This window comes from Lynx rufus, unplaced genomic scaffold, assembly GCF_022079265.1.
Source record: "Lynx rufus isolate CCGP_SWC_20201006 ecotype Redwood Valley unplaced genomic scaffold, mLynRuf1.p SCAF_8, whole genome shotgun sequence".
NCBI classification, from domain to species: Eukaryota; Metazoa; Chordata; class Mammalia; order Carnivora; family Felidae; genus Lynx; species Lynx rufus.
In genome coordinates, this window is record NW_025814896.1 from 49,305,192 (window position 1) to 49,449,370 (window position 144,179).

Genomic DNA, 144,179 nt, shown 5'->3' on the forward strand with positions numbered 1-144,179 from the left:
TATTTGATTTTTTTCTAGTTATTTCCTCAGAGCAAAGCATCTATTAAACATTAGAGACAATCCCAATTTCTCCACGGATAGGTCCATGTGTAATTCTGCTGTATTGATAGTACGTAATTCCTGGTGGAGCATGCTAGAATTCTTTAAAAAGGGTGTATGTTGTAGGGGCTAGAAGCAGACAGAACATAAAATTGCTCAGATCCTGTTCTTAGTGAGGAAGAGGGAGGCTTTGGCTGCAGCATGGGCTGCCTTATTCTGACTTGAAACTCTGATATACCTAAGCATCTGCTGTGTTTGGGTATCTGAGTATTCCATTTCACAGGGAGGAGGCAGGCTCAGCCTGCAGTGTTTTCTCCATTAGCAGGTCACATGGCCTGCCTGTCAGTGGGACTTCTCTGGTCCAGCTAGTGTTTGAGAGACTCCATCTCTACTTACCAAACATCTATGGCACCTGTCACTCTGTGTTCCCAGCCATACATGAAATGCCTTTTCCTGCAGAGGGGCAGACTGAAGGTTTTTGTTTTGTTTTGTTTTGTTTTGTTTTGTTTTGTTCTTAAGACAATTTCATTCTCACTATATATTTGCCAGAAAAATAATGCACTATTTTATCAACCATTCAATAAGAGAGATGCAATAAGAGTTAGTCCAGTAGCACATAGGAGCTCAGTGGTAACAACCATACCCCAATGAAAGCAATAAATAAAATGCAGTATATCCCTAAAATGGATTATTATTCAGGCATAAAAGGAGTGAAGTGCTTATACATACAGCAACATTGAAAGCATTATGCTAAGTGGAAGAAGGCAGACACAAATACCACATATTGCATGATTCCATTTATGTAAAATGTCCAGAATAATCAAATCCATAGAGACAGAAGGTAGATTAGTGGCTGCCAGGGGCCGGGGAAGGTAGGAATGGGGGAGGGGAGGGACTGCCTAATGGATATGAAATGATGAAAATATTCTGGAATCAGATAACAGTGAGGCTTGCACAACTCTGTGAATATACTACAAGCCACAGAATTATGCACTTTAAAAGGTAGTGATATATCTGAATAATTATTTTTTAAATGAATGAAACTACTAATGAAAACAAAAAAGAGCAACAGAACCAGGATCTTCCTGAAATATTGCATATTCTTCAGATGTGAGAGCTGATGATGCAGGCCCACAGTCTGACATGCTTCCCAGCTTCTCAGGTGATGTATCACTATGACTCCACCTGGACACAGATATACCTGGGTTCAAATCCTACCTATTCCTTTGCCTCACTGGAGTATCCTCTCTGTATATATTTAGATCATTCACTGTTAGGATTTAGGATCTTGTAGAATTTGAAAGACACCACCAGAGACATGACCCCGGAATTGCTGAGGCCGCTGGGGGCTTTATTTTTCTTGGTGAAGAGTTGGTGAATCAGTCTTAACCTGTGCATTAGAGGCCAGAAAACCTGATCCCCAACTCATTGTGAGAGAATCCATCTTTTAGAGGGCAGGCTTATATTATCCTACCTGAGACTGCTCTATGGACCCACATTGCCAATTTATCAATTAGTAGTGAGGAATCACTCTCTTGGGGACCAAGAGCATGAAGCTTGTATGACCCCACACACCCTGTCCCTGGAATAAGGCAGCTTATGAATTTTCAAAGAGAATTAACAGTCTCATAGGCTTGTTTTTAATTTTTGTTTTAAAATGTGTTAATCTGGGGTGTCTGGGTGGCTCAGTTGATTAAGCATCCAACTCTTGATTTCTGCTGAGATCGTGATTTCATTCTTCATAGAATTGAGCCTCATGTTGGACTTGTACTAACAGCGTGAAGCCTGCTTGGATTCTCTCTCTCCCTCTCTCTCTGTCCCTGCCTTGCTTGTGTGCTCTCTCTCTCAAAAAAAAAAAAAATGAATAAACTTAAAAAAATAAAATTAAAAATAAATAAACAGTATTTATCAATAAAATGTTCATCTAAGCCAGCATGTTATCCTTTGCTGTGGCTGGCCTAGGAGGGTTTCCATCTCTTTAGATGGCTTCTGTTTGGGTATGTTAAGGCAAATAGGTACCTCTTCTCTAAGTTCTGACAAGAGAACCGAGTTCAGTCATTCAATAATATCATAGTGTTGTGAGCTTGTAGATATATAAGCTGGTTTACTTGGTTCCCTTTTCTCTATAGAAATGGTGCTAGCACCTCACAGGCTTGTGGGATATTAGTCTGATGCCTTGGGTTCCTTCTCCAAGAAGCAGGTCCCAAGACAAGAATTCAAGAGCACCAGTAGCAGAGAAGGGAAACGAGATGGTTAGGGAAGGTGCCAACAAATGTCATGTTGCCCAGTAAGATAATCTCTGGGAAATTGAGGGGGCAGGCCTTCTGGGGCCTTAATAGAGTATGCAGAACACCTGCCTCAGACTGTCCCACTAAGGGACAAAGAGGCAGGGCATTCATCCATCAACTTCCCATCTCTCATTAATGGAAGCTGCACCAGGGGCCTTAACCCCTCTGACCTGGCCTGTGACAGCCAAGATAGCATGGTCAGTTCCTGGAATGGTGGGACTCAGGGCAGGGGTAGGAGCAGGGGCACCCATGGATTTAGCTCACCTGGTATATGTGAACTCATCATCATCATCCCTCAACTTTTCCAAATCCATCCCTTACCCATTGTTTCCTACTTTGGTGACATCTCGTCCACCAGGGGCCTAGGTCAGAAGGAGGGGTGCTTCATCTGCACATTCTCCACTCCTCTGCCTCATTATACATATTCAAGAGAGCACCCAGGCCTATTGAATCTGCCTCCTACTTGCCTCCTGGACTGCACACATCTCTCCATTCATGGGCCTTCTTGAAGTCTAGCCACCAGCACCTCAGTCAGGATTCCTGCCTCCAGCCCTCTCAGATACACATATGAAGGCTCCTCCTTTCCATCCTGCTGCTCCTCACTGGATGCTTGAGGTTGTTAGGATAGGCTCCAGTGCTCCTGCCACCATTCCCACCCTCTTGTCTCTCCCAGACCTCTGCTCCATCCAGCTACACTGCCCTTTGTGCTGCTTGTTCCCTGCCTCAGAGCCCTAAAGCATTTGACAGCTAGAAACACTTTCCTCCCATCTTGACCCTGAAATCCTCCTCACCCTTTAGGTCTTATCTTTAATGACACCTCCACAGGAGGCTCTTTCCCAATCCCCTGGCCAGGTTATTGCACCCAGTTTCTTGTGTATTCACAAAAGGAAGGCTTCTCCTTGTCTAGAGTACTGGGTATACTTTAGTGCTTATTCAAAGACAGTTTTTCTCCTGTGCCCACAAAATGTCTGTCAGGTGGATGCATGGAAGTCCCTGGTACGTGCTTACCATGTGCTAGTGCTGGATACATGCCGTTTTCCTTCCTTTCTGGTTTTGGGGGAGGAAGTTCAAATTATTTTGAAACTTTTCAGGTGATGTTGCATTAGGGGCTGAGGCTACCTCTGCTCTGGAGATCTGGCTTTTGTCTCCCTGGAGCCTGATTCTCCAACCCCAGGGTGAATTTCAGTTGCACTGAGAGATCACTGTCACTTGGGGTGGGGAACATTTGCTGGTCCGGGTTAGAAAGCCTTCAGGATCCAGACTCATGCGGAAAAAGAGCTTCTATTATCTGTAGACATCATTCTCTTTAATTAAAATAATTATGGGATGGGAATAATTACCTGTTTGGGAGCAGGATCATAGTAGTTTGCTGATTTACCACTGGCTCATGTGCACAAACTTTCTAGATGAGAACAAAATGCTTGCTATTTGTGCCAAAGGAAGTACTGGGAAATTGCTTGATGAAAGTCCAACCCTCATCACCACATATATGGAAATATGCTCTCTCCCTATATGATATAGAATTTCTGGCTGGAATAGCTTCTTCCTAAGTAAAAAGATTATTTGTGAATCAAAAAAAAAGTCATAGCATTCAATAACTGAATCTAACATAGGTGAGCTTTTAAATGACCCACCTCTCTAGGCTAATGGCTAAACAGGTAATTTCCCTTAATTGATAAAAAAAGAATGTTTTGTTTTCATCAGTGCAGTTCTTGTCACATGTATTTGAGGGTTCATTTGTAGCCTATAGTAGCAAAACATCATTAGCTATTCATCAAGCCCTCGTGGACTCAATGGATGATCCAGGATGCATCTTCTGAGTTGCAAGGATGGTAGAACTGGTTCCTGACCTGGAGGAACTTGCAAACCAGTTGAGGCAAAGCCCTGTCCCACGTGAATCCCAGAGGGAGCATGGCAGGTGTTGTCACAGACGTCTGACCTAGACATTGCTCCATGGGGTAGGTAATGTGTAGCAAAGACTGCTTCTGGAGTGAGCAGAAAGCCAGGGACAAGAGAGGAGGGACAGGAGAATGAGATAGACGCAGTGGGCTCAGCACATGCAGACACCAGCTCAGAGCATAAATTTGTCTTCAGGAAAATGAGACATGGGGCATCAGGCTTTGTAGTCCAACCTGAAGTCTGCAGTGTGGACAGTGGGCCTACATGACCCTCTCCAGAGAGATATAATCACGAGCCCCAGTGTAATCCTGGCCCTCACACCAATGGCCCTGGGGAGGGACTTGGTGAGCAACAGTATCTGTCCACTCAGAGAGCACCATTCATAGTTTTTCTACAAAAATGCAACAATGTGAATAATTTTGGGAGATTTTTCATAAACATTTCTATTTACCATGTCTTTTGAAAAATTAGAAATGGCAACGTGGAAACAATTCAGCATGGGCAGAGGCAGCAGGTGTCAGGGGCCAGCGGCTGCCCCCAAGCTGGACGGCGGTGCACCCTGCCAGGTCTGGGGGCCAGGGACAATGATGTGGAGACCTTTGGTCTGACCACCAGCTGAAGAGGGCTCTCTGGGTGGCCTGAATCTGAGGGATGTGTCAGGTATAACAGAACTGGTGATTGCAGGGGACAGAGGGGTATAGTAAAAGTTGAGAATGGCTTCTGAAGGGATGACCTGTATGAAGAGTGATTTTGAAATTTAGTTTGTTGTCAACAGAAGCACCAAGAATCAAACACCAACTCACACACACACACACACACACACACACACACACACACAAAAACAGTGGGAGGACCAAGAACTCTATCCTGAGCCCTGTTCCCAACTTTTGTGCCCCCACCTTCCTCATTATTACCTGCTTTAGCTGTTTCTCTTCCTGGGTGGATTCTCTGTCTGGGAGGCTGTTCACAGCTCTTTTTCCATGAATTATTCAGAAATGGTTTTGGGTAAATCCTGTCTCTTGGACCTGAGGAGCAATAGATGTTGAGGCCAGCTGTTGTTGCCTTCATCTCCTCCCGGCTGAGCCCCACTCTGCCTCCAAACCAGTGAATGAGCTGCACTTAGTACTCAGCTTGTGATCCTCAGAGACCCCTGAGCAAGTGAGGTTTCCAGCTGCCCTGTCTCTCAGGGCCCTGGGGGCCCCATCTCAGTGTTCCTGGGTCATGGGGGCTGTGCTCTGAGCACTGTGTCCCTAGCCCAGAGCTCTCCCCCTGCTTCTGGGAGTCAGTCTCAGGCCATCTCAGTGTTAGAAACCCCATCTGTCATCCACAATCCTACCTAAACACAGTCTTCTGAAAAGTGAAAAACTACCCACAGCTGGAAGAATGGTTGTACTTATGATGAGTAAGTGAGAGGGACACAGGTCACCTGTGTTTGTCATCCCTACCTTCCAGACACCCCCACAGAGACCCCCACACAGACCCCCACAGTTAAATAGGAAGTACTCACTGTGAGGAGCACATGCTTTCTAGCAGGGTCTCTAAGTACCTGTGCTCCTCGGGAAGGCCTCCATCATCTGCTGCTAGCAGCACAGGAACTGCTGGTTGAGAATGCTCTGGCCACTGATGTCACTACTCATGTGGCCTCTTTATGATCGGTTTGTCAGAGATGGAATACGCAAAACTCAGGAATCATAGTGCTCTCATGGCTCATGCCACCCTAAAGGTTCCTGCAGGGCATTGGTCCCTCCCCACTGCACTGAGGCTGGCTGAACGTGCACACAGTGCTCTGTGCATCAGAGCCAGGCCCCCAGTGTTGGCAGTGTTTTCTCCTCCACCCACACCCCATGCTATCCGCAGACCCACCTGCCTCTGAAATTGTCATATTCCACTCAAGGGCCTTTCTTCCACAATGCCCATTGATTGTCAAAGTAAAGTTTTTCTGTACATTAGCATCCTTGTAATAAAGCCTCTGCCCCTTTAACTTATCTCCTGGCCCTACTCTGCCAGAATTGCCCCAACACCACCCGTACATGTCCCTGCCACTTTGCCTGGTCTCATGCACTTCACTCTACCTAGAACATCTTCCTTATATCTTCACCTGTTGATTTAAAGAAAACAAAACAAAACAAAACTTTTTGTTATAGAAAATTTCAAACCCAGATGAAAGTGGAGAGAAGTAGACAACAGACCCCATGTTCACACCAACCAACTTCACTGATTATCAACCCATGGCCAACTTGTTTTCTGTGTACTCCACCCACTCCTCCTCCCAAAACAGATGGTTTTTTTTTTTTTTAATTTTTTTTTCAACGTTTTATTTATTTTTGGGACAGAGAGAGACAGAGCATGAACGGGGGAGGGGCAGAGAGAGAGGGAGACACAGAATCGGAAACAGGCTCCAGGCTCCGAGCCATCAGCCCAGAGCCCGACGCGGGGCTTGAACTCACAGACCGCGCGATCGTGACCTGGCTGAAGTCGGACGCTTAACCGACTGCGCCACCCAGGCGCCCCCAAAACAGATGGTTTTTAAACAAATCCCAGCCATCACATCCTTTATTAAATCTGTAAAAATTTCAGTATGAATCTCTAGAAGTTGGTAGCTCTTTTTTTTAGGTAGCTCTTTTTAATCCTCATCATATACCTTCAAAAATTAAAAATACCTGAAAAAAATTACAAGAACTCCTTAGTGTCATCCACTACCTAGCTAATGCTCTCATTTCTCCAAAGTCTCAACATGTTTGTGAATATATGCATAAATGTAGAGATGTTGTATATAAATATGTGTATGAATGTTTCTGTGTATACATATGTGTATACATATACATGTACATACATATGTACATATAAAGACATGTCAGTTCATTTGTTTGATTAGATCCAAATAAGATTAATATATTCAACTAGTTGCTATATCTTCTGAGTCTCTTTAGTACATAGAATCTTTCTTTATTCATTGCATGTGTGTGCTCTCTCGCTCTCTCTCTGTTTCTTAATTCTTAAATTTTCTGGTCATTCTTCCTGTAGATTGTCCACATTCTGGATTTTACTGATTGCATACAGCTATGATGTCATTTGGCATGTTCCCCTAACCTCTGAATTTCCTATAATTGGTAGTTAGGTACAGAGATTTGATGAAAATAAGGCTATGTTTTGTTTCATTTTGCTTTGTTTTGGCAAGAAGACTTTTGTGGGTGTTGACCCAAAATGAACAAAGCTTTTAAAACATTTTAAAGAGAAAGGAAAAGAGTTTTATTCGAGTCCAAGTGAGGACAGCTGCCAGGGATATACAATCTTCATAAAGAAGAGAGTGATCTGGGGAAAGAATGGTTGGTGCAGGGTTATACAGGTTTTTACATAAAGAGTTACAAATCATCATGACAAAGGACATTCCAGAAAAGTATAGACTTTATCTTATGTGTTTAGTATGTGTAAGGCTGTAGAACTCTAATCTTATGGGAACTAGGGAGGATATGTGTGTGTGTGTGTGTTTTATATTTATACTTGGAATACTCCTTTTGGTTATTTATTTATTTTACTTTTTTTTGTAACAAAGCAGATGTACAATGTGTTCTGGAGGCAGAAATAGAGCACATGCTTTGAGGTTTTGCCAAGTCATTTTGCCCTTGGTAAATGTTAAATTATAGCTTCCCCGGGAGACCAGGAGCAGGGCTCACAAACATTAAAAGTTGGAAATTTCCTTTATAATGGGTGATGGCATGCATTTCCAACAGAAAGCATGTAATGTCCCATTGTCCTTATTTTTGTCCTGCTCACAGCCATCAATAGCTACTAGCCCTTATGTAACATCTGCTGGTCATTTTGATTGTAGCTTATATTCATTTAGATTCCACAGGAAGATCTTGTGTGAACATTTCTGTGGTTCTTTGTTAGCTTACCTACAGCCTTTAAACCTGGAGGTCAGTTTGGCTAGATATAAAATCCTTGATGCACGTTTTAGTACATTGAGTATCCAGTACTTCACTCCACTGGCTTCTGTTATTAAGCATTTTTGTTGACAAGTCTAATTATAATCTGGTTTTCTTATCTTTTTTAGTGGCTCAGGCTGTTCTGTTTTTTTAATTTCTGGATAACCAAAGGTGTTTTTATATTTGTTTTCCTTTAAAGTTTAGTAGACTTACTATAATTTCTATTGGAGTTGGTCATTCTGGGTCAGTTTTCCCGGGTACTTAGTGTACCCTTTCAACATTAATTACAGGAAAATTTTCTTAAATCATAGTTTTATAGTATTTGCTTTTATCCATTATTTTCTACTCTAAGGTCTCCCTTTATATACATATGGTGCTTTCCTTATTCTATATTTGTTACTTTCTTTCAAAATGTTTTCAGCACTTCAAATGCACACAGTTCAATGCAGGTCTTTTGTGTTACAGTTTGATCAGCTCTGGAAAATGCATATGTCTGTGTAACCTCTGCTCCCCCAAGACGCAGTGTGTGTGCATCACCTGGGGATGTCCCCCATGCCCTGTCCATGCAGAGCTCTTCCCACCCTGAGACAGACAACCTTGCCTTTTCTTCTGTAATACAAAACTTTCTGCTCTTGAATTTTATATAAAGTATTCATGCTTTTTAAATTTAACACATTTTTTTATTTTCCATATTCTCTTTCCTTTAAGGTGTGACCCACTGTGCTTATTCACTCATGTCTCCCTTCTGCTTTAGCCTTGATTTCTGAAATTACTTTATTTCTAATTTTTCCAAGTTCTGTTCACATCTCTTTCTGTTCACAAATTACATTGCTTCTGATTTGTTCGCCAGTTCTGATATATGTTGTTCTCTCATAATTTATATCTTTTCTCAATTGCCTTTAGCTCATTTTGAAATATCAGATTCTGGTTTCACATGACCATGACTTTCTGGTATGTTTATTGTCCAACTGCTATTACAGTGACTTATGTAATTGCTTTCCTTCTCATTGATTTGACATTTAATATTAGAAATGCATCTTTTTATTTCCAGCAAGCACCTAACATAGTGTCTTACAATAATAAACCATTGATAAATATATATTTTATTGAAATTAAACCTAGCATATTATGATCAATGTGAGATTTTTCACCACCTTTTGAAAAAGCTGTATCTAATCCCATGAAACCTAAGACTCATGGGCCAAGAGGTACAAATCATGGAGCTGAAAAGCACCTACCTTAAAGTTTCTCTTGCTTAACTGCTTAATTAATAATTCCACTCTCATAAGCAACTTGCCCAAGGCTATGTAAACATTTAGTAGCAAAGCTGGAGCTAATCCATTTTTTCCTGGTTCTTAGTATAGTGTTTTTTATATCATGACTTACTCAAAGTAAGGAAAACCTGTTTCTATATGATACGAAGTTTGTATGGATGTTGCATAACTACTTTCTGTTTGTCTTTTCCTCTTCCCAATTGTTGTTTTCTTATCTGCCTGATATTCATTAAACTTGTGGGTAGGAGGATTCTTTGAGCAGTGGTACAGAGGGTAAGAACCAGGGAAGAATGAATAACTGGGGATTATAGGCAGAGACATGGGGGCCCCTCCCCCTTTCACCTGCCAGCAGCTGTAAAAGCAGCAGGTGTAGCATGACTGACATGATGCCCTTCTAGTAGCTTTCTCTGCTAGACTCACAGAAACAACTTCCAAGACTTCACCCAGAGAACAAAATTGGGAGCTTGGCCATTAATGCAGTCCAAAAAGAGTTTTATCAATAGGAGGCAGCATCTGAGACATAGCAAAGCCTGTTTAAGCAAAGGATCAAGTGAGAGGCAACCACTGGTTCTGAATATCATGAACTGAGAAAAAAATACAAAATAAGCAAAATATTATTTGTTATACAATATAACCAATTATAGTATATATATATGTGTGTGTGTGTGTGTATATACATATATGTGTGTATATATATATATATATACATATATATGTGTATATATATGTATGTGTTGTAAGGATAGCATTTTCTATCCTTAAATGTAGCAGCATTTTCTTTCTGTTTTATTTCTGAGGTGCTAAACTCTGGCTGGGGGAAAGCTGTTATCAGATAGGAGGTGGTAGAAGTAACAGAGGAAATAAGCTATTAGGAATTATTATGTGAAATACAATATTAACGGATGCTGCAGTAACAAAAGTAAAATTCCACTAATTTTGGCCTCTTTTATTCAAATTTAATAATAACTTATGATGCCCAAAGTTGAAAAAATCTACTTCAGGGAAAAAAACAAAACTTCTTGGGGCACCTGGCTGGCTCAGTGGGTAGAGCATGTGACTCTTGATCTCAAGGTTGTAAACTCAAGCCCCATGTTGGGTATAGAGATTACTTAAAAATAAAATGTTGAGGAGAAGTCAAGATGGTGGAACAGCATGGAAGTTTTTTGTGTGTCTCACATCCATGAAATACAGCCAGACCAACACTAAACCATCTTACACACCTAGAAAACTTATTGGAGGATTAACACAACAATCTGCACAACCTGAACCACAGAGTCCAGCAGAAAGAGAAAAAATTCATTTTTATTTTCAATTTTTATTAAAAATGTTTTTCTTTATTTTTTTAATCTTTTTACTTTTGTGTAATTTTTTTTCAAATTCTATCTTACTTCCATCATTCTATTTTAGTTTACTTCAGTGTATTCACCTTTTCAAATTTTCAAACGATTTCCTTGTTTTCTTTTTTCTTTTTCTTTTTTCTCTTTTTTGTTTCTTTTCTTTTTCTTGAATAGAGAAAGTGAAAAACTTTATTTTTACTTTAAATTTCTATTAAAAATGTTGCTCTTTAATTTTTTTACTATATTTTTTGCTTTTATATAAATTTTTTTCAAATTCTATTTTACTTCCATCATTTTATTTTAGTCTACTACACTGTATTCACTTTTTCAAATTTGCAAATGATTTCTTTTTTCTCTTTTTTTCTCTTTTTTGTTTCTTTTTGTTGAATACAGAAAGAGAAAAAAATCATTATTATTACAAATATTTTTCTTTAATTTTTTTCCTACTATATTCTTTACCTTTGTGTAAGATTTTTCAAATTCTATTTTACCCACATCATGTCATTGTAGTCTACTTCAGTGTATTCATTTTTTCAAATTTTCAAACGATTTCCTCTTTTTCTCCCCCTTTTTTTTCTCTAATCTGTCAAACGACTTTCAACACCCAGATGAAAACACACCTAGGATCTAGCGTCATTTATTAGATTTGTGTGTGTGTGTGCTTTTTCAAATTTTTAATTTTAATTTATTAACTTTAATTTTTTTACCTCAAAAATTCCTTTTCTCCCTTCAAAATGACAAAACAAGGGAATTCACCCCAAAAGAAAGAGCATGAAGAAACGACAGCCAGGGATTTAACCAACACAGATACAAGCAAGATGTCTGAGCCAGAATTTAGAATCATGATAATAAGAATACTAGCTGGAGTCAAAAATAGACTAGAATCCCTTTCAACAGAGATAAAAGAAGTAAAAAATAGAATGAAATTAAAAATGCTATAACTGAGCTGCAATCACGGATGGATGCAGTGGCGGCAAGGATGGATGAGGCAAAACAGAGAATCAGTGATATAGAGGACAAACTTATAGAGAATAATGAAGCAGAAAAAAAGAGGGGGATTAAGGCATAAGATCACTATTTAAGAATTAGAGAAATCAGTGACTCATTAAAAAGGAACAACATCAGAATCATAGGGATCCCTGAAGAGGAAGAGAGAGAAATAGGGTTAGAAGGGTTATGTGAGCAAATCATAGGGAAAACTTTCCTAACCTGGGGAAAGGCACAGACATCAAAATCCAGGAATCACAGGGAACCCCCATTAGATTAAAAAAAAAAAACCATCAACAAGGCATATCATAGTCAAATTAACAAAATACTCAGATGAGAGAATCATGAAAGCAGCACGGGGGAAATAAAGTCCCTTACCTACAAGGGGAGACAGATCAGGTTTGCAGCAGACCTATCCACAGAAACTTGGCAGGCCAGAAAGGAGTGGCAGGATATATTCAGTGTGCTTAACCAGGAAAATATGCAGCCAAGAATTCTTTATCCAGCAAGGCTGTCATTCAAAATAGAAGGAGATATAAAAAATTTCCCAGAAAAACAAAAATTAAAGGAATTTGTGACCACTAAACCAGCCCGGCAAAAAATTTTAAGGGGGACTCTTGGGAGAAAAATGGGAGAAATGTATATATATATATATATATATATATATATGTATGTATATATATATATAGCAACAAAGATTAGAAAGGATCATAATGGCAATAAATTCATATTTTTCAGTACTCACTCTAAAGGTCAATGGACTCAATGATCCAATCAAAAGACATAGGGTAACAGAATGGATAAGAAAACAAGATCCATCTATATGCTATTTACAAGAGACCCACTTTAGACCTAAAGACACCTTCAGATTAAAAATAAGGGCATGGAGAACCATCTATCATGCTAATGGCCAACAAAAGAAAGCCAGAGTAGCCATACTTATATCAGACAATCTAGACTTCAAAATAAAGACTGGATCAAGAGATTCAGAAGGGCATTATATCATAATCAAGGGATCTATCCACCAAGAAGACCTAACAATTGTAAACATTTATGCACCAAATGTGGGAACACCCAAATATATAAATCAATTAATCACAAACATAAAGAAACTCATTGATAGTAATACCATAATAGTAGGAGACTTCAACACCGCACTAACAGTGATGGACAGAGCATCTAATAAAAAAATCAACAAGGAAACAATGGCTTTGAATGACACACTGGACCAGATGGACTTAACAGATATATTCAGAACATTTCATCCTAAAGCAGCAGAATATACATTCTTCTCCAGTGCACATGGAACATTCTCCAGAATAAAACATATACTGGGACACAAATAAGCCCTAAGTAAGTACAAAAAGATTGAGATCATACCGTGCATATTTTCAGACCACAACGCTATGAAACTCAAAATCAACCACAAGAAAACATTTGGAAAGGTAACAAATACTTGGAGATTGAAGAACATCATACTAAAGAATGAATGGACTAAGCAAGAAGTTAAAGAGGGAATTAAAAAGTATAAAAAGAGGGAATTAAAAAGCCAATGAAAATGATAACACCACAACCCAAAACCTCTAGGATGCAGCAAAGGTGGTCATAAGAGGACAGTATATAGCAATCCAGGCCTGCCTAAAGAAGGAAAGATCTCAGATACACAACCTAACCTTACGCCTTAAGGAGCTGGAAAAAGAACAACAAATAAAACCCGAAACCAGCAGAAGACAGGAAATAATAAAATTAGAACATAAATTAATGCTATCAAAATAACAACAACAACAACAAAAACAGTGGAACAGATTAATGAAACCAGAAGCTTGTTCTTTGAAAGAATTGACAAAATTGATAAACCACTAGCCAGTTTGATCAAAAAGAAAAAGGAAAGGACCCAAATAAATAAAATCAAGAATGAAAGAGGAGAGATCACAACGAACACAGCTGAAATAAAAACAATAATAAGAGAATATTATGAGCAATTATATGCCAATAAAATGGGCAAACTGGAAGAAATGGAAAAATTCCTAGAAACATATACACTACCAAAACGGAAACAGGAAGAAATAGAAAATTTGAACAGACCCATACCCAGTAAGGAAATCGAATTAGTAATCAAAAATCTGCCAAAAAACAAGAGTCCAGGGCCAGATGGTTTTCCAGGGGAATTCTACCAAGCATTCAAGGAAGAGTTAACACCTATTCTCTTGAAACTGTTCCAAAAAATAGAAATGGAAGGAAAACTTCCAAACTCTTTCTATGTAGCCAGCATTATCTTGATTCCAAAACCAGACAAAGACCCACTACAAAGGAGAACTATATACCAATTTCCTTGATGAACATAGATGCAAAAATCCTGAACAAGGTATTAGCCAACCAGATCTAACAATACATTAAAAAAATTATTCACCACAGCCAAGTGGGATTTATACCTGGGATGGAGGACTGGTTCAATATCCACAAAACAATTAACGTGATTCCTCACATCAATAAAAGAAAGTACAAGAACCATATGATCCTCTCAATAGATGCAGAGAAAGCATTTGACAAAATACAGCATCCTTTCTTGATAAAAACCCTCAAGAAAGTAGGGATGGAAGGAGCATACATTGAGATCACAAAAGTCATATATGAATGCCCCAATGCTAATATCATCCTCAATGGGGAAAAACTGAGAGCTTTCCCCCTAAGGTCAGGAATAAGACAGGGGTGTCCACTATCGCCACTGTTATTCAACGTAGTATTGGAAGTCTTAGCCTCTGCAATCAGACAACACAAAGAAACAAAAGGCATCCAAATCAGCCAGGAGGAGGTCAAACTTTCACTCTTCGCAGATGACATGATACTCTATATGGAAAACCCAAAAGATTCCACCAAAACAAACTGCTAGAATTGATTCATTAATTCAGCAAAGTTGCCATAAATAAAATCAATGCACAGAAATCGGTTGCATTCCTATACACCAACGATGAAGTGACAGAAAGAGAATTCAAGGAATTGATCCCATTTACAGTTGCACCAAAAACCATAAAATACCTAGGAATAAATCTAACCAAAGAGGTGAAAAATCTGTATGCTGAAAATTATAGAAAGCTTATGAAAGAAATTGAAGAAGACAAAAAAAAATGGAAAAAAGATTCCATGCTCCTGGATAGGAAGAACAAATATTGTTAAAATGTAGATACTTTCCAAGGCAATCTACATATTGAATGCAATCCCTATCAAAATAACTCCAGCATTCTTCACAGAGCTAGAACAAATAATCCTAAAATTTGTATCGAATCAGAAAAGACCTCGAATAGCCAAAACGATCTTGAAAAAGAAAACCAAAGCAGGAGGCATCACAATTCCAGACATCAAGCTATACTACAAAGCTTTAATCACTAAGACAGTATTGGTACTGGCACAAGAACAGACACTCAAATCAATGGACAGACTAGAGAACCCAGAAATAGACCCACAAACATATGGCCAACTAATCTTTGATAAAGCAGGAAAGAATATCCAATGGAATAAAGACAGTCTCTTCAGCAAATGGTGCTGGGAAAAGTGGACAGCGACATGCAGAAGAATGAACCTGGACCACTTTCTTACACCATACACAAAAATAAACTCAAAATGGATGAAAGACATCAATGGAAGACAGGAAGCCATCAAAATCCTTGAGGAGAAAGCAGGCAAAAATCTCTTTGATCTTGGCCGCAGCAACTTCTTACTCAACACGTCTCCAGTGGCAAGGGAAACAAAAGCAAAAATGAACTACTGGGACCTCATCAAAATAAAAAGCTTCTGCACAACGAAGGAAATAATCAACAAAAGTAAAAGGCAACCGACAGAATGGGAGAAGATATTTGCAAATGACTTATCAGATAAAGGGTTAGTATCCAAAATCTATAAAGAACTTATAAAACTCAACACCCAAAACCAAATAATCCAGTGAAGAAATGGGCAAAAGACATGAATAGACACTTCTCCAAAGAAGACATCCAGATGGCCAACTGACACATGAAAAAATGTTCAACATCACTCGTCATCAGGGAACTACAAATCAAAACCACAATGAGATACCACCTTACCCCTGTCAGAATGAGTAACATTAACAACTCAGGCAACAACAGATGTTGGTGAGGATGCAGAGAAAGAGGATCTCTTTTGCATTGTTGGTGGGAATGCAAGCTGGTGTAGCCACTCTGGAAAACAGTATGGAGGTTCCTCAAAAAACTAAAAATAGAACTATCCTACGACCCAGCAATTGCATTACTAGGCATTTATCCAAGGGATACAGGTGTGCTGTTTCGAAGGGACCCATGCACCCCCATATTTATAGCAGCACTATCAACAATAGCCAAAGTATGGAAAGTGCCCAAATGTCCATCGATGGATGAATGGATAAAGAAGATGTGGTATATATATATATATATATATATATATATATATATACAATGGAGTATTACTTGGCAATCAAAAAGAATGAAATCTTGCCATTTGCAACTGCATGGATGGAACAAGAGGGGATTATGCTAAATGAAATTAGTCAGTCAGAGAAAGACAAAAATCATATGGCTTCACTCATATGAGGACTTTAATAGTCAAAACAGATGAACATAAGGGAAGGGAAACAAAAATAATATAAAAACAGGGGGGAGCAAAACAGAAGAGACTAATAAATGTGGAGAGCAAACTGAGGGTAATGGGAAGGGTGTTGGGAGGGGGGGTGGGCTAAATGGGTAAGGGGCACTAAGGAATGTACTCCTGAAATCATTGTTGCACTAAATGCTAACCAATTTGGATGTAAATTTAAAAAAATAAAAAATAAAACAAGTTAATAAAAAAAAGAAACTATGAAAAAGAAAAAAGAAAAAACAATCTGCCCATAAATGAACCCATTCAATTCAATCCCACGTTGTCAAGGATCAACAGTAGTTTTCAATAGAAACACAAGAGTGTGGAAGATAAGCCAAACTAGCTGCCATTTGCACTCGCCATAAATGTAAGATTCCCATGAAAAGCTGGTTCATTGTGGGTTAGGGACACTTTGAATTCCAAGTGTTGAAATAAAGTAGACCTCTAAGCTCTAGCTCCATACACACAAAATAAAATAAAATAAAATAAAATAAAATAAAATAAAATATAAAAAAAGAAAACAAACCCCTTAAGAATATTTGATATATTAATTTGAATACTTTTTTAAAAGATAGTATATAATCCATTGTATAGTCAAGCCAACTGTGCAACTAGCCAAAACTTGCACTATATATGATAGAACAGCACCCCTCTGTTTTATGTGCAAAATAATCACTTGGAATGGTGTTAAAATGCAGATTATGATTCAGTAGTTCAAGGTGTACTGAAGATTCCACCTTCTAACAAACTTCCAGGTGGTGCTCATGTTTCCAGTTCTCAGCTAAGCATTATAGGTGTCAAACTGTGGACAGCACCTCAGAGACCTAAGCTGTGCATGCCTCAAGATGCTGTAATATCAGATTCACATTTGGGGCTTGTGCAGCTCAAGGTGAACTGCCTCCTGCAGGGGCAAGGGCTGGAGGAAGATGTTGACATTAGCAGTTTTGATGTTTGCAGAAGAGGATGCAACAGCACCCATAACAGAAATTGTAGCACAGTGTCTGAGAACACACCAGAAAAGGGGAGATCCTTCGTCTGGGCAAGAGCCTGTGACTCCATTGAAGAGATGGGGTTTGAACACATGCAACCACATGTCTTTTGTAAGATACTTAATACATATTTGAGAAGAAGGAGCTCAGTCTGAGAAGTGAACTATACTTCAAGAAGGTTATCCTAAGCTTGGTGGTACATCTGGCCTTCACAAACCATACAAGGGGCCCAATTCTGAGATCAACCCAGTGACTTCTCTGTAGAAGGAGAAGATTAGAGAAGCTGAGGGTTTGGACCACAAGTACCTCAATGAGCATATTATGCTGCTTTGGAAGAAGAACAGTCCCAAAGATGATGCTTAGACATATATTGTGCCTCACATGTTGCAGGTACTCAAAAGATCTTGTCCAAATAGTTTCATGGTTTCAGTCTTAAGATGCTAAACACCAGAGCTAAATCAGCAGAAGTGGCAGTGAGTTTTTTGACCTGTCTTAAATCTGACACAGTGTCACATAAATAATACCCACCATCTCTCTGTGCTTATGCTGTAGTTTCACTAGTCATTTGTCAACTCTACTAAAATGTTATTTTCTACTTAGTCACAAAGGTATCCTCCCTATTTCTCGGTTGGTCTAAAATTTTGAATTCTTGTAGCTACCACCAAATAAAGCAGTTATAATATGAGAAAATTCTGAAATCTCATAGAAAGCCAGAGTTCTCAAAGTCCCAACACTCAAATTGTTTTCACACATAATAGCTATTAACTTGCAAACAGGAAATGCCTGAGGAAATTTATTCTTTTTGTTGTTAGGAAAAACCTTAAGCATTCATAAAATCTTGAGAAAAGGTGCAAGTGTTCTTAAATCATTATTATTTTTTTTTTACTTCTAGGAAAATTACTCAAATACTTCTAAATTATTCTATTTAAATTTTTAAAATGTTTGTTTAATTTTTTATTTAACTGTAGTTGACATACCACATAGTTTCAGGTATATAACATAGTGATTCAACAAATCTATACATTTTTCAGTGCTCACCATGATAAGTGTAATCACCATCTGTCACCATGTTACTACAATATTGACTATATTCTCTATGCTGTACTTTTCATCCTTGTGACTTATTTATTTTATAACTGGAAGTTTGTACCTCCTAATCCCCTTCACTTGTTTTGCCCACCTCCCCATCCTTCTTCCCCTTGGCAACCACCAGTTTTTTCTCTGTATTTAGGAGTCTGTTGGGTTTTTGAGTGTGTCTGTTCTCTTGTTGTGTTTTTTAGATCCCACATATAAGTAAAATCATATAGTATTTGTCTTTACCTGACTTATTTCACTTAGCATAATACCTTCTAGGTCCATCCATGTTGTCATAAATGGCAAGATCTCATTCTTTTTTATGGCTGAATAATATTCCATTATATACATATAATATATGTATATATACACATATATTCACCACATCTTCTTATCTATTCATCTATTCATCTATAAATGGACACTTGGATCATCTCCATATCTTGGCTATTGTAATTAATGCTTTAATAAACATAGGGGTGTATATACCATTTCAAATTAGCATTTTCATTTTTGTGGGGTAAATACCCAGTAGTGGAATTACTGGATCATATGGTATTTTTATTTTTAACTCTTTGAGGAACCTACATACTGTTTTCCACAGTGGCTGCAGCAGTTTACATTCCCACCTCCAGTGCACAAGTGTTCCTTTTTCTCCACATCTTCACCAACACTTTATTTCTAGTCTTTTTTATACTAGTTATTCTGACTGGTGTGAGGTTATATGTCATCATGGCTTTGATTTACATCTTCCTGATGATAAGTTATGTCCAGTATCTTTTCATATGTCTCTTGGCCATCTGTATGTCTTCTTTGGAAAAATGTCTATTTAGGTCCTCTGCCCATTTTTGAATCAGATTGTCTTTTGTTTTGTTTTATTCTTTGGTGTGAGTTGTATAAGTTCTTTGTATATTAACTTCTTATCAGATATATCATTTGTAAATATCATCATCCATTCCATAGGTTGCCTTTTTGTTTGTTGATGGCTTCCTTTGCTGTTCAAGGATATTCATTATCTCCAAAACCTTAATCTTTGGTATCTTTCTTTCTTTTCCTCCTCCTCCTTCCCCTCCCTTTTTTTTTTTTTTAAATATTCAAAACCCTAGAAAGGAACATGATCTAGCTAGAAACAATTTAGAAGCATTCTTAATTGTATCCCAAATATGTAGATGTTTCTCTAAGTTGAGGGCTATTAAGGCAGGGGAATTTCTAGTTCAATTCCTGGGCCCGTGTTGGAAGACCAGTAGGCATTTCTCATACATACATTAGAATGTACTTGAATATACGTGTGAGTGTTTCCTCAGTTGGGGAATTTTGTCCATACATGGTACTAATAAAGTGGGTTTTCCTGTCATTTATCTTCTAAATCTGTGTGGGACATTATTTTAAACCCTTTCTTCCTTGAGCATGTGTTTTCTGCTCGAATAAATAGCCATGGACCTGGGAAGAGTCAATCCCCATTACAGATTTACAGCCTTATTTTCCTTCTGGCCTGGCCCAATGCTAATGTGATTGGATTTACCCAAGGATTTCAAGATGTCTGCCGGCAATCACAGGTTTCTCTAGAGCTACAGTGGTTCCAATTCCTGCAAAGTCTCCTTTATTTGGAAGCAAAGTCTTTATAGAGATGTGAGTAATCAATATCTGGCTTTCTCTGATTGGCTGCTCAGATAGAGCCTTTTTAAAATTGGTAGAATAGGGGCGCCTGGGTGGCGCAGTCGGTTAAGCGTCCGACTTCAGCCAGGTCATGATCTCGCGGTCCGTGAGTTCGAGCCCCGCATCAGGCTCTGGGCTGATGGCTTGGAGCCTGGAGCCTATTTCCGATTCTGTGTCTCCCTCTCTCTCTGCCCCTCCCCCGTTCATGCTCTGTCTCTCTCTGTCCCAAAAATAAATTAAAAAAAAAAAAAGTTGAAAAATAAAATAAAATTGGTAGAATAGGTAGGACTAGAATATCATCTGACTCCCCCAGTTTCTGTGCATATTGGCTGACTAGTACACGCTGAAACAGTGACGGTCCGCGTAATTAGCTTTTTGTCAGGTGTGATTTTCTTGTCTCATCTCTGTTTCCTCTGCCTTCAGGAGAAATGGGTCCCATGAGGCAAGTGTGACCCTGGAGTGCAGCCTGCCAGCCTTACACCCAGTTGAGGAGGGAGAGCACCATGGATGGCATAATTGAACAGAAGAGTGTGCTGGTGCACAGTAAAATCAGTGATGCTGGCAAGAGGAATGGCTTAATTAACACCAGAAACTTCATGGCTGAGAGCAGAGATGGCCTGGTGTCTGTTTACCCAGCACCACAGTACCAGAGCTGCCGGGTGGTGGGCAGTGCAGCGCCAGCCACCCTGGACAGCAGCAGGAGTGAGCCAGTACAGCAGCTGCTGGATCCCAACACCCTTCCGCAGTCTGTGGAGTCCCATTTCCGTCCCAACATCATCCTCTACTCAGAGGGTGTGCTGCGCTCCTGGGGGGATGGCGTGGCTGCCGACTGTTGTGAGACCACCTTCATTGAGGACCGGTCGCCCACCAAAGAGAGCCTGGAGTACCCTGATGGGAAATTCATTGACCTCTCGCCTGACGACATCAAAATCCACACACTGTCCTACGACGTGGAGGAGGAGGAGGAATTCCAGGAGCTGGAGGTCAGAGGATGTGTTTATCATAAGCCTTTGGGAATGGGGAATGGGGATTGGGTGGGGACCCATGAGCGCCTAGCAAAAGTTAGGGAATGAAACTTGTGTGTGAAAATGCAGAGAAACTGAATCATCCTTAAATATACATTGAAAATGGAGTAGAGAAAGTCTAGGTGACCAACACCCAGTGGGGGCTTCAGCAGGGATGCCGGCAGAGACAACACAAGGTAATGGCCATAAGACTAGAGCTACTGGTGGATTTAAAGATTGCCAGCACTGGAAATCAACTGGGTATTCCTGCTCACCCCACACTCATGAGAGAGGGGTTATTGGCAACAGTGATCAAGGTGAGAGGGAGGTTTATGGTCCTAAAGCCACATTAGGCTGAAAAGGCATGTGTAGGCACAATTTGAGAAGTGTTTTTGCTGCCACATGTAGTTTCCTTAATTTGGCATTCTAGAGTTTCTTCTAAGGGAGGCTTGGTATAGCTAAAGCCTGCTGGAAGAAATAGTAGGAGTGCTAGCCTAAAGGGAAGGTGAGTTGAGTTGTTTCAAGAGTCACTTCTTCAGGAGATTGGAGGGCAGGTAAGGGCATTTGGATTACATGCTCTGAAACATTCATTTTGGACATATTGTAACACAGCACAGCAGCCAAGCAGACCAGAAGCATCAGGCCTGGAAGTGCACTGAGAACCAGAAGCAGCTGGAGAGAGACGGTTTTAATCGGAAGGGAAATTCAGAAATGAGAAATGTCATGTAGCAATCCTTGTGAATAGAGCCCATGAAAACCAACTGTCAGGGAGTACAGAGAAGTCAAGTTGTGCGAGAGGCCATCAGAGCGAACCTTCACACCCTCTGGTGGCACCTGTTAAGGGGAGGAGGAGGATATCATCTCTGGCCATTCTAAAGTTTTGAGAAAGCTGCAAGAAGTACTTTGGCTTGCATTCACAAGCCACTGTCAATTGTCCACTCTTTTCCAAGACCTGACAGTTTTGTTGAATGCAAACATATAGATGACACTTGAACTGCTTGAAGTTCAGGAAGCAGATATACAAAAGTGCAGTTGCCACATAACACAGGAGTTATGATGGTAGAGTACCCAGTCTGCTCTGAGAGCATCCAAAGTAAGGGTGATGGGACTCCAAGCATAATGTGGCGGGTCAGCAGTCATTACAGATGAAGCACTCCCTGCACTGCATCATGAGGTAAAGAACCAGACTCTAAGCAAGAGGGCTCGTGGGGAGTTAGCAAGAGAATTCTGGTCAAAGAGGACATCATGAGCAGATAAAGCACAGAAGCATCCAACCTAGGTCAGCAGGAGATAGTAACTGATTATACTTGTAAGACCTATGGATCATGGTGAAGTCGGGACACAGGACCAAAAGGAAAGTCCTGTAACTGAGGACTGTACCAGCCTTCCAAGGGAGGCTGGATTTTAGGTGAGGTCACAAACCCATATGCTTACAAGAAGGAAGGACATGTAATAACATCAAGAGAGAGCCCTAGGGAGGGGTGTGACCCGAGACTAGCCCTGGCCCACCCATCTACAGCTTCAGCCCTCCTCAGCTACCACCCCATAGGCCATGCTGCTAGATACCTTGAAGGATGCTGTGGCCATGGAAACCACTGAGGAGTTTCAGGCAGGAGAGCTGGGGTCAGATTCAAGTTTTTGGAAGCTGCTATGGCTGCAGAGTGGGACAGTGGGACAGAATGGAGAGATGGAGGGGTGAGGGGAGGGACATGGGGCTAGGACCAAACTGGATGCACAGAGCTTTTGGGAATTGTCATACAACACAGTGAGGGAGAGAATCAGGATAGCAGTAGAACTGAAGAAATACTTAAAAAGTGAAGTGTGCCATTGTTTGGAGATGGTGCAAAGGAAGGGGGCAGGCCTATCCTGTGCAGAGATGTCCTTAAGCCTCCAAGTGGCCAAGCTGGCTAGCAGAGGATTTTCAGCTTTGTTAAGAATATTTGGAAAATAAGCTCCAATATATAATATCCATTAGAATTTACAATTTTGGTATTCTTGAATGTCTCTATCATTACTCTGTTACTTGTGTAGGCTTCATTCCTCCCTCCCTTTCCTTGTATCCATGCACTTAAAAGTCCATATCCTTGAATAACTACATTACATCAGTATCAGTGAAGATGAACAAGTGAATAATACATCTTCTTGGTCTTTAGTCCACTTCCATTCTGTGGCTTCACAACAAACTACACTGAAGGGAATCTTACTCCTTTTCCTTTAAGACTTGCATTGGCTTCAGATTGAGCTTGCAAATAAATACAACCATTATTTAAATGCAAGTGTTCTTTTCATAGTATGTCTTAATCCACATTTTTGTCAATCAATTACTGAATCCATTTTTTTGCAATAATTTTCACAAAGTGACCTCAGCCAGTAGATGTGGTTTTAGAACTTTGCAAAGGACCACAACCTACTTAGAGTCAATATTTTAAATTAAATGTTAGGATATGGGTGGCTGGGGCAACAGGATTTTTTATCTGGTTAGTCTAAGACTTTGACAGATAGTGCAGGCTTCTGGGGAGGTGAGCTCTGCCGCCCAGTTTGTTTCCCTGTCCTGGCAACAGTAGAGGCAGCCCATCAGAAACAATTATTTTAATGATGCAGCAGCTGGAATCTTCAGTCATGATTATAGTGCCTACTGTGTACTAATATTTTTGTAGTCACCTTTGACTGTAGGGGTAAGGCAGAGCATGTTGGCATTTGTACCTTTGCCAGAAAGGGTCCACCCAAAGACATCAGTGGAACAAGTACTTTAAAAGCTGGGCTGTCTCTTACAAGACTTTCTGTTTGATATCCAGGGAACAAATCCAAACCAAGAGATGGATCTTCCCACAGGCTCTGAGGGGAAGGTATCAAGGCACAGTTATGGCAGTTGGCACTCCTTCATTGCTGTCTAGCATAGCCATAGAGTATTCTAGAGGGTCATTCAAAGTGGCAGATTTGGTCCATTAGGAATTCTGTAAAAATAAGATATTCTCTCAGCAACATTCCTATGGTGTGGCCATTGCACTCTTTATTCATGAAAACAAACAAACAAACAAACAAGTGAGTGGTTAGAAGTGTCAGCATGCAAGGGCACCTGAGTGGCTCAGTCGGTGAAGTGTCCAACTTCAGCTCAGGTCATGATCTTGCAGTTCATGGGTTAGAGCCCCCTCCTCTGGCTCTGTGCCGACAGCTCAGAGCCTGGAGCCTGCTTCGGATTCTGTGTCTCCCTATCTCTCTGTTCCTCCCCCACTTGCACGCTCTCTCTCTCAAAAATAAATAAAGATTTAAAAAAAGTGTCAGCATGCATGGAGCAACTGTTCTAAGGTTGATTGTTTTTCTATTCCATGAAATAATAAAGGGGCCTGTATCAGTTAGCATTTGCTGCATTACAAATCCCCAAAAACTTAGTGGCTTAAAACAACTATTTATTTAGGTCATGATTCTCAGGGTCAGCAACTGGGATGAGTCTCAGCTGAATGGTTCTTGCTCTGCTAGTCTTACCTGTGTCTCCTCACTGGTCTGTGGGTAGCTGCTGCTCAGCTACCCAGCTGTACTTGGGAATGCTGGCTGGCCATTAGCTGGGATGACAGAAGTGGCTGGACCACATGACTCTCATCCAGCAGGTCACTCCATCACATAGCAGTCATGGTAGAGATTCCAAGAGCAGCAAGAGAGGGTGAGTCTCAATGTGCAAGGGCTTTCCAAGTCTTTGCTTGTGTTAGGCATGTTGCTGTCTTATTGGCCAAAGAAAGACACACAGCTAAGCCCAAAGTCAGTGTGGGAAGGACGTTTTAGGGTGGCAATATAGGAAAGTGCCAACAAATTGGTTGCCAATTATTGCAGCCTATAGTCTATCATAGAGAAAAAAAGTTTGCCTTTTTGACATATATATATTTTTAAGATCATCTAATTGAACAGAGTGACAACAGTCATGGTTATATTGTCACTTAAACAGAAAATACAATAGTTATTGATTTGGAGCTCATCCCAGAAGGCAGTACTACTTCAGATAAAACAACAACAAAAAATGACAATTTAACTTCTCAGGGAATTCTATAGCTTCACTTGGTCTATAGCAAATTGATGCCATTTCCTGAAAATTGTACTTTTCAGAAAGCCATTGCCCTGGTAAAGATAAGGGGTTCTTGTCCTTGAAGTTTCTGTGTACAAGGAAACCTTCCTCTTACCTGCTCCCTTCTCACTCTACCTGGAGAGGTTTGCCCCTGACATTTATAATGGAGAGTCCCTGATCCAGAGAGGTTTGCTCACCTGACACAAATTTCTACAAGAACATATGAAGTTTTCAGTTAGCCTTTGATGTCATACTTATGCGAATAGGTTCTGTAGCTAATTTCAAGAATCTTTATGTAAGGGCCTCAGAAATTGAGATTTGCTCTGCTCTACCCAAGAGGGAGTTGCTAGTCATGGTGAATTGTCAGGGCTCCAAATCAGACAGGGAGATCTCAGGGGGCCTCTGAGGGGTTGCAGGAATGCAGAGGTGGCTTCTCATCTTTCGGTGTCATTGCACTCAGTGTAACCAGACAAGCCTCCCTGTGGGCACCCTCAGGGCACTCTGGGTGCATGATGCTGGGACTGGTGCTCTACAGCTCCAGGGCCTCCTCCCTGGAGTTTGACCACTACTTCATCTAGTGCCCAGACTGCAGTGAAACTACATCTTTTAGGAACATCAGTAGCAGGAAAACACTTATCCTTTTCATACACAGACACTCAGAGACTTCAGGCACCAGTGATAAAGCAGTTGTATGAAATATAAAATTTGGGTTTAAAGCTATGAAATGAAGTAGGTGAAGTTCAGGGCTAGAGAGTCCTAAGAGCCCCCTTGCTGTTAGAGATGCTTATCAAATGCTGAAAGGCCAACTATGACCCATTTATTTGTGATAATGCAACTCCTTCAGGATCCTAGAGCACATGGAATGTCATCACTTAGAAAGAGTGACCAAGGTGGGTGAGCCTTTTCTTTGCAGCGGGAAGGAAGGAGACGGCAGGCACCTACTGGTGGAGCATCTATGTCAGGCTCTTCATGCACCCTCTGCCATGTAACCCCACAGCAACACTGGGCCACACGTGTTAATCCTGCCTCATCCTGTGCAAATGACACTGAAGTTTGGGTGGTGTCCAAAGTCACACAGTTGGATGTACCGGCAGCTCTTGGATCTGAGACATGCTGACTTCAGACTCCTGCCTCCTAATGGTGATGCTGTTCCTCCAACATTAGGAGGGGGGAAAAGTTTGTGTTACAGTGAACTGCGGTTTCAGAATCCACAGGTAAAGTATGAAGAGGCAGAGCTGGGGCAGTCACAGACCACTCCCTCGCTGCCCTGAGCTGCAGCTGGGCCTCCCCAAGATCAGGAGTCTGCCCTCCCATTACACACTTGAAGCCTGTCAGGAGATTCAGGATTTCACAACTTCAGTTTAGCACTGAGGTGCTCCATTCATAAACATGAGCAAAGAGGGAGAACTCAACAAACACTTGAAGAAAACTCAAAAGAGTGAATGAAACAGAAAAACAATAGAGAAATTGACCCAGAGGAAATAAATAATTCAGAAAATAATCGATAATATAGAAAATATTTTTAGTCTCCCCTAGAGAGGTTTGGGGTGGGCGATTTGAGGTTTGATTTTCTTTGTTTTCTCCATTGCCACTGGCTAGAACCTCAAATATGATGTTGAAGGGAGATGGCAAGCAGGAGGCATCCTTGCCTTGCTCCTAATCCTGGGAAAGCACTCAGACTTTCCTGATGAAAGATAATGTTGTTCATGTTCTTAAGCAGGAGTAGGAAATTCCCTCCCATCACAACTTTGTTGAACAGTTTTTTTTTTAATAAGAAAATAGGTGTTGCATTTCATCAAATGCATTTTCTCTATTTAGATGATCATGTGTAAATTTTTCTTTTGTCCTTTATTCTATTAATGTGATCCATTACATGAACTGATTTTCAGATATAAAAGTGTCCTTACTTTGGGGGATTAATCCCCCTTGGTCATGGTATATACTCCTCTTTAAAGATTGCTAGATTTGACTCACTAATAATTTGTTAAGAATTTTTATGTTTGTGTCCATGAGGGATATTGGTCTGTAGTTCCTTTCTTGTGATATTTCTTCCTGGTTTTGGTATCAGGGTAATACTGGCCTTATAGAATGAGTAAAGAAGTGTTCCCTCCTGTTTTCTGAAAGAATCTGCATAGTATTGGGGGGGGTTGTTTGTTAAATATTTGTTCAAAGTCATCAGTAAAGACATCTGGGCCTTGGCTATTCTTTGTGGGAAGAATTTTTATTACTGATCTGAAATCAGTATCAAATCAATAAGAAATAAGATGATTTCTTTATTGTTTTAAATCTATTATTTTAAAGAAAATCTTCAGATTTTCCTTTCTTCTTGATTCAGTTTTAGTAATTTGTGTCATTCTAGGAATTTGTCCATTTTATCCAAATTTTGTAATTTGCTGGCATAGAGTTGTTCATAATATTCCACTTAAATCTTTCTACTTTCTGTATGGTTGGTGGTGTCGCCTCTTTTATGTATACTTTTGGTAATTAAAGGCTTTATGTTTCTTCCTTGGTCAGTCTAGCCAAAGGTTTATAAATTTTGTTGATCATTTCAAGTAGCTGACTTCTGGTTCCACTGATTGTTCTCTTGTTTTTTGCTTTTCCATTTCACCGATTTTCATTTAGGTGTTTATGATACCCTTCTGTCTGTTTCCTTTGGGTTAAATTTGCTCTTCTTTAGTTTCTTTACATGGGAGCTTAGTTTCCATTTGAGATTTTTTCCCCTTTATGATATATATGTTTAAATTTATACTTTCTCTCAAATACTGTTTTAACTACAAATTTTTGATAGATTGTGTTCATTTTTAATTGAGTTCAAAATATTTTCTAATATCGATTGTGCTTTCTTTTTTTTAACTTGTTTTATTTTTTATTTTTTTTAAATTTATATCCCAATTAGTTAGCATATAGTACAACAATGATTTCAGGAGTAGATTCCTTAGTGCCCCTTAGCCATTTAGCACACCTCCCCCCTCACAACCCCTCCCATAACCCTCGGTTTGTTCTCCATATTTATGAGTCTCTTCTATTTTGTCCCCCTCCCTGTTTTTATATTATTTTTGTTTCCCTTCCTTTATGTTCATCTGTTTTGTCCCTTAAAGTCCTCATATGAGTGAAATCATATGATTTTTGTCTTTCTCTGACTAATTTCACTTAGCATAATCCCCTCCAGTTCCATCCACACAGTTGCAAATGGCAAGATTTCATTCTTTTTGATTGCCAAGTAATACTCCACTGTGCTTTCTTAAAGTGGGTTATTTATAAAAGTATTTAATTTTTCTGGGGCGCCTGGGTGGCTCAGTCGGTTAAGCGTCCGACTTCAGCTCAGGTCACGATCTCGCAGTCTGTGAGTTCGAGCCCCCACATGGGGCTCTGGGCTGATGGCTCAGAGCCTGGAGCCTGCTTCTGATTCTGTGTCTCCCTCTCTCTCTGCCCCTCCCCCGTTCATGCTCTGTCTCTCTCTGTCTCAAAAATAAATAAACGTTAAAAAAAATAAAAAATAAATAAAAGTATTTAATTTTTCAAATATTCAGAGATGTCCCAATTTTTTAAATTATTTACTCCTCAATTAATTTAATGTGGTTGAAAAATGTAGTGTGTATAATTTCTCTCTTAAATTTATTGAGAATTGATATGAGGCATAGCATATAATGTGCTCTGGGAAATGTGCTATGCACACTTGTGAAAGAATGTATATTTTGTCATTATGTGAAGTATCCTATAAATGTTTGTTAGGTCAAGTTGACTGATGATGCTATTCATGTCTTTTGCTTTTGCTGTTTATCCATTAATTTTGTCAGTTTTTGCTTTATGTATTTTGGGGCTCCATTGGTAGGTACATGCACATTGATGATAATGATGATGTTGATGATGATGATGATTACTGTTATATCATGCTAAAGTATTGACCATTTTATCATCATAAAATGTTCCTTTTTATGTCTAATAATATTTGTTGTCTTTAGGTCTATTTTGTGTGACATTAATATGCCACTCCCATGTTTTTATTATTACGTTTTCCATGATACATCTTTTTCTATCTTTTTGCTTAGAATTTATTTTTATCTTAGAATTTAAAGTATGTCTCTTATAGAAAGCATGTAGTTAATCTCATTTCTTTTCTTTTCTTTTTTTTTTGTTGTCTTACAGTCTTTCATTTGATTGGAATATTTAGTCCGTTTGTATTAAATGTAATTTTTATATGATTGGCTTTATGTCTGCCATTTTGATTTTTGTTTTCTATGTGTTTCTTGTTTTTGTTATTGTTGTTTTCTTTTTATCTTTTCTTGTGTTAGCCACCATGTCAGCCGGGGATGTGAGGAGAGCTTACCAAGTCCCTCTGTGGTTCTCTCATTTCCAGGAGCTCCCTTTTAAATTCCTGGGTTATTCTCCCATCTGCCACTTGACCCAACCAGGACTATAGCCATTGGTTGGGAGAGCTTCAGACTTTTCCCATTCATAGCTAGGAATGGATTTTCTACTCCCAATCAATTAAGCCCCTTTCAATAATAAAGCAAATGGTTTCCATGGCTAGGTCCACCCTAGCAGAAATACTGCATGGGCCAAGCTGGCGTGAAGCATGGTAACAACATCACAGATACTCACTTTTCTTACTCAAATTTCATCAGTTGTTGGTAAGTAAATACTTTTCAATATACTGACCTTTGGTCAGTGTATAAGGCTGTATAAGGCTGTGTTGATATTTTTTTCCAGTTATTTCTGGAAGACAAGATATGCGTACCTCCTGACACTATCATATAAGAAATCTTGCCAAGATACTGCCTGAAGTCCTAGATGTGCATTTTCCAGCATGACTAGATTCAAACAAAGAATGTGTTCACATGTCCATAGATGGCTTATGGTTAAGAATTTTAATCAAATTAATTACTTCAAATAATATGACATATATTTGCTTATAGCATTAGAAAATCAAATTATCATTTTCCTCCCTTGGGATAGTCTATAAAGAATTATATTTAGATATTCCAGTTTCTTGTGGATCTACCTGTGGATCAGTCACACAAGGGAATAGTTTTACTCCTTATAGTCATAGCCCATTTTGTGTTGCCCAAACTGCAGCAACCACCTTATTCTGTAAAGAGGCAATGTATGAGTAACTTTTATTCATCTAGAAATTAAATTTACGTACATGAAATAAGTAATAGTTACCAGTAAGGGTATTCTAAATACAATTTCCAAAGAAAAATTCAAAAATATTTTGTGAAACATAAACATGATTGGCATAATAGTATGCCATTTATTGTTTTAATTTTCTGTATCAAGGCTAACTCTCATCTAAATGTGGAATTCAAGGCATGTTTCTTAAAAATCGATCTCTTATGTTCTCATCTAACATATTCTCATCTTATATATAAATAAAAGGCACTGAAGTGTGTAACTATAACCATTTGATGGGGAAAGTGTCTCCCAAGATCATAAATCCATCTGTCATAATAATACAGACTGATAATTTTTCATAGTCCTCTGAAACACTTTTTGATAAGTAAAAGGGAAGAGGCATCAAACCAAATTCATGTGTCAAATAAATAAAAGCCTTTTTAATTTTTCAAATTTGTGCTGAAAAGATTTCTTGACTGGGGCTTCTGAGCCACTAGTCATAATTGTAGGTGAGGAGGGGCCTGTTGTATCTACAGCTGCCTTAATGAAGGGAATCAGTGCCAGAGAACTGGAATCTTCTGTCATTGTAAGACTATTTCTTGTAATGAAATCTGCTTTGATACATTTACATGTTGCTGTGAGCTAAGTGCTTTCTAACATGCGTAAATATAGTCTGAATAATAGTGAAGAGAAGGCCCAAAAGCCTCTGATGAATATGTTCCATACTCAGTTTTGAACAAATATCAGCAAAATGTTTATTCTAAACCCAATTTTACTTTAATAAAGTTTCCCCAAGCTTAGCCGAAGGGCCACTTATCTCCCCTCATATTCATTTGAATGAAATCCAGTACAGACAGGATCCTTTAGAGTTGTATAATGTAGATGTACACAATGGTTTATGAAAACATTTCTCCTCCAGGCCTCCACCAAGCTCAGTGTCCTGGTGACTTTTTAATAGGTGTGTGTAAGTAAGTCAGTCTGCATTGGTGTCAACATGTCAGAAGACCAATAACTAGACATCTCATGCTTGGGAAGGTGAGAACTACCAAGGGGTATGGTGGAAGTCTTTTCCATCATAAAACAAATAGAATGTGTGGAGTCAGGGAACATTCCTAACAGTTATGAGAAACATATTTAGAAACATAATACATTGCTTGGAACCTTATAACCTTATATAAGGTTATTATCCATTGAGGTCTAGATTGTGAAATATAGATTCAGGAATGAGTTAGCAGAGATAAGGGTGTTTTGGGGAGGCTTTCTGGTGGAGGGTCCATCTAAACTGAGATCAAATCCCAGAGGATAGCCCTCTTTTCAACAAACCGCCCATGCTGTGCTGGCCTAGGCTGGATGCAATCAGGATGTGTTTCAATATGGTAGATTATATGGAATTTTACTCTGATGCTTCCTCTAGAAAATAGAGGAAAAGTAAAGTCTTTGGATAGATTCATTAATCATTGAGCCTCCTGTTCTAGGACTTTTGCTTTTATCTCTTTTAAGTAATCACTAGGTAGCAGATCACCCAAACAGAGTTCAATAAAATGAACGCCCTGTGGGCTTTCAGGGACACCATGAGCAGAGCTCCTCTCCCACAGCCTCCACACCACTCATGCCTTCCCTTCTATCTCAAACCTCAGGGGCCTCCTTCAGTCTCTCAACCTCCATTTGGGCTTTTATAGCCATCCCAGATGCCTGAAATGTTCTCTTCCTTGCCCTTCACTGGGCTGGCTTCTCAGAATCAATGTTGCCATTTCAATTCATTGTCTGTTTGCTTACTTATTTTCTGACTTCTTTGCCACAGTTGTCTTAGGTTGAGTTCACCAGAAACAGACAACAATGTGAGGATTCATGAACAAGTGACTAAGGAAATGCACTCAGGAAACACTGGCTGGCCAGCCAGATGGAGGACCCAGCCTAGGGAGGGAGTTTCAGGCTAAGTTCCACAGAGGAGGCCTCAGTATGGCCCTTTGGGGACCTGAGTGTAAGTTATGTGTTGGTGGTCTGAAGACCACTTCTCCCACAGGGGCTGTAGGTGAGTGGTTTGCAGCCTCCAAGGTGAGGAACAGAGGCATAAACTCCTGCATATGTCTCCAGTGCTTAGGCCATAGCTCCACAGTCTAGGCATGCAGTTAATATTTGTGCTCATTAATTTATTAATGAATAAATGAATCTGTCAGAGGGAAAAGAACTCCAGGATCAATTTCTAAAGATTTTTTTAATAGAAATGAAGCCAAACTGTGTGAGCATCCAAGCTCGTTGAGAGTCTTCTTGGTGACAATTTTATATGACCTTGACTTGGTTTAATAAGTTCTTTACAAAGTCACCTGTGTCAAGTGCAAGAAACAAATAGAACAGGGGGCCTCCTGGTACATGGTGAGCTGCTCTGCAGTAGCATCCCTGTATCTTCCTGTCTTGGGGACTGCTGGTTAGTGGCACATGTTAAATTGCTCCCAAGCAACGTTCAGCACTGTGTTGCAACACGAGAGCAGATTGTGTTTTTCACAAACCACAAAAACAAAGACAGACTCCACATAAGGAATAAGGAGAAATCATGCCATGAAGAGTATTATAAATGACACGCCATTGGTATTTTATTAAAAAAAGAAATCCCGCAGTCATTTTACCCAGATAGATCTCTCTCTGTGTGCTGTAGAGTAGGAAGAAGGAACAGAAAAGCTGGAGCAACCAGAAGGCATTGGGGGCCCAGACAGTACCCACCCTGTCCTCGGGCCTGTGCTCAGCCCAGAGCCCTTCCCTCAGCTGGCATCTGTGTCCTCTTTGGCTTTTAAACTCAGTAATTTCAGAGGTCACACCCCAAAACCAATTAAATCACAATCTCCAAAGTCAATATTTTTCTTTAATGCCTGTAGGTGGCTGTAATTTAAGACCCCCCCCCCAACCAGTCGGATATGGCATTCATATGTTCTCGTATGCCACGATCTTAGCCAGACCAGCTGTTCTTGGTCATCTTATCACATGAACTGTGAGCTTTTTCTGAGTAGATGTGGAGGCAGTCAGAACCCTGGCACAGGTTCCCTAAAGTGTGTCCCATGGAGCACTCATATGGGAAAATAGAAAGGGTTTGGCAAACCCTTGGAAACTCCAGATACTCCCTACAGAGTTACAGCCCCACAAGTTCTACAGGTCAGTTTTGGCTTAGCTGGAATTCACATGCTGACTTTAATTCAGTGATTCCTGGGTTAATTTGACTCTGAGCCCTTGGTTTTCAAAACACCATTTATTTTGACCTCCTGAACCAGTGTGCCACAGCACACACTGACCTAGCTGTTCCCAAGCAGATTGGTACCACACCAGATGAGTTAAGTGGCAGCGAAGAACCTAGTGACAGCTGGGCTAGCCCCTGTCATGAGGACCTGCATCATGTCGCAGGATGAAGTCAGTGTGGACAAGCTCCAGAGGGCCACTGTCACCTGGAGAGACTCCATCTGGAACAAGATGCAGAAACTCATAGGGTCTGAGGATCCTGAAGGAAGAATGGAACAGAGAACAAGGGGAGTGGCTATTAGTTTGTTGCACCATTGTTGCTGCTATTTGTTTGCCAAAATGGAGGCTGGACAAAAAAGTAGCTCAGGCAGAAAGCTGGGGAGAGTCCCAGCTAGGGGACTCCCTTCAGCTCTATGCTGGAGAGGAGCTCCCAGGAAAGGAGCCATCCCTGGTGACTCCTCATCTACCTTAGCATTTTTCCTAAGCCTTGCCCAGTTTGAGTGTGTGAGCAAATCACTTCCTGAAATTGAAGGGCTTGAAATTGAAGGTGTGGGTTCAGGCTGTCCAGGGTATGGCCTTAGGGTCTGCATTTCTAACATCTCCCAGTGGATGCTGCTGCTGCCCCTAGACCACACTCAGCATCAAGGACAGAGACCTTCCCTGACCAGTGATCCAGACAGCTTCTTCTAATCCTCTTACTGTCAGAGAATATTCAAGATCAACCTTTACTGGAAACATTTTCCATCTCTAGAGGTGGACTTGCCCCTTACAGCCCCTTCTGAAAGCCCAGGGACCCATGTCTACCTTCTTCTAAGGAGGGCCTCTTACACCCTTCTCCTTCCCCAGCAAGGCTGCCAGGCCCTGGATGGAACACTGCCAGTGTCTCCACTTTTCCTGGTATGATGGTATTCTACTCTTCTGGCCATCTAGGTCACTCTGGATCCCCTATGAAATGAGCCGAGAAATGGATAATCCAGAAGCCTACTGAAGCCCCCTGCCTCTCCTGGTTACTTCCCTCCTTGGAACACCTCCTGCTTGTGACCTGTGAGCTCTGCCAGGACCTTGTGCTCATCTGGGTGGGATCTGCTTCCATCATTGCCTCCCTCTGCATCCCACTGTGGCTCTGGAACAAGGGTGGCTATCTCACACTGCTTTACAGTCAGCCTCCAAGTTGAGGTATTGAGTGTAACTGGGACTGGGATCTTCTACACCTTATGTCCTCTGTGTGCTTCTAAAAATGCAGCCACTGGTCCAGTTTTATGGAAGATGAGATCCTTGCACAGTGGCTCCTAGAGGCTTGAGCTTTCTTGTTGCTTCAGGCAGTGACCTGGAGGAGATAGATGCACTCATGAAAAGGACTTACACAGCTCTCTTTGCTTTGCTAGCAGATTGGGCCATATTGTTCCAGCTGGAATTGTCCCCTGTAACAGCCCCATCTGTCTGTTAGCATGCACTGGGCAAGAGGTGTGAATATCAGGCTTCTAGAACTGGATGCCCTTGGCAAGCTATCTCTTCAGCTGGCCAAATGCTGATCTGCCCATTTTGATGTCCTTCTTATAGCACCTGGAATCACTCTGGCTGTCAGGACTTCAGTATTTGGAAGACCTTACATAAAGTGATATGGACTTTGAGGAAAGTTTTGAAAGAGGCAGCTGCCAGACAAATGAGAGGCACATGCCATCCCAGTCATCTCCATTTCCATAAATACTCAAAATGTGCTCTCATAAGTAAAAGGTAGCCTTAATAACATTTGTTGTATCTCTAAGAACTAGTCTTCAAGATGGGGACGAAATAAAACAATGGTACATTTTTTTTTTCAATCAGAAGATTCAATGCAGCTTAAACTGGTTCAGTTGAACAGATGGTCATCCTGGACCCACTAGTCACACCTCTTAGAAGTGTCAGGAGTCACCAAGTCCACTACTTCATAAACTGTAGTTCTCTGAGATAGTATAAGTACATAACTTACTGTAAAGACTGAAGACACTGTGACAAGGGTGGGAGATAGGTGTATGGCAGAATTAATATGTACTAGCTTATCACAGAATCTACTTAGAGAAAATATCTCGCCCCCTGTCAGGAGGCAGAAAGTATATGTGCTCTGTAAGAGCCAACCTGTTGAAAGGGAAATGGGTGCTTGTCAGTATCAGAAATATAAACAAGGTAAATTATTACTCAGGAGGTGCTGGAATGTCTTCAAACTGACAGTTAATCCTCTTCCTTACTCTTAAATTTTTAAGGGTATTTATTATTGGACCATATGAGGAGAATTTCTATATGGGGCAAAAAAGGCAAGAAGAAACAAGTCAATACTCAGGTACTATGTAGCAGGAAGAGGGACTCATGCCCCATATGTTTCCATCCCTAGTGCTTTCACTAGCTTGATCAGGAAGATGTAGGCACCCCTATTTTATAGATCATGAATTTGAGGTTCCAGCCAGTGGTTTTCCATCTTGGCTGCATATTAGAATCACATATAAAACTTACAATGAAGTATAAAACACTTACAAAATCCTTGATGGTTAGAGCATCAGCAGACCCAAGCATCAGGAATCTTAGAGCCCCTAAGTGAGCCCCCAAGGATAGCCAAACCCCAGGACATTGGTGACTTGCCCAAGGTCACACAGCTAGGAAGGATAGACCAAATGTTAGCTCTAATTCCTGTACTTTTTCTATTCTACCATAATAAGTAACTTGTATCTCTGGGTCATGTTGATTGAATTATCTAAATTAGATCTAGAAACTCCAGTTTTCTATTAAAATCAATTTTTGTCATTTTTACTCTGGAAAACAAATCTGAACCTCAGCTGATGACATGCATGCTTCAGTGTCTAGGGGGAGTGTACTGATGTCTGCAGCTTACTTTGAAATGCATCCCAAAGAGGGTTAGACAAAGTAATAGATGGACAGAAGGATGAGCAACTTGGTAAATATCTGATAAAGTCAGTATAGTAGCTATGCTAACAATAGAGTCTGAGTGAAGGATACGTGAGCATTCACTATATGCTTATTTTCAGTCATGTATGTTTTATCTATTTGAGTGCATATTGATGCAAGGAATAGGAAAGGTGTTATCACTGCACCATTTATGAGCTAATCCATTTTTAACCTTCTGTTTTGCAATTATCATACACCAGCCCCAGTGTTGTATTTCATTTCTGGAGTTTGTGTTGACAAGCATGTGTTCTTGTAGCTGACTTAATTTACTGCACAAATGGTAGCAACGTTGCTCTGAAAAAAGAAGTGGTCATCACATTTACATTTACATTTAAATGTAAAGTGTATAACTATAACACATTTAGAGGAAAATGTAGGAAATCTCTGTAACCTAAAGTTAGGTGAAGAATTTTTAGGGGCACATGGGTGGCTCAGTAGGTTAAGTTAGGTGAAGAATTTTTAGGGGTGCCTGGGTGGCTCAGTAGGTTAAGCATACAATTCAGCTCAGGTCATGATCTCGCAGTCCATGAGGTAGAGCCCCATGTTGGGCTCTGTGCTGACAGCTCAGAGCCTGGATCCTGCTTTGGATTCTGCATCTCCTCTCTCTTTCCCATTCACACCCTGTCTCTCTCTCTCTCTCTTTCAAAAGTAAGTAAACATTAATTTTTTTTAAGTTTTTAGATGTGAAGTTAGAAGGACAATCCATAAAAGAACAGATAGATAAATTTAATTTCATCAAAGTTAAAATTTTACTCTACAAAATACATGTAAAATAATGAAAAGACAAGCTGCTGCAGAGTGAGAGAAAAATATTTGCAAGTCACATGTCTGACAAATAATGTGTATCCAAAGTATATTTAAAAATTCTCTAAACTCAAAAGTAGGAAAATAAACAAACCAACTTCTAAAATGGCAAAAGATTTGAACAGACACTTCACCAAATAGGGTGTGCAGATGGTGGGTAAGCACACAAGAATATTCAACATCATTAGCCATCGGGGAAATGCAGATTAAAACCATGGTAAGATAGCAGGGCACACCTCTTAACAATGGCTGAAATCCAAAAAACAGACACTACCAAGTGTTGGTGAAAATGCAAAGCAACTAATTCTCATTCATTGCTGGTAGGAATGCAGAAGGGTACAGCCACTCTGGAAAAGGCTGTCACTTTCTCACAAAGCTGAACAATTACCATATGACACAGCAATCCCACTCCTGGGCATTTGCTCTAAAGAAATGAAAACTTACATCCACACAGAAACCTGTTCCTGTACATCGCAGCATTTACTTGTAATAACTCAAACCTAGAAACTAATGTCCTCCAGTGGATGAATGGATGAGCTTCATTCATGGATGGTGGCACTTCCTCATCATGCAATATTACTCAGGAATAAAATGAATGCGTTGCTGATATACCCAGGTATTGTACTGGGTATTGTGCTGAGCAGAAAAGGTGGGTCTCTAACAGTCACATACTGTCTGATTCCATTGCTCTGACATTCTCCAAAAGACAAAAGTGTAGCAACAGGCAGCAGCTCTGTGGTTGCCCGGGGTCAAAGGTGAAGGAAGGGAGGTAACTATAAAAAGGCAGCAATAACATGAAGGAGCTTTTTAAGGCTATAGGAACTTCCTGTATCCTGATTGTTGTACTGGTTTTATAAATCACACATGCAGCAAACCCACAGACCTTTAGACAACAAACAATCAAACAAAAGCAAGGGCATGGTTAAGCTGTGAGATCTGATTTAGGTCTGTGGTTTAGCCTTGTTCTCCGTGTCAATGTCCTGGTTTTGATCATGTGCTGTGCTTATGTAAGAGGCACTCTAGGGTATGTGGGAACTCTCTGTTCTATCTTTGCAATTTCTACAGGAACTCTGTTCTATTTCTGAAACTTTTATGTGAGTCTAAAATTGTCTCAATTGCACACACACTGAAATAGTTTATACATATATACACATATACATATTTCATGAGGTTCTTTAATGAATTTTAACATTCTTTTTATAGGATGTTAATACAACTTAAATATATTCTTTCCCCTCAATAAAGCAGAATACTTTAGAATAAAGAAAATTGGGAAGTTAACAATTTTTTTAAATAGTTGATATCTGATTACCTAGAACACCCCAGTCAGTCCCTTGATATGTAGCCAGATATTTACTGTAATTGGATTTTGCACAGAAGCAACCTTTTGATTTGGAAAAAATTCTAATTCTTACAAACTAGGGAGCCCACTTGGGCCACAGGTGCTTCCAGATGTGTGGGGCTGTATTCCATGGACCAGCAGTGAACTAAGAGAGACTGGGCAGGTGACTTCTGGAACCGCCTACACACAAGGTTCTCCTTGATCCCCTGTTTCAGGAAGTTGTTTTTTATTGTAGAGATGGAAGATGTGGATTCAGGGATCTGACAGTGTATAGGGGCTGGTGGCTTTGGCCAGTGACTGAAACTCTGAGAGGACAAAAAAGACATTGAACAAGTCGGGTAGGGGATCTACACTCTGCCCATTCTGGAGCAAGGTGGACATGCCTCTCACTCAAGCAAAAGAGGTTTCTGGTTTACTCTGTGATGGGGCACAGGGCTGGACAGGGTATGGGAAGCAGAGATGACCACTGATCTCTTAAGAAAGGGCACTGTGATGTTCACCTGCACCCCTCCCCCAGTATCTAGAATAATCTCTGGCACTTATTAGAGCTTATAGACTATTTGCTGGGTACATGGATAGTTGTGGATGGGTGATATCACATTCCCCCAAGCTTGCCCATAGTTCTTAGGAGGGATCACATTCTGCTAGGCTCCTCTGGCTTCTAGCCTGTCCCTCCTCATACTTCTCAGCCTGAACTTTCATGCATTGTTTTTCTCTGAGCTCCTGAGGTTGTGCATTGTGTGAATAGCATTGGCACTCATGAGCCATCCTCTGCCAGATTCTTCCAGGAAGCCTTTGCTACATGGGCCCTTGGAGGTGGCACTCAGTTGCCCTGTCCTGTGAGATGATACCTCTGACTATGCATGGCATCCATGCTTTATTCTGGAAGCCCCCTTAGGTTTGTTTAGCTCAGGCACACCTCTCTGTGTGAGCTCTCTGAGCTCCTGTGGGCAGGTGTGTGATATCAAATGCCACCAAGTAGCTTCTCTGTGGAAACATGAAAAGGACAGGTTTCATGGAATACGAAATTGCAACGTAAAATGAATTATTCATATTTCATGAAGAAAGTAAATTCAGTATTTTCTTCCCTGTTTTCCCCATAATGTTCACAGTGTTTTCATTAAAACACAATCAAGAAAAGAAAATAGGGGTGTTTGGGTGGCTCAGGTGATTAAGCGTCTGACTCTTGGTTTCAGCTCAGGTCATGATCTCAGGGTTTGTAGATAGAGCCCCATGTCGGGCTCTGCGCTGACAGCACAAACCCTGCTTGGGATTCTCTCCCCACCAACTCCTACCCCATTTGCATGGGCACATGCTCTCTCTCTTTCAAAATAAATAAACTTAACAACAAAAGGAAAGCAATATACAAAAAAGGAAAAAAATCAATTTAAAGTAAAATTGTTGCCTTCTACAATGGTGTATGTAGGAGGGATTTTTTTTTTAACTTTTTATTTTTAAAATAATTTGAGACATTCAGAAAAGTTGCAAGACCAGTACAAAGAACTTCTGTATGTTTGTCACCCGTTTTCTTCAGCCTCAACGGTTTACTACACTTGCTTTATCATTCTATCTATATACCGGTGGTCCTTGAACAATGCAGGGGGTAGGAGCACTGGCTCCACACCGTCAAAAATTTATAGCTTTTGACTCCACCAAAACTTAACTGCTAATAGCCTGCTGTTGGCCAGAAGGCTTCCCAATAACATAAACAACACATGTTTTATGTGCTATATGTATTATATACTGTATTCTTACAATAAAGGAAGCTAGAGAAAACATTATTAAGAAAATCATAAGGAAGAGAAAATATATTTACAATACTGTTTTATTGAAATAAATTCACCTATAAGTGGACCTATACAATTCAAACCCAGATTGTTCAAGGGTCAGCTGTACACAAGTTTTTCTGAGATATTTGCAGTTAAGTTACACACATGAATTTCCTTTACCACTAAATGAACCATATGTGTTTTCTAAAAAAGTCACTTATAAAAGTCAGGAAATTAAAATTATTACAATACTATCATCTGTTCTATAGATTTATTCAAATTTTTCTAATTCTTTCAATATTGTTCTTTGTAGTAAAAGAAAAAAATTGGGTTCAAAATCCCATATTCCCGTTTTTTTGCCATGCCTCATTAGTCTTCTGTAATCTGGAATCTTCTTCTGTCTCTCTTTCTCTTTCGTAACCTTGACATTGTTGCAGAGTACAGGTCAGTTATTTTACAGACAGACCCAGGTTTGGGTTTGTCTGACAATTCGTGTGGCTGCATTTTTGTCAGGACCACCACAGAAGTGAGGCTGTGCCCTTCCTAGTGCAGTGCATCAAGAGGCCACGGTGTCAGTGTGACCCATAACTTTAGTCACTTGTTGACAATGGTGCTGGCCAAGTTTCTCACTGGCCAAGAGATGGTGTTTCTTTGCAATTAATTAGTATCTTGTAGGTAGGTAGATACTCTGAGACTGTGGGGGCACCCTATGTCCCGGTAGTTATCCATCTAGGTTTAGCATTCTCCGACACATTGGAAACCCCATAGTTCGTTCTGTATTTATTACTTGGCATTCCACTATGAAGCAGAGTTTTCCCTTCCCCCATATTTATTGTTTCCCTCATTTAGAACTTTATTTCAGGCTGGGCCAATTGGTTCTTATTTTATTCAGTGGGTTACTGTTCCATTTATTACATTATTTATTGTGGTACTTTGTTATGTACTCGACAGCCCCCTTCAATTTGGCTTCTGTGCACTTTGGACGTAACTCATCATTCTTTTTTTTTTTTTTTTTTTTAATTTTTTTTTTCAACGTTTATTTATCTTGGGACAGAGAGAGACAGAGCATGAACGGGGGAGGGGCAGAGAGAGAGGGAGACACAGAATCGGAAGCAGGCTCCAGGCTCCGAGCCATCAGCCCAGAGCCCGATGCGGGGCTCGAACTCACGGACCGCGAGATCGTGACCTGAGCCGAAGTCGGCCGCTTAACCGACTGAGCCACCCAGGCGCCCCCAGCAAGCTATTCTAGATGTATCCTGTTGTGTTGGCAATCCTAGCCCTGAAATCAGCCATTTCTCCAAAGAACCCTGGGTGCTTTTATTGGAGAACGGTATTTAAAAACTAACATTTGGGTGCTAAGTCTGCTCACTGCCCCTGGGGATGGAGATCACTGTTTCCAGGCACTCTCAGCAAACCTAGATGGAAAACACCTATGTGCACATGTCACATATCAGTGTAACTGTGTGTATCCATATATATACACACATTTGATCTATTTATAGATAGGTAGAAACAGATACCCTCAATTCCAGTCCAGCCAGCTCACAGTGGAGCACTTCATATGTTTGTAAGCTGCATTGTATTCCATTGTGTAGATGTATCACAGTTTATGTGAACACTCTCCTTTAAATGAGCACTTCAGTCATTTCTAGTAGTTGGGAATTACATATAATGCTGCAGCAAATAACCTCATGCATATGTATTTCCATATTATTGGAGGTGAATCTTCCGGATAAATTCCTAGAAATGAGATTACAGGGCCAAAAATAAACACATATTTAATTATGTTATATTGACAAATATGCTTCCTAAGGCTGCACCCATTTGCATCTCAATCAGCCTGTTTCCCCACAACCTAATAATATCGTTGATTGTGCTTTTTAATTTTTGACAATAGGTGAAAAGTGGTGTCTTGGTGTAGTTTTCCTTGTCCTTTCTGTGAATGTGATTGAGTATGATTCCACCTGGACTCGTGAGGCAGGCACAGAGCCCAGGCCATGTAATTCAGGAGGCTTTCCATCTAGATACTTCTGTTGATGAGGGACTCTGGGAGTGAGACACACCACAGTGGCAAGAAGGCTGGATTAAGATTTCAGTCCTTGTTTCCCTCTTTACCTTCAAACCAGTCCAAATTCACCTTGTTACAACTACTTGGACTTCTCACCTGAAAACAGTGAGGAACTGGGTAGATTATGTGTTGAGTTCCTCAGACAAATGTAACATAAACTGGAAGCAAGAAAATCTAAAAAGGACAATCGTTACCTTATGCAATAATGAATCATACTAAAGCAGGGATCCACGTTTAGAAACTGGATCAACAGTTAGTGATAACTCGACATGCTAGGGCTGGTTAGTTGTAAACCAGCCCTCTGGGTTGGCCATAAAAGAATAGGTCCCTGTTTATTTCCTGGTCACTTGGTTGATGTAAGGTAAGACCTGGTTTTCTCAAGCAGTGGAAAGTGACCAGGACTCTGCATGGTCTGGTTGTGAGCACCTCTCTGCTCCCACTTCACACCATTTTCTTTCTAGAGCCTTATGCATGTACAGTACTCCTCACCCAGGCCTTTGTACATGCTGCGCCCAGGTCCTTAATTGAGCAAGGGACCTTCAGATGGAAATCTCAATTTCTTCACAAAATCTGAAGTCCAGTGTACAACTCAGCTGCATCCACACTGTGGATTAAAAACAAAAACATGAGTGAAAAAGTAACCTAATTACCAACACACAATGATTACTTGCTATGCCTAGATCAGTTTTACCTCATTTGTGTGGTGTTATTTTACATCAAGTCTTACACACATGATGCATGTTTTTTCTTTGTGCTTATTTACTTGGTAGGGATGGGGTTTATCATCCTGGATGCCCACGTACCTTGTGGCCCCCCATTTGCTCACCCTTCCCAGGTGTTCACTGAGTGTGGTTCTTGCTCCACGTAGCATTGCCCTGATTCAAGCTTTTAGGGTGTCTAACACTCCCAGTTTCTCCCTGGGCTCTGTAGCACTTGCTATCAGTAGTCCTCAGGAGAAGGTCCCCTGGCCTGGCCTCCATCTACCTGAGGACTTTCTCTGGGGACCTGAGAGACCATCTGCAAAGTGTAGGAGAACCTTTGGCCCCAGGAACAACCCTCATCCACTAACCAGCAGGAGGTAGTTTGGGAATGATCTCACTCTGGCCCCTTGAGGTCCCAGCAGGACCAAGCCCCAGAGGTCTCATAGAGGTGCCTGCCTCAATACACATCCTTTATTGGTGGTGTATTGGTGGTGTTCCCAGACATGTCCCACTTCTCTGCCCTGTGATATTTCCTGTGCTCATCTCCCAGGAAAACAACACACCCCAATTCTATACTCAAAGTCTGTTTCTAAGAGGAGTTATGCTACCGCGGGTCTTAAAAAAGCATTTTGCTAAGCATTCTTTCCCAGGGCCCCTGAGCACTTTCAGACTGCAAGAAGACCTGACCTGGTAGGGGAAGTCATAGAGGGAGCTGGTTCTCCTAACCTAACCATTGGATTAAATACTCACACCTAGTGGGGTGCCTGGGTGGCTCAGTCAGTTAAGCATCCAACTCTTGGTTTCAGCTCAGGTAGTGATCTCACAGTTTGTGGGATTGAGCCCCACGTCAGGCTCCGTGCTGACAGTGCAGAGCCTGCTCGGGATTTTCTCTCCCTCTCTCTCTGCTCCTCCCCAGCTTGCTATAAATAAATAAATAAATAAATAAATAAAACATTTAAAAACATAATATAAATACCCATATCTAGTTAGAAAACAAGCACTTAAATTAATACAGGCATATGGAATAGCCCTGTTGTGTGCTCATGTGTTACCATCACACCCCACTTTCATAAGCAGTGATAAACCAGGAGTGACCCCCAGACATAAATCTTAATGAACCTTGCTTCATTTGCTCCTGCTTCCAGAACATTATAGGTCCTAAGGCTACAACCACCCCTAGATGATAATTAGACAGTTCTCAGATAAGAGATGATTTTGCACTTTGTCCATTACAAGTAACCAGCAGCAGAAGTTTCTGTCTTGAGAGCTTCTCTGTGTGAAGGAATGCCTGTCTCCCCAGAATGCTGCAGACCTGGCCCTAAAAACCTTGTTTGTGTGTTCCCAGCCTCATCAGGTCAACCTCCACTGAGTTTGTTTTCTGAAGGTAATGAATGCAGGATGCAGCCTGGCAGGGGCTCCTCCTGAAGCCCTCCTGGAACCTGATGTGTAGAAGCTTAGCCTTTTTAAAAGGAAATTAAAGTGGGGTGCCTGGGGGGCTCAGTCGGTTAAGTGTCTGACTTCAGCTCAGGTCATGGTCTCACAGTTCGTGGGTTTGAGCCCACTTCTGATCCTCTGTCCAAAGTAAACATTTAAATAATAATAAAAATAGATAAATAAAAGGAAATTAAAGTTACAGATTAATCAAATCTATTGATTATGGGAATGTAGCCTTCATGGGACTATACGAGGAACTAAGACAGGAAGCCCCCACCACAAAGGAAAAAACAAACTTGGAAGCAATAGAAAGAAGAACACAGTTACTGGAGGTGACCCACCAAGCAGTGTCTGTTTGGTTTCCACTATCCCATGTTTGTACACCATGTTGGTCTATTCCATACAGTCTCCTTGCAAATAATCTCCTCACATATTAACTCACTCACTCATCCACTCGATACCCAGAATCAAGCTGGGAGCTTCCCAAAGAGAAGGACGAGGTGCGAAATGAGTACTGAGGCATGGTTGGCCCAGTGTTGCATGCGCCTGTTTATACAGATTGGGGACTGGGTCTCATTCATTCTGGAAAACATAAGATGCTTATGTGGTATTTGATATCCCTTCTGAGTTAACTTTATTCTCCCCCATCTTTGGAAAATTTTCATATTTTTATGCTCTTAATTGGATTATTGTCTTCTAAAAATACCTCCCTCCTCAAGGAATATAAAATCATTTAGGGAATATTATGCCAGATATTACCAGGAGGCAAAAAAAAATTATTTCTGAGTGATGCATTAACTCTCTCATTTTCAACCTTTCTTTGTTCCTTTCTTTTTTTCTTTCTCTCTCCCTTTATTCCTCTCCTTCCTCCCTTTCTTTCTTCCTCTCTTTTTTCTTCCTTCCTTCCTTCCTTCCTTCCTTCCTTCCTTCTTTCACTGAGTGTCATTTGTTTTACCAAAGTTTGCCTGGGAACCCAACACGCACACAGAAAACAGTGGAGCTGTTTATGCATAGGCAGGGGGTTTGGGTCTGAGGGCTTCCACCCCTCCCCTGCCCTTCAGGAGGCCCCTGGCACACTGCATGAACTGTAGCATGGAAACACACCCCCTCCCAATTAAGTGAAAATGATGCAACCTGCATTGTCATGCAAACTGTGATGTTCCTCCAAAGAATAAATGCATAGGTTGTCATTATTGGCGGAAAATTGAACATGTTGTGAAAAATACATATATATTAGGAAACCTTGTGTTTCTATTCATTGAACTTCCTGACCAATGGGGAGTTAATTAACAGAAAAAACGGAATTCCCAGGTTTTAGGAACTAGAGAGTGAAATGCATGTGATACTTTACTGACATTGCACATAGTTTCATTGTCTGATGATGATGCAGGGCATGAGTTTGGGAGCGATGGCTATTGAGAGTTGCTGAGGGGAAATCTGGTCATACCTGCTTTGGGCTGTCTTCACTTGGGACACTAGGGAGCATGTGCTCCAAGCATCCCATACTTGAAAGAGATTAGGGCAAAGGCCAAGGTTCTGGCTTCATAATCTGCTTTGCTCCTTGTCTGGTCTGATTCCCAAATTCTGAAGTCACAATTTCCTTGGCCTTCACCGAGCACCAGGAAGGGGTGACATACATGAACTTGGGATTCTTTCTGGGATTGTCTCTACTCCTGTGAGGAAGAATACAATTGCTCCCATCCTAAGACCATGCCAGATGCTGCTGCTCTCCCTTAATAGTGCCCCAGGCTCCTGACACCCTAACCCTCTCACCCCCTCCCTTCCCATCCCCCTTTCACCCCTCCTACACAGGCTTTTGAGGAAACCCCCAAACAGTGGAGTCCCCTCCACAATCTCCACCTGGGCCATCCAAATGTACCAACACGGTCCACAAACAAGCTCTTTCAAAGTGTCCAAAGAGGCAGTTTCAGTGTTCAAGTAGATTTTGTTGGTTTTTTTCTTGCCCCCATTGCACTGATGTAGCAAATAATCTCTGTCTACAAGACAATTACTACCTAGTAGGAGAAACTAAATTACATGCCCAAAATAATTACTTAATAATTTAGGACAAAGTGTGTTTAGATACTAACATATTCTGTGTTACTGATCTGATTCCAGGTGTCTATATACCTTGTCATCTGTAAGCTATGTGTACATTACACAGAATGAGTACTCAGCATGCATCTGTTGTTTTTATGTAATCTGATGTCAATACAGGAGAGGCCAGTGGACCTCAATGTGTCAGGGAAAGCCTGGTTCAGAGATGAGTTGACTGAATGATGAAGGGATTAGGGTCTTCCACAGACAAGTTGGCCATGGAAAACCCTTAAGTGGACACAGGCGGATCCCTGGGACCCACCTGATAGTGCAGGTGAGGGCAGGTGGTCCCAGTTCTGGCCCTGCAAGGACTTCGGGAGTTAAAACCTAGCATTGACGTTGCCAACATAGCTCACTAGGAGCTATTTCCTCCTTTAGAAGTAGAAGCTTTGTTGGATATTGACTTTTCTGGGGTATCAAAGGCACTCACCCACACTTCACTCCTCTCATATAGGCAGGGGATCTCACAATCCATGCTGGCTACAAGACCACAGAACATTGGGTGTGCCTCTTACAGACACACGGAGGTTGAGGGAGCTGTGTCCATCTGCCTACATCCTCATAGTGGCTTATCCGTATCATCAGCTGTCCTAAGACAGCCTTGAACCTGACCGTGTCATCATTCTCCCCCACCTTCCCTGTGGTCTCACCTAAATGGATGGTTAGGATGTGCATTCTGGAGGGCACTAGGGAAGGCACTTCCAGTGGAGAAGGAGAGGAGACAAGGTAGAGCAAATCCCCTGGTTACTCCAGTGCACTCTGGGCAAACTCTGGGAGTTTTGCTGCTTCAGCTGGTACTGTCCATGTTGGCTTCATGTACATGTGAATTCTTTCTTTCAGCACATGTGCTTTGGGTGCCTACTATGTGCAAGACACTGTTCTGGGCACATAGGGTGCAGCTGTGACCAAAACATGCAAAATTGTCTGCCTTCTTAGTGCTTAGAGGAAGAGAGACAGTAAACAAACTAGTGTCACCTGCAGTGCAAAGGAGACAGGTAAGGGGATAGTAATGGGGGACAGCAGTGACAGCCTTATGGGGTATCTGGGAAAGGCTATAATGACAAGTGACATTTGAGAAAAGCCCCAGATGAAGTTGGGAAGCCAGTCATATGTGTCTCTGGGGTAGAGAATTCTAGGCTGAGAGAACAGCAAGTGCAAAACCCTGAGGCATGTTGCAGGAATATCAGAGTGTTGCCTGTGGGTGGAGGACAACGAAGTCAAACTTAATAGGGGTCAGATCCTAGAAGACAGTGTTGTCCAATAGAATTTTCTGAGATACTGCAAATGTTCTACATCTGTGCTCAGTGTGATAGGCATTAACTACCTGTGGCAGCCGAATACTTGGAATGTGGTAGTTTGGCTGAGGAACTAATTGTTGGGTGTGTTTGATTTTAGGTAATTCAAGTTTAAATAGATCCACGTGGCTATGGCTGCCATGCTAGTCAACACAGAGGAGTGTCATGGGCTGCTCTGAGGGCTCTGGTCTTGACCCTCAGTGAGATAAGGCCGAGGGACCAGTGGCAAGGTCAGGTCTGACCTGTGTCTCAGTGAGTGAGCTCATGTGTTGTGTTGAGCTCCAGTCCTGATCCAGCAGCTGCTCTTCAGGCTACAGGCCCATGTTATGTGATTTCTCTGTACCTAGTCTCATTGAAACCATAGTCCACAGGGTTCTAAGTGAGGATGAAGGAATGGTGGAAGCTCCCGCACCTGTTAGCACATCTGCACCTTGATAATTTTCATTGTTAAATGAACTTACTTAGTATAGAAAAATGCTAAAACCCAGAAATGCAGAGAGAAAAAAAAAATAACCAATATCCTGGCCATCCAGAAGCACACTCTGACATCCTGGAGGGATATGACTTATTCCACTTTCTACTCTAGTTTTTCACCTAAGTTCTTATAAACATCTTTCTAAGGAAATAAACATTTATATTATCATTTTCCATGATTATATAGATTTCTTTTTTTCTCCTTTTGAAATCTTTTTTCCATGATTATATAGAATTATACGTAGAATTATTTTGTAATTTTGGTGTTTTTAAACAGTGCTGTCAGGAACACTCTAGAACCAACCCCCTACATGCCTGGGAAGTAAGCCTCCATGGGGAACCCTGCATTCAAGCCGCCCAAGGCCTGCTGCTGTACCATCCTGCTCAATGCACCTACACTCTCTCCTTGGGGCCACGTGGAGCCGCACTGCAGATGAGCAAGCTATACCTGGGGGTGGGGGAGGGGAGGCAGTGTGAGACCCAGAGGGGGTGGGCAGGGGATGTGGGAGGCCTTGAGTGACACCAAGTGACATGGCTGAGCCCAGCTTTGCATCCCTAAGATGGCATCCTCACAGCCCAGACTCACATAGCTGAGTGAATCGTTATGTGCAAAACACTGGGCATTGTGCCTGGCATTATGATTGTTTTATTGAAGTATCCTAAGGAAAAAACAAAACAAAACAAAACAAGGGGACAACTTCTGAGTGGAGGTGGTAGAAATGGGCAGAGAATGGGTCCCTTGTGTGGGGCACCAGTGGGCCAGCAAGGCACAGCAGAGGGACCAAGAAGCCCCTTCCTCTGCCCACCCAGCATTGGCTGCCTCAGAAGGGGCGTCTGCAGGAATTGTAAGTCTCCTTGGAATGCTTTTAGTCTGCCTTGCAATTCTCCAATCTGATGATCCATGAAAAGGATTTTTAGAAGCAGCTGCTGTGCATGATGAATTTCTTGGTACTGGTGGTTGTGTGTTTTCCCTATTTGGTTTATTGGTATCTATGCAGCCTTGCCCAGGCTGGACTCATCTCCTCTCCTCTCCTCCCTGTTTAATGGCAAGATGTCCACGGCTGCTTATACCCACAGAACAGCCGCCGGTGGAAGACAGAACATAAAATGAACTGGGCTGTTTTTGTCTGCCCTGTAATTTGTCTGAATCTTTAAAATCTATTTTGATCAAAATTGACTAATTACTTTGGTACCGTGTAGCCACAACTTTGCAATTTACAGAGTGTGGTTCCCTTATGCTTCTAAATAAAAGTCTGTGAAGATTTTGGGGGAGTGCCCTGAAATTTAATTCTTTGCTTCATGGGGATAGCAGTGTAATTCTAAGCAGGTTCCAAAAATAGAAGCCAGAGCTCAGCGTACCTGTGTGGTCTGCAGCAACAATTCACATGCTCTGGCAACGTGATTGAGAAGGCTCTTACTGGCCACTACTGCCACTGGCCATCCCACTGCTGCCATCAAACATATCAGTCCAGAAGCAGTCATTGTAATCACTGGGGCAGGCGAGGCAGAAAAGACATCTCACATTTGCGCAAGAAGCAAATTTAGCCAAAATGGGGTTTGCTTTGAGCCAAGTGGTTACTGCCCAGCACAGTTTACAGTATAGAGTTCTGGAAGGAGTGGCCATTGACTGGGCAGTTCTGTGATTTGGCAAGGCTTTTAGCTCTCAGAGCCCAGCTTTGTCCTTCATAAAATAAAAAGAACAACAACAACAAAAATAGTAACAACACTTATTTCCAGAGTTGCTGTGAGAATCCAGAGTGCTGGTATATAAAACTCTTAGTAAAATAAAACAAACAAGAAGTCCCACAAAAGCCAAAAAACTGAAATACTCATAGACAAAGTTGTTGGTTGTGTGCAAACATATCCACCTGCAGCACGCTGACTCATTGGTGTGAAGATTATTAGCTCAGGGTCTGGGTTGAGGGCTGGAAGAAGTGGCTGTCCTTTTATCCCTGGTCCTCTACCTCTCTCAGGGGCTCTCTGCTCACGAGTTGCCCTGGGATTGTCACTGTAGGTGCCTCCCTTCCCAGAGATCACCAGCATCTCATGCAAAGGCCCATTCATGGTATGGCTCAGCCACATACACAGTGCTGACAGCCAACTCCTGTTTCCAAAGTGAAGGTCTGGAGGCCAAGCATTGTCTGGAGATGCACAGCTGTGAAGACACTCAGGCTCTGCCTAAAACATTGCACATCCTTCATTCAGATCAAAGATATCGGCATCCCAGCAGGTACATCTCTCCCTGGCTAGCCCTCTGGGCCCAGGTCTCACCCATGAATTGTGCATTCCTGGGGCTGCTCAGTGCCCTCCCCAGACAGACATAAGGACAGTGATTTTCATTTCCCGTCATTGTTTAGGAGACCACATGGAAAGCAGTGCTGCAGAGTGAAAAGAATAGAATTTCACAGACAGGGCTCTATGGAGGAGAAGCCATACAGTCCCAAACTCACGGAGGGGATGTTGCCCCAGTGGCAGGTGACTCCCCAGGGCAGAGAGCCTGCCTAGTGGAAAGGAGCCAGCCCTCTGTGAGAAGTGATGCCTTCCAGTCCTTGACCCGCCGGGGTGTGTAGGTGTGTGCGCATGTGTGAGAGTGTGTCCACACCCACTGTCTAGCGCATCACCCACTTCAGTCACAGGCCCTCTGGAGAAGGTCCTTGTTTGTGATTTGAGTGAGATCATCAGAATTTGCCTGTTCTTCAACTACATAGAAACAGAGTCCTAACGGGAAGTTTCCATTAGTTCCCTGCAGCTCCTTGTCTGTCTGCACGCTGACTAGAGGCTCTGATTGGCAGTGATATGTGCATTTAGTTAACCAAGAGAAGGACCATGGTCCCACGTGGGCTTTTTGTGTGCATGCGAATGTCAGGGGAGGCACATGGGGGCACTGCTGGAGGTGGGCCGGGCAGCGATGCCAGCAGCACAGCGCTCACATGGGGTATCCACCGGAGTGTTTGGTGCCTCAGGTCACTGCCTGCCCCTAAAGCCACCTGAGGAAGTAGCCAGCATGGCTGCATTGAGCACTGAATGTCTCCAGCCTGCATCCAGAGGCTGTGTGTTTAACAACCTCTGTCTCTGGCAAAGAGAGTGAGGAAGCTAATGACCCTCTTTCAGAAAGAAATGCTCCATTTCTTTTTTAGGAAACAAAATCTGGAGTAAAATGAGATTTTATCTTTGCATAAAATAAGCAGTTAGAGAGGCTGGCCTTGGATTTTGGATGAGTCAGCGTGAGTGTGCCATGTTTTGATGAGGAGAGAAAATTCATGATGGGGGCCCAGCAAATGGAATAACCAATTAGGCAAAAAGCATCCTCTAGTCATAACATCTAGACCTGGAGGTGCTGGCAGGACAGCAGCCATTTAGTGCGCGGAGCTAGTAGTGAGATTTTCTGCAGGGAGGTTTGGTCCATGGCTGTCATTGCTTAGTGAGGGATGGAGTCTTCCATGGATTTTTACAAAGCCCTGTGCCAGTCCCTGACCCCCTACCTCAGGTTCCCTAGGAGGCTCTGGCAGACCTGTGCTGAGCTCACAGGCCCACTAAGTGGGCTCATCACAGAGAAGCTTCCAAACAAAGCAGCCATCAGCTCCTCTGGAGACAGCACTTTCACCCGGGGTTGACACCAGGCCCAGCAGTGTCCTAACTCAGATCAAAGTCTAGGGACATGAAGGGGGCTCAGAGACGGTGTCCCCTTGCCCAACACCAGCCCTCCTTGTCCTATAAACCTGTTTGAAGTCTTAGAATAAAGAGAGGAGTCCCATCCTTGTGTGGCCTTCTGAGAGTGCCTGTCCCATCCTCGCATAGATTAAAACTTTATCCCCACTGTGTGTCACTAGGTCCCAAAGATCTGTGAAATAATGGGCTTCTGTAAAATTTGATCTTCAATGGAATGACTCAAGGGCCAAGTACTTAGTATTTTTTTCTTTTGTTCTTGATAAGGATCTCCTCAACTGGGGGCTTCCTTTCTTGGGGGAAGTCTACTTGTAGGCAATAACAACAGTGACCTTCCCAGAGGGGCTTTCTCCATTCCAGACTCAGCACCCATGTCTAGGGGCATCGTACAGTGATTCCACTAGTGATGCTCTCTTCTTCTGTACCATCCCTGTCCTCTTCTGTCTTGCAGAGTGACTACTCGAGTGACACAGAGAGTGAGGACAACTTCCTCATGATGCCCCCAAGGGACCACCTGGGCCTCAGCGTCTTCTCCATGCTCTGCTGCTTCTGGCCTTTGGGCATTGCAGCCTTCTACTTGTCCCACGAGGTAAGCCTGTCTCTGTCGGCCACACACACAGCCTACCCGGGTCACTGAGGAGGAGAGCCCGAGAAGCCTGTTCAGCTCTTGCTATCTGAGGGGCCTGCAGTTTATAGTTGGAGGACAGGCCCATGAGGGAGGTCATGGGCCTCACCTCAGGCTGCTGGGACTGGTGAGTGCTGGAGTCTTCTGCTGCTTTTTACAAATCCGGGACCGAAGCTGCCTGTGAGCGGGAGCCTGGGTTGTGCCAGCAGGACCGACCCAGCGCTGAGAGACGCTGTGCCCAGGGCAAGGAGAACAGGTGAGGAGTGGTTCTGTCTGTGACAGGCTCATTCATATAAGACAGGTTATAGTGTCTGCTGCCTGTACTTCAGTACTCCTCAGCTGAAGTTCGGTGAGAGGAATGGCCCATCACAGGGTGAATCACGCCCTCCCTCCTCCAGTGTGAAGGTTTCTGGAGGCATTGGTTCCCAGGTCTTTTTCATGCAAAGCATTTGCCCTGTTGTGCCTTCATGGAAGCCAGGCTTTGGAAGATGTTCTCTAGCAAATGAAGACTATTCATGCAGAAACAGTTTCCGTTCCCATTTTTATTAATCAAATTGACACATACCTGCCAGTTACAGTGTGTTTCAGTGTTACCACACCCAAAACCTCAGCCCAGCCCAACCAGAGGAAGACAAGGTGGCTCCCTGGGTCGGCAAGGTGGAGAGTGTGGTGCCCACACTCATGTGTGTCCTCTGGGTGCGCAGCGCTCAGGGCTTCCTCTCCAGCATCCAGGGTTCTGGAGCTCAAGCTGAAAACAGCAGATTCAGGCAGGCTTGGTGTCTGAAACATTTATTTCTCCTGGCTTGAAAACAGGTGCCCTGGCTGACCCCAGCATGGCCTCTCACTGCTTCTTACTGGTTTCTGTGTTGACCTCATTTTGTTTGGGGAGAGAAGAGTCCCTTGATACATTGTCCTTTCTCCCTTCCCCCTTTCATGACATCACAGAGGAACAGGGGAGAGCAGTGGACCAGCTAATAATGCTGGAGCCCCTGAAAGCAGGTGCTTCTTAGCAGGAACTCTCAAGAGGCCCTTCCAGGCAGGGATGAGGCAGAGCCCTGCTCAGTCAGCACTGCTCTGCTGTCCTGGTTCTAAAGGATAATGGGGCAGTGGGGGGGTATGTTGGCAGCCAGTCCTGCACTGCTGCGGTTGGGCTAAGTGGCTGTTCCATATTGTTCCAGCTTGGCCTGGAAGGTCTGTCTGAGCTTCACTTTTGTGAGTTTATCCCACAAATGCCAAAGACCCCCTTCTCTGGGGGAACAAGCATGGGACAGGAAGCAAGACTCCAGGTCTGGCAGAGGTCAGCCTGGCTATGGGGCAGAGTCAGGCCTAGGTATACTCAGACCCCAGGAAGGGGACATGGGCACTACATGGGCTAAGGACACACAGTGGGACCTGGAGAAAAGCATGTGGACAGATGCCCTCTGTGTGTAGAACATAGAGCCTGCCTGCTCCTGTGTAAACTGCACTCTGAACCTGGATTAGCATGCTACAAATAGGCCATGATAGTTTCACTAAGAAAAGGAAGGTCAGGAGGGCAGAGCAAAGAGAAACAGCTTCTCACACATCACAGGCCATTCAGATTTTCCCTTAAGCTCAACTTAAGCCCTCCCCCCATATCCCAGTCCTGCTACCTGCAGTGGTGAGGCAGGGTGGGTCACTCCCAGTCTCCTGGGTCAACCCTGCCAAGAAAGCCCTTTACCTACCTGGCTGGGAGGTGGGGGGAGTACTCAGAGCTATATTTTGGTTGCCAAATTTTAGATGGGGACAGATGTGTTCAAAGGGACAACATCCAACATTGACATAAACATGTAGGCAGGGTGCTGGATGAAATGAGCACCGAGTAAATGGCTGGGCACAGGGAAAGGAGGGAGAGGCTGCCTCTGTCTTGGCTGCTCCACATCCTGGGTGAGGCCCCCGTCTCTGGAGCAGGGCAAGCTGTGCACAGCACCTTTGTCTGAAAAACCGAGGCCACAGTTGCCAACGCTGGCATTTAGATCCTTTCTTGGAGAGTAATTTTATTCTCCACACCTTAAGAACCTCTTACTTGGGCCTGATGCATCAGACGTTTAATACCTTCAGTGGTAAAGACGATTCTGAGTATTTGTTTAATAGTGAATGTGAAATATAGTGTCTATGGAGGCCTCTGCTCACACTGCTCTGAGGTGAAGAGCAGACATTGTTGAGGAGTTTAGGGGTTTCTTGCAGCACTGGAATTAGAAGAGGGTTTCCAGGGGATCCCGGGCTCTCAGTCCCCCTTTTCATTATGCTGTGAGCATGGATTTCCTTCAGGGGAACCCCAACAGAGAAGAGGTGCCACATTTCATAGAGAACTCTGCAGGTGAGTGCCCTTCACAAGGCCTGTGTCCAGATCCTTCTCCCTGGGCTGAGACCCATGCCCACAAAGCTCACTGCTTATAGCCCACAGCTGTGGCACTTTGGGGCTTTCCTGCAGACCTGGGAGACAACCAGCCTGGGCACACAGCACTCCAGTCCAGCCATCAGGCTGCCGGGCATTCTGTTTGTGTCTCTTCGGCCCAATTGCAGACACAAAGTCTGCAGCAGGCATTGGAGGGGAGCTGCCAAGGGGAGAGCACTCGGCTCGCAGTAGAACAGACACACTCCGAGAGTCATTACACTAAATTAAATCAGTGCTTTCCTGGGCAAGGCCAGCTGGGAGCTCTCCCTGGGGCACTGGAGAGAGGATAGCCCAGAGCTGGTTTCTGCAGGGTCCTTTGTTGGTGGCCATAGGCACCTCCTGCTGCCCTCAGGGGCTGGGGGGCTGGGATGGTGATGTCAGAGTGGAGCAAACAGCCTATCTATGAAGCCAGGAGACCTCTAGGTTCCAAACGCTGGTTCACAAGGAAATCTTTGACATCTAAGTGTGACTTAGGTTATTCTTTTTCTTTTTATCATAGATCATACCTCAGCATAGTCACTGACAATTAGATGATGTCTGTACATTGTCAAAATATCCACTCAATGGACTACTCAGTAACATGTGAGTCCATTCCAGGAAAACACAACAAAGCAAATCTCAGTGGTTAGATGACATAGAGAAGTGGGGAGGAGAATTAATAGGATCCCTGAACTTACAAAACCCAGTTTTTTGTTTTTTTGTTTTTTTTTCTGCCTTATTCCGGCTGGGTCCAGGTCAGCAAGCAACTTTGCCAGGCCTGTTTCCTGATCCATAAAACAGTATTGAAATAACCTACAACATGCAGCTAGCTAAGTCAGCGAAGTGAAGTTAGAGAGAAAGTCCCCAGAAGGTTCCTGCAAAGAAGCAGGTGCTGATCATGCTCTACTGGAAATCCCACTTGTCTGTATACATGTGGGTCTCTAGGTGAAAGGATACCTGGAAGGAGACAGGATATTTTCTCTAACAGTTTTTATAATTAAAAAGGTGTTAATTAAGTACCAGTAACAATAGTACTGAAAGTGTTAGTAAAGCAGGTGACATCTGCTGAGCACCTATTAAGTCCTATGTTAAATACTGCGCACCTGGCTGCTTGGGGCGTGGTCCTGACCAGCAGCATCAACAAACCCAGAGCTGTCAAAAATGCACACTGTCTGGCCCCAGCACAGACCTGCTTGATCAGAGCATCTGGGGGTAGAGCCCACGAATCTGCATTTGAACATAGGAAGACTGTGAGGCAGCAGTACCATCATATGGTACCCACTCTGTGGGTTGTAAAACCGGGGTCCAGTGAAGTCAGATGGTGTCCTAAGGCCAAAGGTGGCTGACAGTGAGCTGGGATTACCAAAATGGCCTGGCTCGGAGCCACCTTTGGAAGAGGCAGCAGGCGGGGCCTGATCAGGAAGGAGGGCTCGATGTGGAGGCCAGTGGGGGGATGAGCATGGCATTCATCACAACCTTATTTTACTCCAGCAACATTAATTGTTTGATCCAGCCCCCAATGCAAGCAGATTTTGTAAACCAGTTTATAGAGGGGAAAGTGTTGTATGCAATTTTGGCAGATTCGTCTAGGAACTAATGCTTCTCAATGATGTGGAGGATGGAAATGAATCCATAATTTGCCAAGTGACTGCTGTGAGCTACTTATTGCACACACTTTTTCTTATTTAACCTTTGCAATGAGTCTGAAAGGTGGACAGTTATTATCCTCACTTTGTGGATGACAAAACTGAAGTTTCAATGGATTAAATGACAGAAATCAGAGAGGTAGCAAGTATGGGTACATGATGCAAATATCAGTATTTCTAACCCTTAAAATGCAATCTTCTACAACATAATATTGACTTTTATCTGTTAGCAGACAAAATTAGAAGCACAGGACTTGCTTCTAAATCCACCATCCCTCACCCCACTTATAGCAGGGTAAAGTGAGAAAGACACATCCACTCTAGTGGACCCTCAGTGCCTCACTAAGTCCCATGGGGCAGGTGCTAACGAGGCAGAGTCTGGGGGCCCTCCCCAAGGAGTCCTTGGATCTGGGCTCAAGTGCTGGGCAGGCCGGAGGTTTGTATGTGCTGCGTCTGCTGCAAATGTCTCCTGAATTCGAGTATTTATTATGTCTTGATTTCATTTCATTTCATAAAATGTTTCTTTCTTTTACTAACTGAAATATCATAACAGTAATTAAATGAAAAATGGGTATTAAGAATAAGATTATGAATCTTATGAATAGCACCAGCAAAGGGAATTGGACAAATTAGGGGGAGGAAAGAGGAATCTCTTTATAGTATAAAACCAAGAAGAAGGAGGGGAAGGAAAAAAAAAAAAAAGACGTTAGAGTGGGAGAAAGCCAAAGCATAAGAGACTGTTAAAAACTGAGAACAAACTGAGGGTTGATGGGGGGTGGGAGGGAGGGGAGGGTGGGTGATGGGTATTGAGGAGGGCACCTTTTGGGATGAGCACTGGGTGTTGTATGGAAACCAATTTGTCAATAAATTTCATATATATATATATAAAAAAAAGAATGAGAGTCCAACCTGGCATATGATAGTGCCCTTAAAATCCAGTCATTCATCTGACATTTATTGAGCTCCTACTACGTGCCAGGCCATCCTCTGGGTGCAGGGATATAGCAATAACCAAAACAGAACTCCAGCTTCACAGAACTGACATTCTCATGATGAGAAGCAAAGAACATACAAAAGTAAACTTATAGCATATCCAATAGTGTTATGTTATAAAAGAGAAAAATTAAGTTGGAAATGGATATGGGCATACATTTATAATTAGGGTGGCCATGGAAGGACTTGCTGAGGGGGTGACATTTAATAATGAAACTACAGGCTGATCCATGAGGATCACTTGAGGAAGAGCTTCTGGGCAGAGGGACAGCCAGTGCAAAGGCCCTGAGTGAGGAACATGCCTGGTACATACAGGGAATGATTTGGAAGCCGGTGTGGCTGCAGCAGGTGACCTTTGATTGTGGAAGAGTAAATAAGACAAGAGAGGGGTGAGGTGGGGCAGAGCCCACAGGGCCTTTTAGGTTGTAACAGTGACTTGGGCTTTTTCTTTGGGCTGAGAAGCCACTGGGATGTTTGAGCAGAGGAAAGACACCATCTGTCTACACTTTATCAGGGGAGCATGTGGAACATAAGGATAGGAGACACCATGTTGGAGTCTGGTATAACCATCCAGGAGTAGACAATCCAGTAGTGATCTGGACCACTGTCATGGTTGGGAATTTAGTGAGAGGTAGAGACACCAGGATGGCTTTTGGAAGAATGACCAACAGATTTCAGTTGTGGGTGTGAGACAGAGAGAAGGGAAGGAACTACTGGATAATGGGTTCCACTGGCTGGGGGGACACGCTGGCTGTGTGCCACAGGAGCAGATGGAACCAGACTTTGACCTGTCAGGTTTTCAGTGCCTGCTGGCATCCAAGTGGAGACACTAAGAAGGCAGCTTGTTGTGTGCTGCCTTCTGTGAATTTGGGATTCAAGAGAGAAGTCTGGGCTGGGGACGGGAATGGAGGATGAGGTCTAAACATTGAGGTCTCAGCGATGAGGAGGCTGGTGGCAGCATTGACAAGAGCAGTTTCCAGAGTGCTGGAAGTGAAAGGCTATGTCTGTGGGCTCAAGAGGGAACAGGAAAGAACAATCCCTGAGCTGTGCTGCTGGGAACTAGAATGGCAGGCACTGTGCAGGGGGCATGGGAGGTGGTCATGGGTGCTGGGGATGTTCCATTTCTTGACCCAGGTGCTAGTTACACACGTGCCAGTATTCCCACAAAGGTAAAGCTCAGTAAATGAAAACTGGTCATTTATTGAGCATTGCATTTAATGATTTGTGCACTTTTCTGTAGGTATATTTTAACCAAAAAAAATTTTTTTTAAAGATTATGGGAAGAAAGCCATTGGATATGATGCATCAAGTTATCTTTTTTGAAGAAATTTGCTGTAAACAGAAAGAGAAAGGGGGAATAGTTAATAGGAGATGTCATGTTAAGAAAAGTTATTCTAAGTGGAAGAAATCATAGCATATCTGTATGCTGAAGAACATGATCCAACAGAGAGGGGAAATTGACTTGGCACTCGAGGGGAAGAGGGAGCTGGTGAAAGAGAATTTCTGGAGAGATGATCTTGAGTGGATAGGCAGAGTAAGTGGAAGCAGTTGTCTTTCTTTGAAAAAAAATATTTATTTATTTTGAGAGAGACAGAGACAGCACGAGTAAGGGAGGGGCAGAGAGAGGAGATGGAGAATACCAAGTAGGTTCTTCTGTGAGCACAGAGCCTGATGCAAGGCTTGAAGCCACAAAACTGTGAGATCATGACCTGAGCCAAAACCAAGAGTCGGACACTTAACCCACTGAGCCACCCAGTCGCCCCGAAGCAGTTGTTGTCTTTAAGAGTTCCCTAGTTCATGCAGAGCCACAGGAGGCAGGTGGGGTGCAGAGCCCTCATCTTAGGGCTCCAGGTTCCTGAGTTGCACAGGAAGCTCCTAAGGTAGCAGGGGTTGAAGTCCTAGAAGGAAGGAGGAACTGAGGGCCAGGGAGAGCATGCAGGATTGTGGTCCCTGATGCCCCTGTGCATGTCTTGGCAGCAAGACCCTCTGCAGGGCTCCCCTGCCTAATTCTTTGGGGCCCAGGCAGAGGGGATGCACCAGGGCTGCCAACTTGCCTGAAGAAGACCACAAGCAAGGGATTCAGGGACTCAGTACATAGGCAAAGGAGTAGGTGTGAGGATGGGCTGCAGAATTTGGACAAAATAAGAAGGGAAGGAAGGATTCGAGGGCAGTGGGGGGTGGGCAGTGATAAGTGCCCTAGTACTACACATTTGCTATGCTCAGGCACTATGCCCTCACTCACTCCCTGTGCCTCTGAGGAGAGTCCTCCTGTCCCCATTTTCAGGTGATAAAATAGGCCCAGAGAAATCAAGTAGGTCACATCTCCAGGGGCAGAGCCAGGATCAGCCCCCAGCCCCTCACCCAACATCACTGTCCAGGTTGCTGCTCAGTAATTATGTACTTGATTACTGATTCCACCCAAATAGCACTCAAGTGTTAGAGAAACTCTGGGCCTTGCTTTAGACATTATGAATACTCATATAGGGGAAAATATCTAAGTCTTAGATCTTTTCCTCTTGTTTTCTCAGTGAAATAACAACCCTGATTATAGCTCCTAGGGATATGCCTGTCCTTCCCCCATCTGACTCCAGTAGGACTGATAATATTAAATTATAGGAGAGAACAAAGCAGTCCTGAGTAATAATATATACTAAAGGTACTTGTTCTTTTTCCTGAATTTGACTTTCTCTAGCAGAGTAGAAACATAAGTCAAGTACATTGCAGGCTGTCTTCTTCCCTCTGAATAAGTGGCTGTACAAATTCTGCAAAGGTGGAGGGAGACAATTATGGCATTTGGGGTGTGAAAACCTGTCACTCAGATAAGCCCTGGTAGAAGACATGGGGAACATTTTTACTGTCCAATGGGAATTAAATGCTTCCCTCCTGAATCTCCACCTTGGATGTTAACACTAATTGATTATGGCTTATTTGTAGGATTCTTGACAATGTTTTCACCCAATTTCCCAGAAAGAACCCAAACTTTTCTGTAGTCACTCAAGACATTGTGCCACTCAAAGAGAGTGAGGGAATGGTTTCCTTGGAGATTGCCAAATAATGCCATTTTCTGGATTTGCTGTTGTAGTTGGTTCTTGAGCCACCACATTATTGGTACTAAAAAGAACCAACCCATGGGGCCATTGGGACATTGGGCCATAGATGACTTGCCCCATCTTCCTATGTATTGATATGGAAAGAACAAACTGATCTGCTCTTAGAAAAATGTGATATTGGTAAGATGATTTGAAAATAGGGAGCAGGAAACTGTTAGGGACTTCTGCTCATTACCTAGACTTTTGATGTCTTGCAGCTGGAATAACTCGTGTGTGTGTGTGTGTGTGTGTGTGTGTGTGTGTGTTTATTTTGCTAAGAGCAACTTGGAGAGATGATTAAATGTGAAGAAATCTTCTTCCTTGCAACATTGCTTCTTCACAGCACCCACATATGTGTTTTTCTACATGAGGTTTCTGAGTCCTTGCCCTTCCCCCAAGTCACCCTCAGATGTCAATGACCATCAACTGGACACCTTCACATTTATGTGGTTAGTCTGTGTGCCAACCACAGGGGTGTCACTCACTGCCCACAGGTGTTGTGACTTGTGCAAGAGGCAAAGGAGCATCTGACTTTGAGCATCTGCTATTCTTGTTGCTGAGGTGCAGAGCTTCCTGGCACCACAGAGAGGTACATGCAGTGTCTGGGGGTGCTGAGGCAATGGGATTATTTCCCCCATGGGGGATCAGGGAAGAGATGGACCCTAAATTTCCTCCTCCTTCCTTCCTTACCCCCAGCCTACCACTCAAACCCTTCTCATGGTCTTCCACAATGCATTCAGAGGAGCTGTCTTGGCAGCACTGCTCAGGAGACAGATGATGGATATCCACTGTGCATTTGTCTGCAGCTAAAAGTGCAAGCTAAGAAGGAAGAAATAGTGTGAGCACAAGAGATTCTGTCTTTATATTATGGGAAGGGCTGCATGTGCTTTTCCTTATTTCTGTTCTAATATTTCAGAACACATTTTACCTCCCCAGGGACTGCCCCATTCCATGTTATGTATGATTGTGAAAGAGCTATAGTTATTACAGAGTGTACAAATTTTGGCCTTATTCATCAGGAGCTGCTGGGCTGGGAGAGGGAGAGCCCTAGCTGCAGTGGCTGAGTGTGGCCCTGGCCCAGCCTGTGAGGGCTGGGACGGGGGTCACTGCCTCCCCTGTGGGACCCTGGGAGATGCCTAATGCCATAGCAGCAGACTAATGAGCACCGAGAATAAAGATTTGCCAGCCTCTTGGACTTTCCCTAGGCTCCCTAGAACATGGAACCTGCAGCAAAGTTGGGGTTCTAATGCTTTATTTGGAGGTACAACCCCAGGTCAACGAAAGTGAAGGGAAATGGAAATGGTGCATGGAAGGGAAGAAAGAAATGCAAGTGGGTGCCTTACCATGCTGGCCACCACCTCCCAGTGGAGGAATGCTGGCTGCTCAGCACTCAGGACCTCTCTGGCAGGGGCCACTGGAGAGGGAACTTCATCCTGCTCCCATGGCCCTGCACAGGTAGAGTGATGTGCCTGCCTGGGATGTAGTGGAGGAGAGGCCTGGGGCAGAGGAGGCAGTGACCAGCCAGAGGCAGGAGCCTGAGGGGCTCTGAGACACAGGAGATGTGTCTCATGTCTCTCCTCCTGAAAGCACTGAGCTAGTCACCTGGGCATCCAGCAACCTGAAGCTTTAGCTCCTGTTATCCTCCAAGGACTGCCCCTCCTCCAAGGACACAGGAGTATTGAAAACGTAGCAGGAACACTTGTGGCCCAAACCAGACCGACACCAAAAGTAAAGTGTAATAAGTAATAAGGTAACATCCAACCTTTATTCTTTACAAGGCAAGAGCAGCAACACTCCATAGAACCAGAACTACAGTAAGAGCATTGCCTTAAATTTGAGCTGGGAAGTGTGCAAAGTACTTTATGGGCACCTAATTATTACAATGGCCCTATTAAATGAGGTACCAGTATTATCACCATTTCACAGATGAAAAAGGTGGGTAGACCCTGTTCATATCAGGGTATGTGCTATTTATGAATCCTTCAGATACACTCAGAGCCACTTCAGAACAAGTTGACAGTGGATCACCTTTCATCCTCATGAGGACCACTGGCTGAGAGGCAGTTTCCCTCTGGCCCCACAAGTGAGGAAGCTGAAGCTCAACAAGGCTGTTTAACTTATTCAGGATCACACAGCAGGTTAACTGCACAGTAGCGTGGGGCTCACAGGGAGTGAGGTTCCAAGGAAACACCGCAATACCAGTAAAGTCCCTCTGTGCCCACCTTTGGCTCCTAGAAGTTCTAATACAGTCTCATCTATGATCGCTTTTTGTTTTCAATTTAATGCAGATTGATTTGGGTTTACTACTTTTCTCTTGTAGAAATTGTTTTTTATTAACTTTCTTATCAGTTCCCTTTTGTCCTTTCAACAAAGAGCCAGTTTGTGGCTTCAAAATTAATCCCATGGTCATTTGTTGGAAGAATCAGTCAAATGATTTCTTTTTTATGTCTTCAGTTTTTAAAATGTTGCACTCTCCAGATGTGGGATATATTGTTATACATTTTTTGAAAGTCAGAAAAACAGAAAGGGACTGGAAAGAAAATAACCCCCCAAATAGGCAATGACTGGCTTTTCTATCCTTTCCACACATGTGTTTTTGTTTGCATTGTTGGTTTTTTGTGTGTTGTGGTTTTTTTTTAATATTTTATTTTTAAGTAGTCTCTATCTCCAACGTGGGGCTCAAACCCACAACCTGAGTTCAAGAGCTTCATGTTCTATCCACTGAGCCAGCCAGCTACTCCTATTTGTGTGTTTGTTTTAACACCATTAATCTGAAGATGATTTTTCAATCCAATTTTACTTTGAAAATAATACTCACACACATAATTGTATAGCTTAACAAATTGTTATAAAACACACAGCCAAGTAACCATCACCTAGGTCAAGAAATAGAATATCCAGTGTCCTCTGCCATACTGCCTCCTGATCACCGCCCCTGTCCCCACCAGTGAGCACTGTGGAGACTTCCACAGGACTCACTTCTTTGAATACCTTTATGATATTACCCCCTGAGCTTGCATCCCCAAGCCCTCATTGCTTTATCTTTCCTGACTGGACTTGCAAGAGTTACACTGAATATAAGTGACATTCTTATCATGTCTTGGGTATCTAAGGGGACATTTCCAACCTTAATAGTACATGGAACCTTCCATATACCTTATTATTTGATCAAGAAAGGATGTTGAATTTCTCAAAGGCTTTTTGTGCAAATGAAACCTATGTGAATGTTTTCCTTCAATCTACAATGAGAGGAGTTGCATTGGCTGATTCGAAAATGTTAAACCGACCTTGCATTTATTGCATTTTCTTTCTTTTCTCTGAAAGTTTATATAAAACTGAAATTATTTAGTTGTTGAACCTTTTATGGCACTCACTGTTGGTGTCATCTTGGACTGGAGCTTTCTTTATAGGGAGATTTTTAATTACTAATTGAATGTATTTAATATTGATAAGTCTAATTAATTTGCATTTGGGTACATTGTATTTTTCTAGAATTTTGTCAGTTTCATCTAAATCATCAGTTTTATAAATCTTTTCAAATTATAAATTTGGGCCTTTCTTATTTCCTTTTTAAATATAAATATAAGGGTAGATAGACAGATATAGATACCACCAAGAAGACATTATCGTTACCATCTTATATTGTTAGTATCTATCTGCATATACTTGCAAAATCCACTTACTCCATTCCTTATTCCTTCCTGAATCCTTGACCTTATGGCTTGAATAACTTTCCTCTTATCTAAAGAATTTCCTTTAGTATGAGTCTGCTGGTGAAATTCTATCTGTTTTGTGTCATTGGAAATGACATTTTATTACTTTTATTCTTGAAGGTGTTTTCACTAGATATGGAATTGTGAGTGGAAGTTCTCTCCTCAGTTGTGTTGAGGCTTCTGATAAACCCATTCACTGTTTATACTTTTTATAGAAATTACCTGCCAACATTTCAAACCTTTTTCTTTTGTTTTCTTGAACATCATAAGCAGAGGTGTTTTACGGTCCATAACTGATGCTTATAATGTTGGGTACTCCTGCAAGTCTATTTTTTTGTTTCCCTCTCACTTATGACATATTTTCTTAGATTTTTGTTGTATATGGGTCATTGTTTTGTGGTGTGTTTCTTTGTTTGTTTGTTTTGAGAGAGAGAGAGAGAGAGAGTGTGGAGGAGAGGAGCAGAGGGAGAGAGAGAGAGAATCTTAAGCAGGCTCCATGTTAAGCATGGAGTCTGACATGGGGCTTGATCCCACAACCCTGGGATTATGACCTGAGCTGAAATCAAAAGTTGGATGTTCAACCAACTGAATTACCCAGGCATCCCATGCTGGTCATTGTTTTGGGGATAAAAAGTATTCATGGAATATTTTGAGGTATTTCTTTGCTTTTGCTGGGATGTGGGGCACAGAGAATTCAGGGTCACCTTAGTCCAAGCTCAAGTTTTGAGCAGATGCAAAGCCAGCCTGTAATTCAAGGGAGGGTGGGTTTACATCTACTTCACTGTTTCTTCTATGGCTTAGGTCTGTGCTGCTCGATCCTGTGGCAGCAGCTAGTTTGCTAGGATATTCCTCTTTGGTGGACTTTGTGCCCCAAAAGTAACCCCAAACGCTGCCTCTCAGCCACCTCTTTTGGGTCAGCACACATCACCCGGGCAGAAGTATCTCCTTGTGCCTGTCCTGTACCACAAGATTCTTTTCCTCTCCTGGGCCTTGGCCTAATAGCCGCTCATTTTCTTATCTTTTTGATGCTTTTAAAAATGTTCTTTAATATTTGCTCTAGGGTTTTTAGCTGTCTTTCTGCAGGGAAGTTACTAGAAGCATTACCAGAAGCATAAGTGTACATGTCTCTTTCCTTAATTGTTTATATGGGGAATATATTTATTTCATAATAGGAATTTTTTATTAGAAAGTCAAAGGCTTGGTTGAAGAACTCAGATTATCCATTGCTCGAATTCCCCCTTCCTTCTGGTGCTAACAGAAAGTTGAATGGGCTCTTTGCTGTGCTTGAGTGACCAAGTACAAAGTTACCAAGGTTGACAGGTGTGTGAGAAAATGGGGCAGAGACCATATATGCCTCATTCACTCTCATAGGAAGCAGCATCCCTGTGTAAATGATACCAAGCACACAGTCTGGCACTTCTTAGATGCTCACTAAGTCCTGGTTGTATTTGTGCCTGATGCAGAGATGTGCATACCCATGTTCCACTTGGTCATTTCCTAAAGATGAGCCATGTGGCTTATAAATGAGTTTCCAGACAGCTGGAAGAAGTTGGCAATGACTGAGATCAAATCAGTCCTCCAAACAAATACTCTGGGAACATGACCCATGAAGGACTGTGGACAACTGGTACTAAGCCCACGGGGATCCTCTGGGTCACAGAACCCATCTCATTCCTCCAAGGTGCTCCACCTACAGAGGGAGGTGCCATCAGTCATGGGTTGAGGGCTCCTACTGTCCTCTGGACCATCTGGCTTGTTCCTGCATCATAGTTGGAAATGATAAAGACAGAGGTGACCTGAGGGTGAGGGGAGGAGTAAATCACACTGATGTAAACTTTATGCTGCAGAAGGAAGTAGACTGACATAGGACAGTCAGCCTGGAATGCCAGAGATCCTTGAACATGGAACAGAGAGTCTGTCTTGAATACAGAGAGTCCACCTATTAACAGAGCATTTTAAACCAGAGAATAGCAGGTTAGAAGCAGAACACCATGAAAACTAGTCAGGAAGCACAGTATGGAAACAGTATGTTCTAAAATAAACTTATATTTAGATTAAAAAATCTTTTCACAAGAAAATGAGCAGACATATTTGTCAGAAAATGAACTAGGACCTTTTCAGATGTTTGAAGAAAAATGCTCTGGGTGTTTTCAGAAGCTGTCACTTGTCCATCTTTCTAGCCACTTCTTTTCCCAAAACAAACCAGCATTTTCATGTTCTCCCATATAAACTTTGTCACAGGGGCAGACTTCCAAAATTGTCACTATTCTTTTTGCTTCAAAACTGTGTGTTTAGAACAGGTGCATTTACATAAAACCAGAACCTTGTGTATTCCACACACTGAGTGGTGTTGTTCATAATCATCAACACGTCCTGGAGTTCATGTTTTATGTACTTCACCATCCCCCTCTCTTTTGTCATCAAGTTCATGATCTCAAATGTCCCCTGATTCATAGTAAACTGAAGAGAGTTAGAGAGTTAGAGGCAGAGAGTTAGAGATTTTCTGATCCAGCAAGGTAACAACTCTGTGGCTGGAGTCCGGGAAAAAGACCTGGCAAAGCATGTCCCAGACCTGGGAGGTGCAGAGAAACAGGAGTGAAGGGACCACATGGGGAGGAATATGCTACCAAGGGACCAAGTGCATGGGAGGGGCTTGGAACAGGTCCATCTCAGCCTCCCAAGGTGAGTGTCGTGTCAGTTAATGTTTTGGGGAGGGAGCTTCAGGGCTGCAAAAGCCCAGGTAGGCACAGAAACAGAGTTGACTTGCAGACAATGATTTAAAAACATGGCTGAGGGATGAGCTGACTAAGCTGGATATATTTTAACCTGTATCAGAAAATGTGCAATGGCAGCTGGGTGGACATCAAAAGATCAGATCTCCCCCTCTCTCCCCCTCTCCCCCTCTCTCCCCCTCTCCCCCTCTCTCCCCCTCTCTTTCCCTCTCTCTCCCTGTCTCCCCCTTCTCTCCCTCTCTCTCCCTCTCCCCCCTCCTCCTTGGATATCTCTATCTCCATGTGCACATTTAATTGCTGATTGTAGCTTTTGAGAGTTGTTTTGCAACTTCTGGATGTAAACAACTCCATATAAATATTAATGATCTGGGGCAGCCAAGACAAATCAGATTTCTGATGTGGTTTTTTTTTTTTTTTTTTTTTTTTGCCATCTGGAATCTATGCTGGATGTAAGTTACTGATTTTAACTAGTTTTGGTATATAAATGAACAAATACATCATGTCTGTTTTGTTCCCTGGAGTGTATTGTATGGATTTTTTTTCAGTTATAGGTGATGCTTTGTTTCAGTAATTAGTATCTTGACTTTGTGATTATTTGTAGCATAGAAACCCACATGTTGATTGATTGTGCAAGAGCAGAGCCCAGGAATTGCCTGCAGATCCCCAATCTAAGGATAAAATCTCAATGTATTAAATTTTACATTCTTCCATCTGGCCTTATGGGTCACCTCAAATTACATTTCCAAATGTGTGAACTTTGAGGATATAGCATGCCTCTAAAAGCAAGGTTGTTCATGTTTCTTTTGCATCTCTTTTAAGATTAAAGCCCCCACACAGGTCCTGTGACATCCTGAGAACCAAACAGAGGTGCAGTACCAGGAGCTCCTGGTTCTGTGCAGTGGTCCTTGGCCCCTGGCTATGCTTATAAAAGCTGAGTCCAGCCTGGCTAGGCATGCACTGGTTTATAACAGAGGCAACAAAGGGTCATCACAAGTGTCTCTGGGTACAGCTACATGGACAGCCCCTGTTAGCCTCAGATGGCCTCAAGTCAGATCTCAGGGCTCCCCGTGTGTTGGGGATATGACTGTGACAGTTAGTGGGACACTCCTGCCTTCCCTCAGAACTACGGACAGGCCAAGGCCACTAATCCACCTTGCATCTTGCATAGCATTAAGTGCCACTTTGCATGAAGGATAGCAATTGCATATATTTTGACTCATGTGTATATTGATGCAAGCTGAACATACAAATTCAAGAAGGATTGTGATACATCATTGGTTGATGAGTACATTATACATTCTCATAGGAATCTAGGCCCATATTTGGTACATCTCTGATATTTTCATTTTGCCATCAGTGGAACTCAGTCTTTCTCACTGATAGAGACCCTCTCACTGGGCTACCTCACCCATCAGGCCAACTCTCTGTGGGTGTTCAAAAATAATTTTTAATGGTTATTTTTTATTTTTGAGAGAGAGAGAGAGAGAAAGAGAGAGAGACAGACAGACAGAGCATGAGTGGGGGAGGGGCAGAGAGAGAGGGATACACAGAATCCCTGAAGCAGGCTTCAGGCTCTGAGCTGTCAGCACAGAGCCCGACACCTGAGCTGAAATTAGCTGGGTAACTGACTGAGCAACCCAGGCACCTCATCTCTGTGGTTATTTTAAAGGTACGTATAACATTGCCATCTGCACCTCTGCACAAAAAATGGTCCAGCAAGAGGACAGGGCCCTGCCTGGCAACTCTGGAGGTGGCTATTTTTGGCAATCCCCTTGTTTTCTTGCTTCCTTGATAAGCATTACCTTTTCCTGGAACATGGAGAGTTCTATGAACCCCATACATAGAGCTTAGCAGATGCTGAATTTAGAGCTGAAAAAATTATTTTGAGCACAGCATGTAGTATGACCTGCAGAGCATGTGTGTTATACTCCTTGTTTTTATTTTCCTTCCCTACTTTTATATGGAGAACTCTTTATTTTTAACCTGTTGAGGCTATGTATAAGATAATAAGGAGTCTCTGAAATGCAACTACAGAATGTGTTTACATTGGTCTGTATCTCTGTCCACCTGAGCTTTGTGTGGCAGCAATGTTCCAGCCAACACATAAGCAGAGAGCCCACGTCTTCAGCTTGTGAGCTTGCAGGGAAGAGCTAGAGGGCTGGTTGTCCCAGAAATAATTCAAAAATAAATGATGAAGCAATGAATTCTTGGATGGCATGATTGTGGTTTATTTAGGGGACTAGGCAACAGCAAGACATGCAGGGAGAGAGAGGTGTCTTCTAGAACTGGCCGTGCACTGGGACATACTTAAATGCAAGTGGTGAATTTCTGAGTATGAGTCAGCTGCTGTTGGTGCCAGTCACCTCGTTGGACCCCTGCCATCCTCCATCTCAGCACAGCTGTGGCTCTCCAGAAAGTCCCATTGTTTGGGACACTTTGACTTTCTTATTTGAGCTCCCCTTATAAGGCCCACTTAGACAGTAGCATTCTTCAACAGTCTCCCTGGTACTGTTCCCTCCATCCAAACTGGGTATTTTCAAAGTAAGCATGAACCCCATGGCTTCTTCATTATCCCCCAGCCTCCTGCTATGTTGCTACCCTCCAAGGCCACCTACCCCCTTCCAGGCCCATGCTGCCTACCATTACCACCTGGGGTCTCTGGTGGTCTCTTTTTTATCAACAAAAGAGCCATAGGAGCTTCCAGGCTGTCCTGGGCCAGTTCACAGGCACAGAAAGCATCAAAAACAGACTGGCAGTACTTCATGGTCATCCCAGATATCCTTCTAAATACAGTGGAGACATAATAGGTTGGTGAAACAGATGAGACATTTTGAGACTGTCCCTAGAGCTCAATTTAAAATAATTCTCTGCATTCCTGAGATGATTTTGAATATTTTGCTCAGTGCCTTGCATTCCTTTGGAAATGACATGCAGAGTTCGAAAACCAAAATGAATCTTGTAAGTGACAAATCTTCCTCCCATAGCCATCTGTGTCCATACAACGATTTGGGGTCACCCTGTCAAGGGCATTTGGGAGCATATTTATGCATGTAACATTGCACATGAGGGAGCCAAGCGCTAATCAGCCAGACCTTGGGTAATAGCCCCATCTCTGATTCCACTGCAGGGTGCCTGAGTCATGCACACCACCCACAAAAGAAGCTCAGATTTATGCAGCGCCTGATTGCTCCTGCCCTTAAGCTGGTTTTTAGGTAATTGGCAAGGTAGCTCACAAGGAACACTCACAGTGTGGCATGATTTATTATGCATGAATATTGAATCATGAGAAATGGAGTTGCCTGAAGTTCAGCTGACATGCTCAAGTCTGAAGGAAGCCAGAGCCCCAAACTGAATGTAGGCGCCTGGCCTGTCCCACAGGTGCTGTATATTAGCTCAGATACCTGTGCTGTTTGCCAGAGGTGGGCTTATCGCTCCCCAGGAAGGGGAGGATGTGCCCATGAATGAAAGTAAGTTGCTCCAAGAAGCCTGGCCTTCTAGAGAAGGCCTATCTCTTTCCTGCATGCCCTTCTGTCCAGTTACAGCAACGGGGAAGATCTGGCATCTCAGTTCTTGAGTTAGAGGGACGTTTTCTGTCCACAGTGGGTTGTCAGGCACAAATCATCTAGAATCTGCTCCCATGTGTGAATCATGAGATGCTTAGGATATTCTGGGTGCCGCCTGAGTGTTCTCTGAATTTCTGTTCATGGAAGTAACATTTGCCATCATACAAGGCCCTTCCCCTCTGCTCAGTACATCCTCTTTGCTGGGAATCCTCAAAGCCTCTCTGTACAAAGGTCTTGTCGGCACTGTGCCTCCCTCAGTCACTTTGCCCAACTCTAAAGCCTAGTGAGCTGTTTTCTGAGAATGAAACATATTCCAACTCACAGTCCTGTTCCATAGTCTCCCTTTCTAATATATCTGCCAACACCCTGAGTTAATATTCCTTAGTCATATAGGCCCAGTTCACAGACTGCCTGGGCTCCCACTAGTCTTCAGGGCAGACTGGAACCCTTGTGGACTCAGGTCTCTTCCTCCAACAGCCTGTCTTTCCCTCAGCCCAAGACCTGCTCGTGGCCCCCATGCCACCTCCCCAGGAACCCTTGGCTCTCCTACCTTGGGGACTTCCATTTGGTCTGCAAAAATGTGTGTAGGGTGCTCTCTCTCAGCCTCTTCCTGTACAGCCCCTCCAGGGAAACACTGTGGTCCTTTCTGGCTGTTTCTGTTCCCTGGCACCCATCTCAGTCACATGAGGGGACCAGCTTGGCTCAAGACACACAGGGAATTGGGCCAGACCCATCTTCCTGTGGGTGTCAGATGTGATCAGGAGGGGATGGCCTATAATTCAGGAGTTCTAAAATAAAATCCAGGGAATACACGGAACTCTCACTGTTGTCCTGTAATTACACATCTTCCTGGGAGTATTCTGCTTCATCCAAGTCCGTTGCATAACTATGCTAATGGGTACATAAACACTTGATGGCAATGGCAAGAAAATATTGCCCAGGTGAATATTGCATTAATTTATCCATCAAGTTCTCTGAGTGCATGACTGGTTAAGTGCAGGTGAGTTCTGCTTGACTCCATTCTTGATGTAAGAGCCTTTCATGAGAAAGACTAATTTTTTCCAACATTCTTTGTTATTCCTTATCACTTCAGGAGCAGGGAGGCCCCAAAGTGACTTGGTACATCTCACCAGCGAGTGATCTCTTCCCCAGAATAAATTCTGCTTCTTTATTACATAGAAACAATCTGACTCCAGGTGAAGATGAGGAGGAGGTGGTGGCTTTGATTTAGGATTTTTACCTTTTGTGGCCAAGACAGAAATCCAGCACACCCCAAACACCAGCCCGAGTCTTGTTGGGAAGATGGTGACTAGCCCTCTGATGTAGACCTCCTGGTGTTCTTGTTTTAGAGCAGGGGAGGAAAGAAGTGCGAGCCCATCCTGTGTGGCATGGAGTGTCACATGCCAGAAAACCAAAGAAGGGCTTTCAGAGCTGGGCTTAAAAGCAATGTTAGCACAGCCTCTTGCTACCCTGTAGAATGACTGATCTTATGTCCCAGGAACTTAACAGAACTCAAAAGCTAGGGGAAAGGCTTAAAGCAGAGTCAACCTTAGCTGTGCTTCTAACTATACATCTTAATTCAGAATGAGTCCCCTTCAGCTCCCAACATAGAATCAAAATAATAATTTGTGACCATAAAGAAGGAGGAATTAAGGGTTTCAGCTCATGGGGGTCGAGAAAGAGATAATTATACAAGTCAGGTACTCGGTGTCTGGGGAGGTTCCCTGAACTAGGAACATCGCTCTTGGCCACTCAGGGACAGGACATGTCCCCCACCACCCACTGCAGAGGTAGTAATAGTGACAGTGGCTATTGTTTCTCAGGTGTTTGCATGTTCACTATCACATATGTCCCCCAATGATTCTGAGGTGACAAGGAAGAGCACTTTGCAGACAAGGGAACTGAGACTCAGAGAGATCGGGTAACCTGTCTGAGGCCCCAGCCATAAAGGCAGGTGCACAGGACACAGACCTGGACTGGAAACCTGCCTCAGAGCAGACACTTCCAACATGTCTCTACCCAGCCTCCCTGCAAAGCAAACCAGAAGGTAACGTATCTCCATGCTATTCAGATAAAAGATCTGGGTGATTGGGGTTGGGATTTTGGAGACCATCTCAGTGACATTTGCTCCCAGCTGGGTGATCCAGAGCAAGTTACCCCTCTGTGGCCTTCTAGGTAAGACAAGACTAGGTCAGATAAGGCTATGGGTCCCATCTGGCACCACAGCCAGAGTTGTATGCACTGGGTGACAACAGGTGAACATGCTCTGCATAGTCAGTGGAATGGCACCATCTCATACCTGGACAACCTCTCCACATCCACATATGCCTCTCAGAACAGAGTAACATCCCCAAGCCCCAAGAAATCTGCTTGCTGGCCCCATGTTCAGCTTCCTAAGATACAACACCTGTCAGTGGGACCCCTGCTTAAGAGCATTGGGTCTCTGCAGAGCCAACAGGATAGAACACTTGCCCCACAAACACCTGCCAGGGTGAGGCCATGTCTGCAGCCGTGTCTTGCCTATACCCAGCCTAGTACTCCCACCCATTGAAATTGCCAAGGCCACCTGCCCCACCTGCCTTTGAGTCCCCACCAAGAGGCTCTCCCTTCTTGCCTGCTTTCCTATCTTTATGTAGGAGCAGCTGCTTATATAAGAGTGAGAGTAACCTCCTTGCTACCATCCTTCCAAAGATCCTCTGACTGCTGAGTTCTGCTGCCTGCCTTACTCTGTAGCCCGTTGGACAGCAAGCCCTTCTCCAGTTACGTGATGGGACCATGACCCCCAGATGACAAGGATGTAAATAAGATTTGGAGTCTGAATTCTTAGCATCTTGAGGCAGGAGGGGATGGGCTTTTGAGACTTTGGGGGTGGCTTGGTGGAGAGGGTGTGCTGCCTCCCAGGTTGGGCTAGTCACCGTGCCGATTAAAGTTGACAAAGGAGAGCATACTGGTGATCAATGAGGTCGTGCATCCTTTCACAACCCTAACGTGTATTATTAAAGTGTTTAGTATTCATGGGATCTGTGGCCTGGTAAAGGAGTGTAATAAATACACTTTCATGTGTTTGATTGGTTTGTGTAAACAGTAAGACATGGAAGCAACATCTAAGAAAAAAAGACCTGGCATGAAAGAGCACTTTTCTCAAAAGCCATCCACGCTCATTGGTTGAAAAAGGCAATCTTGGGGAACTAATTTAAGGCCCCTAATTTAAGATTCTGGAGTGATCAAGGCAATATATTCAATTAGACCTTAGAAACTGGGGCTAGGGGAATGCAATGAGAAAGGATCACTTACATGCAGGAAATGAGCTAACCCTCTGCTGGAATCATTTTGGAGGTTGTCAGAGTATAAATAAGATATAAATATGATTAAAGTACTAATTGACAAATTGTCATCAAAGAGAAGTCCTGCTTTTCCTGTTAAATGCTCAGAATATAGAGTATTTATCATGTGTACATTAATGTAACCCAAAGGCACAAGCTGTCCTTTCCAACAAGGGTGGGCATGTTGGGGAAAGAAAGGAAAAGAATGTAGTAATAGCTTAGATTTGGGCTATGTGTGGGGGAAAGTCCTAAAAGATGTGAATGGTGAATTTTAATGCAGCATTATTACTTTCAAGGACTTCTGTCACCTGGAAATTAACTAGTTTATAATTCAAAGGAGTATTTTCAGTGGCCGACTTTAATAAATGAAAGCTAATCTTTGAAATTAACAAATGATTTGTACATGTTAATCAAATTCCTACAGACTGTGGTGTCAAGTAGGTAAGGCAGCTTCCTTGCTAATATTTTAACATTCATTTAATGGGTCGCCATAGTTTTTTTCTATCCTAATAGCTTGCCCCTCCCATGCGATGCTCTTACAAAGCTGCAGATATCCTAACACCCATCTGAAATGAGCCAGGGGACAGGCATCACTCCAGTGTGGCAGGAGACACATCTCTGAGAATCAGAGATACTGCATGACCCATCAGAAATCCCTACTCGTGACTCAGGCCAGGTCTTCTTAACTCTACATCCTGCCTCCTCAAGGTTCTTCTCTACAGCCCCTTCCTCTTCCTGAATTGACCTCCTATCCCTGTGTGGGAGGCCACTTTTCCTGAATTACCTGACACTTTTGGGGGGCCTGCTGTGCCCACTTTGTCCTCCCCATGGCCCAGATCTAAGCAGCCTTACTCCCCATGCAGAACACACTCCAGCCTCTCTCCAGGTGGTCTTTCCTCACAGGCACCTTTGCAGAGGGGACACAGGTCCTCAGTTTACCACACACTGCTGTTCCTGAGACAGAGGGTCATCAGGGTCTTCTGTCTTCCACTTCATCCACCCAACATGGTGCTCCCCAGAGCATAGGCTTGTCCCCCTTCTCCTTTCTTGTCCAGAGGGGAGGTCCCTGGACCCCTAAGAGGTCGGTGGAGATCATTTGGAGCACCCATGAGCTTAGATGGGAAATGAGGTACGTCATGATTTTTACCAACCTCTAACTGAAATGTTGCATTTCCTTCTACTATGAATGCAGGCAACAAACACATTGTTGTGGGTGCATCATCAGGGGAACTCACATGATAGAGATCTCAAAATATTACTTACGTTTCTCACTACTTTGAAAACCTAAACCCAAGTACTAGTTACTATTTAGTTCCTTAATAAAGTAGCACATATGTTAATATAATCACAATTATTACTTTTTCCACCGTATATTTCAGTAATTTGGCTCCTATTGTAACCTTTTGCATTTTATTTTGTGAATTTAAAAGCCCCAAGGGAAGGCCCATTAGCCGTAAGGGAACCGGAGGAGATGAGAGTCCCAGGGCTCGCCCAGGAAAGCCATTCAGTTCCTTCTAACCAAGGGTGGAGGGGAGCCCCAGACAGGGGTCCTACAGCATCTCTGCAAGTCAGAGCCCCAGGCCTCCCTGCCACTGAGGGCCCAACCTGCCTCTCCTTCTCTTGCCAAGGCTATTTCTGACCCATCAAATTATGCTCCTGTTAGCATGTTACTCTGCCAGCCTGCAAAGCCCCTGAAGAGAAAAAGACATCACCCCTACAGCAATTTCATTACCTTTATATTTTACTCTTGTCTTTTGAAACTAGGAAAAGATGTTCTGTATTAAAATGTTCCTTCCCGCCGTGCATAATGCTAATGTCCTCCACATAATAAAGCTAATGGAATATTTTACAGACTGAAAATAGACGCAGTGACCTTTTCTTCTCTCTGGAAGAGCCTCTTATTTTTTTTTACTCTCTCACTCCTTCCCTCCACGTTTTTCTTTTTCATTTTAGATGTCAGACCCCTATAGCCAAATGACCAGGACATCTTCTGGAATTAGTGTTTCCTCAATTTAAGCAACAACAACAAAGAAAATCATCAGATAATAGGGGAACAAAAGCACTCATTTCCTTCAGTTATGGCCTCTGCAAAATATCAGGCTCTTGTATGAGAGTATTCACATCTTGGGGAGAGCTGGGAGTGCACTTCACACCCCAGATGGGGAGGCTTTTGTTTCAATCAGCTTCCTGTAGTTTAGATCTGTCAAAAGGGTCTAAAGGGAGGCTATTGTCTTGAGTTTATCTTTCTTTTTCTTTCCAGTTTAATTGAAGTATAGTTGACAAATAAAATTCACACAAAGTATACAGTGTATCACTTTGTTTGAATGCTGGAAAAGCATAAAAGTCTGTATTAAGCCTGGAAATCTGACTTACTGGAACCCCCAGCTGAACATGATCATTATTGGGTGCGAAGGATCCTTAACCAGGATGAGAAAGAAGGATGTGGACGGGGTAGGGGCAGTGTATCCTTGCAAGCTCCTCACAGGGCAGCAGCCTGGACTGCACCCCCTCTGAAGAACAGGAACCCCAGGGCTGTTCTGTGTTCAACTGTCACTTGTTAGAGTTAAGTCTGTTCTTTCAATGTTGCCATTACTAAGGGAACTGGAGGCAGCAAGTCACTTGTACAGCATAAATCATGCCTCCTTTGTTCTTCAGCATTCGGGAGGTGACAAGAGAAACAAGACAGAGGTTGGCTTGTTTATATCTGGCCCCAGCATGGGATTCACCAAAAGGAATGGTCTGGAAGTCAGTAAGAAGTAGGAAGGAGCAAAGTGTCGAGTATTTATTCCGTCCTTAATAATTCTCCAGCCAGAAAGGGCTTTTTCTTCTGGAAATTTTGCTTGTTTCTTACAATGGGGAAGTGAGTGGCAAGGATATTGAGGCTTCCAAAAAGGGCAGCCACACACCAAAGAAGAACAGGGAGAAAGTTTCATGGGCCAAAGACAGCTCTCAGATCCTCCTTTCCAATGCCTTCCCCGTCCACCTGCTATCCAGGTGTTCCTGTTCGTAGATGAGTCTCATGGGAGCTGATATCTATTTGACATAAAAAGGAACATGCATTTGCATGTGCACATACACACACCCCTCAAACACACACACACACACACACACACACACACACACAATGTAAGAATCTTACCATATGGTTTGCTTCCTTCTCTCTCTGTAACTTTTTTTTTTCTGAGAACAAACTAAGTGTTGAAAGTGGATGGAGGAGAGGGAAAAGTGGGTGATGAGCATTAAGGAGGGCACCTGTTGGGATGAGCACTGGGTGTTGTATGGAAACCAATTTGACAATGAATTATATTTGATATAAAAAGACAAAAAATTTATTCCTTTGCATTTCCTGGAAATGATGCATTTTTAATATTCAATGCATGTTGGAAAAAAAAGAATCTTACCATATATTGTATTTATTTTTAATGTTTATAAGTCAAATAAATGTATCATTGTGATCATATAATAGTATATCCCTTACTGTTTATATTTTCATCAGCTTACCAAATGATAAGTCTCCAGGGGTAAAAGGGAAGCTATCTCCTAAATAGTCACCAGAACATGCCATATCCCTGACACTGTGTGGTATGACCCAACCCAGCCTCCCTTTCTAAACTACACAGTTCATTATTGTCTAGTTCAGACCATCCTTGGTATGGAGGAGAAGGGGTGGAGCCAAGCCTTGTGTGTTCATGAAGTCTGCATGAGCCAAGATATGTTTTCAGGTTCCATGTGAGGCAGCTGAGAGCCAGGCAATTTAAATATGGACTCAAAAGCCTACCCACTAATAAGAGGAGAATTGCCCTCAGGAGGAGGTGAATTCTGCTACCTCAAGAACCTCGTATCATTTCCTGCAAACTTCTACAGTCTATGTAATTCTTCCTGGTTTTACAGTGAAAGTTGAGTTTTGCATGCAACAACTGCTTCCAGTTTTCTGGTAAACCTCTAAATTTTATAATCCAGTTACTTCTAGAAAACAAGCCACCTTATACGTAGTGGCAGAAAATGACTGTTTCGTTACACTTACAGTCTCTGTGTGTTGGGAGTTCAGGAGGCACCGTTTGGACAGTTTGTCTCTATTCCTAAATGTCTGAGAAGGCTGGGCTGGAAGCATTTGTGGTATCTTCACACCCATGTCTTGTAATTGATGACTTTAACCAGACTGTCCACAGGAGTACCCCTTTCGTGGTGTTTCCATGTGGTCTCTCCACATGGACTAATTTGAACTCACAGAATGGCAGGATCAAGTGTCTCAAGTTATCAAGGTAGAGCATGAGACCTTGTATGATCCAGGCTTAAAAACCATGTGGCATCACTTCTGCCAGGCTCTACTTGAAGAAGAATTTGTAAAAATCCATCCAGATTCATGAGAGAAAACATAGACCTCAAGGCTCTAGAAGAATAAGAGGGATGGGAAATATTGCAGCAGCCATTTTGGGTAAAACATAGTCTGTCAGAGCTGCATCTGTAGGGATGAAGAAAATTATACTCACAACATATTTGTATTATTAATTTTATAGGAAAATGATTAATGACAGAACAAATTTCTTTCCTAAATACTGTATTCAAGAAGAATATATCAAACTAACACTTTTGAGACCTAAAATGCCTTCTAATTTCTGAGGTCATGGCGTTATTACAGGCATCTTTACTCAGAAGCTATTATACTTAGCACAGGTCGGCATGTGTAACAATGATGATAAACACATTGCTTAATGAAAACAGAAGGGCTAAAAATCAGCCCTTCTTTGGAGACTGTGAATCTCAATCAGCAAGGCAAACAGCATTATGTTGGTAAGGCTAAATAATAGCATTAAATATTTTAAATGATTTTTAAAACTAAACTTGGAATATTTCTTTAAATATATACTACCTTTCTCTGTATGACTTATTTCACTTAGCATAACACTCTCCAGTTCCATCCACGTTGCTACAAAAGGCCAGATTTCATTCTTTCTCATTGCCAAGTAGTATTCCATTGTATATATAAACCACAGCTTCTTTATCCATTCATCATTTGATGGACATTTAGGCTCTTTCCATAATTTGGCTATTGTTGAAAGTGCTGCTATAAACATTGGGGTACACGTGCCCCTATGCATCAGTACTCCTGTATCCCTTGGGTAAATTCCTAGCAGTGCTATTCCTGGGTCATAGGGTAGATCTAGTTTTAATTTTTTGAAGAACCTCCACACTGTTTTCCAGAGTGGCTGCACCAGTTTGCATTCCCACCAACAGTGCAAGAGGGTTCCCGTTTCTTCACATCCTCGCTAGCATCTATAGTCTCCTGATTTGTTCATTTTAGCCACTCTGACTGGCGTGAGGTGGTATCTGAGTGTGGTTTTGATTTGTATTTCCTTGATGAGGAGTGACGTTGAGCATCTTTTCATGTGCCTGTTGGCCATATGGATGTCTTCTTTAGAGAAGTGCCTATTCATGTTTTCTGCCCATTTCTTCACTGGATTGTTTTTTGGGTGTGGAGTTTGGTGAGCTCTTTATAGATTTTGGATACTAGCCCTTTGTCCGATATGTCATTTGCAAATATCTTTTCCCATTCCGTTGGTTGCCTTTTAGTTTTGATTATTGTTTCCTTTGCAGTGCAGAAGCTTTTTATCTTCATGAGGTCCCAATAGTTCATCTTTGCTTTTAATTCTCTTGCCTTTGGAGATGTGTCAAGTAGGAAATTGCTACGGCTGAGGTCAGAGAGGTTTTCTCCTGCTTTCTCCTCTAGGCTTTTGATGGCTTCCGGTCTCACATTCAGGTCCTTTATCCATTTTGAGTTTATTTTTGTGAATGGTGTAAGAAAGTAGTCTGGTTTCATTCTTCTGCATGTTGCTGTCTAGTTCTCCCAGCACCATTTGTTAAAGAGACTGTCTTTCTTCCATTGGATGCTCTTTCCTACTTTGTCAAAGATTAGTTGGCCATACTTTTGTGGGTCCAATTCTGGGTTCTTTATTCTATTCCATTGGTCTATGTGTCTGTGTTTGTGCCAACACCATGCTGTCTTGATGATTACAGCTTTGTAGTAGAGGCTAAAGTCTGGGATTGTGATGCCTCCCGCTTCGGTCTTCTTCAATATTGCTTTGGCTATTCGGGGTCTTTTGTGGTTCCATACATATTTTAGAATTGCTTGTTCTAGCCTCAAGAAGAATGCTAGTGCAATTTTGATTGGGATTGCATTGAATGTGTAGATAGCTTTGGGTAGTATTGACATTTTAACAATATTTATTCTTCCAATCCATGAGGATGGAATGTTTTTCCATTTCTTTGTATCTTCTGCAATTTCCTTCATAAGCTTTCTATGGCTTTCAGCATACAGATCTTTTACATCTTTGGTTAGGTTTATTCCTAGGTATTTTATGCTTCTGGTGCAATTGTGTGTGGGATCAGTTTCTTTATTTGTCTTTCTGTTGCTTCATTGTTAGTGTATAAGAATGCAACTGATTTTGTGTACATTGATTCTGTATCCTGTGACTTTGCTGAATTCATGTATCCGTTCTGGAAGACTTTTGGTGGAGTCTATCGGGTTTTCCATGTATAATATCATGTCATCTGCAAAAAGTGAAAGCTTGACATCATCTTTGCCAGTTATGATGCCTTTGATTTCCTTTTGTTGTCTGATTGCTGATGCTAGAACTTCCAACACTATGTTAAACGACAGCAATGAGAGTGGACATCCCTGTCATGTTCCCGATCTCAGGGGGAAAGCTTTCAGTTTTTCCCCATTGAGGATGATATTAGTTGTGGGCTTTTCATAAATAACTTCTATGATGTTTAAGTATGTTCCTTCTATCCAGACTTTCTCGAGAGTTTTTAATTAATAAAGGATGCTGAATTTTGTTAAATGCTTTTTCTGCATCGATTGACAGGATTATATGGACAGACACCATATGGTTTCACTCTTATGTGGATCCTGAGAAACTTAACAGAAGACCATGGAGGAGGGGAAGGGGAAAAAAAGTTAGAGAGCGAGGGAGGAACACCATAAGAGACTATTAAAAACAGAATAAACTGAGGGTTGATGGGGGGTGGGAGGGAGGGGAAAGTGGGTGATGGACATTGAGGAGGGTACCTGTTGGGATAAGCACTGGGTGTTGTATGGAAACCAATTTTACAATAAATTTCATATTAAAAAATAAAAATAAATATCTACTATGTGATGCTATGTGTATGTAGACAAAAGAAATGGAAATGTATCAACAAAAGAACCACATTAAAGCATTTATTCATCTTCAACATGAATCTCATTTGTTATTCTAAAATCAAAGTGCCAGGAAAACCTATAATATTTGCTTTTGCTACTTAAGTAAATAATTTATCACATCAAAGTGCATTTTGCTTCAAAGGTTTGAGCTTGGCTTAGCACAAGGTTAACACCAATTTGGCACAGTGTCTTGTTTTTAAATGGCCATTTACACAATGTATCATCTCAGATTTGCTGAAATACTGCATTTCTAAGTCAACAACCTGCTTATTCATATTTTTAAATAACTCTTTTGCTATTTGGTCCCAAACCCCTTTGGTGTCTGTGAGGATATCATTACCTCCTCTGTATTCATATCTGCTGCAAGGTGGTCTCTGGCTTTTTTTTTTTTTTTTGATAGGGTGAAATCTCTACCCTAGAAAGGGTTACAGAGTTAATCAGTCTTTGTGCAGTGTACTCCAGGTCCATTATGCACGCCAAAAAAATGAGACTTAATCAGAAGATCAGAGAACACCCCTCTGCCATACCCTGTCATTGCTGCATAAGCCTCCAGTACAATAACCATGGATTTGAGCAGGGAAAGATGAAAGACAGAGACTCTGTTTAAAGAGCAGTACATAGGGAAGCCCCAAAGCCAAGAGGAAAGATGAAAATGAGGACTTTGAAGCTTTTTGTGCCTAAGCCTACAACAAAAATCAAAGATGTTCCATTCCTGGGCAAATTAACAAAAACTGTCACACTAAAGGCTTATTTACCTCAGTATCTACTGCCCTGTACAACAAAATATTGCAAAGAATGATGGAAGTCAAGAAAAGACTGAAGAGACAAAGCAATCATAAAAACCAAACTCAAATGTGACTCCAATCTTGGTCGGTTGGAATTATCAGAGAATTTAAAACTGTGATCAGTGTGTTAAATCTGTAATGGAAAAGGTAGACAACATGCAAGAACAGATGAGTAATGAAAACAGAGAGATGAAAACTGTAAAAAGGGTAGAAGTTAAAAACAGTAACAGAAATGAAGAGCATTTTTGTTAGTAGGCTTAACACAGCTGATGAAAGAATCAATGAACTAGATGATAAGTCACCTAAACTAAAACATAACGAGGAAAAAAGAATGGGGGAAAGAAGAAACCAAACACCAAAGAAATGTGGGATCGTATGAAGAAGTGGTGTGACATGTATAATGTAATTGAAATATTAAAAGAAGGAGAAACAAAAGAAATATTTAAAGAAATAATGGCCAGGAGTTTTTCAGTATCAGTGACAGACACCAAACCACTGTTGCAAGAAATATACAGAGACCATCAAGCAGAACTGAACAAAAACCAAAACCAAACAAACAAAAACATAGATATGACATATTTAAACTACAAATTTGAAAACAGAAAAATCTTGAAGATCCCTTAAAGTGAATAAAAACACCTGAGCTCTAGAGAAACAAGGATAAAAATTGCAGCAGACTTGTCATCAGCAATCATGCAACTAAGAATTCAGTTGAGTGCAATCTTTTAAAGTGTTGAATGACTAAAACAAATAAACAGAACTTGTAAATCTAGAATTGTATATCCTTCAATGAGAAGAGTATCTGTGAGAATAACCTTCAAAAGTCAAAGGTAAATAAAAACTACTTCAGACAATTGGAGGAATTAACTGACAGCAGACCTGGAGTCCAAGGAAAGTTCTTCAGGCAGCAGGAAGATGATACAGGTTAGAAAATTACATCTATATTTAAAAAAAAAAGAAGCAGCAAAAAAGGGGATAAATAGAAGTTAAATGTAGTCTTTTACTTTTCTGAATTTATCTCAAAGTTTATTGTCCATTTAAAGCAAGAATAGTAACAGTGCATCAGATGATTATAGCACACATGAAAGTGAGAAGTAACACCAGTGTCATGAGGGAGCAGAGGAAAGGTTTGGGAGTGTTCTGTCATAAGGTACCTGCACTGCACATTAGACAATGTGGTGTTATTTGAAAGTAGACTTAAGATTGGTTTAAAGTGTTATTATGAACCCAGAGACAACCACCGAAATATATGTATTTTAAAAAGAAGTATAAATGATAAATCAATAGAGGATATTAAATGGAATCCTAAAAAAAGTGGTCAATTAAAACCAGGAAGCCTAAAAAATAGAGGAAAATAGAAACAACAGATACAACAGATATGCAAAGATGGCAGATATTAATCCAATTATATCAATAATCACTTAGATGTAAGTGGTTTAAACACACCAGTTGAAAAACATATTGTCAAACTGGTTTAAAAAAATAAAAATGAGAGGCTCCTGGGTGGCTGAGTTGGTTCAGCATCTGATTTCAGCCCAGGTCCTGATCTCACGGTTCATGATTTCGAGCCCCACATTGGGCTCTTTGCTGACAGATCAGAGCCTGGAGCCTGTTTCAGATTCTGTTTCTTCCTCTTTCTGCCCCTACCCTGCTCACACTCTCTCTCTGTCAAAAATAAATAAACATTAAAAAAAATTAAAGAAAAATGAGACCCAACTGTATGTTGTCCACAGTATCAATTATGTATCATCTACATTTAAAGAAACCTACTTTAAAGGTAAAGACCCAGATAGATTAAAAGTAAATATTTAAAATAATAATACAGAGAAAGCTATACCATGCTAACACAAATCAAGATAAAGCTGGAGTGTCTGTATTAATTTCAGACAAAGCCAACTTCAGAACAAGGAAGATTATCAGAGATAAAGAGATACACCACTTAGTGATAAAAAGGTCAGTTCTCCAGGAAATATCACAATCCTAAATGTGTATGCATCTAAGCACAGAACCAAAATATGAGGCAAAAACTGGTAGAACTGAAAGGAGAACTGGATACCATCACAGCAGGATACTTCAACACCCTCATCAGTACTGAATAGACCAACCAGACAGAAGATCAGTAAAGGCACAGATGGCCTGAACACTATCAAACAACTTCACCCAACTGACATTAAAAGGACAGCCCATCCAACAACAGCAGAAAACCTCTTGTCAAGTGTGCATGGTGCATTCACCAAGATAGCCCACATTCTGGACTAGAGAACAACCCCTAAAATTTTTTAAAGAATACAAATAATACAAAGTGCATTCTAGATCACACAGAAACCAAAATAGAAACCAAGAAGAGAAAGATAGCTGGGTATTTCCTAGATGATTGAAACTTCACAATATACACTTCTCAATAACCCAAGGGATCATAAAAAAGAGAAATTTTAAAATATTCTGACTAAAAATGAAAATAAAACAACCAAAATTTGTGGGATGTAGTTAGAGGAGTGCTTAGAGGGAAATTTATAGCATTAAATTCATATATTAGCAAAGAAAATGGATCTAAAATTCATAACCTAAACTTTGACCTTAGAAAATTAGAGAAAGAAGAATAAATTAAGGCAAGAAGAATGAAGAAAACAATTAAAATTCGGGAAGAGAAAAATAACACTGAAAACAGGCAAACAGTAGGAAAAATCAACAAAATTAAAAGTCAGTCCTATGAAAAGATTTGAAAAGAAAAATCAATAAAATTTTTAAATATCAGGAGTGCCTGGGTGGTTCAGTCAGTTGAGCATCCAACTTTGGCTCAGGTCATGATCTCATGGTTCGTGGGTTTGAGCCCTGCGTCGGGCTCTGTGCTGACAGCACAGAGTCTGAAGCCTGCTTCCAATTCTGTCTCCCTCTCTCTGCCCCTCCCCCACTTGCACTCTGTCTCTGTCTCTTAAAGATGAGTAAACATTAAAAAAATTTAAAGATCAAGGGGTGCCTGGGTGGCTCAGTTGGTTAAGCATCCGACTGTTGATTTCAGCTTCAGGTCATGATCTCATAGTTTGTTGGTTTGAGCCCCGAGTTAGGATTTGCAGTGACAGCACAGAGCCTGCTTGAGATTCTCTCTCTCTCTCTCTCTCTCTCTCTGTAAATAAATAAACATTAAATTTTGTTTTAATTTTAAAGATCAATAAATTGATAAACTTCTATGCTGGCATGCCAAGAAAGGAAGAACGAGAACACAAATGATCTGTGTCAGGAGTGAAAGGTCATGGCTACTGATGCTTTGGATATTAAAAAGAGAACAAAAGAATTCACTGAGAGTGAATTCAATAACTTAAAGGAAAGGGACCACGTCCTTGAAAGCAAACTGCCAAAACTAACTGAAGGACTGATGGATAATCTGAATTGCCCTACAGCTGTGAAAGCCATGGTTCTTAGGCTTGGATGCATGTTGGAACTACCTGGAAAACTAAAACCTACTGATGCCTGGGTTCTGCTCTCAGCAATCTTTATATGGCTGGGGTGGGGCCTGAGCACCTAGGTGCTAGGACCCATCCCTGTGTAACTGAGATGCCCAACCAAACTACTGCTGCCTCATGTCTCCACATTCTGAGGTCCATTGAGCAAAATGGTGTCTCCCCACTCTTCATATGCCTTTCTCTTCATGGCTATTTGAAGAGTTAAAAGCATGAAGTCTCTCCCCAATTCCTGTGATTAGAGCTGATTTTTGTACCCAGCCTTAGAAATGGGAAATAGTTCATCCTCAGCAACAAAATTCTCTGCTGCCAAACTACAAATGAGGCCCTTGGTGAGCCTGTGTTTGACTCTATAGTCTCACAGCCACACTGAGCACACCTCTTCAGGACTCCCTGTGAGCAGGCCCTCTTCACACAGACGTGCATAAACATGGCATTATGGAATTAAGTGTTCACAATTGCTTGGCGTGGAATCCTCAGGGCCTGGAGAGCAAAGGTGGTGATAAAAAATTGAAGAGTACCCACTCTTGGCTGTGACAGTATCTTCAGATCTTTTATTCATGTCATGGGTGTACAATGTGGATGTGAAATCATTTTTGATCATTTGTAGTTAGGGCACTCAGATGACAGAGGGCTGGTCCCCAGCCAGGAATGAGGAAACTGTGTAGAGAACATTCGGCAGTCTGTCTGCACAACTCCCCACCAGGCTGTCCTTGGTGTGTTCAGTCCCTGCTTCCTCATGTAAAAATCTGTAGGAGAATAAAGCAGAAGAATTAGCACCCTGATGTGAGTCTTTATTTGAGGCTGCCTCACTCAAGGGTTCATTGCTGTACAGCAGAAGGGATGAAATGACTTCTAAGTGAAGAAAGCTTTCTATGGCTCACTGACATGTATATGAAACAGTTTCCAGCCTTCCCTTGGTCATCCCAGAACCAAAAGTGAAAGCCAGCCTCAGCTCTCAGAGCTCAGGCAGGAGGGAGATCAAGTCCATGTTGTATCCTCTTCAAAGTCCCCATATGGACTATAAGATCTGGACCTTGAAAGGTGAGGGATCTTCTGGATGCAGTGGTCATCGTGAGCAAGGGAGCACTGCTCTGCGGCTTTGGAATCCCCCCAGAGCACACTTCCACACCGGCTAGGGGAGACCCTGGCAGGCAGGGTGGGGCCCACAGCCATCATATGGAAGGAGATCCCAGCAGGTGACATCAGTGACTGCTCAAGGCCACATGACCAGAGATACTCTGACACAGCATCTGCTCTGCTCTGCCTCTGCTGCTCCTTCTCACAGAGCTGCAGACACTGGTAACAGCCCTTGGGGACCTGCTGGCCTGACATTATACACAAAGGTTGACTTCCTGCCTGAAATGGAGGCAGCACAAGTACTGAACAGAGGCTGAAATACTCTTTAGAAATACAACTCTGATCAAGTTGATAAGGAAACGTCTGCCATTCCTCAGAAAACAACTATGGGATTTAGAGATTTAGCAGAGTTGTGCCCACCACTGCTCTCTGTATCTGTCCCCATCAAACATCATGCAAACGACCCAGTGGGGCTAAATGAAAGCAGTGTTTGAACAGTTTTGAACAAGTGATGGTGGTGGGCATCCTGATGACAGGCTGATGAAAGGCACATAGCACATGGATGAGAAAGAGGGATTCCAGCCTGTTACACATGAGCCACTCTGACGGCAGGGTAGGCAAGGACTCACTCTGCCATATACCTATGGGTGTGCATCTCCCCCACTAAAGCCAGAAAGAACTCTCCAGAGTAAGGGAAGTGTTCCTCTAGAATTACACAGATGGCACCTTCTACCTCCCTTGATGAGACTTCCTGAGCCATGTCCTGAGATGAAGACAGGTCCCATGTCCAATTTCTTAGGCAAGGCAGTCAAAAATGATGCCTTTGACTTCAAGGCCTTTCAAAGAATGATGGCAATTTTAAAATAACAGTATACGAAAGAGAAAGATAGAGATAGGAAGGAGGAAGATAGGAAAAGGAGGGAGAAAGCAGAGGAAGGAAAAATCAGGCAGGAAGAAAAATAGAGATCACAGGGAAAAGGCAAGGACATGCACCCTAGCTTTTCCAGTGTTCCTGAACTTTCTAGAGTCCACAGTGTATAAACACGCCACAGAACAAGCTCACCGCTGTCTTTGCCATGCTGTATGTTGGGAACACATGCAATCTGGGGCCTTTCCATGCATTTGCAAAGCACTGGGTCATAAAAACTGAAAGTGATTTACATAGCCCAGCATAATACCAGCAAAGGGAAATCAATATAGTGGAGGTTTGGCAAAATCATGTTAAAGCACCCTTTCCAGGGAGTTTGATGACAGTGAGGGACACAGGCAGCTTCCAAGAGCTGACAGCACCAGCAGCCAAGGTAGACAATGCAGCTACTCGTCCCCCTGCCCCACTCCTCACCAGACACTCTGCTGTGCAGTCAGGAGGGCTGCACTTTGGGCCACACACAGTTACACAGTCAGGAAGCTGGATCCCACTGCCACATAGACAAGCTGCATGGATGCTTCACCTCTCCATGTCTCATTTGACTCATCCATGAAATGGGAGATGCTACCTATACAAAAACAGTAATATGGAGACTATAGAAAGAATGGCAACGACTCAATAATAAGACAAATCTTTATAGTTCATTCACAAAGGAAAATACATGAAGGACCAAGTAGCACAAGAGAAGGTGCTATAACCATTTATCATCAGGGGAGTACAAATGAAAACCATCATTGCTTACCCAGTGGAACAGTAAACATTAAAAATGCTGACATCACACCACTGGGGAGGGGCTGGAGGCCTGGGACCCAAACCTACTGTGGTACAAGTGTAAAATGCTACAACCACTGCAGAAAATGGTCTACATTTTCCTTACAAATGTAAACATTGATCTCCCTATTTCACACGCAGATATTTGCCTAAGAGAAATGGACTGAGGGACACACAGAAATACCTGTACAAGATTGTTCATAGCAGCTTCCATAGCCCCAAACTGGAAACAGCCTGGAGGCCCAAGAACAGCCAGAGACCTAAAGGCTCCTGTGACTAGAGAATGGTTTACTTGATGGGGTAACCTGAGCCCTTCTGTTTCAAAAACACAGAATCCCTTCTGGGGCTGCTGCAGTGCCCATGCTCCTGAGATACTGGTTCCTGGAAGCCTTTGTATTCTATTCTTCAGAGCTGGCATCAGCTTCGTCCATTGGCACCTTGGTTGTTACCACTTTGAGCCACCTATGCTGTGAGTTCCATTTCCCTTCCATTGCTTTTCTAGAATAACCCCTGAGTTATGGAGTTTCTTGTCTAGGAGCTATGTGGCTCTGAAGGATCCAGCTGCAGTGATGTTAATACCAGACAAATAAACTCTAAGGAAAAAGCTGTGAAGAGTGACAAAAATAACACTATAAAGATTAGAAGACAGCCCATCAAGCAATGACAAGGTCCGGAAGTTTTACTTGCTTGGCTGCTGTTATGAAGTAGGGTGAGTTTTTAAACAGGGAGGTCACAGATCCCTATGTCATCTACAGGGCATTACTGTTCCCTAGGATGATGTTGAGAATTCACTACTGCCCCTAAAAGCCCCACCTGGTGAGCCTCTACCTGTCTATAGGTAGAAGCCATGAGAAATCCAGGAAGGGGCTATGGTGCAGGTGGCTTCGAATCAACATTGAGGGAAATTGGAGAACAGGTTCATAGAATGTCCAGGCAATAGACCCACGTGAGGTTGAAACCATGCTGTGGCATTACCATAGCTCAGCTGCCCTGGCGTGGGTGTGAGGGCTGGGGAGGGTGGATGGACAGCAGAGGGTCATGGAGGGCCATGGAAGGCCTCAGCAGCCACAACTGCCCACTCCTGCAGCCACTGTGGACTTATTGTCTCATCCAGAAAAAGAACGCAATTGGCCACATCTCCCCAGGACTGCCAGCTTCCAACACAACATTCCTCCTTCTTGAACAAATTTCCTAAAACTTTTATTTTCAAAGAAAAGAGAGATTTATACATTATGGACAAGGTGGAACAACATTAGTTTATCAGTATATTAGAAAGGACTTCAAAGCATAATTTCATGATGTAAGATGTGTTGGGGTATCTGGACCTTTAAGGGTCTCACCTGGAAACAAAGTAAAAATTGTAGAAAAGAGCCTAATGATTCCCCTTGCCTCTCTTGGTAAATAATATGCAAAAGCAAACCCTGTGAAGTCAGTCTTATTTTCAATGACAGTTTAATGAATTGTAATAAAATAAACCTCCTTGGCAGTTTCTATACCCCACCATCACCTGACTTTTGTTTTAATAGTGGGCTTGCAGTATTGATGGTTTCTGGAATCAGGGGCCCAACATTTGGATGACAGCTTAGATTTCTGGTAGTTATGCTAACCAGGACTCTGGAAAATTGTGGGCAAAAGGTCAGTACTATCTACCTCACATGTCTCTGTGGTCTGTCCTCTGTCCTCAGACCAGACCAGAATGGTGCTTCATTTTCTAAATGTACAGCTGGAATGCAGGCAGCTGGCCATGGGGTGAGGGCAGCGTGGACACTGAGGAGCTCAAAAATCTATTCATTTTAAACCTTTCTAGCCATGTGAAACCCTTGCTGCCTGGACTTAGCGCCTAATTTACAGCATTGCAACCCCAGTGAAAATACACAGGAGATTCTAATTGCACCATTTCAATGAGATTTTTATCAAAACTGTCCAGGGACTCTAGTCCCTCTTCTTTGTAAGGAGTCCAGATACCAAAAGGGTAATTGAGCCACTGGTGGGGTGAGCCAGGAAAAGCAGCAGAAAACTGCCTTTTCTGTCAGGTATTTCATGAGTGTTTTGGGGAAGAGGGCAGTAAATAGTTGTGCCTTTACCAGGAAACAGGTCTTTTGGAGCTGAGCACTGAGAAAGGAGGTAGGCGTGGGAGAGAGTCACAGCCTTTGAGAGACAGGGCCTCACAAAACATTTTCTTCCTTCTGGAATAAATTTGTGAGAAGCTAAAACAATGTGAAAGAAACCATGGCATTTCAAAGGCCCTAGAGGATACTGCCATGGATGATGAGATGTTTCTTATTTTTTCTTGGCCAATGAATTAACTGTCAGCTTCCTCATCACAGAGTAATCTCTCCATCATTTCCAGTGGCTCTTCATGTTCTGTTCTGGTCCTTGTCTCCTCAGGACAATCAGAAGTGATGAATGGATTGTGTTTAATGTGAACACAATGTGGTTTGGTAGCCTGTGGCAAGTTTGCTGCCATTATAAATATTCGGTGAGTAGGCAGGCCTGGGAATTGTCTCTTGCTGATCAAAGATCATCTCCAGACCAGAGATCATCTCCAAGGGCATCTCCAGAATGCCCTTGCCTTGCTAATTTGAGCAGATGTTATAGCCCTAAATGCACACATGGGACCACTGGCATCTGCCTTCCTCTCCAACATCACCCCTTGGCATTCCCCTTGTGCCCAACCTGGAAGTTTCTGAGCCAGATGTCAGGCCAGCCAGACCTTCCCTCACCTCCAGACTTTCTCAATGCACTGTGTTCTGGAATGCCTTCTATCCCTCATCACCAGGTTGTTCCTTATGACAATGGTGAGAAGTCTTCCCACCCCACCCCCAACCCCAACTGAGTCAGGTGTCCCCACCACCTGCTCCGTGATGGTCTGCACAGGCTCCTGTGAAGGCCCCTTCACATAGGGTGTGGTTCTCTGCTCTCACCTGTGGGCTGAGATGGGGTGGGCTCCCATCTGTTCAGGTGTCTTGTCATCTGTTCCCATGGCTGGTACATGATTGGGACTCAGTTCAGTATTGAGTTGGAGAGATGAGTTCTAACAGGCAGTTTTCTGTTATACGGTGGAGGGAAGTGATGTAAGTTTACCTTTCTAGCTGAACAGATTGCCTAAAAGTGGAAAGAAGAAAGAAAGAAAGAAAGAAAGAAGAAAGAAAGAAACCAGTGTGTTATGAAAAAAATAAAAACCAAAGTTTAAGTCATAGATGAGGCTTTGAGTAGGACAGGTTTGCTCTGCTTCTGCATTTCGCCACAAGGAAATGGGGAGCTGAGTGCTTGATACCCTGCACCAGATGCCCTGTTTTGGGACATGGTTGAGGACTCCCATTATCACAGTCAGTTGTCATCTCCTTTAAGTTCACCAGCACCCCTTACCCTATGCCTCGTATTCCTTTAACTATCAGGGAACCCCATGGACATATGGCACCATTCATTCATTGCCTTTGTTACCTACCTGACTACACTCTCTGGTAAACAGAAGGAGCAAGAGATCAAAGAAACAAGGACAAAAGTGAATCTCCCTCTCTCTTCCCCTTCCTCAAAGCCTCCCCCAAGGGGACCTACTCATACAGTGAGTTTATAAACCTGTGCATGCATGTAGTTTGGGTTTAAAAATAAACCAACATGCATTGCAACTTTCTTTTTCACATAATGTAAATACTTTTGGTATCAATATGTAGAGATCAACATTTTTAGTGATTCTGTGGTGTTATGTATGAATGTGCACTGTCTAATCATTTCCCTAAAATGAGCATACAACTTGTTTCAGTTTCTCCTTTTGCAAGCACACCCACAGGTGAAATCCCATTGAACCAAAGATTATGCACATGCAAACTTGGTAGATACTATAAATTGACCTCCAGGAGTCTGTGCCAATTTTTACCCTTGCTAAGAAAATTTATCCTTGCTACTGTCTTCTCCACTAGGGCTCAGAGTTCAATTTTCCCTCATCTGGTAGATAAAAATAGAGATCTTGTCACTTCAATTTGCATTTCATCGATTACTATGATGTTAAATATCTTTGCTATTTTTATTATTTCTTCTATAAATTGCTGGTTCATACTCTTACCTATTTTTATTGGGCTTTTGTATTTTACTGATTTGTAGGCAGTCTTTGTATATTGTAGCTATTATCCTGTTGGCCATTAGCTTTATCATATTTTCTTCCAGTGGACTTGTCAGTAGTGGTGTCAGTAGAAGTCCTGGGATCTCTCTGTGGTTGTTGGAAGGGAATCAGAAAGCATGGGGTCCATGTATAGCTGATATGGGCATCTCACCACAACCTAGCAGAAAGCAGAAGGCAGTGCCCGTGTTCAAAGACCCTATCTGAATGAGAGTCTCCCACAGAGCAGCCTCAAGAGCAGCCTACCTGTGTGACTCAGTGGCCTCCTATTTTTCCCAGATGGGAAGAAAGCATGGGCTTCCAACTGCCCCCTGCCACCAGCAGGAAGCCCTCCTGGAAAGAAAAGTAGTAAAGACCACCACTTGTTCCATGTTGGACTCTGGGGCCGGGTGCTCTCCTGACATTGGTGAGTCATGAACTCATGTGGAATTGTGTGTACTTTCTTCCCACCATGAGATGAGGGCAGAAAAGGAGAAAGTTGTGTATGGAAGAGCCCTGTCATCCTGACATAAAACCCACTGCTCAGCTTACATTTTATTTCTATATGCACCTCCTGTATATGCTTCACAGAACCTCCTACCAAAGCAGCTTTATCTTGTTCACTGGTTTTGTAACTTTCTGCTTTTCTGGCTGGCCTTTTCATTCCCTGATAGTCTTTTATGGTTTTGCAGCTGGGATATTGAAGAATGGATGCAATGAGCATGATAAAAGCTACTTGGAGACGTGGTTGGACATTGTCCACTTTCCTAAATGGATAATGTGGTATCTCCTAGGGGCTGCATGGTCTTTTCTCCAGTTCTCCTGCTTCCTGATAAAAACTTGTGTTTCTAAATTGGAAAAACATCTTAATGAGGAGGCCAAAGGAATACCTTTTTTTTATAGTTTTTGTTTTTAATTTTTTTTAATTTTTTACTTTTTTAAAATTTATATCCAAATTACTAAGCATATAGTGCAACAATGGTTTCAGGAGTAGATTCCTTAGTTCCCCTTACCCATTTAGCCCATCCCCTCTCCCACAACCCCTCCCGTAACCCTCAGTTTGTTCTCCATATTTATGAGTCTCTTCCCTTTTGTCCCCCTCCCTGTTTTTATATTATTTTTGTTTCCCTTCCCTTATGTTCATCTGTTTTGTCTCTTAAAGTCCTCATATGAGTGAAATCATATGATTTTTGTCTTTCTCTGATTAATTTCACTTAACATAATCCCTTCCAGTTCCATCCATGTGGTTGCAAATGGCAAGATTTCATTCTTTTTGATTGCTGAGTAACACTCCATTGTGTGTGTGTGTGTGTGTATATATATATATATATATATATATATGTATATACACCACATCTTCTTTATCCATTCATCCATTGATGGACATTTGGGTGCTTTCCATACTTTGGCTATTGTTGATAGTGCTGCTATAAATGTGGGGGTGCATGTGTCCCTTCGAAACAGTACACCTTTATCCCTTAGATAAATGCCTAGTAGTGCAATTGCAGGGTCGTAAGGTAGTTCTATTTTTAGTTTTTTGAGAAACCTCCATACTGTTTTCCAGAGTGGCTGTACCAGCTTGCATTCCCACCAACAATGCAAAAGAGATCCTCTTTCTCTGCATCCTCACCAACATCTGCTGTTGCCTGAGTTGTTAATGTTAGCCATTCTGACAGGGGTAAGGTGGTATCTCATTGTGGTTTTGATTTGTAGTTCCCTGATGATGAGTGATATTGAGCATTTTTTCATGTATCAGTTGGCCATCTGGATGTCTTCTTGGGAGAAGTGTCTGTCTATTCATGTCTTTTGCCCATTTCTTCACTGGATTATTTGGGTTTTTTTGGGGTGTTGAGTTTGATATGTTCTTTATAGATTTTGGATACTAACCCTTTATCTGATAAGTCATTTGCAAATATCTTCTCCCATTCTGTTGGTTGCCTTTTACTTTTGCTGATTGTTTCCTTCGCTGTGCAGAAGCTTTTCATTTTGATGAGGTCCCAGTAGTTCATTTTTGCTTTTGTTTCCCTTGCCACTGGAGACATGTTGAGTAAGAATTTGCTGCGGCCAAGATCAAAGAGATTTTTGCCTGCTTTCTCCTCGAGGATTTTGATGGCTTCCTGTCTTCCATTGATGTCTTTCATCCATTTTGAGTTTATTTTTGTGTATGGTGTAAGAAAGTGGTCCAGGTTCATTCTTCTGCATGTCGCTGCCCACTTTTCCCAGCACCATTTGCTGAAGAGACTGTCTTTATTCCATTGGATATTCTTTCCTGCTTTATCAAAGATTAGTTGGCCATACATTTGTGGGTCCATTTCTGGGTTCTCTAGTCTGTCCATTGATCTGAGTGTCTGTTCTTGTGCCAGTACCATACTGTCTTAATGATTACAGCTTTGTAGTACAGCTTGATGTCTGGGATTGTGATGCCTCCTGCTTTGGTTTTCTTTTTCAAGATCGTTTTGGCTATTCGAGGTCTTTTCTGCTTTGATACAAATTTTAGGATTATTTGTTCTAGTTCTGTGAAGAATGCTGATGTTATTTTGATAGGGATTGCATTGAATATGTCGATTGCCTTGGGAAGTATCCACATTTTAACAATATTTGTTCTTCCTATCCAGGAGCATGGAAACTTTTTTCCATTTTTTTGTGTCTTCTTCAATTTCTTTCATAAACCTTTCTATAGTTTTCAGCATATAGATTTTCACCTCTTTGGTTAGATTTATTCCTAGGTATTTTATGGGTTTTGGTGCAACTGTAAATGGGATCGATTCCTGGATTTCTCTTTCTGTTGCTTCATCGTTGGTGTATAGGAATGCAACCGATTTCTGTGTGTTGATTTTATACCCTGCAACTTTGCTGAATTCATGAATCAATTCTAGCAGTTTTTTGGTGCAGCCTTTTTGGTTTTCCATATAGAGTATCATGTCATCTGTGAAGAGTGAAAGTTTGACCTCCTCCTGGCCAATCTGGATACCTTTTTATGAGCTTTATTTCTTTATGCATTCAAAAAAACATACATAATTGTGCACAATTGCACAAATCCAATTATTCACACATGCTTCTTATTTTTTAGTGCAATCTTTTCTCCCTCCATGTTCTGCTTGGGTCCCCACATTAGTTCCCTCATTGGGTGCCTACGTTAACCACCTCAACTGCCCATCATTGCCCCTCTATCTTCAGCCATTTGTATGTGCACATCTATGTACTTTTGCACCAAGCACATCTACCTATGTGTGCGTCCTATCATATTTTTTAAATTGGACAAGATTTGACACACTGCATCTCATTGTTTTCCCTGACACTATTTCCCAACACTTTTGAAGTTTCTTACTTAACCCATATTGCTCGTCTAAATGCCCATGAAGTAATCAACTTGAAGACGATTACAATTTGTTCAGCTGTCTTCCATCACTGTGAATTTACTCTTTCTGGGTTTGGGGAGAAACTGTGAACAAAGATTCAGTCAAACGTGACCTTTAGTGAAAGCTTATATCTCTATTTACTGCTTCATAAGACTAGAGTGCAAGTAGGATCCTTCCATTATTGTGGGAAAAAATTAACTCCTTTTCAACCTACATACTTGGAAAACAATTTTAATGTAGCATTATAAGGGAACCCTATCTTGATTACACAAATAAACCTAGATGGGCTCTGGAATGCAGCAGCAAATCTTAAATTGCCACTGAGGCCCTAGTCAATCCTACAGGCAACTCTTTCGAGAACATCCCCTTCTACATCTGGCAGTCATTGGTGGACTTTCTGCTGAAAGGGAACCTATGGCAGGAGAGTTCCTGAAGCCACAGGCAGTGCCCTGGGAGCCACGGGCAGCTTGTCCTTTGGAGCATTGGTCTTGATGAGGGGTTGAAGGGTCAGGGCACAGCACCAACAGGATTCACCACACACAGCATAGGTGCCCAATACATAGCGAACAGGCCAGTGAGAGAAAAGCAAGCAACCAAATGCACTATGCATGTGTGCGTCTCATATGCTAACTTAAAATTCCTTCCACCCAGAGCAACATTTTCCTCGAGATCCTCCCTCTGCCCCTCCCCCTTCCCTCCTTCAAATAATCTCTTCCCAGCAAAAAGCAAGCATTCTGGAGAAATGAGAAACTAGACTTGCAATGGAAATCCCCCAATTACGAGAAGCATGTCCTCACATCCAACCTGGTCATCAAATATTCTTCAAGAGCCTCTTCCTAACCTGGAAGACCCCAGAAAAATGCAGGCCCCCCTAACCTCCTGCCACAGGGGAGAGCTTTCTCAAATGCTGATATCCCTTGATGTGATACATACCAAGTCATTAAAGTCCTAAATTTCAAATCAAGAAAAAGAAGACAGATGTTCCAGAAGCAAAACAAACAAGCAAAGAGAACAGATGCTTCCCCAACAGGCACCACCCAGAGATCTGACCCCAGAGGCAGCAGGTCTCTCCCCAGGAAGAGGGGGCACAAGAACAGGGATGATAGCAGGCGGGCTGCATTCTATACACACCAAGGTGGCCGGGTGCATTCTCTACCTACCTGGTGCACCTTGCACTTCCCCCACCCCTTCTCCCAGAAAACTTCTCCATTTCTGTGGACTCTCTGGACTTCCTGCAGAAACATCTTAGACAATGCTGAGACCCTGTGGGATTAAATGCTTTGACAAAGCCCACAGCTGGTTAATGGCCAAGCCAAGACTATTACATGCCTATCCAGTGCCAGAGAGTGCTCCCTCCAGATGTCACATTTCCTAACCTCACAAGGATCATAAAATGTGAAGGCGAACAGGTCCCCTAAGTGAAGAAGAAAAGCCACCAGCACAGTGCAGCACTGCCACCTCGTACAGGAGCTAAGCCCCTCAGTGACATTGTAGGCTGAAAGTAACAGATAGTGACAGAGAACCCAGACGAAGCTAGAACAAGCAAGCCAGCTCCCATGGAAAGCAAGGTGGATGGGTAAGGCTGGACAACTTGGTGGAAATATTCACCCAGTGAAAGGCTTGGCCAAAGAGCTCGACCCTGCATGTGTGGAAGCCTGAGCTGGTCCCTGACCCAATGCTGCTTGCCAGGGGGAGTGGGGCTTCAGAGGAGGAGACTCTCTGAGCTTCAGAAGGCAAAACCTGGCCTCACCTCATCTCACAGGACACAGAAGTGGGAGCCAGTTGCCAAGTTTGTCAAAGGCCTTGTGTTGCCATAACAACATCCTACGTGTAAAACACCCCTCCCCACTCAGCTTGGGAAGAGCAAGAGCTGAAGGGGAAGGGATAGATAACCCAATGTGGTGCAGAAAGTCTGAGAGGCCGCAGAGCAGCTCGTGCCCTGGCACACAGGTGAGGTCACCCCCCAGAGCACAGGCACCTGCTCACCAGTCCTCCTCTTTCTGCTGCAGTTGCAAAATGGGATGTTTTACCAGACAGGACAATAACTGACAAATGTGCAAATATATTGAGAACAGCAATATGGCAGAAGGTAAAAATAGAATTGGTGGTTTGTTTGTTTTTTTATGTGCCCCTGGGTGATTGTCTATAGATGTGATTGCTACTGAAAACAAACCAATCAACCCACAGAAAATGGCAGAGCAGTTGTCAAGATAAATAGTGTAGTAAATGTGAAACCAAAGCCCAGGATGCTGATACAAAAGGCTCACTGTTCAGGGCTGTGATCCTTTCTTTTTCTAAGCGCACAGAGTTGTTTATGAAATATCACCTCAGTGACCCACAAATGCACAAGGTCAAAGTCCAGGCTTTCAGGCCTTACACTGAATCAGCAGGCAGTGGGGGCCTGGAAAGCCACCCTGTTCTCCTCACAGGACTCCTGTCTCCAGGGGTAGCTGGTTCAGAAAGATGAACAGGGGCCCAGGAAGTAGAGGTGAGGGAGGCGTGGTCCTCAGGCAGGAGTAACAGAGGTCCTCACATGATTACTACATGTGCTGCAATCTGAAATGTGGAGACAGAAGAGGTTGATACCGAGCAGCACAGAATTTTTGGCTCTCTATGAGGTGAGTGGTGACCAAGGAGAGTGTAACCAAGTTCAGGAGAGAGTTGTCAGATGGCTAATGAGGGATTTACATCCCCCAGGGAATCACGCCCAGGATCCAGCCAGGTGCTATGCATCAGAGTCAGAAAAGGACAGTCATACCAAGGTAAGTTACCCTCACACAGACACCCAGATATCAGGGCACTGGGTCTGTGCCATGTCCCAGCATCCAGTGCTGGAGCAATATTTAGGGTCACTGTACTTGAGTTCCCCTGACCCAAAGGACCTCACTAACACCTCTCCACTGCATTCATTTAGAAACAAATTGAGTGGCCAGCCTGATGTTGTCTAGGAGAAAATGTCATCTGCAGTATCAATATGCACTTTCTGTTTACCACCATTGAAGTGTTGGAATAACTATGAAAACAATAGGGTAAACTTTAAAAACAACTACATTTAAGAATTTAGTGTGTTCCTTCCAATCCTTTTTTATTCTATGCATTATTCTGTATGTAAGTAAGATTATGTCTTAAAATATGCCATTTTATAACTGATATTGAGAGCATTTTTCACGTAATTAGCAATGCTCAGAAAGCATAATATTTACCAGATAGCCCACCATAGGTAGATAGCATGATTATTTAGTTACTCACCTTTTAAGGCACTTACACTTCCCCCAACTTTCCACTCTAATAAGTAATACTGTGGGGTTTTTTTTCATTTTTTACTTAAATCTGTGCTAGTCTTTACTGTCACTTCTTAAGAAACAAGCTTTTCTTAATATCATTAATTCATGGTTATCTAGTAGCCCTTCTGTAGGAAGACTTTTAAAAATGATTTGTTTTCTTTATTATGTAATTGGTTTTCTGTGAAATGGACTGGAAGGAGGGAATAAAGAGGAGAACAAAAGAACTGACATGTCACCCATACTATAGCAATTATGAGAAAGTTTAGGGTGCACACAAATTCAAGTTCAAGGGGTCTCTTCTGTAAACATCATGGGGTGGACGCCCTGCTCCATGGTGACACTGAACTGGCTCCCTCACAGATTTTCACAGGCACAAAACAGCTGTTGCCCAGGTGTCAGGGAGGCACCGCACACAGAGGAGAACCCTGGTGCACGGGGCAGACATTGGCCAGTGTGCACCCACACAGTGCCAAAACATTCATTTTTGTTCCTAAGAATTTTTTAAAGTTTATTTACTTATTTTGAGAGAGAGAGAGAGAGAGAGAGAGAGAATGCATACAAGCAGGGGAAGGGCAGAGAAAAAGGGAGAGAGAGAGAGTCCCAAGCAAGCTCCAAGCTGTCAGCACAGATCTGGACACAGGGCTCAATCCTATGAACCATAAGAACATGACCTGGGCCGAAACCAAGAGCTGGACACTTAACCAACTGAGCCACCCAGATGCCCCAGTTCCCAAGAATGTTTATATGTTCCCCATGAGTATTTAAGAAAAATATCTGTTATTCCTCTCCTAGCTTTTAGAATCTCCTATCTCCTCCCCATTTATTTTCAGGAAAGAAGAGGGACTTTTGCCTAGAGACTGAGAATGAGAGCAGTGGTTTCCATAGATGAGCACGTGTTATATAGTTCTGAGGTGAAAGCTGTCCCTCACCAGCTATGTGATTTTGGATAAGTTCACCTCACAAAACCTTAATTCTGTGTTTCCAGGGTCTCATTAGTGGATTCACATGCAGACATGTTTAGCAGGAAGTATCTGCAACTTACATTGAAATATACCCTAGAAAAGATAGATTGATGGATGAATAGTTATATAGATTAATAGACATCTAATAACATAAATATAGTAATATCCTAATGGCCAGCTAAGGTGGTGGATATCTGGGTATTCACTGTAGGTTCTTTAACTTCTCTGTGTGCTTGATAATTTTCATAAAACATTGTTAGAAAAGAGTATTAATAATGGTGTGTACTTCAGGTTCTGTGCAAAGGAGTAATGAGATGAGACAAGTAGAATTTCAGTGTGGAGTCTCACATAAAGCAGAAGTAATGTGTTATTGTTGCTAATATTTGTCACAACAACCAGCCAGATGGGTATCATAACTCTGTTTTACGGAGAAAAGTAAAATTAGATACTCAAAAAATAGTGAGTAGTTCAAGGGCTGAGCTAGTTTATGTCAGCCCTGGATTTGAGCCAGGAGTACCTTTCCCAAAGTCCTGCCCTGCCCTCAAGGTCCTCCAAGACAGAGCACAGGAGGGTGGGCCTGCATCTGTGGTCACTGTTCCTGGTCTCCCACGTGCTTACATCCAGTACCCTGACCGTTTTTTAAATAAATTTTTACTTTATAATAGTTTTATACTTACAAAACATTACAAAGGCAGTACAGAGAGTTCCCATCTGCCCCTTGTCCAGTTTCTTCTTTTGAAGACATCTTAGGGTGTAGTTCCTTTGTCACAACTAATAAATAAAATACATTGTACAAAAGGTTTGAAGTGTCACCAGTACTCCCCAGCTTCCAAGCCCTTTCCCAAAGACACCTCTTGAACATTTTAGTAAGTCTGTCTGGTATTTAGTAATTTCTTAAAAAGTTATAAAATTTATGGGGTGCGTGGGTAGCTCAGTATGTTAAGCATCCAACTCTTGGTTTCTGCTCAGGTCATGATCTCAGGGTCATGGGATCAAGCCCCACTTCAGGCTCTGTGCTGGGCATGGAGCCTGCTTGGGATTCTCTCTCTCCTTCTGCCCCTCCCCTGCTCATATGTGCTCTCTCTCTCTCTCTAAAAGTTAAAAACTAAATTTAAGGTATATATTTTATTAATTTCTTAATCTATCGGTTTACCATTTATTTATCACAGGCCAATTATTGTGATGGATGAAGACTCACTTTCCTATAAAAGTTCTCTGTCCCTGTGGCCTCCCTCCCCCCTGCCCCATGTCACCTCTGCCCATCCCCATCCTCTCAATATGGTCATCACAGCATCTTATTAATTCATTATCTGACTACAGATGCCCAGTCACTGCTAAGCCAAGTGCACGGGTATTGTTGCTTTTCAATTCTATTCAATTCTATTCAATTCAATTAGTATAGTTCATGGACTTATGCTTTCTCTTTACTGTACTCATCAATAGCCTCTAGATATAATTTTTCATGATGTGACCAAATGTATCATATAAGCTATGGATTCTTTTTTATTTTCCTGGAGACCACACTCCTGGGGTCTTCTGTCTTCCTGCTCCAATTTAAGTTGACTGCTCTTTGATGCCATCCCTTTAACCTTTTGATTCCCTTGTAGTTTTGGCTCCTTTTTATTCCCTGTGTTTTTGTTTCTTGGATCTCAGGCCTGCTCTCAAGAATATTTACCTCTGCAACACCTGTTATTGCCATTGGTGTATCCATGAAAGACAATATGTCTTGCATTCCAGAAAGATGGCAAGCTGCCAACATGGCAGACCAAGGGTAATTCATTTCCAGGAGATGGGTCTGGGAGCTGTGGCTGGGCTTCTCATTCTTTTGAGGGGAGAGAGAACATGGTGTTTGACCAGGGAGGACCATGTACAAATCCCATAGCCTCAGAGTGTGCCATCTATGAAAGAGGCTAGAAACTTCTCCCCCAGGCTTCAGAAACCAGGAAGTAAGCTCTCTGTTCTGGACCATCAGAGCACAGTCAGAACCTCAGGGCCAGGCTAATCCTAGGTGTGGGCCCTCAATTTACATATAAGCATGGTGCAGGATACCCACTGAAAAATTAAAATATACGTACATTCAGGATTCACGCTGTGGACAATAAAAATTGTGGACAATAAAAAATTGTCCTAAGGACAATGAAAGTTTTGCAAACCAGCAAAGAGGAAAATAATTAATCCTAGCTCTCAATAAAAACACAAAAGAAATGTATAATCTATATGAAGGGGAAAGACATACAAGAGGGTCGTCAGTGGATTTTCTTCCTAAAGCAGAACTATTACTTCCAGAATTCAATTAACAAAAACAATTCATTTTTAATCTCTTTGAGATTATTATAGAACTCTACAATAATCCCAAGGAGATTAAAATAATTAAAATAATTTAAGTGATTAAGAAGGAATAGAGATCCATAGTGAAAAAATGAGAGATCATAGTTAAAAATATTTTAAAAATCCAAACTTGGAAAATTCACAAGTAGAATTTTTAGAATTGGGAAGTATAGAGTACCTGTAATAATAATAACAAAAAAAAAAAAACATTTTTGGTTTAAGCAGCAGATTGACTGGAGGCAACTGAAGAAAGAATTTATATACCAGGAGATAGATACATGGGAATCACCCAGATAAACACAGAAAGAGAGATGGAAAACAGGAAAGAGACATGGCACACAGAAAGAAGAGGTCCAACATGCAACCAATAGAAATTCCAGAGAGACAGAAATGAGGACAAAATGGAATAGTAGTGATATTTAAAGTCATAATGGCTGAAAATTGTCCAAAGTGAAGACAGGTATACATCATCAGATGGAGTAGCTCACTTCCTGAGTCCTGAGCAGAGGAAAGTAAGCTTAATGACACATAAGGATACATCATGGTGGGGCTGTAGAGCAGGAATTGGAAGAATCAACAAAAGGCTTAGCGATTAGCCCTTCATAGCCCTGTTTTACTATTTTACCCCTGGCCATCTCATTGTTACTCACAGCTTTGACTCTTACCTACATATAGGTAACTTCTGGTTCCTAACTCCAGTGCAGATGCATATGGACAAATACATGTCTTTGCTTGGATATCTGAAAGGTAACCTTGAATCCTAGGCCAAACGCCAACTTTGTCATCGCCTTGCTCCTGCTCCACTAAATATACATACTTCCCTTTGTTTCACTGGTGTCACCTTTGACTTGCCACAGTCTTCTATCCCTGTCCCTCACTTGGGCTGTCTGGAAGAGGCATGGGGAACATCTGAAATATACACATCTCTTGCTCTCCCACCCATACTCCCTTCTTTCTTCTGCAAGCAGACCCTCAGTATCTTCCATTCTTAAGGAGCACACCAGACCTGGGTGGTCTATGCCTCCCTACCTCTTCATTTTTTTTTTCTCCTCTCCAGCCCCACCAGTCCCTTCTCCCTATACTCCACCCTCATTCGAAGTGCACCTTCCCCTAGTCCCACAACAGGACATCTCCAAGCTCAAGCCCTGAGTCCCCAAGGAAGGCTTCCCTGGCCCCCAAGTCCGATCATGCTCCTCTGAGGCATGCCTTCATGGAACCATTTACAACATTAATGTCAGCTCCCCACTAGACCATAAGCTCCAGGAAAACAAAGGCTGCCTTCTCACTGACCTTTTTATCTTCAACACTTAACACAGAACCCTGCAGGAGGATGACACTAAAAAACATTCCTTTAATGAATGAAGAGTGTTAAGGAATAATTTTGCAGATATATCCCAAACACTTGAGTGAACTGGTGCCTTTTCCAACATTAATTCAAACTGTGTGCTGACTTGTGAATGAAACAATGATGTGTCCTGCAGACACGCCCTTCCCCCTTCAAGCTATGAGCATCACAGTGTTTACTGCTGATATTGCATCTGGCTCTGGTGGTTTGGTCTCTGTATTGCTGAACTTGGTTTTCTCACTCATTTCTAATATTCAGTCTTCCCTCTTATGATGACTTGCTTAGCAAAGGAGCTGGATTTGAACTTGTCAAATTTGTTTAGTATCTGCTGTCAGTGAGTAGCCCATGCTGGTCCCTGTTTTGGGCTTACTCCTGGCCGTCTGTCCTCTTTGTGGGGAACCTCGCTGCCTTCTGGTTGACTGCACAGCCTGCCAGCTGGGGGGGGTGCACTTTCCAATTCTACTCCCTAAGGGGCCTGTAATTTGTTTTATTTTCCTGCTAAAGAATTCCTGACCTGAAGCAACCCCAAATGTGCAATGACTTAGTGGGAAAGAGGGAGTTAGGTCTCAGAATTTACCTTTAAGTCAAGTGGAATAAAGGTGAGGTGGTCATGGCAGGAGTCACTCGGATGCGACACTGGGGAACTCCCCAAGGGACACACAGGAGCCTTCACAAACCACCTCTGCTAAAAGGAAAAGTGTCCACTTCAAGACAGGGGCTTCAGTTCAGTTGACTTTGCTTCTTTGTCCTTCAGAAGCATGCCTGTGAACCAGACTGCCAAAGACTGTTTGTGTCCCCAAATCCAAGTGTGAAAACCCTGACCCCCAATGCAATGGCATTAGGAGGTGAGGCCTTCTGGAGGTATTGGGTTGGGATGAAGCCATGATGGGATTAGTTCACTCGTACGGGGATAAAGGGACCACTGTGCTATTGCTCAATCATGTGAGAACACAGCAAGAAGGCAGCTGTCTGCAAACCAGGAAGAGAGTTCACACCAGAACCCGACCCTGTTGACACCCTGATCTGACCTCCAGCCTCCAGAACCATTAGAAAGATGAGTTTGTTGCTTAAGCTCCCCTACTAAGGTAGTTTGCCAAACTAAGATATAAACTTCCCAGTGCATCCCAACCTCCCATAGGGCTCCATTGCATGTACCTAATTACAAGTATAAAATACTCATTTCTCAAGTTTTGTTGTTTTTCTCAAATGAAAAAAGACATTTCTATTTGGAAGCCAGGTTCCAGTGGGGCCAGCCATAATAAGTAGGATTATTTTCTGAAATGTGTCCAGGTGACTCCTGCTGCCCCTGTCCTTGGGAGATGTCATGTGAGAAGTATCCTGATATTTCAACCTAAAGTGAACAATGCCTGTTCTTTTCCACAAATGCCTGTTGGGCCACATCCCCTGTGCCACATTTTGGGAAACATTTCATTCAAAAAGGATGTTTCTCTAATGCTACTTTTCCTTCCCCTGCTTGGTTTGATGTGATATTAATGCACAACATACAGATTCCCCTTGATTCCACTGCATCTGTTGTGCCATTTCAGCTCAGATGCATGGATTTCAAGCTATGGAGAAAGCACTGTTGTTCACTCTGCTGTGTGTGTACTAACTACTCCACATTGGTCCCCAAGGTCCACCGATTGGGAGCAGAGTGCAAAATCACAAATATGCCTATGCTGACTTCTTTATTAGACCTTCTAATGATGTGCCAGATGTCAGATGCAAGCTAATGAGAAGCTGCTTGGGTCGAATGAATTCAAAAGTAAACACAAGAAATTTTCTTTTATTGGTTTTAAAAGAATAGAAGAAATCTTTAAACGTCCTGTAATGCCCTGGGGCAGTAATTAAAAACCACCCTTGTAAGCAGGCAATGCGGCTTGGTCGTGTGCTGGAGTGTGTACACATTCCCTGGTCTGTCCATGGGCTCTCCCAGATCGGAGGGGAAATATGGGTTCCTCAGAATGGCATTTAGACATGAATTTGGGGTTTCAAAATGAGATGCTGGGTGTCAGAGGGCAGATTTCTACTCTCACATCAAATATGATTGGAAAAGAGCTCAGACGTGGATGGGGGAGCTTCCTGGAGGCTAAAAAGGATGGAAGCAGCTCTGTGTGCAACAAGGTTACATGCTAGGATCCATCCCCAGCCAAGCCTCCAGCTTGGCTTTTGTCCAGGTGAGAGAGCGTGCCTCAATTCCTGCCAGCCACTGTTGGAGAAAAAAGCCTGTCCTTTGCAGCTGGCCAGAATCAGGAGCTCTCACTATAGCCCACTGAGTTAAGGAGGAGGGAACCAGGATCTGAATATTTTCATTTCTAAAACTCTTGAGATGGTATCACATGAGGATTTGCTGAGAATGCCTATCCTTGCAAATATAAGATAAATTCAGTGGTAGCCATATATACTGGTGGTATCAGGTTCTCTCTCCCCAGCCTCCACCATTCTCAGCCCAGGTGTAGACCTGCAGCTTGTAGGCCAAACGGGCAGCAGAACCATCTGGTAATGCAGACATTTAATTTGCCAGAGATCCTTCTCAAAGCTGAGGGCTTGCCTCACGCACTAGCAAGAGCTTTCTTCCTCCTACTTCCTTTCCTCCCTGTTCCATCACCCCCCTCTCCCTCCTTTCTCTGAAGCCCTGAGCTGGTTTTCCTTGCTGAGCTACTCCAGTGCGAGCTACAGCCACAGGAACAGACGGTGCCTATTGAGCCATCAGAATCCTGACTGGCAGCGTGGGAAAGCTGGCTAGTGGTTGGAAAGCTGACTACTTGGTCTGTTTATGCTGTGTTTTGGGTAAATGGGATGATGTTCCTATTCAGATGATCCACATCCAACAGGATGCAGATACTTTCAATTGAAACAATAATAACTGTAATGAACAAGCGTGTTCAAAGACAGTTTGGCTTACTTGTTCTAACAAGAGGCTCAGTCCACCAACCAGGAGAGAACTACTCTGACACAGCATCATCCATCTGACTACAGTGATCTCAGGTGGTATGGCTGATGACTTTTAATTTTTCTACAGTTTCCTTCTCAAAGTGCCTCCCAAGCATTTTTGAGAGGCAGCATGGCTTAATGCAAGATCAATTTTCTAGAGTCGTACCTACAGGTTTCTGATCTATTGCTGAATAGTTGTATGACTTTGAACAAGTTACTGCCCCTCCTGTGCTTCGTTTTCCTCATCTGTAACTGAAGATAAGCAAAGTCACTGTGTCACAAGGTCTTGATACTAAAACACAGTACCTAGGACAGAGTAGTGAACATTCTAGCAATCTATTGCCCTTTAGCTAAGTACCCAAACAGTTTGAGACAACTACTAGATGCTCATGGATATAGATAGATAGATAGATAGATAATAGATAGATGATACATAGATTTGAAATTTCCTAACTCTATAGTGAGAAAGCCCATGATCAATGGCACTTCTATAGTGACAAGCATACCCAGTGCCCAGATCTTTGTTTCTAACACCAATTTTCCAATAAAAGCAATCAGGGGTCCATGGGGAAATGGCTGATTATAGGATTTGGGCAGGAAATATACAAGATGAGCCTGGAGCAGCATCCTACAGTACAAAAAGGGAAAAGTGCTCCAAAATCAAAAGGATGGGGGCATGTCAAGGGGACATAGGAGCCAGCCTGAAAAATCTTTTCATGGTCAAAGTGACAAATAGTATTGAATTATAAGCCAAAGTATAATGTATAATATCAGGGTCCATACTGATATAAATAAATGACTGGATGAATTGATTCATGGGGGAGAACACACAAATCTCCCTTACAGATGAATTCCAAATGATTTATGTAGACACTCCACCCTGAAGGAAGAAAAGCACATATCTCATATCATGTGTGGGCTATGCAGTGACCTCCTTTGACAGAGGACAGTATGCAAAGGTAGAAAGAAGAGTGACTTTAGAATAGGGAAACCTGATAAATACTACTTCTGCCAGACAATCAAGGTCTGTATGCCCAGTGATAAGTCCTGTTGATAGGATGTACTCTTGACATGAAGTGATTAGAAGGGCACTTTACCACTGTGGTATTCCTCCCTCAAATCCATTAGACAACTGTCAGTAGAGGAGCATCCTACAATATGTATGACCAGTGCTCCTCAACATTGTCAAGGTCATCCAAAGCAAGGAAAGCCTGGGAAGCTATCATAGCCAAGAAGAGCCTAAAGAGACATGATATCTGAATGCAATATGGTATCTTGGATGGGATCCCAGGACAGAAGGTGGATAGTAAGCTTAAAACATGGACTTTAGTTTATGATAATGTATTAACATTGGTTTATTAGAAACCTGCATGCATATTACTGTGAGTATAAAATCTATTTTACAGACTGAACCTTATTATGCATACCTTATTATCAACAAGTCTACTCCTAGCTGCATACCAACAAAAATAAGTATATATGTTCATTAAAAAGTACTAGAATGTTTGTAGCAGCCTTATTTATAATAGCCTGAAACTGGAAATTATATTTGCACAAGAAAATGGGCAAATTAGTTACAGAATATTCATACAGTAGGACACTAGACAATAAATTATCTATATAACCAACAGGGATGAATCTCACAGGTGAAGGAAGCCACACACACTAGTGTCTACACTCTAGGATCTGTTATAGGAAGTTCTGAAGTGATAACTGCTGGGGGAGAGTGACAGCAAGGGGGCAGAGAAGGCTTCCAGGAGCTGACTCGGTTCTGCTCTCCAACCAGTAACCCACTGGTTACACAGGTATGTGCATGTTGTAAAAACTTACCAAGTTGTATGCTTATGAATTGTGCACTTTCCCTATGAATGTCATATTTGGGGAAGGTGTGCATGTAAAATATATATATATGTATATATATATATATATATATATGGTATGTGTGTGTCTATGTATATATAATATATGGTATGTGTGTGTCTATGTATATACAGATACACATATATATTTATATAGCACATATTTTTAAAATAATGAAAGATACAGAATAAGCCAATAGCCAAATGTATAGCCATTTATAGCTGTTCAAATTTGAGAAATGGGGAGGGTGACAATTTTCAGTCCTGCTAATTTTGTCTCTAATTCTTATTTAATAATAGAACTTCCTATGATCTCATGATCACTTTTATTCCCTAACAATCTGCTTTCTGACCACATGTGACCCTGGAAGAAGCAGGTGGGGCTGGGGAGGAGCACAGAGAGGGTGGCCTGGGCAAGGAGGTGGCAGTGGGAGACACCAGGAGACAGTGCAGAGTGGAGGTCTCCTCACCCTCCCCAGGGGCTCCCATTTTGCCTGGGTTCCACTCAGGTTCCCCGGATTCTCACTTGAGGAGTCCCAGCCTTCCAGCCCTCCCCTCACAGGCAAACAAACAAGTGTGTGGAGAAACCAAGGCAGTCTTCTCTCTGGATGGGGCCAGAGGCCAGCCTGTGGGGGAGAAAGGGTGTGAACGAGTTGGCAACCTCGGCCACAGGGTGGAAGTCCCTTTGGGAAGCACTTGCAGGAGCTGAGTGCCCTCTAGGGTTTGGTGGCTTCTCTAAGCCCTCATGGAGAATGCGAGGTGGCAGTAGCTCATACATCCCACATGAGCGTGGCACAGTGGCCACTGTTGATGTGTGTGTAGTTGCAGTTGTGTTCTCTGTGAAATGAGATCCACAGAAGAAATGATTTTGATGACATCTCTACAGGATGTTCCCTCCCCCCTGAGTTCAGGGGCCCAGACCAAAGGCAGGTGGAGTGGCTCCTGGAAGGCCGGTGCTCAGTGCCCATGCCCAGGTGACTGAGGTTTGAGTCAGGTTTTACCCAAACACAATCGGTATATTTGTTTCCTAATAGGTCTCTTTTCTGCTGTTCGGACCTAATTAGCAATAGAAGATCTGTTGTTTTAAATGGCTTAAAATAGGGGAAATCATAAAAATGCATGTGAAAATAAATACATGTGAGGAAAGAAACACGCGTGTTGAGGATTGATGTGAGAGCACCTGCCTCTGAGAGGTCTTCCATTCTTGTGGCTTATGTCCCAATTATCTTGCTGTTCTCCTTCAGAATGTTACATGGAGTCTGCCTCTTCTTTGAGTACAGCTCTGAGTACCTTAGTACATACCAAATGTTAACTGTAATGAATAATGGAAATAACCTTTGCAATAATGCAAAGCAATGTAATCCAGCCAGACAGATATTGGTACTAGGGGAAAAATGAGTCATAAAATATCCAAAGTTCTATAAATTTCCAAAGAGATGATTCTGGAGGCAGCAGGTGTCTTCAGGAGCCTGTCACAAATCTTGGAGGTTGGTGTTAGGTGCTGGCATTTTCTGCTCAGGCCCTCCCAGCTGTGCCTGGACCCAGCTCCTCTACAGGAATGGAATGAATGTGTCCGTGGATGATGTGGAACGTGGAAACATCCAACCTTACCTATTCTTCCCCTCAAAATGAGTGTAAGAGAACCAAAGCAGCAGGGTGTCTCTAAGAGAAAATCATGATTTTACTAGATGCTCAAACAATACTTCTAGCCAAGGGAAGTGAAGACTTTGACAAAGATTGTGAGAAACTCAACCCAGAGCTAAGACAAATGTTGGCCCATGGTTCCTGGCCCATGTGTGAAGGACCAGAGTCCAGACCCTTTAAAACATTTCAGATCATCTCAAGAAGGGGAGATGGTGTCCTAGCAGGGGTATGGAGCTTGGCATAGAGAACCTTGCCAAAGTGACACGAGGTCTAGGGCTAGTGTATGTCCCCATGAGAGATTCCACAGTCACATGAGGCACATATTCTAGTGGCCACCATGCTGGACAGCACGGACATAGAACACCTCCATCCTCATAGAAAGCTCTCCTGCATGGCACACACTAGACAGTCCCTCTCTGACCCACCTTCTGACCCTCTTCCTGGCTCTTCTCTTCCCCTCCTCTCCTGGATTCCCTGAGGAGCAGCAAACCCTTCTCCCTCTGTCACGCAGAGCATTGCATCATGCCCAAACTTAAAAAGCCAAGTCCTTTCCTGTGCTCAGCAGCAGAGCCAAGTAGGCTTCACCTTACACAGAAAGGGGTCATGATTATAAATATTTCCTTTGTGGATACCCCTGATTTATATCTTCCTTATCAGCTTGTAGACTCTATATAAGGCCAGTGACTGTCAGCCACAGGGATGCCCCAGAGGGTTCCTGTTGTAGTGGAAATGTTTCTGACCAAAGTGTGTTTGCACTCAGAAACCATGGTAGAAAAGGCTGTACTGTCATCTGTTCTATATTCATGGAGTAAACTGTGCTGAACCCATCCAGGCTCCTAAAACATGCAGCTACAAGGCACCAGAGTGGTGAGTGCTGGACCCCCAGCAGCCCCTCCCTCAGCAGGGGCAGGTAAGGCTCTCTGAGGATATAGTAGGTGAGTTAAGAATTTAAAAGGCCACTGCAAATACAGAGCTAGAGAGCAGTCTGTAGAGAGAAGCCAGGGCATACCTTCACTTGATTTGCATCTGTGTGTATAGAGAATTTAGCATCTCCTTTCCTTCCCTCTTCTCTGGTTTGGATATCAAGGTTTTACTAGTTTCATAAAATGAGTTTCTCTATTCTTTATGAATAGTTCTCATATGGTCATTTAATTTTTGGTAGAATCACTTCTAAAATTATCTTGGGTGCAAGAGTAGATTTTTTAAACTATGCTTTCTTCTAGTTACTGACCCTCTCCAAAGATATCCACTAACCTACTTCTATGCCAACAGCATAGACTACTTTAGCCTGTTTTTTACTTATGTAAATAGAATCCTGTGTCCAGCTTCTTCTGTTCCACATTATGTTTCTGAGATTTATTTCCTTACCATTACTGGGTATCATTATTGTTTATCCTTTTTACTGCTGTTGGACATTTGTCTGGCTTCCTGTTTGGAGCTATTATGATGGTCATTGTTACAAACATTCTTGTAGATGTTCTTTGGTGAACATATAAGTAATATTTAAGTATTTACTAACAGTAGGTTTGTTGTTGTATAATGTGCTCATATGTTCAGCTGTGAGAAGACTGATAGTTGCCTCAAGTAGTGATAAGAATTTACACTCCTACCAGGGCTGTGTGAGAATTTGTTTTTTCCACATTCTCACTAATAATTGGTACTGTGTCCCTTTCCCACTTGAGCCTGGTGGGGGGGGGTGTACAGCACAGTTCTTTCAAGATGTGCTTGGCTGGGGCATGGCTGCACGCCTGGGAAGGAGGGGAGCAGTATCTCCCCCACTCCCCTCCTCCCTGCTTGCCAGCCATGGTGTCTTCCCCTTTCACATGGTAGACATGGCCAGATAGAGGGTAGAGCAGTCTTACCCAACTCAGGCTGTCATGTGAGGCCTCATGATTTCTGGGCCTGGAGGATGTATACAGCTTTTTTCTCATCTAAGCATTCTTGTGGGTTCTTTGCAGATCCCACATGCATTCTGCATCCTCAACTACAGTTTGCATGAGACAAGCCATGCATCTTTGTCAGCATTTTCTGTGGAGGTCTGCTTGCCCCTCAGTTGGCCTCTGTTTGGCATGATCTAAGACAGTCCCAGTGGCAGCCCACCATGTCTAGTTCTTGGTGGGAGGGCCTGGCCTGTCCCCACAGAGCAGCACTTCTTTCAGCCTTGACCCTGAAGCCACTGGCAAGCCCACATCTCCCTTTTATATTCTCCAGACAGGAATTGGTCATGTTCCCTCAGTGCAAGGAACATACATGAGAACCCCAGTGCCCATTTAACCTGCTCATCCTGGGCCTACAGTGAAAGGCAAACACCTGCCCTCCTAATGGAGTGGGCCTGGGTCTCACAGCATGCTTTAAGATTCCTTAAAATTCCCTTCCCTGCCTCCAAACACCCAACCCTTTTGTCCTCTCCGTGGGGACACAGGGCTTCAGACATCTGATTTGGTTCTCCTCTCCTGTTTTGAAAATTGGGAAATGTTCAGCGGCTATCCAGCACCATGTCTCTTATGATATTGAGCCTCAAACAGAACTTCTAGCTATTGTGAGTGAGCAGAAGAAGAAAGGTAGGTAACATCAAACAAATATGGTCAAGGGCTTATAAATCTCAGGTAAACCCAGGACCTGGGTGGGCAACAAGAAGGGGAGCCACATTGGAAAGTGGGTAAGAATTGGACAGCCTGGCTGATCTCCAGCTGTGGCAAGACCTGGACACACAGGAAGCATCAGAGGAAAGCAGGGCCTAGAATCTAGTCAGAGATTATGTGAAGAAGCCAGTCCCTGCAGATGAAACCGCTAAAAGTTACGACTAGGAAAGTTCTGTCACCACCAACAGAGAGACGTTTCTGTGGATAAATAAGCAAAAGTATTAAAAAGTGCCACCCAAGGAATGTAAATTTAACTAATTCTCTGCAAGATGGACTGTCTCATCATGAAAACCTGAGCAAATTTAAATTGTTAAATGAGTATAAGAAGCTTCCTGCCTTGTGATAGATGACGTGTGCCCCTGACGTGGTGGTCTGATTTGGTGCCTGGCCTCACCTCAGGAGGTGTGACCCCAGTGGCACAGCTGACCGACCTCACACTTAGCCACAGTGTGTTTGTCCTGGTTGTGCATTCTTTGTTTATATGATTTTTAATTCCTCAGTTTAAATCCCTTCACTCAAGAGAAAGGAGAAGAAGCCAGTGGTTTTCAGGAATTTTAGCACTGTTTTCCTTTTGCTTTTCAGTTTAAAAGTCAAGTTTTCTATGTATCTTCACAACCAGATAAATGAGGGTAGTTGTGTAACCAAAGAACCAGAGTGCCCATTTAGTGTTTCAGTGTGAAATGTTCCAGCAGGCTGTTGAAGAACTCAGCGCCTCCAAGGTGTAGGGGGGAGGGGGACATTTCCCCAGTCAGGCCTGTGGCTGAGCCAGGCCCCCAAGGTGCCCTGTGGAGTCTGAGGCTTCTTGCTTTCTGATTGGAGATTCTTTATGCCCCAGTGTTTTAAGGCTCCCCACTCCCTTATGACTTTATCCACCTTGCAGAGGGTGCAAGTCTGGGTCCCACAGAAGGTACAGCTAGGTGCTGGTAAAGAACTTGCTAGCCACCTGTACTTTCTGTCTTCTAAGCAAAAGGCCCCCAAAAGAAAGTAAAAAATTCACTCATGACCTGTTGGAGGAAGGGCAGGGAAGGAAAACCCAGCCCCAAGGGAGAAGTCTCCCACCCCAAATCAGGAGCAGGTGGATTTCCTGTCCTGTTCATGGGTACAAATGGGAACAGCTGCTTATAGATTGGGCCAGAGGGCCTGGCTTACAGTGTCATGCTTCTTTCTGTCCAGTTGGTGGCCCTCCCAGTTCTGCCTTCAGGGGTGACAGAGGTGATGCTGAGGGAAAGCTGCCTGTAGGCAACCGCCCTGTGAATATGAGCTCCATGGGAGGACTGCCTCTCAGCCTAGTCCCAGGAGCCAGAATTGTCACTGCCCCAAGAGTTGGCACAGATTTGATTCTGATCTGACTGGAGGAGCTCCTGACTGTGATACCATGAGTGCATCCCTTGGCTTCATGGGAGTTCACATTCACCTGTGCAAGCAGGAGCCAATCTGAGCCATAGCTACTTTCATGAAAGGGTCCCCAGGAGCAGATCCTGAGATGCCCAAAGACAGGCCATCTGTCTAGGAGGAGAGTCCGGGCAGACTGGAGGTGAACAAGGCTCGAGGAAGGAGCCAGAAACTTAAAGTAAGGGGACACTGAGCCAGTGAGACCTGCCTTTCCCCAGCCCTGTGGCCTGCCTCAGCCCATAACTCAGTAAGGATGTTGAGGAACGAGGAGATGCAGCCCAAGCCCCACTTAGGTCAGGACAGAGCCACCTCACTGAGCAGTTCTCAAACTCCTGACCCTCAGAAAGTGGTAGACATGGAAGGGCTTATTCTTGTTTGAAGCCAAAGCTGGGGATGATGTGTTCCTCAGCAATGGATGATAAACATAGCCATCAGGAGAGAGAAGGCTGCCCGGGATGGGTGCCTGGAAGCCTGCTGGCCTCTCACAGGCAACAAAAAGCCTGCAGGTCAGGTCCTCAGGGAGCCTGCCCCAGGCCCACAGCCACGTCACAGCTGATGCAAACATTTTATTGCTGTCTTAGCTGTAGCTGGTCAGTCAAGAAATAGATGACTCACCCCAATTAGATCATTTGCAGAGGGCTGATTTACAAAGATGGCTGGCGTGGGGACCACAAGGGACAAGGATGTGACTGGAGTGGGCATGTCAGAGAAGCCACAATGAGGAGGCCTGGAGAGAATAGGATGGAGGGTTTGAACCTGCAGGAGTCATCGGTTCTGCAGCCCTCACAGGTGGTGAGCCCTGTCTCCCTCTTCTAATCTCCCTGAGAGGCCCTTAGGGAGAAGGAACCAGGGCAGCCTCCCAGCCACAGGCAGGTAAATGTGGGAAGAGCGTGGGTCTGGAGAGTGAAGGGCAGGAGCCAGTGTCAGAGCTTCCACTGACCAAGCGTCATGCCCATTGGTCCACTGCACGGATGGGAACACCAACTCTCAGACTCCCTCTTCCCCTTTTAAAGTAGGTGGAGTACATGATTTTAAGTAAAGTCACACGCACACTCCCAGGGGCTGGCAGTATCCTTGACCCCACAGTGGGAGGGCCTTGGTGGCAGGTCACCCCACTGTGGGAGAAGATGAGGCTGGGCAGTATTGGGGTTCAGGGTCAAGAAGGCCATGCATGCTGTGCTGCAGGGCGCGGGGACTATAGCAGGCACTGCTGGAGACAATGTGAGTGGGTCCACCTGTGGAAAGGTCTGTAGCCGGCAGCTAGAGAAAGTGGGAAAGGTGTAGGCAAGTCAGGAGGAAGGGGCCCCCGACAAGCACAAGACGACTCAAGTAAGTTATTTGAATGCCTAAGAACAAAGTGCGAGAGGGAGTTTAAGCTGTCCATTTCCTTTGGCACACATCACCTTCCACAGCAGAAGGCATTTTCCAGGAGGACAGACTAGGATCAAGGATGGGGCTCCCACCTGCAGGGTATGTTGGCCCCACAAAAACAGAGGTCAATCCCATGTTGCCATTAGAAAGGAGGCTATTAGGAGGTAAAATGCCAGCCAATATTCCTTAGGGCCATAAACCAGAGGGAATGAGGTTTAGAAATACCCCACAAGCTAAAAACAAAAGTGTGAGAGCTGAGGGTGTGAGTGGCTTCCCTTTCTGCAAATGCCCACATGCAGGAATCAAAGAAGTGCCTTGCATGGTGAATGGACAGGCCATCAGGGCACACAGCTGCCACGACCTCAGGTGGGGACACCCAGGAGACTGAGTTCACCCCCTGAGCTCCAACTCTCCCAGTTTCATTCCTTCTATTGCCAACATGGAAAGGTGATTCTGTTGGGAAAATGTGGGTCATCAGGATGCTCTACACGCCAGACCAGGGCTGCCTTCTTGCAAAGCAGTGAGTCTCATCCCAGTTTGCCTGAACTGTCCCTATTGCAGCACTGAGTGTCCCAAGTCCTGGGAATCCCCTCAGTACTGAGCAAACTGGGACAGTTGGCCACCCTGGTCTCGACCTTGCCTGCACACTGGAATCACCTGGAAGCATGAAAGGCACAGAAGCCAGGTCCCAACCCAGAGCCTCTGACTTCCCTGGCCCAGGGTGTGGCCTGGGCATCAGGAGTTTTCAAAGCTTCCTGGCAATTGGAATGTACCCCAAGTTTGAGAAGTCCTGCTGCAGAGCCATCTGACATGGTGCAGTCTGTGCTGATGAGACCCACATGCCGTTCCAAGTAAGGCCTCTCAGCATGCCTGCAGCACACTCACTTACAAACCATGGGCTGCATGTGCACACTGGGGTGTAGACAAGTCTAGATCCCCAGTTAGGGCAAACAAACAACATCTGCTTATTCCAGCCAAGAAGCAAGCATCTGCAATGTCCTCCTGTCCCTACCAGGAGATGCCAGGTTGGCTCTGTTCCTTGGTATCTCCTTTCCTTCCCCACCCACCCCAATGTAGCAGTCAGAGCAGCTGGAAACGTGGCTGCTGGGGGAATCCAGTAGGCCTGGCTGACCCTCAGCTCATAAAAATGCACATGCACACAGTCCTGCTTTCAGCATCAGGGCTTCACAGACCCCTGGATCCAGGACCAGACCCCTGCACTCCTGCATAGCAAGAAAAGCCTGGAGACTTAGCCCAGAAGTTTTCAGTATGGAAATATTTCTTCAAGGTTGCACCTCAAAGGAGATACAAGCTGATTTGTAGCCACAGGATCCATTTTCTGAAACAAAGGATGTGTGTCAGGGACCACCTTTGTTAGACCAGGATGCCCAGTCTGTGGAGTGTAAACAGCATCGCTACCTCACAGGAGCTTCTGCAAAATGCAGATGCTGAGTGGCATTGCTGAAAAGCAGCCTGCTTGCCAATGAGGCTCTATCTGTTTGCTGTTTCTGATACATCTCAGCAGATAGCATCTCCAACACAACACACTTCCTGTTGGAACAGTTGCCCTATAACCAAACAAAACGTAGAGGGTGTTCCCAGCTTGCACTGTGAGAGTAAACCATGGAGCTTGATTCCCCAGCCGACACTTCTGGGCTCCTGGGGACTAGAGCACTCGCACCATGGGCTCAGAACCTGCCAGAGGGGATGTCTGCAGAGTTGGGCCAGAGCTTAGGTCAAGGCTGCCCAGTGCCACTACTTTCCTCACACAGACCACCAGAGAACCCAGGAGGGTGCACATGGTGCCAGTACCACCTGGAAGCATTTGAAGGGAGCTGATCTTGTACAGCCCACTCGGTCATTCATGGAATGTTCAGTGAGTTCCTACCATCCACCCAGGCTTCAGGCAGACAGTGTGGACAAGGCAGGCGTGGACCTGTCTCTGGAGCTTAAAACTGAGCCAGGAAGGCAACTACTAAACATAGTTACTGAAACACGTGAGCCTTGATGAGATGGGTCAGTTGGGACACAGGCACTCCTGGCAGGGCCTGTTTTCAGGGGGAGGGAGTGCCCAGTGTGCCCTGCCTTCCTGTCTGTCCTCTCCTGTAGCAAGTCCCAGGGCAGATTGCCTTAAGGGTAGTGGTAATGAGAGATAGTAGCAAAGCCCCATTCTGATGGAATGTGGCCGCCTGGCTAAGGATGGGCATTTCTAGGGAATCATGTTATGAGACACTGGGGTGTTTGGGAGTGCTGCTAGAGAAAATGAAACACAGCTAATTGAGGCTTAATTAATTAATTAGCATTGTCCTAGGAGGCTTCTCATTCAGCATTCCCTTAGCTCTGCTTCATCAAGAATTGTCAGCAGTGAGCTCCCAAGCTCCCTTCCAAGAAAGAAAATCAGGAGAGGAAGGCAAAAACTGACCTCCAGGATCCAACAGGTAGGAAAAAGAGAGATCCCAAGCAGACCAGAGTCCCTTCTCAACCAGACACAGAGCTCCACATTTCATCAGTCAGGGTCAGGACTGTGCAGGGTGGAACTTCATCTCATGAGTTACTTCTGAGTCTAACCCTTTGTGGTCTGTTGCAAAGGTTTTGGCATACCTTAGTTTGAGTAAACAACATACCACACCCATACCGGCCTACACAATGCAGAAATACCACTGATGACACATGGAGATAGGACCCAGGGAAGATCTGGTTTTCTGGAGATGGGCCAGAGAGTGAGTTAGGACATTGACCTGAACAGTGGGCTCTGCCTTTCCCCGACCACAAAGAATCCCCAGCCATCTTGGGGTTAACCCTCGTCAGCATCACTTGACCCTTCCAGGGGTTAGGGGGTCCTGGTAGCTTCTACCCCCATCAGCCAAATTCATCATTTTCCTCAAGTGGTCCTTTTAGGATGGTTACAGCTGAAACTCATGACAGTCCCCATGCTCTTGTGTAACATTTCTAGTCTCACTTGTGGAGAGGGACAGCAAAGGAAGGGGTTGGGGATGAGTATATAGGGTCTGCTGCAAAATACCCAACGAGATACAACATCCCAAGCCTCCACATTCCTATCCATCTTGTGATCCCAAGAAACATGAAGTTTATCAAAGCAACACCTCATTAGGCAACTGAGTGACCAGAAATGTGGGTGTTGGTCTTACATCATAATTTTATTGATGGTTGAATTTTACCAACTGCAGCTATGGTGAAGAAGGTCAATGGTCAGGAATGCTGGGTTCCATGGCCACCAGCTGAAGACTAAAGTGTTAAGTATCCTGAAATTGCTTTAACAGTCTTATGCCATAGTATCCTCTCTGGGAAATGAGAACTATAATTTCCTTCCTCGCACCCCTACTATGTTTTAAAGTTAAATCAGGTAAGTGTGAACATATTCTAGTGTTATTCGGGGTGCCTGGGGACTCAGTCAATTAAGCATCTGACTCCTGGTTTTGGCTCACGTCATGATCTCAAAATTCATGAGTTCAAGCCCCACGTCGGGGTCTATGCTGAAACAGTGAAGCCTGCTTGGGATTTCTCTCTCCCTTTCTCTGTACCTCCCTGGCTTGCTCACTCTCTCAAAAAAATAAATAAATAAAAATTTAAAAAAAGGAAATTCAATGTTTTCCAAATAAAATAAACTATCATCTATGGGTAGAAAAAAGGGTGCTGAGGCTGTAATATCTACTCTATCCCTCACATCCTGGTTCCCAAGACGCTGGACCCCACATTGGTGGTGGAGTACTGCCAGCCATGGGTATTCCTGGGGACACTTTTCTTTTTTTAAGCTTTAACTGCCTTGCAGTCTGGGGGAGCAATACATCCCTATTTCTTCTTTGCCAGTTATAGAACAGCTGCATCACACCTGGGAGTACACCCAGTTACCCCTTGGCAAGTCCTCCCTGTCTGTTGTCAGCTAAGTTCAAAGTTGGAAAGGCACCAGAGGTGAACACTACAGTCACTTCATTTGCTCTGACTTGCTCATCTTGACTTCCTTTTTTCCTCTCTCTTTTCTCTCCAACAGACGAACAAAGCCGTGGCCAAGGGCGACTTCCACCAGGCCAGCACTAGCTCCCGGCGGGCCCTGTTCCTGGCTGTGCTATCCATCACGATTGGAACTGGTATCTACGTGGGCGTGGCTGTGGCCCTCATCGCCTACCTCTCCAAGAACAACCACCTATGAGCTTCCTCCAGGCACATAGGAGAAGAACCTGGGGCCAGTTGTGTGCAGATGCACAGAAGGCAGGGCTGGCAAGGGGAGGACACACAGACACACCTGTGTGATGCTGTACACTATAAATTATTGCCAAACGACTCCATAAAGCCCTGGGATTTTCTACCCATGGGTTTCTTTTGTTTTTACCCTTTAATTTCATTTTCACAGCACTGTGTAGAGCACGAGGCACATGGGCACTGCTGACCCTTCCAAAGGGAAGCTCCAAAGATCCTGACCCTCAAGGCCGTCTCTGGATGGATTCTGGTGGATTCATGACAGTGCAGCTCTCTCTGCAGCCTGCCAGTGCCTGGAATGCCATAGCATTAGCAATACACAAACAATTCAAATGTGTTTATTTTTTATGGAATATGGTGCAATAGGCAGAGGGCAGAGGACTCGTCACTTCTGTCTGTGGCCCTGCTTCACTCCTCCGTCATTTTCCCTGTCCACGATCCTTCCCTGCAGGAAGAAAATGGGGCTGGCAGGAAGAGAGACAGAACTGCTGGCAGTCCTCCCAGCTGCCACTGGTCTTCAGATGGGTCCAGCCCTAAAAATGCAAGTCCAGAATCACATGGGGTCTGTCTCCAGGCCCAGTGGACACTCCCTCCATGCTGCCCCCAGCCTAGGAACATTGGGCCTCCTTTGGATATGTCCAAATTCAGCAGCCACCACGCAGCAATATGCAGTCTTGGGGCCTCGTTGATCTAGGGTGGGGGGCAGGCCACAGTCCCTCCCGAGACCCCTCCCAGAAAGACCCTGAAGTTTGCTCCAGGAACTGTAGGCAAAGGAGCTGTGGATACCATCTCAGCATAAAGATGCCTGTGTTGACACTCACCCTGGTGATGAGCAGTGACACCAGTGATCTTTAAAAGGAAATGAACCTTCCCTGTCGACTAAATGAATAGCTATTTTCTTGTCATTTTTTTAAGTGCAACTACTGCTTCATGCTGCTTAAGTTATCCGATGAATGCTGAGAAATAAGTAATCAGACATTTTAATACCATTTCACTGCTGTTTTACGAGTGTTCATTATTTAACAAAAATTATCTTTTAGCTTTTTTGCTTATGACTTTTTTTTTCTGATGAATATCAATTCTTGGGTTTCATTTCTACTTTTCACTTGTTTTAAATAACCACAGAGTGACCAAAGACTTAGCTGGTGGAAAAGTGGGAGTGTCTCCTAAGATAAGGGTCACAATAGCCCTGGCTGCTTACACTTTTACTTTGAATACCATTAATATTATCATCCTAATAATAATATTAGGGGACACAGGGGCCATCTCTCTAGGACAATAGTTCCTTCCACAGCACTTACAAAATACCTGCTGCCTGGGTCCCAGCCCCAGAAATTCTGATGTCATTGAGCAGGGCCACAGCCTGGTAATGCCAGTGTCCAGCACAAGTTAGGAACCACTGTCCTGGAATAAGGACTTGGGTTTGATCTCCTTCACCTGCCCCTCTCCCCCTTGAACTTAAATGCTTAATATTCTGAAAATTTGTAGCACTGCCTTCCTGGATCAAATCCAAGATCCATCTAGAATTTGTCCTTAGCGGATGCTCCAAAAACATATTCTAAGACCCTAACCTGAAGAAGAATATATGAAAGAAGCCCAAACATCCCTGTAAGAGTCAGAATAACCTGGTGATAGAGTGCATGGATTGGGATCAAACCAGCTGTGTGATGCATATGGGTGCATGTCTCTGAACCTCATCTCTAAGAGATGACAGTTAAGGCCCACTTCTGAGGACTTCTGGGGAATGCACGGGCACAGAGTCCAATGCCTGGCCCGGGTTGGTGTGCTGGACATGGGGTGGCTGTGGTCACTCTCAGTGTCCTGGATAGCCCATCCTACAACTTGTTCATGCCCTTCCATTTTTTCTGCCCAGTACCTCAGGGTTTATTCATCATGAGCCATTGTGTGAAATGATCTTTTTACTTGTCCTAAATTAGCCCATTTTAAGTTCAAGAGGTGCTCAAAGTTCCATATCTTTGGATTTAGTTAAGAAGTAGAATCTACTCCCTATGTCCTCCCCACTGTCTCCACTGCCACCAATATGCCAGCCCCTTAGTGCCCAGGTGCTCTGTCTCCTGCTAGACCACCTTCCCATCTTCTCTCAGCCCCTGTCTTTCCACATGGAAAAGCTTCAGGTTAAAGGGATTCAGGCCTCTCTGTGGTTTCTCAAGCTCTGCCAAGACTTTCCCAAGGACCAGCACAAGAGCATATGGTGCAGATGGCCCTATGGGTGTTAGGGTCAGGGCCAAACCATTCAGAGGACAACTAATAAGGCATGTGTGGCCTTGAAGCTCATATGACAAGTAGACCCAGTGTGGCCCCATCCTATGACTGGCTTGGCCTTGCTATCAGAGGAAGTGGTTGAATGTGATCTTCAGTAGCTGTGTTAGTGACTGCTGCACAACACAATAGTCTTCTAGGCATGTCTGTGGCCCATATGCCTTTCTAGACCTTAATTTTTCTAGTTGGTGCAGCCACAGATGAGGCACTATGCTCTGTAGGCCCTGCCCTGGGCACTGGACCCACAACATCTCATGTAGTCCCAAGAACCCCGGCGGGCAGCTGACAGAACTGAGGTTCCGAGAAGGTAACTCCCCCAGCACCACATTAAGTGGCAGCTGTAGAGTGAGGATGGGAACCACAGTCTGGTGCCACAACCCCCAGACAACAGGTAAAACCTGCTACCTCTCCCCTGACTGCAAAGTTCCCCAGTCCACAGCAACTCATTTCATTCCTGTAAAAACTCTTTATTACAAGCATTTTGTTGACAGAGACCTGGAGTGTGTAAGTAATTTTCCTAAAATCATGCACCAGGGAAACAGCAAATTAAGATGAAACCCCCACCATCATATACTAAGCCTGTTCAGCTTCCTCTTATAAACCATGCTGCCTTGGCTGTGGGTCTACAAAGCAAGAAAAATTGCATCGATGCCTAGATCACATTTTGGGGGGCAAGACTCTTAGGAATTTAAAAGGTATTCTGGTTTGTGTTTCACAACGTGTCTTTACCAGCAGGTGATGGGAACAAGTTGGGGGAAGGTTGGGGGCCTGAGGCGACTTCTGTGGCACTGATGGTTAGGGCAGGGCCTAATCCTCTACACATCTCCATCCTGCATCCTTAGAGATGTCCCTGCCTACCTATCTCCATCTCCCTCAAGCTCTTCTCTGCCTCTCATCCCTGCCCATGTCCCCTATTCACCAAGGATTGCCACTTCACCAGATGTCCCCAAGTTGACCAGCCATCTTGTCCTCACCTGGTTTCTCCACATCACCAGGTAGTCTAGCTACAGTGGCTCCTGGGGAGACCATGGTGAGAGAGGTTGCACCTGTCCATCACTGTGCCCTCAGCAGCTGCCCAAGATGCCACAGTCAAGCCACAGAGCTAACTAGGAACAGGACTCCACTGGAAACAGGACCAACCTCTCCAAAAGCTGAGACAGGACATTCTTCAGGCCTAGCCAGTCACTCTGTACCTCCCAAGATGCTAGAGGAAATCCCATCCAGAGAAGCCTCTCGGTTTAAAATGCATCAATGGGAGAGTCTGTCCATTTGCCAAGAATTTCTGTTGCTCCAGTATATGAATGTCAAATGGTTATGTCAGCTGATGCCATGGCCAAAGCTGCTTTTCAGAGGCCCTGGCCTGAGTTTCAAAGCCTTGTCTTTGAGGTTTTATTGGGTCTCTTAGAGGCCCCTTGTGGACAGGCTTGACCACCAACTCTTATGAGGACAATTTTATGCACCTGAAAGTTCACTTGTATTTGTTTTCATGGTTGACATCTGTTGACATCTGTTGACCCATTTTCCCAATAAACCATTAAGTGTAAAATTCACACCCTGAGCTGAGGTTTCCCACTTGTAAAATGCAGCTGTCCCAGCTCTTATCTGCAGGACACATTCCCACCTGTTCTACTTTTGAAGTTGGGAGCTTCAGACAGACCCAGTGGTAGGAGGCTGTGGCTGTGATGTCCCCCATGACCCCTTGAAAGCCCTTCTTCAGGATGAGCTGAGCTTCCCAAGAAGTGATTACCTCACTCCCAAGAGGTTCTAATCCAAAGATTCTACTAAACCTAGCAAAGCAGTGGTGGACGCCAAGCCCGCAGATGCTTGGGGCCAGCACACTGCTGGCTCCCTTCCAGATAAACATATAAAACGAGTAATGAATTTGTTGTCTTGCTGATCCCCTAAGAATGAGGTCAGAGGGGGCGCCTGGGTGGCGCAGTCGGTTAAGCGTCCGACTTCAGCCAGGTCACGATCTCGCGGTCCGTGAGTTCGAGCCCCGCTTCGGGCTCTGGGCTGATGGCTCAGAGCCTGGAGCCTGTTTCCGATTCTGTGTCTCCCTCTCTCTCTGCCTCTCCCCCGTTCATGCTCTGTCTCTCTCTGTCCCAAAAATAAATAAACGTTGAAAAAAAAAAAAAAGAATGAGGTCAGAGCTCCACATACATGGGCAAGGAAGGAAGGGGCAGGAGCTGGCAGCCCCATGTTTAGGGCACAGCAGGCTTCTGTGGACCAGCGGCTGCCCTGTGCTGCAAGGATGACAGGTGTGGCATGGCCCACTGCAGCCTCTAAACAGACTCCAGGGAGATGAGAAGAGTAAGTTCAGTGGGCCCACACAGCAGGACATGGTGACCACTGGGAGTGAAATGTCACACGGGTCTCGGTAGTAGAGAACACGTCTTAAGTAATTCACAGGGCAGGGAAAGACCCTCAGGGGCTCAAAAGATTTAATCAAACCCACCAGGAAGAAAAGACAGTGGGCTGACTGAGGTGGCATCTCTGGGGTGATAGAGAAGAATGTGGGTGCCTCCAGGGAGAAGCATCAGGCTTTCCAAACCTAGACAGTGCTGAGAGGAGCAAGGCATGGTCTGACACATGGTCTCAGCTTTTCTGCCTCCACTGAATTCAGTAACAGGGTTGCGATTGCTCTGGCCTTTGGGCCATGTTCCTTACTGCTGCTTCACCAGGCCCTGCTATGTAGATCCAGGATACAGGCATCAAGATGACTGTTCTTTTAGCTGAGTACTGCCATCAGTTCTCTCTGTTGCCCAGATGTCCTTTCTTCTAGCACACAATGAGCTCGGTTTACCCAGGCCAGTGAGATAGGTTCACTTGTCTTAATTCAGCCTTCAACCATGTGCCTGACTGACTACCAAGAATTAATTGAATGCAAGACACTCTTCTAGGGGCTGGTCAAGTGCCAAGGGGTCATCCACTGCATCCTTATGGCCTCCTGGGGACAGGGGCTGGTGTTTCATGAAATCAGGTCATTTGGGGCCAATCTGAAATATAGGTAGGTTGGCAGGTAGGTAGATAGATGATGGATAGATAGATGATGATGATAGATTGATATAGATAGATAGATAGACAGATAGATAATAGATAGAGAGATGATAGACAGATAGATGATAGATAGATATAGATAAAATTTCTCTACATCTACAAGAGAGAGAAGACTCAGGACATCACAGGGCTGCACCACATACAGCTCTCCATTCTCTTGGGCCTTTGGCTATGTCACCTGATCCAGCTCATGACTCAGCTGAAAAACAGTGATTTGCATCTGTTGTCACTCTACACTAGAGAATCTGTATTTAGATTCAAACAACTTTATTAAGATAATCAAGATTTGTAGATAGGACAAGATGGGAAATAGCATTCTTCTAAATCAGCTCATGTCTTCATTCCCTGGATATGGTCCCAGCACATTTTTTAAATATACATTTTCTACTTGGCGTGGTACATGATGTATCCCTGGTAAGTAGGAAGAGCCTGCTAAAGTCAACTAGTGCTGAGAGGCTGGATTAGGGAGGACTGATGAAGAACTGTACAATCTCCCCATTGGGCACCTTGAGGCGGGTCTTTCATTTATTCTCTCAAGAGTTCCTTGGGTAATTAGAAGCAAGAGATGATCACTTTCCAGTGACTGTGCATGATTAGAAACATAAATCAGACCACTCCAGTATACCTCACCCTTCATTTTTGTCCCTGATGGAGTTAAGTGTGGAGGACCCCAGATGATGCCCCCTCATTATCATTCCTAAATTGATCCAGTTGTTCAAGCAACCCAAACCAACTCTCCATCTGGCACCTTGTGGATTCTCAAAGAATAGGTCTTTACAAAATAACATGAACCTCAAATTTGAAGTGAGTGTTGCAGATGGATCCAGCTTCATATTCACAGCAGTGCTGTGCCAGGCCTTATATGATGAGGAAACCGAACTCAGGAAGACCATTTAGGGAAGTAGGGACAGCAGTGGGTGAGGCCAGAGGCATATCGGCTGGGAAGAGTGAAGCCAGAGCCCTGGACCACTCACCATGAGCACAGAGATAGTCTAATAAATGAATGAACACAACAGGGACAGTTCCCCTCTCCCCACCCTCTGTGGGCAATTATCAATGTCTGAAGACATTTTTGTCTGTCACAACTGCCCATCTATTGGGTAGAGGCCAGGGATGCTGCCAACATCTTACAAAGCACAGGACAGTCCTGCACAACAGAGAATCCACCAGTCCCAAACATAAGTAGGGCCAAGAACCCTACACTCCACTATTCATCCTGACCACCTGCAGCATAAACATTAGAAAATCAAGTCTGAGTTAGACACCACCCAGGTGGAGCACCAACCATCCAGGTGAGCTTGGAACCACTCACAGAACAGTCACATGTCACTGGCAATCCCTTATCATAGTCACACTAGGAGAGAAAGGAAAAGGCAGGGGAAAGGAACAGGAAGGCACCCCCTATTTTCTGGAAGGAGACTCCAGAGTCAGCCCCACTGCAGCTGCCCAGCCACACCCCCACCGGCCTCTATCGCCCTGTTCAGTCTTAGTAAAATAGTCACAGGACAGTAATAATGCCCTTCCCACCTCACAGGACTTAGGGCTTTGTAAAGGAAGCTTTCCTGTACACTCAATCTCTGAGTGCTGCTGAAATCCTCTGGTTCACAAGAGGCTGTGGGCCCCTTCATGAGTGATGGAGTCAGGGCTCCATGTGGAGGGGACTTAAGTCATCATGGACAGTTTGTGGTAAAGGAGACTCGGGTCTCCCCATCAGGATGCAGTCACACCAGGCCATGTGCACTGTCATTTCCATGACACACGGGTCCAGATGCTGTCAGGGAGCCACCTGCCACCTCTCTTCAGCTCACTGCTGGGAAGTTAGATCCACACAGTTAGAGCTGGTCATGGAAAGGGTGCTGTTTCTTCTCAGCAAAGAAGGGAAAAGCAAGTTTGAAAATGGAGGTTCAACAGGGGCCATGGGGAGCTGTAGGCTTTAATCTGGTTATCCGCAGGATTCATCCATTCAGAGTCCCTCAACATGGCTTTGGAATAGAACCAGAGGCTCAATGCCTTGCGACACCTGTTTCACCTCAGGGCAGTTCCACAAGCATTTGCTGAGCACCTACTGGGTACAAAGTTTGTGATGGGCCCTTGGGTGACAAAGACAGAAAACGATCACACCTGGGCAAGTGCACAGGCTCACAGGAGAAAATGCAAGAGTAGAAACCAAGACTATAGGTACCAGTGCCCAAGGAGATGGGTTACAGGATCTGGCGGGTGGATGTCTGAGCAGGAAAACATCTGGGTCCAAAAGCATGTGGCAGTGGGGGTGTTACTCAGGCCCAGAGCAGCAACCTCAATGAAGGCCCGACTTCCATCCTGACTTCTGTCTGGTAGTTCACTCAGTTCTTACACTTGCACTGACATTGTTCACAAATGCAGAACTTGGCCCAGGGTACATGGTCACAAACACTTGTGCAGGTGGTAGATTTGTCACCTGCTCTTGCCCAGCCTTGAGGACAAGATGGACAACATTCTCTAAGTCTAACTGAAACTGGGTGATGGTCTCACCTCCCAAATGTGGTCAGTGAGTGGCCACAGTATTTTCATCTTCTCTTCAGACAGACTCTTCAACACATCTCTTGGAGCTGGGCTTGGCTGAATGCTTAAGCCTCATTTCCTACAGACCAGAAAAGCCAGCTTCAAAATAATACTCTGGTGGCTGAAGAATTGGTTCGGGTCCTCCCCTTTTGGTCAAGAGAAGTACATCAATCCAAGACTAAGGATTAGGTAATGGTGACACTGAGGATATCAGAGCATTATGAAGGGTGGGCCATCTTCCAGTCACCAAGCTCTAGGGATGTAATTTCTGCCCATGCCAGGGGCTATGTGCTACATACCACTGTTATTCCCATATCTGGCAGGAAAACCAAAGCTTAGAGAGGGGAAGAATTTGTCCCAGGTCACACAGCTAACAAGAATCTGAATTATGCTTCAGTTCTACTTGAATCTAAGGTTCATGGTCTTAACCACCTCAACACATGCCTTATGGTTTAATTGGGTTTATTTGCCACTGGTGCTCAGGACAAACACAGTGTGGCCTTTCTGGTTTTCCAATAGTATCAACTGTCAGATGTGAAGCCCAAGGACCAACTTGCTCTCTCCACTGCCCTGGTCCCCTCCCCTTCCTTGCATAGAATGGGTCATATTTTATTCTGAGCCTGGGAAAATCAAAAGCATGTCCCTACATCCCTGGAATGATGGTGGTGGCCCTAGGGAAGAAGGAAGGACGTGTCCTCAAGGCCAGCACATGTTCAATGGATAGTAGATGCCACCTTGTGCCCCTTCCTCTGAAATCTCATCCCAGCCCTTCAAGGTGGTCACAGTTTCCTCATTCCTACTTCACAGATGGGGAAACTGAGGGTCTGAGAACCAGGACCTTACCTGTTAGACAGCAGGTTCACAACAAGCCAGAGTTCAGATGAAAGAACCTGTCTCTTCCCCAGCAGCATCTCTACTTGTGTGTCAGTTATAGAACAAACCCCAGAAGGCTCCTGGGGGCCCTGCCCAGGCCAGGAGCAGAGCTAAGGATGCACAGAAGACCCGGACATCCTGCAGGAACAAGGCATCACAGAGAACATACACACCAGGCTGAAATCCTGTGTCTGGGATAGTAAATGTATTTTCTGGAAGAGTCACCACCTAAATTAGTGTTCCTAGGGCCACAATGACAAAGCATCACAGACACTTACTCCTCATAGATCTGCAGGGCAAAGTCCAACAGCAAGGAGCTGTGGCCTCTCTCCTTGTTTTGCAGATGTCTGTCTTCTCTCTGTGTCTCCACATGGTCCTCCTCTGTATGCGTCTGTGTCCTAATCTCCCCTTTTTATATGCACACCAGTCATATTGGGTTAGGGCCCACCCTAAAGATCTCATTTTAACTTATTTACCTCTTTAAGGGCCTTATCTCCACATATAGTCACATTCTGAGGTACTGGGGATTAGGGTTACAATACATGGACATGGCGGGGGCAGGTACACAGTGCAGCCCATATACCACCGAAGCTGGCAGGTCTCCCATCCCTGAGACTGCTGCCCCTCGATCACATACACTACCCACAGTCATTTGGAACTCACTGCCCCTCCCCTCCATCGCTGCCCTCAGCCCCAGCTGTTTGCCTATCTGTGCATCTGTGCTTGTGGGTCCCAACCAAATCTGTTTGATGGACATTCAGTATCCTAGACCCCACTTCCTCCATGGCAGGAACTGTGTGAGATCTTGAAGACCCTGTGTGGCTGAGCCAGGCCCCCAGAATCCTGAAGACAGAGGGCACACTAGCATCTGAGGGGAGGAGCCAGACTGTACTCAGGACACAGGTTTAAATCTTCTGAGGCTGGAAGCCACACATCTCTCAGCCTGCCTTCAGTCCAGCCACAGCTGAGCCCTGACAGGGGCTCCCAGTAAAACTCAGAGATCCCAGCCTGGAGCTCTTCTCCCCTCAGTGATTTCCCTGGCACTCCTCAGGTCAGGTGGGAAGCCTAGACACAGGGCATCCCCCAGGTGGGGCAGAGAGGAGAATTGGAAATGATCCCCAGCTGCAGGTGCTGGCACAAGATGGTGTCCCTGAGGAATGCCCAAAATATTTTGCAAGCCAAAGTTTCAGAGTGATGAAGTCCTACCTGAACCTTCTGAGAGTAGGAGCCAAGCCCCCTTCAGCTGCTCTTACATGGCCCTGTGTGTGACACAGATGTTATACCAAGACCCTGGCTGCCTGCTGTGAGGAGCGTGGCTGGCTGGCAGCCTGTGGCAGTGGAGCTATGGCCATGTGATTCCCAGGACAGCCCTGGCCAACAGCTGAGCCAGGTGGTGGCAGAGAGCCTGGCCATTTCCACCCAACACCCATGTCCCCTACCAGCACTTGACATGGCCACATGTGCCTGATGGATGCCCAGTCCAACTTCCTCCATTATTCACACACAAATGTTCACTCCCCCAATAAACATCTTTACCCCCCACCTTAGAATCACTTCCAGGAGAACCCAGCCTGCAGCAATCCCTACTGCTGAGTTATGGGAAACAACACAAATTTTAGGAAGCTGAAGCCTAAAGAAGTGAAATGGTATGCCCAGAATTCGTGAGCCATCACAGACTAACCACAGGTGCCTCTCTCTTCCCACCATCATACTCCCAATCCACACTGCCATTTGTGAAGTGACTTCACATGCCTTGCCTTGCCCCCCCCCCCCACAGCCCAGGCTCCCCTCTTGCCACGAATGAGACTCAGGCGATGAGCTGGTGATAACTGCTCCAGGACTCATTCCATGGTGTGCCCTACCTTCTCCTGGGCTCCTGCCACACTATGCTGCTAGCAGCTGTAGTCAGTGTTCAGCACACACACATTCACTTTGATTGAAACAAGTTTGACAGACTTAGCAAATCTACTCAGACTCCACAGCAAAATTCAAGCTTCTGTCTCTCTATCCCCAAGACAGTAGGCCTGTGTTTCTTTTCAGAGGCCGCTATTAGCAGAACTGAAGAAAGGGTGCAGCCAATGTTCAGTGTAAATGTTTGCTGAACCATGATTTGCAGAGCCATGGCAGTTTATACTGTTTTTCTTTCTATGGTTCCTTGTGCAATTAAACTGACTCAATTTTCACTTACTTATCAACATGAAGGAGATCCCCTCCTGGACTAAAACCCAGCTCAATGTTCTGGAAGCAGAGCTAGATTACCGTGGTACAGCTGGGAAAACCCTCATCCTCTCTAAGTTGTGTGCCAAAGAGAAAAATAAATATGCTTTTCAGCTTAAAAGTTAGAAAATCAAATTTGATTTTTGGAAAATAAACCGGACCAGATGTTCCACCCACAGCTGAGCCACAGAGCCTGGAAGATGGACCTTGGGGAATGTGCAAAAACAGAGAAGCCATGAGCAAGTGGACTGCCCTGGCCTCTGTTTCCCACACCTCCCCAGCAGCCCAAGAGCATTTTCTGCACCTTCATTGAGCAACCTTAAATGCAAGGAGCCCCACGTTGGTCCTCTGGATAATGCCCACCCCCACACACAAATGTTGGGGCTTTTCCTTAGGATCCAATTGGGCCTCTCCTGACCCAAACTTCCAGTAGAGATTTTGTACTCTGGCCCATATTTAAAAATACAAAGCTTTGCACCAACCCAGGTAGCACCCTGCATACCACTGCCCTGGAGTCAAAAGTCAACTCAGAATTCTTCCCATCCCAGACACAGCTGGAAGGTGTCTGATGGTGGTCCAGCCACACTGGCCTTTGGTACACCTGAAGCATCTTCCTGGCTCATCCAATGCCTATGAACCATTCTGCCCATCTTTCAAGGCCAGCCAAGTCCCACCTTCTCCAAAAGCCTTCTCTGACCACTCTCATAGCCCACACAGATCCCACCCTATGTGAACTGCAGAACATTTAAATTAGTCCCCAGAACTCATTCCCAAATGATTGGTGTATATAACTATCTGTGCATGCATTCATCCAAAACACTTTTCATTTCAGTCCTCAGTGCTATTTTGAGCTCATAGGTTATGGTGCTCAATAAGAGAAAGACCCAGTCTTTGCAGGGTACAATGATCAAGCAAACCAACAGCTGATAAAGTAACTGAAGGACATGTGGACGTCATGAAGAAACAAAGGCAGGTGACAGAATGGGCATGAAGGGGGCCAAGCAGAGGTGGTCAAGGATATCAGGGATGGTCAATCCAAGGGGGTGACACTGAGATGCCCTGAAGCCAGGTCAGGTGCCACCACATACACAGAAGTCCTGGGATAGTGAGAGGCTGAGAGCCTGGTGACTGGCATACTCCAACCTGTTCTTGAACCTCATGTGTCATCAGTTATGAGGACATCACACAGATGTGCCTGAGGTCAGCTCAGGTTCATTCACAGCCTCTGACCCAGGCTGGTGTCCTTCCTGGTGTGCAAAGTCATGGACATAACTCACTGTCCCTGTCCCTCTTTCTGTAATCATCAGCAAAGGATGTGGGAGGCTTCTGGAGAAGAGATAGGATGGCAAGGATGAGGGGTGAGTTCCGGTTGTCACACCAGAGTGGTGACAAATGCCAGCTCTGCTAATAATCACTGATAACATAGATGATGAAGATGGCTCTATTTGGGTGTTACAAGATCTCAGGTGATGCCCTGGAGATGCATCTTAAAATAGTTTCTGAAAGAGCATAAAGTGAAAACCTCATGCAGTTAAAATTACTCTTGAAATTTTGTAATGCAAAATGTAAACATCCTATACATTAAGAATGTAATGTAAGAGGTTTCCATTATTTTAATTGATACTGTGAACTGGGGTTCCCAGCCCTGCATAGCAACACTCCAGTACTGTGTACACTACCTGGTCACTTGGTTTATCTCATCACACAGAGGGACCCAATTCATCAAAGGGGTCATCATGTGTGTCACTGCTGGTAACAGTGCAGCAAGTACATGAAGATTCCAACTTGCCAGCCTTTCCTGTTGGTCACTGGCCTTCACCTGGAGACAGTGTATCAGAAGGTCCTCTGAGTGTCCTTTAGCCAGTCTTCTGTCAGACCACCAGTTGCTTCTTTGATTCTTCCTTGAGAATATTAAAATAACCACCACCTCACATACACTGTCCATCCCCTCAAGAACCTCTTTCAACCCTTCATCAGTGGCAGAAAACCTTACAATCACTCATGTATTCTTCGCCTGAGTTGGCTTTAAATGCGTTGATTTTTTTTTTTCAGGCTTGATTGCATTTGCGGCCTCTAGATAAATGCTCATTGATGGAAACACTTATTTAAGGAGTGTCCCTCCCTCTGCCCTGCCTTCAGAGCTCTCTATTTCTTTGCGTTCGTGAAGTGCAGGTCAATTAAATACCTTGATGATAGAAGTCTGCTGTAATGTCTAGAATGATGTGAAGGGAAGGCTTCCTTTAAACGTTTGTTGAATTTAATTAAACTGAATTTGTGATTTTATGCATACCCATCCTCTCCAGGTGAATGATGTGCTAAGCCTGTCTAACCCAAAATGAGAGGCCCATCTTAAAGTGAGTAAGAGCTGGGAGCTCAAGAATGAAGGTCACGGATCTCGGTAATAGAAGATTGTGTGAAATGTCACTGGATCATCAATCACCTGGGCTGTCTCCATGGCCCTTTCCATCATCCCTGTCATGAAAGTTAGTCCCCTGGGCCAACATCTTCTAGTCAGAATGCTGGGGGGTGAGCTGGAAGCACCCTATGCTCTGGGGTTATCCTAGGGTCCCACTTTCAGCCCTGGTTTGTCAGAGTTTGAATCTTGGTACTTCCAAGCCCTTTGATTACAATAACATGAACTTCTTCTAAGACCTCTAGGAAGGGACTTCCATTTCAGGCTCTCCAAGGCAGCTCTTCACCAACCTGAGTGGCCCTTTGGCAAAAGTAGAGCATGTGAATGTGATCCTACCTGGCTGAGAAACTCAGAGAACAAGGGACATTGTGAGGGTGAGTGCAGAGGTATGGGTTTTTTACATTTCTCTTTCTGATGTGCACACATTGGGGAGAGAGGATGTAATATAATTATGGAGGAAGGTGGGAGAGATGGGACCATAATACAGTGAGATTAATTTCCTGCCACTGTGTGTGGACTCTGCCTGTGACCACAGCTCTACTCTGTACGTACATGTGAAAATAGGTGATGAGGATGCCCAACACCTGAACACCTCTCCTAAATGTGCAGCACACGTCTTTCCTGCCTCCTCTCACATCTCCCAAGAGCCGTTCTCTCTAAGTTTTGTTGAGCTTGAACAGTGAGAACAAAGGAAAGTGACTTTGACCTCCTCTGACTTTTCAGTTGATAAACCCCTGCAGCCAGCTCACTGAGCCACCAATTTGTTCCTTAACTTTAGTCAAGTTTGAGGTTAATTATTTTTTACTTAATAAGTCACTCAAAAGTGGATATTTCCCTGGGGCCCAGAACCAAACTGCCTCTCTTTCTCTCCCTGACAGGCACACACAAAATAATAGAATTATGCACATAGGTATCACATTTCTACCTGAAAACCTTCTACTGTTCCTGCAGAGTGGAGTCCTATCTCCTCAGCCTGAGGGGCAAGTCCATCCCATCCGACCTTAAGCCGGTCTGTGGCTTACCCTTTCTAGGACATACTCTGACCTCAGAAACACCAAGCTGGAATGGAGCCTAAAGCAGAAACCACCCCATAGGAAAAACAGAGAGAGCCACAGAGTTTGGGGACGTGTGGCTCAGGAGGCCGTATTCCAAAGGACCTCACCTGCTAGCACTGACCAGGGCCACACTGAATTTTTGTCAGTTTGTATCTGTGGACAGGTGTCCTGGGGAAAGTCATGGATTGGCAAAAGGCTGGGGACCCAGAGAGCATGCAGGAAGAGTCTCTCTATGCCTTGTGAATGGCCACATCAGGGGTCCCACCTACCAATACTGGCAACTGGTGACTCAGAGCTCATCAGTGAGCAGTAAGTATGCACCTCATCCCTCCTGTTCTGAGGTAGGAAAGACTGTAGAATCAGGATGTATTCAGGGCCTAGCTTTTCTCCCCTTGTAGTGTGCATCTAGGAGACTTCTCCCAGGTGAGGGTGAGGACCAGTGTCTGTGCAGGGAACTGAAATCCTAACTTTGGCCCCCAGGAGTCTCCTATCACTGAGCTTTTCCCTATCTCTGCCCTTGGTCATGCTGATCCCCAAGTGTGGCACACCCTGTCCCACCCAGGTCTCCCACCATCCCCTCATCTCGCCCCCAGCCCACACAGGTACACATCAGAGATGGGCCAGAGGTCCAGGCAAATGCTGATCCCCACCAAGCCTTGCCTTCAGGCTGTCTGTGGCCTCAGAACTTCTCTCTCCTTCCTCTTTGAACAGCACAGGTAGACTTTTATCCATTCATTTACTCAACAGCTGTTTATTGCAGACTCACTGCCCTGGAGGGACTCTAGGGCCCTGAAAACAAAGGAACAACAGTTTAACAAATCTCAAAACATGACAGTAAGCAAAAAAAGCAAGTCACAGAAGATACAGTTTGTGTTTCATTTAGATCTGGTTCAAAGGGAAAACCAACCATAATGAAGGATACCTAAGTGATAAAATGAAAAGTTGGAGCATAAAATCACACAATTCATGGTAGTGGTAATTCTCATGGTGGGGTGGGGGACGGTCAGCAGAAGGAATGGGCACCAATCTATTTCTCAGGCTGGCTGGGGTTGCATGGGTGATTGCTCTTTAGCTGTGAGTCTACATTACATATATTGCTTGTATATATGGTATGATTCATGTTTTTTAAAAAAAGTCACAGATCTAGTTTGTGCCTGGCATATTGCTGGTTTGAGGCATGAAGAGGTTAAGAAGGCAAAGCCCCTCTGCTCAAGGGCTCCCTGTCTCCACTCCCATGAACTTCCACTCATAGGTGTCAGGGTCAGCAGAATGTGCTGGGGTCCTGGGTGGCATGGTCTTGAACACCCCTGAGCCTCAATTTCCTCATCACTAAGGTGGGGGACCTGTGGTCTTGCACAGAATTGCTGTGAGTTGCTGATGAGGTGAGGCAGGTAACAGGCCCAGCACAGCACAGACTTTAGGGAGAAAGCAGGTATCATGCTATCATTGTTGTCATTATGATTACTAACTCAGCCCTACATCATGGTTGTTGACATGACTGTAACTACTCTGTATGTTGACAATTTTTTTTGAGAACAGATGTCTTATTTTATGCATTTCTTTATTTTGGTAAATGAAGTATTCTACACATATATTTGAATCTGACTAAATTTAATCCTCTCAAAAAATGCCCTTGTGAAGCAGGCGGGACATTAATTCTTTAAATTATGAGTGGGGAAATTGAGACTCAGAGAGGCCAAATGGAGGCTCCTCTCAGCAGACAAGGTAGTTCCTCTCATGAAAAAGGAAAATGTAGAAACAGGAAGCCTACTTTAAAGAGTATGGATTTTCTCTGCATCTGAGAATTCAACCACAAACTTAAAAAAAAAAAACAGGTTCAAAGTGTTGGGGGAGATAGTCCAGCATTGCTGTCCACCCACCATGAAAGCCAACCCTTCAGCATCATCAGAAACCTCAGTTTCCTAAAAGGGAAACTGCAGATACTAGCTTCACTTAGAAAAATACTTTGCTTAAAAACTAAAAAGAAAAGTTTCCTTAGAGGTGCTTTGCTTTATGACCTTACTATAACAAACTTCTTCCTTTAGTCTACAGGAAAAAGAAAAGTATGCTCACTGGAACTAAAGCAGAAATGAGCGAACTTCTCCAACACAGCTGTTCCCAGAAGCATATGTCCTGGTTGACTTTCTTGGGCAGTGAGGACACAGGGAAGGAGTCAAATGTAAGTCCTTGAGTCTGATATGTGGATGTTATCAAACAGCTGACCTCTCTGCCTACAAGAATGATGTTCATCATGAGGATGATGGAGTGGGGGGTGGGACTGAGAAATGGCATCTTCCTCTTTCTGCTTCACATGAATGTTGCTGAGGTTAAAACAAAACCAAGCAAGAGCTAAAGCAATTTTCACTTCCTAATAACAAGACTTAAGGCCTGACCTTGTTACTTCTGTCTCTAATCTTTGATTTTCATAAAAATTCCTTACATGACTGGCTTGTTCCAGTTCCCCAACTGTCACAGACTTTGAGTCTGGAGTTCTTTCTTGTCCAGCAAGAGAGTGGATGCAGAAATGAATATGAGAGAGGCTAACGTCTGGGAGGAGACAAGAGCCCTGAGTAAGCATCCTTTCTCTGTATTTATTAGGATCAGAAGGCTTACATACATGATGGATGTGCAGAAAGAAACAATAAAACAGTAACCATTAACTCATGTGTGTGAGAGAAAAGGGGTTTTCAAAGACATGCGGTGTTAGGGGTTAGGGTCAAGACAAATCAAAATCACAGTGCCAAGAGGATTCTGGGAAGATGGCGGCATAGGAGGACGCTGGGCTCACCGTGCGTCCTTCTGATCACTTAGATTCCACCTACACCTGCCTAAATAACCCAGAAAACCGCCAGAGGATTAGCAGAACAGAGTCACCAGACCCAAGTGCAGACGAGAGGCCCACGGAAGAGGGTAGGAAGGGCGGTGAGGCGGTGCGCGCTCCACGGACTGGCAGGAGGGAGCCGGGGCGGAGGGGCGGCTCGCCGGCCAAGCAGAGCCCCTGAGTCCGGCTTGCAAAAGCGGAGGGGCCTGATGGACTGTGTTCCGACAGCAAGCGCGACTTAGCATCTGGGAGGTCATAAGTTAACAGCTCTGCTCGGAAAGCGGGAAGGCTGGAGGACAAAGGGAGGGTGAGCTGCAGAGCCCCCGGACGACAGAGCTCAGTTTGGCGGGGAACAAAGGCGCTCGCCAGCGCCATCTCCCCCGCCCATCCCCCAGCCAAAATCCCAAAGGGAACCGGTTCCGGCCAGGGAAATTGCTCGCTCAGCGCGAACACCCAACTCTGTGCTTCTGCGGAGCCAAACCTCCGGCAGCGGATCTGACTCCCTCCAGCTGCCACAGGGCCCCTCCTGAAGTGGATCACCTAAGGAGAAGCGAGCTAAGCCTGCCCCCCCTGCCGCCGTGCACCTTGCCTTCCCACCCCAGCTAATACGCCAGATCCCCAGCATCACAAGCCTGGCAGTGTGCAAGTAGCCCAGACGGGCCACGCCACCCCACAGTGAATCCCGCCCCTAGGAGAGGGGAAGAGAAGGCACACACCAGTCTGACTGTGGCCCCAGCGGTGGGCTGGGGGCAGACATCAGGTCGGACTGCGGCCCCGCCCACCAACTCCAGTTATACACCACAGCACAGGGGAAGTGCCCTGCAGGCCCTCACCACACCAGGGACTATCCAAAATGACCAAGCGGAAGAATTCCCCTCAGAACAATCTCCAGGAAATAACAACAGCTAATGAGCTGATCAAAAAGGATTTAAATAATATAACGGAAAGTGAATTTAGAATAATAGTCATAAAATTAATCGCTGGGCTGGAAAACAGCATACAGGACAGCAGAGATTCTCTTGCTACAGAGATCAAGGGACTAAGGAACAGTCACGAGGAGCTGAAAAACGCTTTAAAGGAAATGCAAAACAAAATGCAAACCACCACGGCTCGGATGGAAGAGGCAGAGGAGAGAATAGGTGAACTAGAAGATAAAGTTATGGAAAAAGAGGAAGCTGAGAAAAAGAGAGATAAAAAAATCCAGGAGTATGAGGGGAAAATTAGAGAACTAAGTGATACACTAAAAAGAAATAATATACGCATAATTGGTATCCCAGAGGAGGAAGAGAGAGGGAAAGGTGCTGAAGGGGTACTTGAAGAAATAATAGCTGAGAACTTCCCTGAACTGGGGAAGGAAAAAGGCATTGAAATCCAAGAGGCACAGAGAACTCCCTTCAGACGTAACTTGAATCGATCTTCTGCACGACATATCATAGTGAAACTGGCAAAATACAAGGATAAAGACAAAATTCTGAAAGCAGCAAGGGGTAAACGTGCCCTCACATATAAAGGGAGACCTATAAGACTCGTGACTGATCTCTCTTTTGAAACTTGGCAGGCCAGAAAGAATTGGCACGAGATTTTCAGGGTGCTAGACAGCAAAAATATGCAGCCAAGAATCCTTTATCCAGCAAGTCTGTCATTTAGAATAGAAGGAGAGATAAAGGTCTTCCCAAACAAACAAAAACTGAAGGAATTTGTCACCACTAAACCAGCCCTACAAGAGATCCTAAGGGGGACCCTGTGAGACAAAGTACCAGAGACACCACTACAAGCATAAAACATACAGACATCACAATGACTCTAAACCCGTATCTTTCTATAATAACACTGAATGTAAATGGATTAAATGCGCCAACCAAAAGACATAGGGTATCAGAATGGATAAAAAAACAAGACCCATCTATTTGCTGTCTACAAGAGACTCATTTTAGACCTGAGGACACCTTTAGATTCAGAGTGAGAGGATGGAGAACTATTTATCATGCTACTGGAAGCCAGAAGAAAGCTGGAGTAGCCATACTTATATCAGACAAACTAGACTTTAAATTAAAGGCTGTAACAAGAGATGAAGAAGGACATTATATAATAGTTACAGGGTCTATCCATCAGGAAGAGCTAACAATTATAAATGTCTATGCGCCGAATACCGGAGCCCCCAAATATATAAAACAATTACTCATAAACAGAAGCAACCTTATTGATAAGAATGTGGTCATTGCTGGGGACTTTAACACCCCACTTACAGAAATGGATAGATCATCTAGACACACGGTCAATAAAGAAACAAGGGCCCTGAATGAGACACTGGATCAGATGGACTTGACAGATCTATTTAGAACTCTGCATCCCAAAGCAACAGAATATACTTTCTTCTCGAGTGCACATGGAACATTCTCCAAGATAGATCATATACTGGGTCACAAAACAGCCCTTCATAAGTTTACAAGAATTGAAATTATACCATGCATACTTTCAGACCACAATGCTATGAAGCTTGAAATCAACCACAGGAAAAAGTCTGGAAAACCTCCAAAAGCATGGAGGTTAAAGAACACCCTACTAACGAATGAGTGGGTCAACCAGGCAATTAGAGAAGAAATCAAAAAATATATGGAAACAAACGAAAATGAAAATACAACAATCCAAACGCTTTGGGACGCAGCGAAGGCAGTCCTGAGAGGAAAATACATTGCAATCCAGGCCTATCTCAAGAAACAAGAAAAATCCCAAATACAAAATCTAACAGCACACCTAAAGGAAATAGAAGCAGAACAGCAAAGGCAGCCTAAACCCAGCAGAAGAAGAGAAACAATAAAGATCAGAGCAGAAATAAACAATATAGAATCTAAAAAAACTGTAGAGCAGATCAACGAAACCAAGAGTTGGTTTTTTGAAAAAATAAACAAAATTGACAAACCTCTAGCCAGGCTTCTCAAAAAGAAAAGGGAGATGACCCAAATAGATAAAATCATGAATGAAAATGGAATTATTACAACCAATCCCTCAGAGATACAAACAATTATCAGGGAATACTATGAAAAATTATATGCCAACAAATTGGACAACCTGGAAGAAATGGACAAATTCCTGAACACCCACACTCTTCCAAAACTCAATCAGGAGGAAAGAGAAAGCTTGAAAAGACCCATAACCAGCGAAGAAATGGAATCAGTTATCAAAAATCTCCCAACAAATAAGAGTCCAGGACCAGATGGCTTCCCAGGGGAGTTCTACCAGACGTTTAAAGCAGAGATAATACCTATCCTTCTCAAGCTATTCCAAGAAATAGAAAGGGAAGGAAAACTTCCAGACTCATTCTATGAAGCCAGTATTACTTTGATTCCTAAACCAGACAGAGACCCAGTAAAAAAAGAGAACTACAGGCCAATATCCCTGATGAATATGGATGCCAAAATTCTCAATAAGATACTAGCAAATCGAATTCAACAGCATATAAAAAGAATTATTCACCATGATCAAGTGGGATTCATTCCTGGGATGCAGGGCTGGTTCAACATTCGCAAATCAATCAACGTGATACATCACATTAACAAAAAAAAAGAGAAGAACCATATGATCCTGTCAATCGATGCAGAAAAGGCCTTTGACAAAATCCAGCACCCTTTCTTAATAAAAACCCTTGAGAAAGTCGGGATAGAAGGAACATACTTAAAGATCGTAAAAGCCATTTATGAAAAGCCCACAGCTAACATCATCCTCAACGGGGAAAAACTGAGAGCTTTTTCCCTGAGATCAGGAACACGACAGGGATGCCCACTCTCACCGTTGTTGTTTAACATAGTGCTGGAAGTGCTAGCATCAGCAATCAGACAACAAAAGGAAATCAAAGGCATCAAAATTGGCAAAGATGAAGTCAAGCTTTCGCTTTTTGCAGATGACATGATATTATACATGGAAAATCCGATAGACTCCACCAAAAGTCTGCTAGAACTGATACATGAATTCAGCAAAGTTGCAGGATACAAAATCAATGTACAGAAATCAGTTGCATTCTTATACACTAACAATGAAGCAACAGAAAGACAAATAAAGGAACTGATCCCATTCACAATTGCACCAAGAAGCATAAAATACCTAGGAATAAATCTAACCAAAGATGTAAAGGATCTGTATGCTGAAAACTATAGAAAGCTTATGAAGGTAATTGAAGAAGATTTAAAGAACTGGAAAGACATTCCCTGCTCATGGATTGGAAAAATAAATATTGTCAAAATGTCAATACTACCCAAAGCTATCTACACATTCAATGCAATCCCAATCAAAATCGCACCAGCATTCTTCTCGAAACTAGAATAAGCAATCCTAAAATTCATATGGAACCACAAAAGGCCCCGAATAGCCAAAGGAATTTTGAAGAAGAAGACCAAAGCAGGAGGCATCACAATCCCAGACTTTAGCCTCTACTACAAAGCTGTCATCATCAAGACAGCATGGTATTGGCACAAAAACAGACACACAGACCAATGGAATAGAATAGAAACCCCAGAACTAGACCCACAAACGTATGGCCAACTCATCTTTGACAAAGCAGGAAAGAACATCCAATGGAAAAAAGACAGCCTCTTTAACAAATGGTCCTGGGAGAACTGGACAGCAACATGCAGAAGGTTGAAACTAGACCACTTTCTCACACCATTTACAAAAATAAACTCAAAATGGATAAAGGACCTAAATGTGAGACAGGAAACCATCAAAACCTTAGAGGAGAAAGCAGGAAAAGACCTCTCTGACCTCAGCCGTAGCAATCTCTTACTCGACACATCCCCAAAGGCAAGGGAATTAAAAGCAAAAGTGAATTACTGGGACCTTATGAAGATAAAAAGCTTCTGCACAGCAAAGGAAACAACCAACAAAACTAAAAGGCAACCAACGGAATGGGAAAAGATCTTTGCAAATGACCTATCGGACAAAGGGCTAGTATCTAAAATCTATAAAGAGCTCACCAAACTCCACACCCGAAAAACAAATAACCCAGTGAAGAAATGGGCAGAAAACATGAATAGACACTTCTCTAAAGAAGACATCCAGATGGCCAACAGGCACATGAAAAGATGTTCAGCGTCGCTCCTTATCAGGGAAATACAAATCAAAACCACACTCAGGTATCACCTCACGCCAGTCAGAGTGGCCAAAATGAACAAATCAGGAGACTATACATGCTGGAGAGGATGTGGAGAAACGGGAACCCTCTTGCACTGTTGGTGGGAATGCAAATTGGTGCAGCCGCTCTGGAAAGCAGTGTGGAGGTTCCTCAGAAAATTAAAAATAGACCTACCCTATGACCCAGCAATAGCACTGCTAGGAATTTACCCAAGGGATACAGGAGTACTGATGCATAGGGGCACTTGTACCCCAATGTTCATAGCAGCACTCTCAACAATAGCCAAAGTATGGAAAGAGCCTAAATGTCCATCAACTGATGAATGGATAAAGAAATTGTGGTTTATATACACAATGGAATACTACGTGGCAATGAGAAAAAATGAAATATGGCCTTTTGTAGCAACGTGGATGGAACTGGAGAGTGTGATGCTAAGTGAAATAAGCCATACAGAGAAAGACAGATACCATATGGTTTCACTCTTATGTGGATCCTGAGAAACTTAACAGGAACCCATGGGGGAAGGGAAGGAAAAAAAAAAAAAAGGACGTTAGAGTGGGAGAGAGCCAAAGCATAAGAGACTGTTAAAAAACTGAGAACAAACTGAGGGTTGATGGGGGGTGGGAGGGAGGGGCGGGTGGGTGATGGGTATTGAGGAGGGCACCTTTTGGGATGAGCACTGGGTGTTGTATGGAAACCAATTTGTCAATAAACTTCATATATAAAAAAAAAAAAATCACAGTGCCAAGCAGGCAGTGTTTACTGCAGGCACAGCCATTTAATGCAGGCATGGTGTCTGTTTATCTTAACTTTTCTGGGGACTAAGAAGAATGGGGCATGCCACCTCAGGGTTAATAAGGCATTTTCCTCACTAGCTAATCTGGGGTGCTTTCACCCTGTGGTGGCTTTCTACCCTATGCTTTGTTTTACTTAATGACTAACTCTGGATGCTTTCAACCTGCAGCTATGGCTTTCCTGTTCTCAGAAGCTTTCATCCTGTGGAAGTGGCTTTGTGCTCTATGCTTTGTTCTATCCTGGGTGTTTTTGCCTTGTGCTGGCTTTCCACCCTAAGCCTTGTTAACTCATTGGTGCAAGCTCAGAGAATTCTTAAACTCATCCCCCACACCCAACCAGCACTGAGATCACTACATGATGCAGTGCTAAGCATTGATGTAATCAGGCATGGTCTGCTGGCTGTAACATAATTTTACTCAGATGCCAACCCAATGGCCAAAAATTGTATTTTCCTCTAAAGCCAAGCATAGGAAAATGCACAAAATGTATAGTGAATAACAGTTTAAATATACCTCTGATGGCTGAGTCACAGTTGGATATTAAAATAGAGTTAAAAACACATTGATTCTTGGCAAGTTCATTCATTCATTCATTCATTCATTCATTCATTCATTCTTGTATCGTCTCATTCAACAAACATTACAGAGCACCTGCCATGTCCCAGGCACTGTGCTAGGTGGATTGCACCAGAGAGGAAAGAGGAGGAATGGTCAGTCTTTTGTGTATGAGTGAGTGTGTGTGGTATGATTATATATGAATTATATAATATATATATGGTGAAGCAAACATGAAGGACTATCTAGGCCAAAAGAGATTGTTTCTTAAGAGATATGCTTGGGATGTTCTGTGGGAAATGGAAGTGGTCCAGAAGGACTCTAAGCAGTCCCCAAGACAAACATGGTAGATGCCCAAAGTAGAATGATGGGAACAGCCAGGAGCAGAAGCCAGAGGCAGGATATAGTCCATCAGTAACCACCATCAGTCCTCCAAATTAAACCTTAGCCATTAGCCATTTATCTTGCCCCCAAATGTCCTAGAGCTGTAACCAGAGCCCTATGGTATGGTTTAATGGAAGCCACAGTAATTGGATTCTGCACATCAGCGGCTATGGTTCCTGCATGTGCTGAACATGCAGTGTGGCCTGTATTCTGGGGCATACATGTAGTGAATATATGGTCCTGACCCACTCTCA

General features: G+C 43.5%; 1 protein-coding gene across 1 annotated transcript; it reads left to right on the plus strand.

Moving 5' to 3' along the window:
- The first annotated feature begins 20,595 nt into the window (after positions 1 to 20,595).
- Positions 20,596 to 119,763, plus strand: SYNDIG1 (synapse differentiation inducing 1). The gene is made up of 3 exons (XM_047067873.1): positions 20,596 to 21,075; positions 52,529 to 52,666; positions 119,605 to 119,763. Exons 1-3 carry the CDS (start codon positions 20,596 to 20,598, stop codon positions 119,761 to 119,763), a joined length of 777 nt encoding a protein of 258 aa, XP_046923829.1.
- Positions 119,764 to 144,179: the final 24,416 nt, after the last annotated feature.

Coding starts and splice junctions, on each gene's coding strand:
- SYNDIG1 (XM_047067873.1), top strand. CDS start 20,596: ATGGATGGCATAATTGAACAGAAGAGTGTGCTGGTGCACAGTAAAATC. Junction 21,076..52,528: donor AGGAATTCCAGGAGCTGGAG/GTCAGAGGATGT, acceptor TCTGTCTTGCAG/AGTGACTACTCGAGTGACAC. Junction 52,667..119,604: donor CCTTCTACTTGTCCCACGAG/GTAAGCCTGTCT, acceptor TCTCTCCAACAG/ACGAACAAAGCCGTGGCCAA.